This window comes from Cyprinodon tularosa, unplaced genomic scaffold (assembly GCF_016077235.1).
Source record: "Cyprinodon tularosa strain WSP-4 unplaced genomic scaffold, ASM1607723v1 ctg52, whole genome shotgun sequence".
In the NCBI taxonomy this organism is placed as follows: domain Eukaryota; kingdom Metazoa; phylum Chordata; class Actinopteri; order Cyprinodontiformes; family Cyprinodontidae; genus Cyprinodon; species Cyprinodon tularosa.
Window position 1 is genome coordinate 1431627 of NW_024039252.1, and position 138700 is coordinate 1570326.

The 138700-nt window shown below is 37.2% G+C and overlaps 5 protein-coding genes across 7 annotated transcripts; 1 reads left to right on the forward strand and 4 right to left on the reverse strand.

Annotated features, from left to right (window-relative positions):
* Positions 1-16395: 16395 nt before the first annotated feature.
* Positions 16396-28041, reverse strand: dsc2l (desmocollin 2 like). The gene is made up of 16 exons (XM_038303811.1): positions 27746-28041; positions 27503-27593; positions 27137-27345; positions 26938-27042; positions 24956-25111; positions 24572-24713; positions 24331-24485; positions 24091-24225; positions 23698-23886; positions 23336-23583; positions 23057-23199; positions 21965-22186; positions 20723-20944; positions 18795-18910; positions 18367-18687; positions 16396-18117 (listed from the first exon to the last, which is right to left on the reverse strand). The coding sequence occupies exons 1-16, from the start codon at positions 27782-27784 to the stop codon at positions 17920-17922; spliced, it is 2691 nt and encodes an 896-aa protein (XP_038159739.1). The 5' UTR covers positions 27785-28041; the 3' UTR covers positions 16396-17919.
* Positions 28042-32900: 4859 nt separating this feature from the next.
* On the forward strand, positions 32901-54760 carry dsg2l (desmoglein 2 like). Of its 2 annotated transcripts, none has more exons than XM_038303810.1 (14): positions 32901-32994; positions 47231-47353; positions 47820-47975; positions 48071-48212; positions 48306-48469; positions 48577-48711; positions 48802-48987; positions 49304-49584; positions 50015-50157; positions 50382-50603; positions 50835-51068; positions 51292-51413; positions 51504-51830; positions 53054-54760. In XM_038303810.1, the coding sequence occupies exons 1-14, from the start codon at positions 32947-32949 to the stop codon at positions 54050-54052; spliced, it is 3282 nt and encodes a 1093-aa protein (XP_038159738.1). In that variant the 5' UTR covers positions 32901-32946; the 3' UTR covers positions 54053-54760. The 2 variants fall into 2 exon arrangements, with proteins under 2 accessions (XP_038159738.1, XP_038159737.1); XM_038303809.1 differs by lacking the exon at positions 32901-32994 and adding an exon at positions 45564-45815.
* On the reverse strand, positions 35573-40833 carry LOC119795693 (cadherin-4-like). 2 transcript variants are annotated; one of them, XM_038303812.1, is made up of 10 exons: positions 40598-40833; positions 40348-40438; positions 40047-40255; positions 39851-39955; positions 37767-37922; positions 37392-37533; positions 37149-37303; positions 36909-37043; positions 36513-36701; positions 35573-36400 (listed from the first exon to the last, which is right to left on the reverse strand). In XM_038303812.1, exons 1-10 carry the CDS (start codon positions 40634-40636, stop codon positions 36149-36151), a joined length of 1473 nt encoding a protein of 490 aa, XP_038159740.1. In that variant the 5' UTR covers positions 40637-40833; the 3' UTR covers positions 35573-36148. The 2 variants fall into 2 exon arrangements, with proteins under 2 accessions (XP_038159740.1, XP_038159741.1); XM_038303813.1 differs by having other exon boundaries at positions 36156-36325; positions 36640-36701; positions 40598-40830.
* A 3598-nt stretch (positions 54761-58358) lies between the features above and the next one.
* On the reverse strand, positions 58359-69826 carry LOC119795724 (tubulin beta chain-like). The gene is made up of 4 exons (XM_038303885.1): positions 69606-69826; positions 69161-69269; positions 63467-63577; positions 58359-59757 (listed from the first exon to the last, which is right to left on the reverse strand). Exons 1-4 carry the CDS (start codon positions 69660-69662, stop codon positions 58673-58675), a joined length of 1362 nt encoding a protein of 453 aa, XP_038159813.1. The 5' UTR covers positions 69663-69826; the 3' UTR covers positions 58359-58672.
* An 805-nt stretch (positions 69827-70631) lies between these two features.
* Positions 70632-121225, reverse strand: LOC119795723 (solute carrier family 22 member 23-like). The gene is made up of 10 exons (XM_038303884.1): positions 120562-121225; positions 108207-108310; positions 107966-108120; positions 87259-87427; positions 84896-85023; positions 80672-80774; positions 79816-80051; positions 77363-77395; positions 76244-76370; positions 70632-75645 (listed from the first exon to the last, which is right to left on the reverse strand). Exons 1-10 carry the CDS (start codon positions 121000-121002, stop codon positions 74148-74150), a joined length of 2994 nt encoding a protein of 997 aa, XP_038159812.1. The 5' UTR covers positions 121003-121225; the 3' UTR covers positions 70632-74147.
* Between the last annotated feature and the right edge of the window lie 17475 nt (positions 121226-138700).

Here is a 138700-nt window from a genome sequence, read left to right on the forward strand (position 1 = left end):
GTGGAAACATCCCAGAAAGCAAATGACAAAATTCCAAAATCTGGAGTTAAGCAAGTATTCAAAAAATGTGTTCACATATTACACACTTAATTCAAAGTCAGTTAAGTAAACAAAACATCCCAGAAGCTATATAGACAAACCTAATTACAAAACCACTCTTCCCTTCATGCAAACATCTGCAACGTTTTCAACCTTGGCCGTAGTGTGTTCCAAAAGCTGAGGTTCTCTTTTGCTGCTAGACATGATGCAGCATCCAACAGACTCTATCCCCTCTTATATATAAGAGTGAATTAGGTCATCAGCATAGAACTGGTCCCCATTGCTGTAGATGTAGGCTAGTTTCCAACAAAAGAGGGAGACGTGTGTTATTACTGTGTGTGAACAAAGCCTGATGATAAAAATGGACACACAGTGCAAAGTGATTAAACAAGGAAGCTCAGGATATGACTGGCAGTCTGAAATTACACCCAACAAGTCACAAGTGAGCTACAGAAACAATACTTCTGATAGAGCAATATTAAAGTTTACAGAGGAGGCTATCGTGGTGTATAGAACTAGATTATATTACTAATGGGAGTCTCTCTTGCTCCTGCTCTTAATACAAAAGTTATTAAACTCCACACAGTAACAGTTCTCTGTTCTGCATATGTATTATAAATTTTAAGCAAATTTAAATTCCCAAACTAAATCAATGCCTTGTATTTTTTTCAACAATCTTACCACTGTCAGATAAAGGCTAAAATATTATTTTGCCATGTTTTGGATACTGTTGGCAACAGTCTCAAATTTTCCAGACATGTATGCTTCTCCATTAATTATAGCTTTTTGCTATCCAGACTATAATGCTATAAGGTAATAATATAGTGTGGGTAGTTCTGCTTTATTAAATCTCCCTAAAAAGTCAATTTAGTTGAAGTAGAGATCCCTTTTGTCAAGATAAAATTAATCATCTTCTCTGATGTAATTCACAAGGTTTAATGACCTAAGGCTGGTGGAACGGGCAGCCTACAAGTAGAATAACAGCTACTCTTCCCAGGGAATGGATTTGATGAAAATGAGCAAAATATCTGTAGTCAGGAGGAATTAGAAGCCACAGCAACTCTTAAAATAAGGCAATGATTATATTCTAACCTATCAAATAATATCCAGTAGGGTAACACATTGCTTTATTGATGACATGAATGAGGAAGTGGATACCCCTAGGAGTGTCCCCAAGGCTAATGTAATAGCGATTTAATGTTTTTTATTCATTCTGTGAGTGTATTGTTGTCTCTCTGCTCAGACTAGAATAAAAGTTGCTAAAGTTCAGTTCAGCGTGAGAGTCGGGCTCTTTAAGAGAATGTTATTATAGTGGATTGCTTTAGGAATAGAAGCAAAGTCAAGTCTATAAGGAACAGTAAGAAGAAAGTTTGTTCTTCGGAAAAAAATGCATTTACATGCTGTTTAACGTGTATGTATGATATGCAAGTAATTCTATTTTAATTTTAACATGTAGGCCAAGAGCAACATGCTCCCATACAGCTATTTTTTTCCCCTGGCTAACTATCAACATTTATTGTGTTTTTCATTTAAAACTGAAAAATTACTTATTCTATTCAATGAAGGTTTGAACTAAATTATTTCCATTTTAGTGATAAAATGACACTTGATGAGTTGAAACCTTCACGGATGATGGTTGTTGGCCGGGTGTTTATTGTTCTGCTATTCTTCAGGTTATCCACCAGAAGGCATCCTAAATCTGCTGCTGAGAAGATTGCTCATCCTGCGCCTGTGTCTCTTATACAGTTGGCTAATCAACTGATCTACACAGCAGCCAAAGAGGATCAGCTAGACCCTCAAAACTAAAACCTTATGTCTCTTTCAGCTTAGCAGATCATTGTTTTCACGTCCCTTTCTGTACAGTAAACTTTATTTAACTGATTCATGTTTTTCTCAAGGTCCTTCCAGTATGTGGGTTAAAAGACTTGAAAAAGACCATGACAGAAACCTGCTATAAACATCTTCTATTCAGAGTCTACTAAGATACCCAAGATGATTACAAAACACTATATGGTTCTATGTCCCAAATGAGTTATTTTTTCCCAACTGTATCAGTAACACGTTAATTTAGGTCATATTGTAGAAACAGAGATATTTATCACCAAATATTTTCCATTAAAACAAGATGGTATGTTCAGACAAGTCCAAGGCGTGGCTTTAGTTCTTAACATTACTTGGCAGATATGAACCTGTACTTTGTGGTAGTACAACAGGCTGCCCGCAAAAACACGTAATCCATTGACATCTGGAAAACCACGGTCGAAAAGTTATTCACATTCATGTGTCACTTTTTAGAAGACTTTATTGAAGGGTATTAAAACTTGTCCGGAGGCACAAAGACAGGGTTAATCAAAGTTTTTTTTTTTTTTTCATTATGGAATAAATGTACCGTATTATCACTTTGTCCAGGACCAATTCTGGAAAAGTCAACCTAAAGTTGTTATCTTGCTTAAACAATGACAGAGGTTATTATGGCTTCTTATTCATTTGTTACCTACTGTATCTCTTCTTATGTGTTTGGGTCTCCTTATTCTGCTCTGTTTCAGCCTGTGATGGTACACAGTTAAATAATAAGTCACATCTAAGAAGGAACACCCTGAACAAAGTAATCTAAGGAATCACCTTAGTGTGTTTCTGAATCTAGGGCAGGAAAAAAAAAATGGATATTGGCTAAAACCATACTTGCATTTTGGTATATTTATTTTTTCTTTCCCGCAGGGGGAATCATTGCTCAAGTTTTGTGTAGCCTAAATTCCTCCCTGCAATTTTACTGCACACAAACAGCTCAGGGCTGGTTTTAGGCATGCAAATATGAGAAGGGGGAGAAATATTAAGGTGGAGATGCATGCACTGACATTTTCGAGTCACATTCTCAAGTAAACAAAAGAGAAACCACGATCAAATGTACTCATTAACTAATATACTGTATATACATACATACAATAATGTTGACAACCTAGCTAAAACTACTCTTTATTATCAAGCTCCATTAAACCAAGCTTGTTCAATGTAGACCAATTGATCTTTTTTGTACAACAATTAGTTACAACACATAATCACTGTGTCAGTAATCCAGGTCAATGCAACCACTAAACGGCTTAAACTGGAGGGCAAACAGACATTCACTTGTTTTTCTTGAAGACGTTTTGACACCTATCTAGATGTCTTTGTCTGTTCTGTTGGTTCACACCAGTGCAACCTGTATTTGGAATGCTGATGCATTCAAGCAGCATGGAGGTCCATCTTCCTTGCCACATTTGTTAAGCAGCTGTCATCAAAAAAACTGAGCCACACTTCGGTTGCCTTCCCATTTATGCCTGGTTGACATTTTAAAAAAAATTTAGCCATAAAGCAATTTTACACTCAAAACAAATTCACCGATGGAACTTGGATATGATGGCATATATCATGTCCTTAAATTTAGCAGTGTCCTGTGTTGGAACTCTGACTGTCAACTGTTTCATGAAGTTGGAGCTGTAAAGCTAAAGGCTTTCTTCTTCCTTTCTGTTTGAACCTGTTAATAAGAAACTTTAAAAAGTCCTTTGATCTGTGATTGTGGGCCCTATTATCTTAGATAAATAAAAAAAAGATGATAAATAAGGTGATATCATTTAAAGATAATCCTTTTATGTAAATCAACACACCCTTTCGCCATGTTAAGATATTGATCAAAGTGCATGTCAAATTTTTACTCATTCGATTTCTTTTTAGAAAATCCAATTTTAACCTTTTTGACTTTAAGTTTACTCTTCCTACCAGATACACTTACAGGTGCTGGTCATAAAATTAGAATATCATGAAAAAGTAGATTGATTTCAGTAATTCCATTTAAAAAGTGAAACTTGTATATTATATTCATACATTACATACAAACTCATATATTTCAGATGTTTATTTTGTTTAATTTTGATGATTACAAATGACAACAAATGAAAATCTCAAATTCATCATATCAGAAAATTAGAATATTGTGAAAAGGTTCAAAATTGATGGCCCCTGGTGCCACACTCTAATCAGCTAATTAACTCAAACCACCTGCAAAAGCCTTTAAATGGTCTTTCAGTCTAGTTCTATAGGCTACACAATCATGGGGAAGACTGCTGACTTGACAGTTGTCCAAAAGACGACCATCGACACCTTGCACAAGGAGGGCAAGACACAGAAGGTCATCGCTAAAGAGGCTGGCTGTTCACAGAGCTCAGTGTCCAAGCACATTAATAGAGAGGCGAAGGGAAGGAAAAGATGTGGTCGAAAAAAGTGTACAAGCAAGAGAGATAACCGCACCCTGGAGAGGATTGTGAAACAAAACCCATTCAAAAATGTGGGGGAGATTCACAAAGAGTGGACTGCAGCTGGAGTGAGTGCTTCAAGAACCACCACACACAGACGTATGAAAGACATGGGTTTCTGCTGTCGCATTCCTTGTGTCAAGCCACTCTTGAACCACAGACAGCGTCAGAAGCGTCTTGCCTGGGCTAAAGAGAAACAGGACTGGACTGCTGGTGAGTGGTCCAAAGTCATGTTCTCTGATGAAAGTAAATTTTGCATTTCCTTTGGAAATCAAGGTCCCAGAGTCTGGAGGAAAAGAAGAGAGGCACTTCATCCACATTGCTTGAAGTCCAGTGTAAAGTTTCCACAGTCAGTGATGGTTTGGGGTGCCATGTCATCTGCTGGTGTTGGTCCATTGTGTTTTCTGAGGTCCAGGGTCAACGCAGCCACATACCAGGAAGTTTTAGAGCACTTCATGCTTCCTGCAGCTGACCAACTTTTTGGAGATGCAGATTTCATTTTCCAACAGGACTTGGCACCTGCACACAGTGCCAAAGCTACCAGTACCTGGTTGAAGGACCATGGTATCCCTGTTCTTAATTGGCCAGCAAACTCTCCTGACCTTAACCCCATAGAAAATCTATGGGGTATTGTGAAGAAGAAGATGCAATACACCAGACCCAACAATTCAGAAGAGCTAAAAGCCACTATTAGAGCAACCTGGGCTATCATAACACCTGAGCAGTGCCACAGACTGATCGACTCCATGCCACGCCGCATTGCTGCAGTAATACAGGCCAAAGGAGGCCCAACTAAATACTGAGTGCTGTACATGCTCATACTTTTCATGTTCATACTTTTCAGTTGGCCAACATTTCTATAAATCCTTTGTTTTTATTGGTCTTCAGTAATATTCTAATTTTCTGATATGATGAATTTGAGATTTTCATTTGTTGTCATTTGTAATCATCAAAATTAAACAAAATAAACATCTGAAATATATGAGTTTGTATGTAATGTATGAATATAATATACAAGTTTCACTTTTTAAATGGAATTACTGAAATCAATCTACTTTTTCATGATATTCTAATTTTATGACCAGCACCTGTATTGCTAGGAGGCTGTAATAAAAAAAAATTACATGTTTGTTTGAATTAAAAACACATTATTCAGAAAGTAACTCAACGTCTCCATCAAAATGTGGTCATGTTTTTTTTTTCTTTTTTCTTTGGGCTTTCATGTAAAATAATCAAGAATTATAATGAAGTAAAACAGTTTTCCAGTTATATCTGTTCCTCTCTCTCTGTCTTTCCATTACACCTGACAAAGTTGGTCAGGTCTTTGTGATTATGCATTTTATTTATGTAGTTCTGTGTGGATGCTCTTAGGAGGAGAAGCTTTTTAGCAGGTACTTCAACTCGGAAAGTCTCCCTTCCCGCATCTAAGTTTTAAGGCATATTAGTTCAGAAACCATGCAATGCTTGTAACCGCACCATAATTTAAGTATTGTTGTTTTTAAATTGTATTCAGTTGTTTTAGAATGTTTTTTGAACTGACTGAATATAAAAACAACAGTAATAAGTTAGAAAATATAAGTTAAACATCCTCAAATGTCGGTTATTGCTGAAATAATACTTTGTACAAAAGATTACCAGATGTAATATTAAATATAGCAGATTAAATTAAAATGTTAAAAATAAAAAATTATTTCACGTTACATTTTTTTTTCAAATGTTGAACATAATAAAAATAAAGCAAAATCAGTATGTTCCATGTTAAAATAAATCTGTTTGTAATTCAAGGGTAAATTCTGAACCAAGACAAGTTTCCTAATATAGCACAATTCAGTACAAGGCAGTTCAAAGTGCTCTATGTGAATTATGTAAGGAAATTGAATGAAAATAAAAGCAGGGTAAGAAAAGCAGGTTAAAATTTAAACATGACAGAAACAGGTTATTAAAGCAGGTAGTAAAGCAAATAAAACTATAGGACTACAAAACTAATACCTAAGTTAAGAGTTTAACTTAGTCAAAGGCAGCTTTAAACAACTGGGTTTTTAACTTTGACTTAAAAGATTTCAGGCTTTTGCAGTGTTTGAGGAGTTTGTTCCAGATAAAGCGAGCATAAGAATTGAATGCTGAATGCCCAAAGAATGGAGCCTTGAGGAACCCTGCAAACCCAATCCCAAACTATCTCTAAACACTTCCCCTAAGCGCTTAATGCTCGGTTTTGGCGTTCCCGCAGAGGGTCCCACACATTAAGCAATGTTCTGAATCACATAGTAGTGGTTAGGGCGAGTGGAACGTTCAGGTTTTAAATAGCGATTCTGTATCAGTGCAGAATTTCTGGAATTTGGCAGTGGGTGTAACGTCAAAGTAATGTTGAAAGAAACACGTGCATTCAAATGTAAGTTCCACTGGTTTGCCGCATCTTCGCCACATTGACAGAAAATCACAAGTTAAGAAAAAAAAGCAAAGATGTAAGTTATTCATGAAGGGCAAGTCCTCTCTGATATAGGTTTTTTTTTTTATGTCATGTCAACCTGTAACACAGAGTTACATTCATGTACATGGTGCATCACTGTTTGCCACAGCAGTAACTGTTTTCCTTTTCTGTTGGAGGGAAAAGGCTGTCCAATTCTCATTTATGCCCCCCACCTTCACTTAAGACGCTCTCCACAGCTGTGAGTGTGACTTAATTGGGAGTGACTGATAGTTAAGGGGTAGTGCTTAGGGGGTGGTTTGGGATTGGGCCATAAAGTTCCTAATTCATCTGCTACAGAGAGAAGAAGATGCATAAAATGCATCGACTGACTGCTAGCAAACATCTGATAGAAATTAAACAATAATGGTGATTTTGAAAACAACACAAGATGAAATTGCAATTTTTTTTTTTCTTTGAATGTACATATGTCACAGCATTGTGTAGGCTACAAACACAATGGAAGGGAACGTTTAAAGTCCGGTTATTTTCAGAATTAAATTTCTGAAAGTACTTTAAATATGAAATTAGTACATACTGTTCAATAAATGATAAGTGTTTTTAATTAAGAGTAAGTCTAGGCCCTAGACATTTGTATTTATGAACTTCTAATTCAAAGCTATGAAAAAACATTCATTTAAAAATGCATAACACTTAGGGAGAACATGTATTTATAAAAGCAAAACTTTATTTTTGCTAAATAAAAGCCAAGTAAGTCCTACATCATCCCTTTAACTTTTAAAAATGTTAGTAAATCTTTAATAAATAATTTTGGATAAATTATTGACTTAAGGTGCCTTTAAAGAGAGCTGTGTAGAGAGTATGTTTAAAAATAAATAAATAAAAAAATAAAAAAAAGCTAAAGACCTTGCCGTAAGGGTTGCTATTATTGCATGCTATTATTTTACCATGAACAATTAGGTAGATCATTAAATAGGATAAGATAACATTTTACAATGTTTTATTTACCTCTTGACTTTGCATTGTGAATTGCATTAAACACATTCTACACACATTCTAATGCTCTGAATTAGTTTCTAATGTTCCTAAACTCTTCTAGATAAACTTGTCTTTTTAAGTTATGTGTACATTTTAAAGCTACAGTGTGTAATTTTCAGCGACATCTAGCGGTCAGACTGCAGACTGCAGCAACATGAACGTCTCCCCCCCACCGCTTCTCCCCCCCAACAGTACGGCGAGCGTTACGGGACAAAATGTCTTCCACGACGTCCGCATCACCTACCTTCTCAAGTGATGAGGTTTGTTTACATAGATAATTTTACAGATAGTATTTCATTAGTCTGTGTAGGGTATAGATTTCATGTAGACTTAAGATAATAAATATACCCGTTATTTTTTCTACGTCGTTGTGACGTTTTGGTGAGCTGCTTTGCATGGTGATATAAACAGACGAAGTAATTGTAGTCATTAGTTTAACAGCGAGATTGTGTTCGCTGGAAGAATATATATTCCCCGTTTACAGAGTCTAAGTCATTTTGGTGGCACGGGGGTTACAAGGCAAGGAAGAGGGAAAGGAAGAGGGCAGAGAGGCCGGGGTGAGCGTGCAGCTGGGGCCAGGCGAGAGAGGGGAGCCAGCGGGGTGAGAGCAGAGGAGGAAAGGCTTGAAGATCTCCAAAGGAGCCGGAGAGAAGTAACCGAGGTATATATCCAGAAAATTATTTTACAGAAAATTACTGAATCATTACCTGTGAAACGTCAGGGACGTTGCTGAATAAGTATACTGGAGAGTAACAGCATCATCATGCAGCATGTTATTGTTTTAGACAGGTCTGAGCATCCTGTACTCCAAAAACTGCAGTGATATTAGACAATTGTGTGTATAGGATTAATTACCTGTCCAAGAGAAAACTGGCAACTTGAGCGTCACTTTGAAAACCTTTTTCCTCCATCAGTGACTTCCATCGTGTAAATGCCGTGCCAATGTTGATCCGTGTTTTTTGTCGTTTCTTGTCACTCTTGCGTTTATTCTCGTCGTGTTTCCGCTTCTTAGATGACGGGGGTTCGGTGTCCGCCGCTTTTCGTTGTGATACAGAGTAGGCATGATCCTCCATTCGTCTGATGTTTGGCCACACAGTGCCAAACAGTTTGCAAAGTCACTCACGCCTGCCGCCTTGTTTATCTTTCTTGTTACCGAGGCGCAGTATACCTGCTTCTTCTTCTTCTTTGGTTTCAGGCAGACTAAACGCTTCTCAGGCATAATACTGCCATCTACTGTTCAGTACCGTCTCAGTTCATCTCTCTCAACTTGCCGTAGTTATTTTCGAGCGTCATGGGAGATCTCGCAATCGCTAGTTTGTTGCCTCTGCGCTGCCGTAGTGCAAAGATGTCAGCCTCCATGGCTGCGAGACCCGCTCCTATGTAATTATAAATAACGAATTCTAAGGCAACGCAAATGTTATGGTTAAAAGGCTGAGCTCATAGGTGATGATAAATAACATAGTTATGTATAATATATTAAATTTCTGAATTTATATGCCTGTAATTATTACACACTGTAGCTTTAAACTTTCCCTAACTGAGCTAAGAGAATTTCACTTAAATATGTCAAAACTAAAGTTGAATTATTTCTGTCCAAATGCAAAATGTATAGCCCACCTGTCAAAAAGTACAGCACCCAATTGCAGAAAGAGGATGAAATGTGCAATTGTTCCAAATTTTTTTATAAGCTGATCTACAGTAGGTTGTGTTAGATGCTGAACTTAACACCAGACAAGGCATTCAGACACTAGCTGAGTGAGGGCATCAGACATGGTGTACAATGCAGAACTATTTGACCTGTTTCCTGCAGAACCAGACACTCAAAGCACTGCTTGATGACGGAATACAGTTTATGGGCTAGTAATCATAGGTGGATGGGTGGGGCTTTTTTTTGAACAAATATTATCCTTGCTGCTTAGAAACATGCTGGGGCAAATGACAGACGCTTGACTCAGTAAAATGTTGAGATACGTTAGAGATACGGCAGACTAGTCCAGATTCATTGTTTTGTTTGTTTTTTTTACCTCACCCAAACTGGTTTCTCTTTTATTACCACCAAGGTTGTTTTTTATAACCATAGAAAACGGAAATGATAAAAAGCTTTAGACAACATTTTTTATATCACCCTTTATTATGAATCGGAGTGTTTATTTCCAGACTGTTCTCATCTCCCATTTGGAGGGTAAGCTTATGTTGTATTTATGAAGTTGAAGGTATTTATGAAGTTGAATCAATTGAAGGTGTGTCATCTATTCAGCTCTCAGATTTTTTGCTCAATTAGCTCTCAGATTTCTTTTAACCCATTGTAAGTTTCCTTTTTCCAAAAGGAAAGTTGAAGCAATCTCACTACAAAATTAGGATACAGGACCCTCTATTCATCAAACTTATGCATCTTCAGTTAAGATGGCGCCTTTTCTTTTGGAATTTTTCTTCACCGTAAGTCCTCTTATAAAGCAATGGGAAGCAATTTTTTTGGGTGTAGTTCTTCTCACTTTGAAGCCATGTCTCTCTGCTTTAACACATTTGATGTCAACATCAGCTCATTGGTAGAAGTTTACTGCACGCTAGAGAGGTAAATTAGCTACTTGATCCAGGCGCCTAGGGCTAGGAGCAAATTAAAAGTTCCGGTGGTTCCGTGCCAAGTTAGTTATCTGCCAAAGAATTTGTATCTTCTTTGTCAGCAGCTTGGACTCAAAAACTTCTTGTGACTGTAGACTGGTTTTAATTCTAATTGTAACTAGACGTGAAAGTTATTTTTTACTAGTGTTAAATATAAGAGCTGATAGTTTATCGCTGAAATAGTGGCTTACAACTGAAAATGGCATATGGGGCAGTGGAAAATACCCATTTCACGAAGCAGGGTTAGTGACTTGATTAAGTTTAGAGGTAAATTCCTGCATACCCTGTTTTTTTTTTTTTTTTTTTTTTTCATTTCATAAAGCTAGGAAGCTTTCTGAGTCCAATTATGACAACAACAAAAATGACAGGGTTCTTTTGGAATTTCTCTGAGTACTTTAGCTGAGATGTGCACATGAAGGCATTGGAAAAAGCAGGTCCTTTTCTGGAAGCACCTGTTGAGGTTAAGGGGCAAATACACTTGATTAGATGTTTCATCTTTATTAACTGTTGCCTGGTATGGTGCATCTAGATAGATATTCAATGCACACGGAAAAAATGATGGTGTTTAGTATGAGATTTTCTTTGTCACATTTCTATTATTAATAAGACTTTCTTCAAATGTTGGGCTTTTACTCTCCCGTTTAGGGCAAACACTAAATGTAAATCTTAATCTGACTACTACAGCTGTATTTATTTGTTAAGTCTTATTTAATTTTTTTAATCTATGTAGCAACGTTTTATTGTCTTCTAAATCTTGAAACTATATATCACTGACAGTAAGTGAAATATTGTGTCTTTAAATGTTAGTTTGTCACTTTTATTAGTTTTTATTTACTCAGTAAACTTATATATTTATGTGTTGTTATAATTAATAAGTTTGTATAAGTTTTAGAATGTTTGAGGAAAAAGAACATATTTTGTTTAGTTAGTATTTAATACAGCAATAATAAATTGGTAATATATAATAATGTGTTTCTTTAATTTATATTTGGTTTAGTTGAAAAATGTAGCCCCTAGTGTTATGGAAAGAAAGTTTTTTAGCTATATTAAGGATTTTCTGTAATAGGGTATAAGACAAAATTATAATTTTTGAAGTTATTTACTTTGTAAAGTAAAATACATTAAAAATGTTAAATCAGTTAGGGTCTAGTTAACAGCTATTGATATATGTTTTACAAGGACTTTCACTTGTTCATTTCAATGAATTAAAATGAAACATTTTCGTGCCCTAAAAAATGTAAACAGTTAATTGCATTTTTTTGTATACATACTAAAGTCCTACGCAGGAACATTTGTTCTTGCTTGTTTCCTGTACATGTATGGTGTGATTGTTGTACCACCGACCAGAGTGCACAGTTACCAGTCTGAGCCAGCAGTGGAACAGATGTGCAGCACTTAAACTCACACACTTGCTCAAAGCCTGTCTGCCGTGCCCTGACAAACTCTGCTTTATCACCTCTGCTCTTGATTCACTCCTTGGCCCCATCCCAAACTCACTGCAATTTTGCAGCAGGTGTAACGGCAAACTAATGGCTGAATAAACACGGGCATTTAACAGCCAAACAGGAACAAAGCGGAGTGTGTATGACGTCATCCGCGCACCGGACTGGAGTTGTGAAAGGCAGCCTGGGCCACAGGCGGCTACGCTCTACCCCTTATATATTTGGCTAGCCTAATCTAAATCATTCAATTCCATTTCGAGAGCGAGATCATCTGTGGTAGTAGCACTAGACATCGTCCAGGCATGTGAGTAAAACTAGCAGCAGTTCAGCGGACAGGATGAATGAATGGTCGCCGGCGCGCGCGGATGACATCATACACACTCCGCTTTGTTTTTAAAAGATATAAATATAAAATATAAAACCGCGGATGTCTGGGGCACAGTGATTCGCCTACATGTTATGAATGCTGGCGGACCGTAAAGAATGAATTATGAACAGTTTAGTTTGTGCCTTCAACTCATTGTCCATAGGAAGACGTTACTTGGATTACAAATCCGAATATATTTGGAACAGCTACAAATGACACAAAACTAATAGTGAGTAGAACATGATGTTATAACGTGAAATCAATAGGCCAATATAAAAAAAAAAACGCTGTTCCCCTTTCAGCGGTCTAAAAGCAAAAGACTAGGTACACCCTGGACAGGTCACCAGTCCATTGTCCTAGCAGTGTTTTTGGACTGTAAGAGAAAGCTGTTATACCCAGAGAGAACCCATGTTTGCACAGAGAGAACATGCAAACTCTATGCAGTGAGACTGTTGGCTAGGAACCAAATCTGGGACCTTCCTGCTGCAATGCAACTTTGCTAAAAAAAAAAAAAACATGCAGCTTAAATATATATTTAATCAAAAATATTTTCGATAAACATATGAGCATGCACACAGTTTACCAATTCTAAGCATTCATTTAGGATGAGAAAAGTCTCTTGGATTAAAATATAAAAAGAATCTTTGGCGTTATAAAGCATATTTAGTTTCATGTTAAGTCTCTGCAGGCTTTGCACACATTTATTCTAACCCGTCCAGTTTTTTTCTGGCAGGTTCTATCAAGTTTCATCAGATTATAGCTGAAGCATCTATGTAATTTCTTCCTCAGGCCACTTTTCAGATGCTACACGTGATTTTAAGTGTGACCTTTCTGCTTCGGCCATGATAATGTTCTTCCAGTACCCGAACTGTGTGTATGCTTTGGTTTATGAATACTATTCAACAGTGGTAACCCCAGAACATTTTTCACAAGGGGCCTCTATGGTTCAATTGGAGGCTATATGTAACGCTGAAAAAAGAGCATTTCTGAGTACTGCACAAAATATGATTTTTTACTTTCAACGGTATTAATGGATCCAAAATATTCAAAATATATATGAAAATAAAAAGATACCACATTCATTAAACCTAATTTGGTAGTTTTGGCAGTTTAAAGAGATACAAAGTACTGCTGAACATATAATGATTTTTTTCCATAAATTTTATAAGCAGAATAAGGCATGAAGGGCTGAGGTTTCACAATTTGGGATTTTAAAACAATACCTGTCTGCAGCTTCAGTTGACATCTTGCAAATCTTTTCAAAATGTTAAATGGGCTGTGCTTGACACTCTCAGGTTGCAGTTATGCCTGTTTCCTCTAAATCTTCTTTCTATCACACGTTTTCTTTTCCATACAATGACTCTTTTTTAATATGGCCACATAGAGCACTCAATGGAGGGTCAAAATTTGTATTAGCTTACCAACTTTTCATTGATTATTCTCTTTCTATCTAGTATTTCCCATGTAGAGTGATGATGATGTAGACTTATTATTTTTCCATAAGATAGATATACCTATAATAAAATACTTTTATTTCATTATTGTTATGTAACACAAGTTCAAATTGAAATGTATAAAGGAATACAATAATCTTTATATGTATAACCTTTTGAATGTTTTACAGAAAAAAATTTATCTAAATTAATTCAAAGAATCACACTTCCAATTCTTTTTTTTTTTTTTTTTTACCCGAGCTGCATTCCCATCTGACTTTAAGCTTCACTGACAGTTTGACAGTAGATTTAAACACTTTACAATCCAATTTTTATTTTTTTTTTGGTGGGGGGGATTCAAAGCAACTAATCAGTTTTTCAGTTTTTTGTTGTTTCTATTTTTCCAAAGATGAGCTGATTGTGAAGTATTTAACGATCCACAGGTTGAAGACCTCTAATTTAAGGGCCTTTTCTGCCCCCGTATTTTTAAGCTGAAATGTACATTTAAACACTCCTGCTGCACCTTGATACATCCCCTCCCTTTAGATGCCCTACTGTGGTTTTCACCAATTAACTAAAGCTGTTTTAATTGCACACCGGAGAGACACACAGAGTTGTTTTCACTCTAGTTTCTAGCTTCCGTTTTTTTTAACACTTAGGTTATGAGGAAACAGTGAATTCTAGTGTCTATTACAGTATTTGCAACAAGATTTCTTTTTTTGCTTTTTATAGTTAAATATCCTGTCACAACACCCACACTGACCCTGTTGTGCATGATATATCTTAATTGGTAACTTAGTTACACTCAAGCTTTACAGTAGCCCACAATTCATCATCTAAACAGTGAAGGAAGTATTTAGCAAGATATTATTAAACTTTTACTTTCCTTTGTTCCTTTTTACTGTAAGCATGCAAATCATTATTTAATGTCTGCTCTTAATCTTCCATAAAATAGAGATTTCTATACCATATACAGAATGCTGCATGTATAATTGACTGCATGTAGTAGCCTACTATTGAGCTATTGCTAGTATTGAACAACAGGAAGAAAAAAGTTTGAAGCCTTTTATTTAAATCTGTGAAGGTGAGTTAAATCCTAGAGGTTTGGCGACAAAAGCTGCACATGGCCCAAGGGGTCGATTCTGATTCTGCTTTTCGTCATACAGCCCAACATTTCTGGTAGCTTTCTGCATCTTTGTTGTCAGCAAAAAGCTGAGCTTCATACGAACTCTGATGGAGTTGAGTATCTCCAGACTCTGGTGGAAACTAAACACACCGTATGTTGTTTTCACAGTATGAATTTAAATAATTACAAGCAATGCACCAATGTCATGCTCTTGCCTTAGAACTGATTGCTTCTTTACAGAAGTAAAGGAGCATTATGGTTCAAGTGCCTCCAAACATGATCATTATACAAAGTGATGTATGGAATAACGGGACTTGAGTTTGTGCTTTACTGTTGCTAAAAAAAACATCTCTGACAACCCTAAAAGAAATTTGTTTTTTTCCTTATTACATAAAACTTTTTAAAAGATTTTCTTTTACTGTATTTTCTAATTATTATTTGCCTTAAAGAATGAATGAGACGGAACAAGTGTTGTATCTCATGTTGAAATCTTTTTAGGCTGCATCCACGACTTTTTCCATCCTCTTTGTTCAAATGAAAGTGAAAGATTTCACACTCCTCTGTAGAAACAACCTAAATAATCTGTGTCAAATGAAAGATACTTGGTAAAGCAAGTCTTATATACATTATTTGACACAGATACCTGTATTATCATACAGGTATCTGTGTCAAAATGGCCTTTTCATATATTAGGGCTGTTTATAAAAAATATTCTCTCAGGTTAGTTTCCTAAATTCTCCTAATTAGCCCCCTGTGGAATGTCTAACAACAAATTATTTTATGTTCATATCTTTTTTACAGCCTTACATAATTCCAAAGTTGTATTATAATATGTGCGTACATTATTGCAATTATTAATTTTGTATTTGAACGTCTCAAAATATTATTTTATAAATGCCTTTTCTTTTATAGATGTATTTTTTTTTATCTTACTTGTAGTTACTGACTTGAATTACATTTATTTACACCATATAATATACAAATGTTGTGCTCAACTGATGTAACCAGAAGATGTAATGTTTATTTGGATTTAACTGCCTTTACTCAAAAACAAATAATGAAGATATCTGCTTTTGTCGAAAAAAAAATGTCTAAGGAACTGTAAAAACACAATTTTACAATGAAGGTATAATGTTTAAAATATTACTTTTTGGTTACCTCATTCTTTCTATGTTGAATCCAATAATCCAGCTATCATAAGTATTGACAAACCCTCCCAATAACAAACGCAATTTAATTTAATAACAAACGCAATTTAACGCAAATTAAAAGAAACAGAGATATCCGCTTGTATGTATAGTGTATATATATATATATATATATATATATATATATATATATATATATATATATATATATATATATATATATATATATATATATATAAAGCATCAGCCAGTAACCTATAGTTTTCCTCAATGTAGTAGGATTGAAAACAGTCTGTGTCTCTTGCATCATTGGTGCTCTATGGGATGTACGTGTTTGTTGTTTCTGCAGTACTTGGAAGAGCCCATCTAACATTAAAAATTGTCACATTGTCACATTAGAAACACTTAGAGAATATAGTCTCCCTTTCCAAAGTCTCTGTTTGATCTGTAATCACTTGTCTCGACTGTGTCTAGATGGCCCGATTGGCAAATGTTTTTATTAACAGGTAAGCAGTGTTGACCAGTAAAGTCAGTGGGCATTAACAATAATGACCTTTGTTAATTTACAAATAACAGCTTTATGAAATATTAGAAAAAATCAATACAAAGAAGGTATTTCTATTGCAATTTGTACTTCATGTTACTATGCATACATGTTCATTTGGACATTCCTTACTATTCTAGTAGATGGTTTTATTCATCTAAAAAGGGAATATTTTATGGTAAAAAGATTTTTTTTTTAAACTTGCAAGCAACAAAAACTATAAATTATTTTTTTAGGAAGTGTGTTGCTATTATTGCTGCCAATTATCATGCTGTGCTTTTTATATTGAGGAACTGAGTAGCATAAAAAAAAAACTAAGGAAGTTCTAACTCTGGCATGTAACCTACTTGACAACAAAGTAACTGTAAGCTTGTCTTTACAGGACCGAGCTATTGCAACACTGTACTGTTCAGAAGGCCACACCCAGTAATTTATTTACCGGAGCAGCAAAACATAAGCTGACAAAGCACCTGCTTCAACCTGGTAACAGACTTTGGTAAAGTCAGATGAATTACAAGTTGGAACATTGATTATTTTGTTTTTTGTTATGTTTTTTTATGGTTTTCCCCACTAAACTATATCCATTAACCTAGCTTCAGATTTTACTAGAATTTATCACACTTTTCAGCTCATTAAAAAAAAATGACAGCAAAACTTACATCATGTGACATACAGTAGTACAAAAATGCACTTACAAATCACTTTACCTAACGATAAATATTTGATCCCCTTCAATAACGAGCGAATTGTCTGACCTTGCATTGTGTAAGGGCACGCATTCCGTTGAAGGCGTTGTCACACCCCACCCCTTCTTTTTTACACCAATCTGTTAACTTTCACATGCTCATTGTCTCAGAATGTTGCAATAATCCCTCTGAAACTCAGCAGGAGCTACACCCAGTCACACACATTTATATGCTCCTGGAATGTGCCTCCACACAATTACTACAAAAATTGGACAGGCAGTGGAAAAAACCTAAAGTAAAACGAAAGGAACCAAAAATCTAAATGAGTTATGCATGTGGAAACTTGTTGTATGTATTAAATACTGTGAAATGTAAGTAAAGGAAACAAGAAGTCTGAAATAGTAAAAAGTGCACTATACAACTGCAAATATACAACTTCTTTTATGATAAGATTTATAAAAACCTAAAAACCAAAAGTAATTACAAAAAGATTTTACACTTTCCGCTGTCTTCATATACAACCTAATCTGGACATAACCAAGGCTATAGAAGCAAATTAGCACACAGGAACACATAAAAAAAATACATCTGCTTTGTTTTCAGTGCAAAAGACTTCAACTAAAAAACAAAATAAAAAATATTAGCATGAAACAATAAAAACAAAACACAAACAGGATCGTCATTCAGGTCCATTCCAAGCATTCACATCCCAAGCATCTAAATATTGTACAATGAAAAGTAAACACCACTGTTTCGTCTTTGTTCATCTCTTTGTGCAAACAGATGCAAGAGTTTTAAACTTTGGCCCGAGAGTGTTCATAAATTCTAAGTTCTCTCTGCCATCGAAATCACTGCAACATCCAATGGAGCCGGCAACAGAGCCCGCCCCCTCATATCCGTAGGCGTGGATGAGGTCATCCGCGTAGCGTTCATCCCCTGCGCCTTTCATGTATGCCAGTTTCTGAGGGAAACGGAGAGGGGTTATGTGTTATTACTGTGTGTGAGGGCTAAGCCTGCATGATAAGACGCAACTTGCAGTGCAAAGTGATTAAACAAGGCAGCTTAGGATGTTAATGGCAGTCTGATAGTAGAACTACCAGTGAGCTAAAGAAAAAATAATTTATAAAGGGAAAAAGGCTATCACCGCATGTTGAACATTTAGATAAAATGACAAAAATCAAAACCACATTTATTTGTGTGTTAATCTTACCTGTTTCAAATAAAGGCTGTTTGTCTGCCAAGCCTGACGTTGAGATTTGTCCATGCCGTAGAGACCATAATCCATGCCACTATTGAAAACTTGACTCCCAACGTGCTGACCATACTGGTCAATCTGGCTGGAGGAAATCGTATGCATATTCAATGTGTTAAGACCAGTGCTCTTTTGAAATCCATTCTCGTGCAGGCTGTGTCCTCCGATTGTGCTTGCGCTCCTGTTTCCCACCCACCCGACATTCAGCAAAGAACCCTTGAGTGAACCTTTCACTGCCTGCTCAATCCCAGAGTTAGGAAGAAGTATGAGATTAGAATCCTGAAAAAAACAAAAAAAGTCCCCAATTAATGAATTACTCTGTGCTAAATATTGGAAAAATTAAGACAGCAGAGGAGTTTCTAATTCTCCATGGACAATATGTTTACCACTTCATCGCCGGGTGACTCTGTGTTCGATGGAAGTAGGATCCCACTACTATATGCGTTGTCCTCAATTCGGTGCTTCTCAGTCTTTGTAGTGCAGATAAAGAACAGCAGTAAACCTGTAATATTAACACAGACGGAAAGAAAGGTGTAAACAAGTGGCATATTTATTTTTGTGGCTAACAGTACTTATTTAAAAGAAGTTGGATAGTAGGATGCATTGAATTGATAGTTTGTTTAGTGGCAGATTTTCTAGTGTGGCTCTGTGACGATGCTGCAACAATAACAATTTTTTTCAAAATAAATCCCCTCAGAATGCTGTAAGGCTGAGCACCAGATATAGAAAATCTGATCTGGAGCACTATTGAGAAGCAACTAGAGTTAAGCTCTAGAAACAACAAAACAAAGAATGTTGCTCTGCTTCTGGGCTTAAAAATTCCTTGAAACGGTAGCAACATGTTAGAAGACCAATTCCCAGATGGATGGTTTAAAATCAGAAAAATAAAAAGCTCCTTTCATAGTTAGTGAGACTAAATGTGCTAACAGTGCAGCTAATAAAAGTTTAAATGTCACAATCTTTTGTATTGCTGGAAGAGCAAACTTTAATGTCACTGAGCTGCCTGTATGAAACGTATAGCTTTCTCTGCTACGCTCATAAACTATAAACCAGATCATGAAAATCTCTTGTTCAGTTACACAGCTACTGTGTCATTTTAATGCAAACTGGAGCTGCTTTTCTGGCAACTGTACAACATTAAAGCAAAGCTAAAATGTCACCTGAAGCTTTATAAAGAGCTGTTACATTCCAAAGTCCAGCGTGGCACTCCTTGTTCAACAGGTATAATATACCCACTACATAGCTAACAATAATGTTGACATTAGGATGAAAGGTTTATTCTAAAGATTCTTACATGTTAATTCATTTTATAAATTAAAAGGTGTCAAAAGTAGCCACATTAACTAATTAAGTAGATTTACGTATACATGTGTTAAAAAGACAGTTTTATAAGTGCCTACAATACTTTACTTAAGTTAAAGTAATAAAGAAGTACAGGGTCTATATTTTACTTAACTATGAAGTCAAATTAAACTTTTACCTTAAAACTCTATTCTAGAATGTTCTACAAACAAAATAAATTGTGTGATTTCCAATTTGTTATACTGTACTGTTAGTGAGAACATAAAAAAAATACTATCTTGGTCTCGATTTGTTCTAAATTAAAATTTCTGACAGGATAATATAATCTGTACTCAACTTCTGTATGATCAGCTGAACATTTTTAGAGCCTTAGTATTTACAGCATTAAAGCTGCAAATAGCATTAAAACTGGAACAGAACTTGAGACTAAATCGACATGTAAATTAAAAATCTAAAAAGGGTAGATCAGCTACAACATTTGCCAGCCCCTGTCGTCATCCACGTCACTGTTCGTGTTTTTATATAAACTGCTTTAACCAGAATGATTCCCTTGAAGAAAGTCTCAGGGTAGCAGAACCAAATGATATGTCAAAGCTAAAAGTTATGAAAGCAGAGATTAGAGGAATTAAGGAAATGTGCATGTATAAAAATTTATATTGCAATGTTTATTTACAATTTGCAATAGAAAGGTTTTCTACTATTGTGCAGCCCTAGATAGCCACTGGCCTCTGAAATCTAAATATCATGTAGTACCCCTCAAAGCAGCTTGGCATAGTAGCTGTTCACTATTTGTGCATGTTGACCACGCTCTCCTCAGCTTTCTTTTTCTAAATAATGCTTCTTTGCATCATCTCCATGCCTCAGAGAAAGTTTCTAAATCTCAAGACACCCTATAACTACAACATCCATTTGATTTGCTTGTCTTTAATTTCTTATACATCACATTTTATTTATCAGCACACAGGGAGTCTTCCCTGATGTGCTGTCGAGATGATTAAGGAAAAAGACTTACCGAGCAACAGGAGGAGGAGCAGGGGTAAGAGCAAGGCCAGAATACCTAGCGGTCCCAGGGCTATAGAGCGATCTTTGGTTATGCATTTGTTGTTTACGCACTGGCAGATCATCACTTCTGTCATCTGTGTTTCACCATGTCCTTGTTGATCGTTCACAGTTATAGGTACATTGTAAAGCCCTCTGGGAAGTTTTTCCTTTGCCAGCAACATTCCGGCGGTAGCTTAGGAAGAAAGACATGTAGAACTCTTTAAAAAATTGTAATGCCATGTAATTAGAAAAAAAAAAAAATAAGCATCCATTTCTTCACTTTTAAAAGTACAGATTTTGGCAACTTTGAGTAACTTAACATACTGCAACTAGCAATGGGACTCTATACATTTTTTTAAATTGTGTTAATTACAGGGTCTGTGGTTAATTAATTGCGATTAATCACTTTTTAATCAAAAGCCATATATTGATAAAATAAACAACCTGTCATTAGCCTTGAAAATGTCTGAGCTTGTCTTAACATGAGTCCTGCTTGAATCATTCCTGGATATAATTCCAGGTCAAGTGTAAACAAAGTCGATAAATAACACCTGCTAGGACCCTCTCACTGGAAAGTTCCAAGTGATCGGTGTGACTGGCCATCCTTCAGGAATTCATAGAACCATAGTTACAGTGTAACTTTCGTTGCACTGAGATGTTTTTAAGTTTTAATACTCCCATTGGACCCCCACGCCCCTAATGCTGCTTTTTGTCAGATTTAAGGGTATACAAAAAAACACTGAGTACAAAGGCTTTTGAACAGGAATTTAGAAAGTGTAAAAAAAATAGCTATTGATTGGATTAATCTTTTAACCCATTAAAATCAATAGAACTATTTATGGAAATTACTAATTGCAACATAAAATAAGGGATGTAAACAACTGAATGAGTTGCCTATCACTAGGGGTAGTAGTGGTTGTTTTTGGACTTCTTGCACAAAATAACACATTTTCCAAAGTTTCTAATTTGTTTCTGATATATTTCAATAACTGGATTCCAAACATTTTGGGTTATTTGCAGAAATAAAGACATTTTAATAAAAGATTGGCATGCTTTTATGGTAACCTTTAACCATGGTTATATATAATGTTCATATCAGAAAAATACTATTTTCAACATGTTCTTAAAACATAGAGGGCTAACCATCATTCTATTCTACTCTAACTGTATGCATAACATCAAAAAATAACTTATGAAGGTAGATAATACCAACCACTATGTGATCTCACAAGCCATTTGCTACTGTGCTCAGCAGGGATTTCATAACTGAAGGGGCCAGAATATGGAATGAGGTCACGGTCTTCAACCAAAAACACCACGGAGGTCATCATGTCATCCTTTCCGTCACACATCTGCAGTTTCTTTGGAAACGATGGAGTGTTGTCATTTTTATCCTTTATTAAAAGAATAACTTGTCCTAATCCTGTCTTGGAACCTAAAATTCAAAGGAATAAAACTAGTTAACAAGAACTTGAACAAGTCTGCACAGAAAACCTAAGATCATATAATTTGTTTGCTTATTTTCCATCAAAGTTTTTTTTTTTCCCAAGGAAACAATTACAACTTTCCTTGGTACCGAAAATCAAACAAGATCGTATGAGTCACTGTCCAGGAATAGAGATTGTTTTATGCCAACACGTTTTTTTTTTTCTGGTAAAGCAAAGACAGTATGTTCAGACAGGTACCAGGTGTGGCTTTAATTCTAAACAGACACAAGGTTGATACAAAATGCTGTCATCAAAAAGGAATCAGGAAGAATAAGAAAGAACAACCCGTACCAATCTGGTGGTTTAACAAGTTGTCTGCAAACCACAGAATCTATGTGCATTTATCAAACATCAATCATTAACCATTTTATACATGAGTCATGACAAATTCATCTAATTGCATGAGTTTTGTTGTTTTTTTCAAAAATGAATTTTTAAACTAAACACTTGTAATCAGTGACAACACATTTTGCATTTCCCAATACTATGAAAAAATTGAAAAATGCTCCATTAGCTCTGCACATTCTTGTCCCTGTCATCTCCTATTCAGCTGTTCATCTTGACCATAACCCTGGATGCCATTGCCAGTTTTGAGGATTGTTTTTCCATGACTCTATAACCCAAATAAGTTAAATTAAATGGCATACAAAAAACTTCTTTAGAATAGCCTGTGCATAGAAAAAAATGTGCGGACTAAAAAGCACAGGAGGCTTTGATAATTGTTTTGGCTAACGGAGATATATCTGTGTAGTTAAAAAAAAAAAAAGTGTGCCTATCCTGATGTTGCTATCTATGCAGTGCATTCTGTGACAACTTACTGGCATCAACGGCCCGCACAGTTAAGTTATACATTCCATCCTTGACGAGAGGGGATTCTCGGTCGATTGTGTTTGTAACGGTCAACTCTCCTGATAGTCTGTCCACTCTAACCCATGAGCCTGGGTCATTCATCTTGTAATATCTGAGTGAAGACAAAGTACCACAGGTCAGAACATTCTAGACCAAGTCCTTTCTACAGTTTTGTCAACCCACGAAAAGAAAATCCCTTTTAAAAATTAAAGCAATAAAAAAAAAAAAAAAAAAAAAAAGAGGATTACGTGATTCCGTCGCTGCTCTTGGTCTCTGGATCTATAGCTTTGTATGTTCCTATTATTGTGCCATTTGGTAAGTTTTCATCAACTGTGAAGGTAACAGTCGGAGCAAGGAATTCAGGGCCTTCGTCGATGTCAGTGACAGCAACGTTCACTGGGACAGAGAGCCACTGGGCAGTGGTGCCTTTCAGCTCTGCTTTATTCTGGGCCGAAATCATGAGCTCCATATTCTTGGTCTTCTCGTAATCTAAGGGCTAGAGAACAGAGTGGGACGTAAAAAAAATGTAAATGAAGAGATAAAAGTTGATGTCCTGTGAATAAGTATCAATCATATTATGCTTAAACAATTCTTGAGTCTAACAACAAACCTTTGTAACATAGAGAAGTCCTTCATTTGTCTTGGGATCAGTATCAATCCTGAAATATCCATTTTCATTTCCTTTTGTGATGACAAATTTGGAAACCCAGTTATCTGTGCCTTCCAAATCTTTATCGTCCACAGGAATTCTAAGGATAAGATGTTCCCCCTCCTTACTTTCTGGAGTGGTGGCTTTAAACTAAACAAGACAAACAAAAAATAAATAAATCACAGGGTGTTTTTGAATTAGGGATTAGGCCTGTTCCTGGTACCCATGTACACCAACATTATCACACAAATAAAGCCAGCAATTTGTGTCACACAGACTGTCTAATATTTGGCAGCAAACATCCTCTTACACTTTGAAATTTAATATTCATTTAGTCAGCTTTTAAGCACTTACAGATGTTTCTCTGAAAGTTGGTGGGTTGTCATTGATGTCGTTCAAGGTGATCGTTGCCGTAGCTGTGTTAGAAAGACCGTTTGGTGCCCCCTTCAAGTCTCTGATCTCTACAGTCACCATATGCTTGTCTTTTGTCTTAAAATACATTTCAGAAATGGAATGAAAATAAAGATCAATTCAAACTAGGGAATAACAGCTTTAGGGACACAATCATTTGTCTTTAGAGATGGCGGTGCTTACCTCTCGGTCCAGTGTGTTGGACACCGTGGTGATGACACCCGTATCTGGGTTGATGGCAAAATGTTCCAGCCCATCTTTGAGTGTGAATTTGATCCTAACGTGATCAGTTTTGGGATCATCTTTGTCTGTAGCATTCACTTTCCCCACTACCATATCTATGGGTGAAATTCTTTATTTAGAGGATGTTTACAGGAAATATTTCCATGAATATGACATGACTTTTAAGTTTGCTGCTACTTACTTGTGGTTTGCTCATCCACATTGAAATTAAGGCTGCCTTCAAACTCTGGCTTATTATCATTAACATCATCCACTATTATTTCAAGGAACAAAGGTTCGTCTCTTTTGTCTTGAGTTTTTTTATCCAAAGCATTGATCTTTAGCTATGAACACATAAATGAGAAACCCTTATCAAATATTCCTGACATTAATGTGAAAAGGAGATATTATACAAATAAATGAAATACAAAAACAATTACTGCAAAAAAAAACAAAAAAAAAAACTAACACAAATGTAAAATTTTCTATCAGGGAAAATGTACTGTGAACAAGGAATTTTAATTAGGTAATTACAACAGAGCAGGAAAAAAAAAAGGGTGAATGGTTTATTTTTTAGAAAACCTACTATAAACTTTGGATTTATCTCTCGATCTATTGTCTTGTGCACTCTCAGTAATCCAGTATCTTTATCAAGACTGAAGACACCGAAGGGGAATTCGTTCACTCCTTTTCCTTCAGCGGTGTAGAACACATCAAAATCGACATCTGAATCTGACACAATCTATGAAAGAAAAATAAGTCGCAACATGTTAGAGTAACATCAAAAACGTCCTAAGAGTTTGCAAGCTTGCAATGCAATGGTTTGAACCTTAAGACAAAAAACTGGGGAGTGGATGCCTAGTGGGGGGAGTGGCGGCCTTAGTGGTTAGGGAAAAGAGCTTGGAACCCTGAGGTTCTGAAATCGAGCCCCTCTCCCACAGACTGCCACTCTGGGTCTCTGAGCCAGACCCTTAACCCCACACTGCTCCCCGGGCGCCCCACAATGGCAGTCCATTGCTCCCCAAGGGGATGGGTTAAATGCAGAGAGGAAAATTCTCTAATTTGAGATCAATATATGTTCACTTATTATTTATTCCCAATGACAAGTAGATAAACACAATTTTAGAAGTGCATGAAACTATTGAGTATAATAATGACTTTGTAGATCATCTATTTTTTCAATTGATCTTGCCTCAATCCATTGTGATTAGTAGTGATAATTCATTGAAAACTGAAAAAAAATATGTATATATATATATATATATATATATATATATATATATATATATATATATATATATATATATATATATATATATATATACATATATATATATATACATATGATATTATATATATATAATATTTTTTGGTCAAACTCATGATAATATAATTGGATTTTATGTTTTACTTTGAACAGTTGCGTAGTTTAGCGAGGATTAATAAATCCTACATAAAAATTTAGAAAATCTAATTGAATGCAATATTTTCGTACTGTTTAGAAACTACTGTTTTGTTTTTATTTTTACTGTTCAGCTACACCACATAAGCCTTGAAGTGCAGAAACTTGACACTAGCCACATTTTAATATTCAATCAATGGTTTTGGGCACTTACAGCCACAAAAATTAGTGCAATTATTTTTCTAAATACACGTGTCCTTCCTTTTACATGCATTACTATGAGTACCAAATAATTTAAGTCATTATAAAGGAAACATGAAAACCGACTTAATTGGTTTCTTGCATGCATATATCTCCAAACTGTGGCCCAGGAAAACAATTGGTGGAACTAATTGGGATTTTGTGTGATCTTTGACCAGTTTATGAATGAAATAAATTCATTAAAGGCACAGGTGGTTAATGAATATTAAAATCTTAAAATGGAAAATGTGTCCTACAAGACAAATATTTTGTTATCATCAACTGAACGTAAACATTCTTTTGATTTTTAATTAAAGTTCATGAAATTAATTTAAGGAACTAGGCTAAAAATAGTATCTATAAAGAGCGATTTTAATTCCATTTTTGTTGCTGAGAAAAAAAACAATAAACAAAAATGATCACCAGCAAATTTGGAAATAGTCTTTCTATAAATAAGGCAAACGGAGAGACCTCCTTATTTAGACCTAACATAGTTTACAGATAACACTAGCTTGTTTATTCCATGGGAAGTTCAGTTTAATTAGAAAATATGTCTTTATGTTATTGCTGGACAGAGGAAATAAAAACTTTCAACCTGTCAGATGGGGCTTGTGTATCAAAGAGTTTTGACATGTTTGCTGTGAGACTTTCAAACTATACAAGCAAGTTCATCGGCTGGTCCAAAAGATAAAAATATCAATAACGAGTTCTATGCAATAAATATTCAGTTTTACCACAACCTAAATGATAAGGAATTCAAAAAAATAAAGAAAAAGTATTTTCCCCAGTACTTTTCTGCAGTATTTGGCCATAGATAAGTTAAAGTCTTTATTTGAAACAATATAAAAAAAATAAAAGAGGGATGTTAAAATTTCAATCTGAGTAAACATAAATAAATATAACAAAAATGTATTTATAACACATACTCTTTCCATGTCCTTAGGAAAAGGCCCCACACCATTCTCCAGGATGTTGAGGGGGGGTGGACCCCAGCGTCTTTTTGTGCGCTTTAAGACATCCTGCCCATTTTCCTGCAGGAAATAATAGTTATTACCATCAGTTCTATGACTATTTAGTGGATGGAAATAAAAAAAATTTAAAAAATGCAATATTCAGTGAAATTACATTTGTCTGCCTCTTTGCACTGCAAACAAGGTGAACTTCCATCTCACTTCCCGTCCCGCTTTTGTCCTGCGCCCTGACAGAAAATGTCCGCCCTCTGGTTGCTACAGATACAGGACTCACTGCTACTATGATCCCGTTGCTCTGCACTGCAAAACTGGGATCCTCCACAGTTAGATGAAGTGTGTCAGGGTCACAGTCCACAGTTTCAACTAAAGAAATAGAATACAGAGAGGAGAAAGTCATTTTTAACCCCAAACCAAGCAAGATGCGTCAATAAAACAAACAAACAAACAAATTATATATATATATATATATATATATATATATATATATATATATATATATATATATATATGATGGAGGTACCTTTCATGAGTTGGTATCCAGCTGGAATGCTTTTTGGTGAATAGACATAATAGGAGTGGGGAATAAAACATGACTCCACACAGAAAAGGATCTGAGGGGAAAAAAACGCACAAAAGTAGTTCAGTTTCAACGGGCTTATCGCTCCACAGAGTCAACTTTTACACAGGAGTCTCTTTTCGGGAAATTGAACTGACAAGCATTGACAGTTAGAAACGGATTAAATACATAAAAAAAAACACTTACCAGTAGCGAAAAGAGCGGATAAACTAAAACCTTTGTCATTTTGGAGTAAAGGTAGTCGGACTTTGTAACCGGAGTCCACCTGAAGTTGCTGCGCAGCTCAAACAGTGAAGTGGATCTCGCTTCTTATCGATATGTCACTAGTTCCTTTCTCCGTTTTTTTTCTTTTTTTATTATAGGAGGGCGGACTTTATTCCTGCTGTGTTCAGCTTCTGATGGCACAGGGTCAAACAAACAGTCACACCTACAGGACACACCCTGAACAGAATGATCTTTCAGAGAGCACCTTAGGCTGGTGCAGCAAGGGCAGGGCAGCAATGCCTTCTGGAAGCTTATCTGGTTTTTTGGTTGTGTTTTTTTTGCGTTTCAAAATGTGTTTCTCGCCAGCAGGGGGGACTCTAGCACCGGTTTTGCTTGTCTGAAGCCCCTCTCTAAAATAAATAAATAAATAAATAAAAACATGACAAAACTGATACTACATAGAGGTAGTTAATTTAATCCCATTAAGTTAATTCAGTATTTGATTAAATAGGGCTATATTAACTCTAGATGTTTTGTTGTTTTTGTTTTCCTTTCTCAAATAAAGAAAAAAAAAACATTAGTGGTTAGTGGTCTTTGTGGGCTTCACGTATCTTAACTTCTGCTTGCTCCTCCTCTGCAGCTTCAGTCAAACTTTCTGGCAAGGTTTAGAATCAATGTGCCTGGATCCTCATTTAACGCCGCAGGAATGTGATCCTAAATGGAGCCTGCTGTGGGGGAGGGTGTTTTCCCACCACAAAATGTTCACTATCTCTGTAAACAACTGATAAAAGTAAAGGGGCCATTGACATTGTTTAAAAGAAAACAGCTCCAGCGAGTTGACAGGGTTGCACAGGGTTGATCAGGACTGCAGGGGTGTGTGTGTGTGTGTGTCTGCGTGGCTGCAGGAGGAAGGGTGAAAAATCTCAGGAAGACAGTGCTGCTGTGAGTCATGGGTGTGGACATAATGAGAGGATCTGGAGCTGGGAGTCTGTACAACACACCGAGCAAATATCCTTTCTGGAGCCTGCCCCAGGGTGAACAGAAAGTTTGTTTTCACTGCGCTCAGTTTTCACTTTGTTTAACAAGCAAACAATCTCCTGTTTCTCTGTCTTTTACGCGTCTCTTCCTATTTCATTTACAATCATATAGACTGCTTTTATTTTTTATTTCAAGGAATCCTGGAATTGGTTTCGGAAAAAAGCCATCTGTAGTGAGGACTCACAATTACACACCACAATTTCAATCAGGACACCTGTTAAGGTGTTACTGTTAATGTTTTGGTGGGCGTGTCAACTCTCCATAACGTCATGCTGGTTTAGAACACACGTTGGCATGACACTAGACACGGTGTGACATGAAAGGCTTCAAGACAGGGTGTACTTAGTCACCTCGCTTACGAGCAATGAGTAATATTGTGACATCTCTAGTGACATCTGACAATATTCATGCTCTGGGGGAAAAAAACAGACCAGCCCTTTACTGTTCTGTACCTGTTGCTTCAAGGCATGTGATGTGTTATATTTGGGAAAGCATCACACCCTTCGAATTTTCTACATTGGAACTCATTTATGACACAAACTTCAAGGAATCTTATGAGTAGGCTGACACAAAGTAGTTAATACTTGTAAACAACAAAACAATTTAAAAATGAGAAGCAGCACAAATATTGTTTGAGCTCTCTACAAATGTGGCCTATTAGCAAGAGTTAATTCACATATTAATGCACCATATGGTTTCAGATATGATGAAAGATTTTTTTTCAGGATACACATGTGGCAAGATACACAACAGAGGGCCCAGGCAGGATTCAATCACAGGCCTCTGGGTGAAAGTTCTACATGCTGACCAGTCAGCCAAAGGGAGAGCACTTGGCCTAGTAACCAGGGTGAATCATCAGTCTGAGGAATACTCACAGGACCCCACACTGTCACACATGCTAGATGCTAACTATGGAGGTACTGTACAGCTTACAGTGCCCATACCCCTTAATATAACCAACAACAGTGAGACAAGTTGGTGGCAGCATCATGCTGTGGAGATGTTTATCAGATATTTGGAAGCTGTTCATAGCTGATAAAAAAAGAGGGTAAAACTAAAATTGGGCAACACTACAGGAAAACATTTTTTGTGTTCTCAAAAGTCAAATCAGTAAACTAAACCTGTTTGACTGAACTCAACTGAATCTCTGAGCTTTTTTGCTTATGTAAAGTGAAGCAATATAGAATTTAAATGCAAGTCTCCATTATAACAAACATATTTCCAAAGAGTAGCAAAAAAAATTTCACACCATATATGTACAGAGGGAAAAAAAACTAATTTGTACAAAAGTTTTAAGCAAAATGTTCCTTTATAATAAGTTGCTGCTATATTTAAAGAGTTAATTTAGAGTTTATTTAATTTCTAAAGCCAGTTAAAGGCTAAAAATTATTTATAAACATCAATAACAATGGGAAAGATTATGGTAAATTTGAAAACATACAGAAAACAGTAAACATATTTAGGAGTGATACTGAATTAAAATCAACTGGTGGTGTGAGGATTTAACGACTGAATTCTGCAGCAGTCATTGAAATGAAAGGAGTTCTGCAAAAACACAACACCCTTTTCAGATTGTTTTCATAAAAGCGTAGAAATAAAGAGCACCTTTTCTTTTTACTTTATGGTTTAATAGGCTTCAGGATTTCTTTAAAGCACAAACTTCCACAAAAATACTTTAAAAGATTATTTTGTGTTTCTAATGTCACAATGAAAAACTGTTCATGAGCTTCGAATGCTCTCGAAACAAACTGCAGTATTTGGATCTTCAGCTGTTTCAGCATCACTTGAGGAATGTTGGTGTTTTGTTTTGCAACAGTCATAGTGTAATTCATCTGCTTTTGCAATCAGTCCTCCTTAAGGCCCTAAAGCTGTTACTTGTAAATACATTAGCTTGGTCTGCATTTTGCAAAGTTATTATGCTTTTCAATCTTCAAGCATTTAAGGTGCATGAAGCAATTTAAGGTTCATCTTAATTGCAATCCAAATGTTATTTCTAAAGGAAAGTATTTATACTGTGCCTTTTGAACATAGATAGTTTTGTTCAATGGATGGTCTCTCTTACTAGAAAAACTTACGCAACACCAATTCTCTATAATAGTGATGTTAAAGCTACAGTGTGTAATAATTACAGGGATATACAGTCAGAAATGTAATATATTATACATAACTATTTTATTTATCATCATCTACGAGCTCAGCCTCTTAACCTTAATATTTGCGTTCCCTTAGAATTCGTTATTTATAATTACATAGGAGCGGGTCTCGCAGCCATGGAGGCAGACATCTTTGCGCTACGGCAGCCCAGAGCCAACAAACTAGCGATTGCGAGATCGCCAAAATGTCACAACGATGTAGAAAAAATAACAGGTATATTTATTATCTTAAGTCTACATGAAATCTATACCCTACTCAGACTAATGAAATACTATCTGTAAAATTATCTATGTAAACAAACCTCATCACTTGAGAAGGTAGCTGATGCGGACGTCGTGGAAGACATTTTGTCCCGTAACGCTCGCCGTACTGTTGAGGGGGAGAAGCGGTGGGGGGGAGATGTTCATTTTGCTGCAGTCTGCAGTCTGACCGCTAGATGTCGCTAAAAGTTACACACTGTAGCTTTAAGCTCCTAATTAACCCCATTCATAGAGATACGCCTCATTACTGTATAATAAATCCGTTTCTTACCATTACGCAAGTTTGTCACATATGGCTGCACCTAAACCAGACATTCAACTAGAGATCAACTTGATTAAGAAACACAATAAAAAAACAACTCTCTGTTGAAGTGATTAAAAATGATTAATTCTTTTGGATTATATCATATTTGTCAAAGCCACATGCTAAATAAAACTGATTCTGCATTTCCTTTTAGCACTTAGCATTATGACCATGCTTGCTGAATTCCCTCATTGTCGCATCTTGCTCTCCTTTTTTTATTTAGCCAAGAACACAACTATGACTGCTCAAGCTGAAACAATGCGTGGCCCAGTGGTGCCAAAGGTGAAAAACAATCTATGATACTCAGTTATAGAATTTCATGGCGCCACGTGAAGTTTAACAGAGAGGTGAAAACATTTTAGACCAGAGGATGAACTCTGTTTTGATTTTATTTAAGCTTCTACCTCATATTATATGGTCAAAAAGTAAAAGTGGGTAATGATACTATGATTCAAAAGCTGCACCGCATGAGACTAGTTTTACATTTGCACTTTTCCAAGAAGTTCCTTTAGTCTTCAATTACAAAGAAAGCTCTTATGATTTTGCAACAAATCCTTTTTGGTTTCAGAAGAAAGTATTAAAGCAATTATTTACTGTGAAAGGAGGGCTGGTTAAATATTCCACACCACAAACAAGCTGGGAAATACACTTTATATATTTTGGATTTTAGGACTGGCCTGATGTATAAGCAGACTTTGCTGTTGCTTATGGCCCCCTGCTGGTCAGCTTTAAAAATGCACCACAGATCTAAAGTCTAATAACTAGAACGGCAGTCCGAGAGCGCAGAAACATAAATTTAACAGAAACAAAATCTAAAATAGAAATGTACATTTTTAAGATGTGCCACAGAAACAGACATTAATAGAGGTCCTGAGGGTTATCAATGGAGTTTGATTATTAGCGTGACAACCCAAGGTTACAATAAAACCTTATGATTTATTACAACATTCAATTTCCCTTGGGGATCAGTAGAGTTATTTTGAATTAAAGTAAACCAGACATAATCGGGCCAGCCTTCACAAAACTTTTTTCATCAATTCTGGAAGAGTCACATGTATGAAGGGCCCTGTATCAGACATTAACTCTTTGGAGCCATAGAGACATGGCAAACTAGTCCACACTCAGGTTTTTATTATTACCAAACCTAAATCAGTATCGTCTTTCAATTTTTTTCTTTTTTTTCCTTCAGTAGAAAGCAGACAGGATATAGGCCTAAAGCTTTACACAACATTCTCACTGTAGTCCTTATATCGAGAAGAGCTATATAGAAAGAATAGACACACCCCGCACTAAAATACAGCTTATTCCTCCTCAACTGGGTCAAAGTCTGAAGAAACCAACAAAAAGCCTACAGCGGATCTAAAACTCAGGCGATCTTACATCAAAATTTGGATAAATCCTTGTGTTTTTATTTCATTCTCAAACTGATGGATCTACTTAGAGGCAGGTTTTTCCTTCTACTGACCATCCTCACTGTAAGTAACGACGTCTATCTCATTTAAAAAGTTATTTACAGGAAAAAACAAGGGGAAGCCGATCGTCCTACAGCTGTGGTCTGTAGTCTGACTTTGAGGGGATCTGGATGGAAAGACAGCACAGTTATCTCAGGAAAAAAAAAGAAAAACAACTTTATGCGTGTTTAAGATCCTCTTTCCCTTAGCAAAAAGTATTTTATTCTTAAACTATTTGTGTATACTACACTTATTCTATACTTAAAATCAGGCAGTGCCCTTAGAGTTTACTTATTCTAAACTATATTTCACATACAGTGGGGGAAATAAGTATTTGACCCCTTGCTGATTTTGCAGGTTTGCCCACTTACAAAGTGGGCAAACCTACAATGCAATCTACAATTTTAATCATATGTACATTCTAACAGTGAGAGAAATAATCCCAAAGAAAATCCCAGAAATTCACAACATATGATTTTATAAAAATTGATAACCATCTGATCAGGAAAAACAAGTATTTGACCCCCTACAAAACAGAAAGTATTCTGGCTCCTACAAGCCAGTTAGTCTTTCTTTAAGACACAGCCCCAATCCCAACCAATTATCTACATCAAATACACCTGCCTTACCTCGTTACCTGTATAAAAGACACCTGTCAACACCCAAACAACCAGCATCCAACATCACCAACATGGGCAAGACCAAAGAGCTTTCTATGGACATCAGGGACAAGATTGTTGATCTGGACAAGGCGGGGATGGGTTACAAGAGAATCGGAAAGCAACTTGGAGAGAAAATATCAAGTGTCGGTGCAGTTATCAGGAAATGGAAGAAGCACCACACCTCCGCCATCCTCCCTCCGTCTGGGCCTCCACACAAGATCTCGCCTTGTGGGGTGTCCCTTACCATGCGAACGGTGAGGAATCATCCCAAAACCACAAGGGGGGAACTGATGAATAAACTGAAGGCAGCTGGGACCAGTTACAAAAGAAACGGTTGGCAACACACTACGCTGTCATGGATTGAAATCCTGCAGCGCACGCAAGGTCCCCCTGCTCAAAAAGAAACATGTACAAGTTCGCCATTCACCACCTGGATTGCTCCGAAGAGGCCTGGAAGAAGGTGATGTGGTCAGATGAGACCAAAATAGAACTTTTTGGCCCCAACTTGTTGTGTTTCGAGGGCAAAGAACACCGAGTACAACCCAAAGAACACCATCCCCACCGTCAAGCATGGTGGTGGCAACATCATGCTTTGGGGGGTGCTTTTCAGCCGAGGGGACGGGACAACTCCATCGTATTGAGGGGAGGATGGAAGGGGCCATGTATCGTGGAATTCTGGACAAACATCTCCTTCCCTCATTGAGAGAGCTGAAGATGGGTCGAGGATGGGTGTTTCAGCACGAAAACGACCCTAAACACACCGCCAAAGCAACAAAAGAGTGGCTGAAGAAGAAGCACATCAAGGTTCTGGAGTGGCCTTGCCAGTCTCCAGACCTGAATCCAATTGAAAATCTTTGGAGGAAGCTTAAAATTCGAGTTGCCAGGCGACAACCTCGGAACCTGAATGATTTGGAGACTGTCTGCAGGGAGGAGTAGGCCAACATCCCTGCCGAAATGTGCACAAACCTTGTCACCAACTATAAAAACCGACATCTGTGCTGGCCAATAATGGCTTTTCTACAAAATATTAGCATGCTGTTTGTCCAGGGGGTCAAATACTTATTTTTCCTCATCAGATGTGTTAGGTTCAAAAATGTAGGTTTGTAATAGAGAAACTAAGTCCACACAGAAGAGATTCAAACAACTCCTGCAGGAGTGGAAAAAGCCCAACCCAACTTCCAGCTCTTTCTTCGACTCCCCTCCTGCAGCTGTCTTTTATTAACAGAACATAACACATGGTTACAAAACAGTACTGTTCTGACAGAACAATTGATCAGTTCATAAGACAGAAGGCTCCACCAACTGAATCACAAGGCAGGGTGGTCTCCTGACTGAATCACAAGACAGAGTGGAGCATCTCCTTGCTTAGATGCTTATATGTACATACATTAATTTTATAATCACAACCTTACAAGATGGTTATCAATTTTAATAAATTCATATGATGTGAATTTCTGAAATTTTCTTTAGGATTTTGTCTTTCACTGTTAGAATGTACACATGATTAAAATTGTAGATTGTTGCATTCTTTGTAAGTGGGCAAACCTGCAAAATGAGCAAGGGGTCAAATACTTATTTCCTCCACTGTACTTAACAATAGTATAATCAAGAGTACTTCACTATACTACTGTTTACTTTATTGTTTACTAAAGTATACTTTAAGTATAAAATTTAAAAGTAAATTTAAAAATGTCCCAATTTAGTTTGAAGAAGTATTACTGTACTTTAGTAATACTTCAAGTACACTAAAAGTACATTGTTTGGTATACTTTCTAAAGTTATACTTATACGTAGGTATTCCTAATAGAATTTACTTCAAGTATACTACTTTTTGCTAAGGGAGAGCCAGTTTCGTTTGTTTGGGGTTTTTTTCTCTTTCTTTCTAACCCACACAACTCATTAAAATTGGATTTAAAAAAAAAAGCTGCTCAAAAGTTTAAATAGATCTTGTTGTAATATTAAAAAAAAACTTTATCAACCAGCCATTGTTTTATTGCAGTCAAATACATTTAAAAGTATATTTTAACACCGTTGGAAGACATTCCCAATCTTAAAATGCAGGATGACAACAAATATCCACAGGCCATAATGAAATAGAATAAGCCTCTTTGTTAATTTATTTATTTATTCCTCCTTTTTTATCCTTTCCGTCTTCCTATTTAGCTCTTTGAGAAAGAACTCAAAGCGAGACTTTCTGTAAATTAGAAGCTTCAGTCTAATTGCACATTTAGAAAGTTTTATATTACGTTAGATAAAGGAAAACAAACTATCAACTGTTGGAAATAGTGAATATTGTCCAAAATTCTCCTGTTATTAGTTCTGGAGAAAAGAAATCGACAAACTCACTGCAAATCTTATAAATTGTGAAACAAATGTTTCAGGGATTTATTTGCAAAGCATCAACAAAGGGTTAAGATAATCCAAAAGCTGTGTTTTTGGAGAGTGCTATAGTTCTGTCGATCCACAAAAAGGAAATCCCTTTTAAAAATTAAGGCAATAAAAAAAAAAAAAGAGGATTACATGTTTCCGTCGCTGCTCTTGGTCTCTGGATCTATAGCTTTGTATGTTCCTATTATTGTGCCATTTCGTAAGTTTTCATCAACTGTGAAGGTAACAGTCGGAGCAAGGAATTCAGGGCCTTCGTCGATGTCAGTGACAGCAACGTTCACTGGGACAGACAGCCACTGGGCAGTGGTGCCTTTCAGCTCTGCTTCATTCTGGGCCGAAATCATGAGCTCTATATTCTTGGTCTTCTCGTAATCTAAGGGCTAGAAACAGAGTGGGGCGAAAAAAAATGTAAATGAAGAGATAAAAGTTGATGTCCTGTGAATAAGTATCAATCATATTATGCTTAAACAATTCTTGAGTCTAACAACAAACCTTTGTAACATAGAGAAGTCCTTCATTTATCTCGGGATCAGTATCAATCCTGAAATATCCATTTTCATTTCCTTTTGTGATGACAAATTTGGAAACCCAGTTATCTGTGGTATTTAAATCTTTATCGTCCACAGGAATTCTAAGGATAAGATGTTCCTCCTCCTTATTTTCTGGAGTGGTGGCTTTAAACTAAAAAAGACACACAAAAAACAATCACAAGGTTGAATTAGGGATTAGGCCGGTTCCGGGTATCCATGTACACCAACATTATTTTTTTTTATGCGCACACAAATAAAGCCAGCAATTTGTGTCACACAGACTGTCTGATATTTGGCAGCAAACATCCTCTTACACTTTGACATTTAATATTCATTTATTCCGCTTTTAAGCACTTACAGATGTTTCTCTGAAAGTTGGTGGGTTGTCATTGATGTCGTTCAAGGTGATTGTTGCCGTAGCTGTGTTAGAAAGACCATTTGGTGCCCCCTTCAAGTCTCTGATCTCTACAGTCACCATATGCTTGTCTTTTGTCTTAAAATACATTTCAGAAATGGAATGAAATTAGAGTTCAATTCAAACTAGGGAGTAACAGCCTTAGGAACAAAATCATTTGTCTTTAGAGATGGCGGTGCTTACCTCTCGGTCCAGTGTGTTGGACACAGTGGTGATGACACCCGTATCTGGGTTGATGGCAAAATGTTCCAGCCCATCTTTGAGTATGTATTTGATTTTCACGTGATCAGTTTTGGAATCATCTTTGTCTGTAGCATTCACTTTCCCCACTACCATATCTATGGGTGAAATTCTTTATTTAGAGGATGTTTACAGGAAATATTTCCATGAATATGACATGACTTTTAAGAGTTTGCTGCTACTTACTTGCAGTTTGCTCATCCACAGAGAAATTAAGGCTGCCTTCCAACTCTGGATTATTATCATTAACATCATCCACTATTATTTCAAGGAACAAAGGTTCGTCTCCTTTCTCTTGAGTTATTTTATCCAAAGCATTGATCTTTAGCTATGAACACATAAATGAGAAACCCTTATCAAATATTCCTGACATTAATGTGAAAAGGAGATATAATACTAATAAATGAAATACTAAAAAATTTATTGCAAAAATAAAACAAACACAAATTTTAAATTTACTATCAGGGAAAATGTACTGTGAACATGCAGTTTAAATTAGGTAATTAAAACAGGGCAGGACTAAATAAAAAGTGTGAATAGTTTATTTTTTAGAAAACCTACTATAAACTTTGGATTTATCTCTCGATCTATTGTCTTGTGCACTCTCAGTAATCCGGTATCTTTATCAAGACTGAAGACACCGAAGGGGAATTCATTCACTCCTTTTCCTTCAGCAGTGTAGAACACATCAAAATCGACATCTGAATCTGACACAATCTATAAAAGAAAAATAAGTTGCAACATGTTAGAGTAACATCAAAAACGTCCTAAGAGTTTGCAAGCTTGCAATGCAATGATTTGAACCCTAAGACTAAAAACTGGGGAGTGGATGCCTAGTGGGGGGAGTGGCAGCCTTAGTGGTTAGGGAAAAGAGCTTGGAACCCTGAGGTTCAGAAATCAAGCCCCTCTCCCACAGACTGCCACTCTGGGTCTGTGAGCCAGACCCTTAACCCCACACTGCTCCCCGGGCGCCCCACAATGGCAGTCCATTGCTCCCCAAGGGGATGTGTTAAATGCAGAGAGGAAATTTCTCCAATGTGAGATCAATATAGGTTCACTTATTATTAACTGGGATTCCCTATGACACCTAAATAAACCCAATATTAGAAAGGCATGGAATTATTGAGTATAATAATGACGTTGTAGATCATCATTTCAATTGATCTTGCAACAATCCGTGATTAGAACTGATAATTCATTGAAAACTGAAACTGAACTACTTTTGTGCATTTTTTCCCCTCAGATCCTTTTCTGTGTTGAGTCATGCTTTATTCCCCATTCACATTATATCTTTACACCACAAAGCATTCCAGCTGGATACCAGCTCATGAAAGGTACCTCCATCTTACAGTATATATATATATATATATATATATATATATATATATATATATATATATATATATATATATATATATATATATATATTTTTTTTTTTTTTTTTTTTTTTTTTTTTTTTTTTCAAACTCATGATAATATAATTGGATTTTATGTTTTACTTTGTTGCGTAGTTTAGCGAGTATTAATAAATCCTACATCAAAATCTAATTGAATGTAATATTTTTGTACTGTTTAAAAAAAACTACTGTTTTGTTTTTGTTTTTACTTTTCAGCTACACCACATAAGCCTTGAAGTGCAGAAACTTGACACTAGCCACATTTTACTATCCAATCAATGGTTTTGGGCTCTTACAGCCACAAAAATTAGTGCAATAATTTTTCTAAATACACGTGTCCTTCCTTTTACATTTATTACTATGAGTACCAAATAATTTAAGTCATTATGAAGAAAACATGAAAACCAACTTAATTGGTTTCTTTCATGCATATATCTCCAAACTGTGGCTCAGGAAAACAATTGGTGGAACTAATTGGGATTTTGTGTGATCTTTGACCAGTTTATGAATAAAATAAATTCATTAAAGGCACAGGTGGTTAATGCATTTTAAAATCTTAAAAAGGAAAATGTGTCCTACAAGACAAATATTTTGTTATCATCAACTGAACATAAACATTCTTTTGATTTTTAATCTAAGTTAATGAAATTATATTTAAGAAACTAGGCTAAAAATAGTATCTATGAAGAGCAATCTTGATTTTGTTTTTGTTGCTGAGAAGAAAAAAAACAGAATTGATCACCAGAAAATTTGGAAATACTCTTTCTATAAATAAGGCAAACGGGGAGACCTCCTTATTCAGACCTAACGCAGTTTACAGATAACACTAGATTGTTTATTCCATGGGAAGTTCAGTTTAATTTGAAATTATGCCTTTATGTTATTGCTGGACAGAGGAAATAAAAACTTTTAACCTGTCAGATGGGGCTTGTGTATCATAGAGTTTTGACATGTTTGCTGTTAGACTTTCAAACTATACAAGCAAGTTCATCGGCTGGTCCAAAAGATAAAAAGATCAATAACGAGTTCTATGCCATAAATATTCAGTTTTACCACAACCACAAATGATAAGCAATTCTAAAAAATAAAGAAAAAGTATTTTCCCCAGTACTTTTCTGCAGTGTGTGGCCATAGATAAGTTAAAGTCTGTATTTGAGACAATAATGTTAATAAAAAAAAGGGGGATGTTAAAATGTCAATCTATGTAAAAAGAAATAAATATAACAAAAATGTATTTATAACACATACTCTTTCCATGTCCTTAGGAAAAGGCCCCACATCATTCTCCAGGATGTTGAGGGGGGGTGGACCCCAGTGTCTTTTTGTGCGCTTTAAGACATCCTGCCCATTTTTCTGCAGGAAATAAGTTATTACCATCAGTTCTATGCAATTTGGTGGGTGGAAAAAAAAAAAATTTTAAAAATGCAATATTCAGTGAAATTACATTTGTCTGCCTCTTTGCACTGCAAACAAGGTGAACTTCCATCTCACTTCCCGTCCCGCTTTTGTCCTGCGCCCTGACAGAAAATGTCCGCCCTCTGGTTGCTACAGATACAGGACTCACTGCTACTATGATCCCGTTGCTCTGCACTGCAAAACTAGGATCCTCCACAGTTAGATGAAGTGTGTCAGGGTCACAGTCCACAGTTTCAACTAAAGAAATAGAATACAGAGAGGAGAAAGTCATTTTTAACCCCAAACCAAGCAAGATGCGTCAATTTATATATACTGTAAGATGGAGGTACCTTTCATGAGCTGGTATCCAGCTGGAATGCTTTGTGGTGTAAAGATATAATGTGAATGGGGAATAAAACATGACTCCACACAGAAAAGGATCTGAGGTGAAAAAAATGCACAAAAGTAGTTCAGTTTCAACGGGCTTATCGCTCCACAGAGTCAACTTTTATACAGGAGTCTCTTTTCAGGAAATTGAACTGACAAGCATTGACAGTTAGAAACGTTTTGTATAAAGATTAAATATAAAAAAAAACTTACCAATAGCGAAAAGAGCGGATAAACTAAAACCTTTGTCATTTTGGAGTATAGGTAGTCGGACTTTGTAACCAGAGTCCACCTGAAGTTGCTCTGCAGCTCAAACAGTGAAGTGGATCTCGCTTCTTATCGATATGTCACTAGTTCCTTTCTCCATTTTTTCTTTTTTTTTTATTATGGGAGGGCGGACTTTATTTCTGCTGTGTTCTGCTTCTGATGGCACAGGGTCAAACAAACAGTCACACCTACAGTGTGGTTAGTGGTCTTTGTGGGCTTTAAATATCTTAACTTCTGCTTGCTCCTCCTCTGCATTTTCACTCAAACTTTCTGGCAAGGTTTAGAATCAATGTGCCTGGATCCTCATTTAACGCCACAGGAATGTGAGCCTAAATGGAGCCTGCTGTGGGGGAGGGTGTTTTCCCACCACAAAATGTTCACTATCTCTGTAAACAACTGATAAAAGTAAAGGGGACATTGACATTGTTTAAAAGAAAACAGCTCCAGCGAGTTGACAGGGTTGCACAGGGTTGATCAGGACTGCAGGGGTGTGTGTGTGTGTCGGTGTGGCTGCAGGAGGAAGGGTGAAAAATCTCAGGAAGACAGTGCTGCTGTGAGTCATGGGTGTGGACATAATGAGAGGAGCTGGAAGTATGTACAACACACCGAGCAAATATCCTTTCTGGAGCCTAAAAGAAAGTTTGTTTTCACTGCGCTCAGTTTTCACTTTGTTTAACAAGTAAACAATCTCCTGTTTGTGTGTCTTATAAGTGTCCCTTCCTATTTCACTTGCAATCATATAGATTGCTTTTATTTTTTATTTCAAGGAATCCCGGAATTGGTTTTGGAAAAAAGCCATCTGTAGTGAGAACTCACAATTACACACCACAATTTCAATCAGCACACCTGTTCAGGTGTTACTGTTAATGTTTCGGTGGGCGTGTCACACGTTGGCATGGCACTAGTCACAGTGGGACATAAAAGGCTTCAAGACAGGGTGTACTTAATCACCTCGCTTGATAAGTAATATTGCGACATCTCTAGTGACATCTGACAATATTCATGCTCTGGGGAAAAAAAAGAGACCAGCCCTGTACTGTTCTTTACCTGCTGCTTAGAGGCATGTGGTGTGTTGTATTTGGGAAAGCATCACACCCTAACTTTCCACATTTGAACTTATTTATGACACAAACTTCAAGGAATCTTATGAAATTTAACTGAGTAAGCTGACACAAAGTAGTTAATACTTGTAAACAACAAAACAATTAAAAAATGAGAAGCAGCACAGATATTGGTTGAGCTCTCTGCAAATGTGGCCTATTAGCAAGAGTTAATTCACATATTAATGCACCATATGGTTTCAGATATGATGAAAGATTTTTTTTCAGGATACACATGTGGCAAGATACACAACAGAGGGCCCAGGCAGAGCCCTAGGCAGTTCTACATGCTGACCAGTCAGCCAAAGGGAGAGCACTTGGCCTAGTAACCAGGGTGAATCATCAGTCTGAGGAATACTCACAAGACCCCACACTGTCACACATGCTAGATGCTAACTATGGAGGTACAGCTTACAGTGCACATACCCCTAAATATAACCAACAACAGTGAGACAAGTTGGTGGCAGCATCATGCTGTGGAGATGTTTATCAGATATTTGGAAGCTGTTCATAGCTGATGAGAAAAGAGGGTAAAACTAAAATCGGGCAACACTACAGGAAAACATTTTTTGTGTTCTCAAAATTCAAATCAATAAACTAAACTTGTTTGACTGAACTCAACTGAATCTCTAAGTTTTTTGCTTATGTAAAGTGAAGCAATATAGAATTTAAATGCAAGTCTCCATTATAACAAACGTATTTCCAAAGAGTAGCAAAAACATTTTCACAACATATATGTACAGAGGGAAAAAAAACTAATTTATACAAAAGTTTTAACCAATATGTTCTTTTATAATAAGTTGCTGCTATATGAATAGAGTTAATTTAGTTTCTCTGAATTTTTACCACCTACAATTAAAGCCAGTTAAAGGCTAAAAATTAATTATACACATCAATAACAATGGGAAAGATTATGGTAAAATGAAAAACATACAAAAAACAGTAAACATATTTAGGAGTGATACTGAATTAAAATCAACTGGTGGTGTGAGGATTTAACAACTGAATTCTGCAGCTGTCATTGAAATGAAAGGAGTTCTGCAAAAACACAACACCCTTTTCAGATTGTTTTCATAAAAGCGTTGAAATAAAAAGCACCTTTTCTTTTTACTTTATGGGCTAATAGGCTTCAGGAGTTCTCTAGAGCACAAACTTCCACAAAAATTCATTAAAAGATTATTTTGTGTTTTTAATGTCACAATGAAAAACTGTTCATGAGCTTCGAATGCTCTCGAAACAAACTGCAGTATTTGGATCTTCAGCTGTTTCAGCATCACTTGAGGAATGTTGGTGTTTTGTTTTGCAACAGTCATCGTGTTATTCATCTGCTTTTGCAATTAGTCCTCCTTAAGGCCCCAAAGCTGTTACTTGTAAATACATTAGCTTGGTCTGCATTTTGCAAAGTTATTATGCTTTTCAATCTTCAAGCATTTAAGGTGCATGAGGCAATTTAAGGTTCATCTTAATTGCAATCCAAATGTTATTTCTAAAGGAAAGTATTTATACTGTGCCTTTTGAACATATATAGTTTTGTTCAATGGATGGTTTCTCTTACTAGAAAGACTTACGCAACACCTATTCTCTATAATAGTGATGTTAAGCTCCTAATTAACCCCATTCATAGAGATACGCCTCATTACTGTATAATAAATCCGTTTCTCACCATTACGCAAGTTTGTCACATATGGCTGCACCTAAACCAGACATTCAACTAGAGATCAACTTGATTAAGAAACACAATAAAAAAACAACTCTCCATTGAAGTGATTAAAAATGATTAATTCTAATGGATTATATCATATTTGTCAAAGCCACATGCTAAATAAAACTGATACTGCATTTCCTTTTAGCACTTAGCATTATGACCATGCTTGCTGAATTCCCTCTCAGTCGCATCTTGCTCTCCTTTTTTTATTTAGCCAAGAACACAACTATGGCTGCTTAAGCTCAAACAAAGTGTGGCCCAGTGGTGCCAAAGGTGAAAAACAATCTATGATACTCAGTTATAGAATTTCATGGCGCCACGTGAAGTTTAACAGAGAGGTGAAAACATTTTAGACCAAGAGGATGAACTCAGTTTTGATTTTATTCAAGCCTGTATCTCATACTATATGGTCAAAAAGTAAAAGTGGGTAATGATACTATGATTCAAAGGCTGCACCGCATGAGACCAGTTTTACATTTGCACTTTTCCAAGAAGTTCCTTTAGTCTTCAATTACAAAGAAAGCTCTTTTGATTTTACAACAAATCCTTTTTGGTTTCAGATGAAAGTATTAAAGCAATTATTTATTGTCAAGGAAGTGCTGGTTAAATATTCCACACCACAAACAAGCTGGGAAATACACTTTATATATTTTGGAGTCCAGGACTGGCCTGATGTATAAGCAGACTTTGCTGTTGCTTATGGCCCCCTGCTGGTCAGCTTTAAAAATGCACCACAGATCTAAAGTCTAATAAGATAAGTAAAGGCAAGAATGAAGACAGATGTGTCAATTCAGACTAAGAGAATAAAAATGACTTTCAAACAAACAGACAAACACACAAAAAACTGTTTTATATTGAGTTCCTACAGAAGAATAATGTGTTAGATTCAGCGGGCCCAATTCTGTTTAAGCTCACTGCTCATCATAGGACCGATTACCTTTTTTCTTATCCATTCTTTATACTTTCCATTATTTCTGCATTTACATTAACTGATGCTGCATTCAAAGGAAAGCATGAGAGAAAAGGTTATTACTTCCAAAATTAAGTAAAAACATTTAATTGACTAAATTCTAGCCTCCACCAAAAATGTACACAATAAATGTTACAGTGTTAAAGTAACACTCAAGAGTGCATTTGGCCCCACTCTGAATTAGTGTGGGACCACACATACTCTGAAAGTGTCACTTTAACACTCAAAGTGTTACTTTAACACTCAAAGTGTTACTTTAACACTGCAACATTTACTGTGTATACTCCTATTCAACGTATTGAATTGAAATGTAAAAAAAAAAATCATTAAACACTCTTAGTGTTAAACATAATTTATTACAAATCATATAGAAGATAGATAGATAGATAGATAGATAGATAGATAGATAGATAGATAGATAGATAGATAGATAGATAGATAGATAGATAGATAGATAGATAGATAGATAGATAGATAGATAGATAGATAGATAGATAGATAGATAGATAGATAGATAGATAGATAGATAGATAGATAGATAGATAGATAGATAGATAGATAGATAGATAGATAGATAGATAGATAGATAGATAGATAGATAGATAGATAGATAGATAGAAATACCCTAAATCATTTTTGTAGTGTCTAAAGCACAGGCGCACAGTTGGCTTTTACCCTCAGCAGGTCGTGTCTAATCCACATGATAACTGATTCTTTTTCTTTATGAAATTGTTTGATAGTTTTATTTTGTAACACGAGGCTAGTTAGCACTAGTTAAATACTTTAATTGGTTTTAATTGTTGTAATAATTGTTTTGTTTATGTGGCTTTTCCCTGACTAATTCTATTATCCAGTAAAGCTACAGGCTCTGCGAGATTGCTGGATAATTGCAAAGCAACTTTCAAGCATGAGTTTTCTGAGGAAATGCAAATAGGCTAACAATAAGAGAAATGAGGACAGTGTTGCCCTGAAGCGTCGCATGTATGAACGGCCCTGTATCAGACATTAACTCTTTGGAGCCATAGAGACATGGCAGACTAGTCCACACTCAGGTTTTTATTACTACGCAACCTGAATCAGTTTCGACTTTCTATTTTTTCCCCGTCAGTAGAAAGCAGACAGGATATAAAGCTTTACACAACATTCTCACTGTAGTCCTTTTATCGTGAAGAGCTCTATAGAAAGAATAGACACGCCCCGCACTAAAATACAGCTCATTCCTCCTCAACCGGGTCAAAGTCTGAAGCAACCAACAAAAAGCCTACAGCGGATCTAAAACTCAGGCGATCTTACATCAAAACTTGGATAAATCCTTTTTTTTATTATTTCATTCTCGAACTGATGGATCTGCTTAGAGGCAGGCTTTTCCTTCTACTGACGGTCCTCACTGTAAGTAACGACGTCTATCTCATTAAAAAAGCTATTTACAGGAAAAAACAAGGGGAAGCCGATCGTCCTACAGGTGTGGTCTGTAGTCTGACTTTGAGGGGATCTGGATGGAAAGACAGCGCAGTTATCTCAGGAAAAAAAGAAAAACAACTTTATGCGTGTTTAAGATCCTATTTCCCTTAGCAAAAAGTAGTTTATTCAAGTATACTAAAAGTGCACTAATTTCATACTTAAAATCAGGCAGTGCACTTAGAGTATACTTATTCTAAACTATATTTCACATACTTAACAATAGTATAGTCAAGAGTACTTGACTATACTATTGTTTACTTTATTGTTTACTAATGTATACTTTAAGTATAAAATTGAATGTCCCAATTTAGTTCGAAGAGGTATTACTTTAGTAATACTTCAAGTACACTAAAAGTACATTGTTTGGTATACTTTCTAAACTTATACTTAAGTATTCTTAATAGAATTTACTTCAAGTATACTACTTTGTGCTAAGGGTTGTTTTGGAAGGGGAGCCAGTTTCGTTTGTTTGAGTTTTTTTTCCTCTTTCTTTCTAACCCACACAACTCATGAAAATTGGATAAAAATAAAAATAAAAGCTGCTCAAAAGTTTAAATAGATATTGGTGTAGTATTAAAAAAACCTTTATCAACCAGCCTTTGTTTTATCGCAGTCAAATACATTTAAAAGTATATTTTAACACCGTTGGAAGACATTCCCAACCATGAAATACAGGATGACACCAAATATCCACAGGCCATGATGAAATAGAATAAGCCGCTTTGTTAATTTATTTATTTATTCCTCCTTCTTCATCCTTTCTGACTTCCTATTTAGCTTTTTGAGAAGGAACTCAAAGCGAGACTTTCTGTAAATTAGAAGCTTCTGTCTAATTGCACATTTAGAAAGTGTTATATTATGTTAGATAAAGGAAAACAAACTATCAACTGTTGGAAATAGTGAATATTGTCCACAAATTTCCTGTTATTAGTTCTTGAGTAATCGACAAACTCACTGCAAATCTTATAAATTATGACACAAATGTTTCGGGGACGTATTTGTAAAACATCAACAAATGGTTAAGATACTCCAAAAGCTGTGTTTTCAGAGGTTAAGTAATGTTAAAGGAATTTTTTACCTTTAAATACTTTTTTGTTGGAATAATCATGATTCTTAATCCCAATTCTTATGTACTGTGGCATACACCCCGCTGGTGGGTTAAAGCAAATCATTACCTCTGAAAGTTGGAATATGTATGCTTGTTTTGAAATTTGATAAGAAGCTGGAAGGAAATGGTTCTAGAAATAAGACAACACAGGAGCAGCAGCTGGTTGTTTCTGGCTTTGGCATTACTACATGTCTATTTCTTTTGTTTATTCTGTATTTTTCTTTTTCTCCTTAAGCTGGTTCCTGTGACAGTACAAGAACATGGTGGAGTGCTGAGGAGGCAGAAAAGAACTTGGATCCTTGCTCCCAGAAACCTTGATGAGGGACAGGACTACACCACCTACGATTTCGTAGCTAGAGTGTGTATTTCATTGTTTTGTTTCTCTGCAAATTATTACCAAAATGCAAACCTATAAGCCTCACTTAAGAATAGATTTCTATATGTATCAGTTTTTTAAGACTAGTCTGTCCAACTAACATTTAGCCTTTCATCACAAACTCAATACAGTATGGAATCTATTAAATAAAGCTAAATGTTCCCATAATAAAACAAGAAAAAAAATGTCTTTTTAAGTTTCATTGTATTACAGAATTGTAAATATAATTTTGGTCTTTATCTAGATTTACTCAAAAAATATTCTGGATGACAAAATGCATTTACATTAAGTTATGTGAGACTATTTTGTAATTCAGCCGGAAATTGAAGTTAGACCACTTTCAAGCAGACAAGAATTTTTGAAATAATGTAGGCTATCCTTGATTGTGTAGTTAAAGTAGCTAGGTTTCCATGTGGTTCTTGTCTAACTTTATGCATCTGTATTCCAGATTCGCTCAGATAAGGAGACTGACAAAAAGATATTTTACTATTTATCTGGTCCTGGTGCTGACCAAGATCCTGTAGGCAGATTTACTGTTAACCGAGACACTGGCTACATAAAGGTCCATTCTATCCTGGACCGAGAGGAAATTGCACAGTATAATGTAAGAGAAGACTTTTAATTGTTTTTTGTTTTGTTTTTCGTTTTTTGCAAAATTAAGGGGAAGGATTGAAAAGTTTGTTTTGCTTATCTTTTTAGCTTACGGGTTTGGCAAGATATAGTGATGGGACTCTTGCAGAGAAGGATATTGCTCTCCTTATTAAGGTCTTGGACATTAATGACTGCCCTCCAGTCATAAAAGCACAGCAAATTGCACAAGTCAGCGAGCACAGCAAACTAGGTATCAAAGATCCTTAAAGCATTTCTGATCTGAATTCGAAAAAAATATGTATTTGCTACAATGGACTAACGATAGTAAATGTATTTTTGGTAGGTACTGTTGTCATGAAAGTGATAGCTACAGATGATGATGACTCGAACACTGAAAACGCCCAGATCTTCTACAGCATAGATGAGCGCAGTAACAGAGATGGGATGTTCAGTATCAACTCGCAAACAGGAGAGGTCATGATTGCAAAGACCTCTCTAGATAGAGAGGTGAGTCACTGTGTGGTTTCTATGACATGATGTGTTGTTCCCTAGAAGGCACCAATTCCTATTGGATTTAAAACTCAAATTCATTATTGAAAACCTTTTTCTTTCAGACTCAAGACACATACAAGTTGACCATCATTGCTTCTGACTTGAATGGCAAGGCAGGAGGGAACACAGGAACTGGTGAAATTGAGATTAAACTCACAGACATAAATGACAATATTCCAACTCTGGAAAAAGAAACGGTATATGTCAAAAACAATCATAAAATCATTCTACAAAGTAATGTATGGATAATATATGTTCATTATTTTCTTTTGGCCTATTTTCACCAGTATGAGGGAAAAATTGAGGAGAACACGGTTGGGGTTGAAGTTCTAAGGATACAAGCAGTCGACCTGGATCTGATCAATACAACCAACTGGTTTGCGATGTATGAAATCGTTTCAGGAAACGAAGCTGGTTATTTTCAAATCACAACTGATAAAAAGACCAACGAGGGAGTCATAACAGTTACTAAGGTCTGTTTGAATAAAAAAAGTTTAAAAAAAAACCCTAAAGTAGGTGTGTTATACCCAGCTCACAATACAAGAGAACACATAATACCAGGATTATTAGAATTAGAAATTTTCTCAACATTTACTTAAAAAATTGTCCCTTTTTTGTCTTTTATTCTTGCATCAGATAAAAATAGACTGTGTTTTGAATAATCTAATTGGTGTGGAATATTCTATGTTTATGTGATAAGTCAATTAATAGGTTTTTCCAATCAGAGATGGTATAGTATTAGTGTTGAAAGCCTTTTTCTCCTGCTGATCACTTGCTTATAACCTATAGGCTCTGGACTATGAGGAAATAAAGACGGTAAATCTTGGAGTGAAGGTTAAAAATGAAGCAGAGTACAACTATGGCAGCAGCATGATAATAACTGGAGCTTCCACATCAAAGCCATATCCCATCAAAATAGATGTCATCAATCAGAAAGAGGGGCCAAAGTTCCAGCCCAATGTGAAAGTTGTAACCATCTCTGAGGAAAAGAATTCCATCTCCCTCAGCAAGGTCATAGCAACATATACTGCTACAGATAGTGACACTCAGAAGACTGCAACTAATGTGAGGTAATGTCTCTTACTTAGAAGAAAATCTTGTTCTGATGTCATTCTAAAATAAACCTTGGTGTTCATGCAAAAGCAATATTTAAATCGGATTTGTTTTCAAACTAGTTTCACAAAATTCTGATTTTAAAGTTCTGAAGTTTAGTGCTTATCCTACTACAGCTCAATTAGATTTTATTAGACTAGAATAAATTAATGGAGCATAGATATAGTTTTTATTCTGTTTTTAAATTATTATATAAAAAAACATCTATTTGTTGTCATTCTGAATCTAAAAGCATGTGGTTTGATCATAATGAATTTAATGAATATGAATGTGTTTATACCCAATTCGACTAGAAATGACTAGAATTCTGTGGGTCTTGTAAAGTGAGGAATTTCTACTTTATAGATATATGAAATTAAACTGAATTTGTTTCTCTTTCACTTTCAGGTATGCAAAGCTGTTTGACAAAGACAACTGGATAAGTATTGATGAAAAAACAGCCGAAATCAAGTTAAATAAATTTCCTGATCGAGAGTCGACGTTTTTGGTCAATGGAACATACTACGCCAAAATTCTTTGCATCACCAATGGTAAGTTACCTAAGAATTGATTAAATTCATAACTTTAATAACCATGTTGACAGTTTATTATGCTGAAATGTTATGGTATGTTTTATTATAAAAGGGCCTATTTTGAATCTTCCTGATTCCATCCTATATAGAAGTATTATAAGTAGTAATTCTATTAGTATTACATAAATAAAACTAAACAAACTAGGTCAAACCAACATATCTCTGTTTTACCTGGTTTTCAGAGGTCCCTTCAAAAACTGCCACAGGAACCATTGCCATTCAGGTGGATGACTTTAACGACCACTGTCCAACGCTGACCTCCACGACCCAAACAATGTGCTTCGGTGATAATGTCATTTACGTCACAGCAGAGGACAAAGATATGTTCCCCAACTCAGCACCATTTGAGTTTATTGTAAAGCAAGAAGACAGCAATGAGAATTGGTTCGTGGAACCTTATAATGGTAGGTGTTTTTCTTTGCAGATTTCTGGTGAAAGGTCTCTTGAATTTTTGGCTTCAGGTTGAATTTATTCAGAAATAATTCAGATAACATAAAACTAAAGCTTGTTTTTCTTACAGTTATTTTCACAAATCCTACATCTGCATATTGTTCTAGCTTAACTGAGTCAGAATCAAAAGTAGCTTACTTTCATATTGGGTTGTAAATCTTACATTGAGATGTCATCTTTCTTAGCAACCACCGTCCTCCTTCGAGACAAAGGAAGCCTGTGGCCAGGGATCTACAAAGTATCCCTGGAGATCAAGGACCAGCAGGGGAAGTCCTGCGATGAAGTCCAAATTGTTGACCTAACTGTGTGCGCATGTAACGAAAACACCAAGACCTGCTTGTCACGCTCCAAAGGCAGTTCAAGCAGTTTTGGAGCTGGGGGTATCTTGCTCATGCTGCTCGGACTGTTGCTCCTTCTGTGTAAGTAAAGAAAGTGTTTTCAGGTTGGAAATACTGATAAGAATCATTACATTTCCAAGTAGTTTAACAGAACAAGTTGTTGCATATATAAAAAAAGACATCTGTCTCAGTTGCACAACTATGACTTAATCATCTAGATGTGTTAATAATGATGCGTTGAAGATAGGAACTGTTAACTTGCCCTGGCTGCTGTTTAAAACAAAGTTGTGGATTTATTTTCCAGTGATTCCCCTTCTTCTGCTCGCCTGTCTCTGTGGAGGTGCTGCAAGAGATTTTAAGGCTATTCCTTTTGAGGCAAAAGAAAATCTCATCTCATATCACACTGAGGGACAAGGAGAAGACAAGGTGCAATGAGATTTCACACAGTAGAATTTTATTTTCTTGCAATAAATTCTTTGTCCCTTACAGAACTTATAATTGCCTTCTAACCCACAGGAAGTTTCTCATCTCCAAGTCCCTGTGTCTGTTGATAATGATACAATAAATAAGAAGGACATCGACTTCTATGCCAGAAAGGGATACCTTGATCATTTGGTCAACTCAGAGGCTGCATTTGGTGGAAGAGGAGGCGGAACTATGACAGCAGAGGACATGCACATGTACAACAAATACAACTACAATTATTCCACAGGCCAGAATCTGAAGGATTTTATGGGCACAACGTCAATGGCAGGACAAGACATGAGCATGTCTCAGTACAGATCTACAGTCTTTGATGGGATGGCTTTGCCAAGCTATTATCTGCAGGCATACTATTTCGATGTAAGTTTCATTACAGTATACCTAGTCGGATCGCCTGATTTTGAAAGATTCCGTAGGGTGCTAAATTGCACGTGCAATATGTTTTTGGTTTTTTTACACATGCTATTAGTGGGTTTGTTGTGGTTGATTTATGAGGATTTCTGCACAAATGTTGAGACTTGCAAACCGTTTTTTTTTCACCACAGTAAAATTAATAGATTTGTGTGCCACGGGCAGTTTGAGAATCGCTGTAAAAGAAAGATGATCATAATACTTAATATGATTTATAGTGCGCCTTACGTAGGAAGCCTATGTAGTATGAATAAAATAATAAAAAAATGAAATAAACTAAATGATAAAAAAACTTAAGGTTAAATCTATTCAAGAAAAAGATGTGAAACATGGGAGGGTCTGTGTCTGCTACCAGATTGAAGACATATTATATTATAAAAAGCAAGAATTATCTCCACCGGCTTCTTTCAGTAGCAAATTGACTTGATATACTCACAAACAAGGTAGGCCCAGAATAATTTTAAAACACATTACTGTGCTCTGTGTGGAGTCTGTTAAATAACATAGAGGGAGAAAAAAACAACTTATGCCATGAGTAACGGATAACAATTTAAGGTAAGGTCCCTTTGTGATGGCTTTTAATAGTGCATTTTTTGACATGGTCTTTTATAAACATGACAAAATATTTAGCTTTTTTGGGTGGAAGCAAATTTTTTATAACAGAAATCAACTGAATTTTCTTTATAACATACTTTTTTTTTATCCATATTGTTATATATATCGCTATTAAGGTAGCACCTTTAAAAACCCACTTGAAGTTAAATGAATTGCATACTTTATGCCCTAATCTTTTTTGGAGCATTTATTACTTTCCTTAGAACAGCTTTAATGTCTAGACTTGACAAGAATGTTTAAAGATACATAATTAGAAAATGGTATTCAAATTATCTTGCTATATCTCCAACTTAAAGGAGAAGAAAACTCTATATAATATGTAACATTGGACAGTTGAGCATAGGAAAAAGAGGTGATCAAGACATATATTAGAAAAAAACTCATTGGTTTTGTGACTCCTATACTTTAGGCTTTATTGGGCCTGTTTTAAAGACTAAAGATGGGATAAATATGTAAATAATTTCATTTTCACCCCTAGTTTTCCTCGTTGCATACCGGGAAACTGCATTTTTCTCTTCTGTGTACATGATCTAATTTACTTTTTTTATGATTTGCAGAAATTAAATCAATCTTCACAGCAACAACAGGAGAAAGATTCTGAGATGATCTACAACTATGAGGGCCAAGAATCACTGGCAGGTTCTGTAGGTTGCTGCAGCCTTCTTGAAAATGAGAATGACCTTGCTTTCCTTGATGACCTCGGGCCTAAATTTAAAACTCTGGCTGAAATCTGCCAGGGAACAACGCTGGAGAGCAGTTATGTGGATATTGGAGTTTCTAATCTTTCGAAGCAAACAGTATCTACAGCCAGGCCCTCCACTTCAACCCACACACATGTCCATACTCATACCGATACATTTAGAGATAGAGACCACATGAATGTCAGCAACCTCAACGTGTCTAATGAAGCTTCTGGATCCTCCGTTATCATCGAAGAGGAGAAAGTTACTAAGAGCTCCCAGCGTTCTGCAACTCTTTCCAATGTCCAGGAGAAAGTTGTCATCCCTAACCAAACACTACTCATACAGCAGCCTCCCATGTACTATGCAGCTACACCCATGTATGTGGTTGAGTCCAAACCCCAAATGGTGCTTGTGTCAGGAGGAACACAACAGCTGGTTGGTCAGGTGGGTCAAGCTGGGCTCAGTCAAGGGTTAATACAAGTTGGAGGCATCCAAGGTTCTCAGGGTATGATGGTTGTTGAAGGGCAGGTGGGAATGAACGGGGCATCTGGACAGGTAGCACAGGGGCTCTCACAGGGAATCACTGAATCCAGTCAAGTGTTGTTTGTTGAGAATGGGTCTGCAGGTCAGAAGCACAGTACACATTACATGCAGAGTTCTGGTCAAGTACCGCAGAGGTTTTCAGAAGTGGGCTTTGATGTGGGAGGTAAAGAAGTTCATTTGAAGTCGTTTTCAGCAGGCTCCCGAGGCTCTGCAGGCTCAAAGGAGGACTTCGCAACAACAACCACACCCAGGTTTCAAGGTGGGCAGAGGGTTGTTGTGCAGCGTAAAAAAGTCTCAGTAACTGAGAGGAATGTCGAGTCAAGCACATAAAGAATCCCTTGTTTTGCCTATGCACTGAGATCACACATGTAATGACATGTACGTGTGTGCATATATTCTTTTTCTGTGAGATGCACTACAACAGAATTAGATTTCCTGTATAATAAAAGACTTTCAACTTTACTTTGAGGTAACTGATCACACTTCTTTATCAGTGTTTATCAGATTTATGACCATATCACTTCCATGGAACTTCCATGGAAGCATCAGCCAAATTCCTTGATGTATGATTTTTTTTACTGCTATGTAAAAGAAAAAAGCTCACATTTAAAGGGAGAATTACATTGGTTTTTGTTTATCCTGAAAATATTCTCCATTTTAACTGCAATATAAAGGTGATTTAAATAGTGCTTACAAAAAGCATCTGTATCCTATCCATATTCACTATTTTAACAGTATTTCTCTATCACCATTTTGTATTTTGCAAGCATTTGTACACTCTAAGTAAATGCCAAATTGTTTTTCCCCCAAGGAGTTGTGATTTTATGGATTTTTAATCAATTTAGGTAGTGTATATGGTGTTTTTTTCTCAGTTTTTTTTGTAACCACTTAATTTGCATTTCTTAGAATAATCAAGGGATATACTCCAAATAATTAAAGGGTTTGTCAGGGGGGGATTTTTTTATTGCTGTTTTTGCTTGTTTTTTTATCTGTTGTGTTTGTGGAATGTAGCATTGCAACTAAATTGGGTTAAAAAAAGGAAAATGTGTTTATTTTTATTTGCAAGTAGTATCACCTTAAAATCAAACAGTAAAACCTAAATATTTGTTTTAAATTATTATAAACATTTTACCATGCTACGAAAGTAGTTGTACATATGGCATATTTGATTTAAGATTGTACATTTTAATCCTAAACCTAAAATTTACTTTCAGATTTTATACTACGTATGTATTTAGATCCTATCATAGAGAATTTTTAAAATTAAAGAAGTTTGGTTTCAATAAAAATGTTTTTGTCAAACAAGGTTTTTCTCTCTTTTGTGAATATGATTCTGACATATTGATTAGGTAAGCAACAGTTAGAGAGATTATGCATTACATACAAATCATCTCGTCCAACTTATTACACTTTAAACTTTCTTCATTCTTTTGCTTTAAAAAGCTTTTGCATATTCAATTAGTATAAAGTTTTAAACCATGTGCATGTCATTTATGTGTTGGACAAAGATCATATATCAGTACAACACTTTTTTTGTTTTTAATGAGAAAAATACACCCAGACTACAGACAGTAACTGGTTAAATCCTAGTCCACTGAGCAAGGTTCACATTTCACATTCATCCAAATCTACAGTAGCATTCCTTTGTAGAACAATTGGTTGCCTTGTGAGAGCTCACACAAAAAGGTTTCAGTTTAGGTTACAGGAGGATGCCTAAAACCAGCTCAGGATTTGTTTTGAATCTTAAAAAAAACACTTTTATCCTTTTTCTCACCAGATATGCTTTATTTTGTCTGTTTTTTGTCTATAGAGAAGAAAAGTGTTTTTGTTATTTTTCATTCCCTGAAAAGTTCTCTTTAACAATAGATGTATTGGAATTTGATGGAAGATTTCATTAAAGTTGCCCAAACTTATTGAGTGAAAGTGATACATTATCAATATTTTAAATTTTAAAAAAGAGTGATATGTAAAACTTGAATTAAAAATCCTGTCTGATTGTTTTCAGTATTCAAGCAATTCATAATTTATTAAGGCTGCCCGTTTGTAATTTAATCTGACTTTTTGTGTGAATGCTTGGTAGAGAATATTAGTGGACAAACAGTAATATGAAGCCCAAGGAACACAACAGACAGCTAAAAGGGTATATTGAGGAGAAGATGAAAGCTGGGTGATGCTTCTTCAGAAACAGCTTCTTCCCCACTGCCATCAGACAACTGATATCCAAATTATGTTATCCAAATTAATTTATATATATATACATACATACTGTATATATAGGTCTTCCTGGATGCGCAAGTGGCAACAGCATTTACTTTTATTGTTTGTCATGTAACTAGAAGAAGCTCAAATCTAACCTAAATCTTCTAACAACTACTCTTTATGCTGAGCCACAATTTACCCTTATGCATATGAGGTAGTCTCTATCTTTCTGTCAGAGCATGATTTTACACCATGGCAACAGAAAACTGGGATTCGGTTTCACTGTTAAAATGTACATTGTGTGATCTGTTCTGGCTTGGTGTTTTAAACATTAACAGGATTGGTTTCTGCCAGTACTTCCTCAATAGGAAACTAAAAACAAAGTAGTTTGTCACCTTGGCTTATGGGAACACAACATTGTGTTCTATCTTTGTTGTTGTCATCCACTAATTAATCCCTCTGGCCATCATTCATCTTAAAGCATGTGTTCTGACAGTCAAATTGTACATTCATAGTTTCTCAAGTACATTTATGGGCGGGGCCCTAATGTACAAAAAACCTCTGGAACCTGTTTGTCTTTATCTCTCTCTGCATGTTTGTGTTAATTTGTTTCCATCTCTCGAGGTGTATTGATCCATATCTGTTTTATTAAATTGCTTTAAGGGTGTGCATCATATTTCAAGGTTTCATCCATCAACACCTTTACCTTTTTATAGCTTCAACAAAACAGGCTTTAACTGGAAGACAACTAGACTTTAAGCAGCATGGAGGTCAATACATGCTGCTTAAATACAGCCTGTATTGTGGTTGGCAAGATCTAGATGACTGAGAATTTACACAAGTATCTTTCCATGGTTTGTTTGCTTTCTGTGTAAAATAGATAAACAGTGCAAGTGATTTATTGCTCATCCTTCTTTGCTCAGATATGATAGATAGATATTCTTGCTAAAAAAAATGCAACACACCAGGGTGTGACAATAGTAGTCATTGTTTGAACTACATACTCATAGTGAACTCACACATGTTTCTCAAGGACGTTGCTGTTAGATATGATGTGACAAACTTTCATATAATGTTAAAAGTGGGAAAAGTTGTGACAGGAAAAAAATTTTCATTACTACTCATGAAGTGAAGAGTGGGCCTGTTTATGTTTTTTTTTTTTTTTTTTTTTTTTTTAAATAGTGCCTGCTTTGGTTTTAAAAAGCCATCACATAGATAAAGGAAGTTGACACCATGTCAACTTGTTATTTTCTGTACTCTACCCTTTACCCATTGTTGCAAAAGGTATGAGCTCTGTGCATAAAGATGCAAAGATAAACGGCATAAATGATACAACGAAATCAAGCATAATAAAAACATAACAACCCGACAAATTTTGGTTGGCCCCCCTTTGCTGGCAGAATCGCCTTGATAACTCAAGGCATGGACACCACCCTAGTCCTGGAGGGTTAAGCCCTGTATTTTGCCATAGGACCTTCAATGACCAAGCTTCAACATCCTAAAAATACTTAATTAAATTTCAGTCTAGGAAATTGAGGGCCAAGACTACCCCCCCCCCCCACAATCCATTACTTATATCAGCTTTGTTTTGTAAATGGGTTCATAATTCAGGTGAAAGAGGCTAAAGCTTTAGAAAATGGAGTTCTTGTCAAACAGTGGACTAATATGTGACAATGATTTATGTTGCATGTTTCAAAGTGACGTTAACATGGATGGCAGGTTTGTCAGCATTACTCAACAGTATCAAACTGCCTGGGCTGACTTAGTTCCACCATTTACCCCGATGACATGTGTCATCATTTTTGAGCACTGCACATTCAACCTACCGTGAAAAACAGAAAAGGATTTGTCAGAAAGCTCTGCATTCCACGTCTGTTGCTTATCTGCCCATTGCTTCATTGTTCGTGTGACAGTAGCTGATGTGTTGAACATCAGTCATGCTTTTACTTAGACCATGATCATCAATAACTGTCAGGAATAATCCCGAAAAGGCTGCAGTTTTGGAGATGCTCCGGTCTATTGTTAGGATATCCTTTGCAATTTGAACCTTTACAAACTAGGTGTTATTAGCTCCTTAGCCTTGCGCATTTGTTGAAAAATTGTGTAAGAAAATGTGTCACCACTACCGTGACCAGATGTATGGAATAAAGCTGTTGGAAGAAATATACAAAAAAACAAAAAAAACAACAACCAAAAGCTAAGGTTCTGCTTGTTTTATTACTTCTTTAAAAAACAATAAAGGCTCAGTGTAGAAATCGTAACGTCAGCAGTAGACACCTAGATCAGCTCTACATGTGAAACTTTAATAACTTTCAATCTGTCAATTGACAAAAACAGAAAAAAAATACTTAAATTATTATGTTTTATCTCCAAACTTCTACACATTGTCACATGGTTCTAATGTTTCATTAATGACAGAATAGACATAGACATATAGTTTAGTTTGGATTTTTTATTTGGCACTGTAGACCATAGATGCAAGACAATTTTTTACAAAACTGTGTTTAGCGCATCTCTTTATTTCTTCTGACATTTGCAAAGCAAAGCACTGCTATGGAAAAAACGCATATCATCCCTTAAGTTTTTTCAAGTCTTAACACTACTAATCAGCTTTGGCAGCAGCAATGTTTTTCAGCAGCAATGTCTTGACTATAAACAACAAACTTCATTTTACTTTGCATTGTTAAATTACATATCTTTATAACAAGCATACTACATATATTCTAAAGCTAGTTCAATGTTGGTGTTTAATCAGTGGCGAACATCATGCCGTACATCTTCCTCATCTTCAATTTCGTCTTCCTCATATTCGCCAATTTCATCGGCAGTGGCATCCTGGTACTGCTGGTACTCTGACACAAGGTCATTCATATTGCTCTCCGCCTCAGTGAATTCCATCTCATCCATTCCCTCTCCGGTGTACCAGTGAAGGAAGGCCTTACGACGGAACATGGCAGTGAACTGTTCCGAGATTCTCCTGAAGAGCTCCTGGATTGCTGTGCTATTCCCAATGAAGGTGGCGGACATCTTGAGGCCACGAGGGGGAATGTCGCAAACAGCAGTCTTCACATTGTTGGGAATCCATTCCACAAAGTAGCTGCTGTTCTTATTCTGGACACTCAGCATCTGCTCATCAACTTCCTTCATGGACATGCGCCCACGAAAGATGGCCGCCACTGTGAGATAGCGCCCATGGCGGGGGTCACAAGCTGCCATCATGTTCTTGGCATCAAACATTTGCTGAGTGAGCTCTGGCACAGAGAGGGCACGGTACTGCTGGCTACCTCGACTGGTAAGAGGTGCGAAGCCTGGCATGAAGAAATGCAAACGAGGGAAGGGAACCATGTTGACGGCCAGCTTGCGAAGATCAGCATTGAGTTGGCCAGGGAAGCGAAGGCAGGTGGTCACTCCGCTCATGGTGGCTGACACCAGGTGGTTAAGGTCTCCATAGGTTGGTGTTGTAAGCTTCAAGGTGCGGAAGCAAATATCATACAGGGCCTCATTGTCGATGCAGAAGGTCTCATCTGTGTTTTCCACAAGCTGGTGAACAGAAAGGGTGGCGTTGTAAGGCTCTACCACAGTGTCAGATACTTTTGGGGAAGGCATGACACTGAAGGTGTTCATGATCCTGTCAGGGTACTCCTCACGGATCTTGCTAATGAGCAGTGTGCCCATCCCAGACCCTGTTCCTCCGCCCAGTGAGTGGGTAAGCTGGAAGCCCTGGAGGCAGTCACAGTTTTCAGACTCCTTTCTCACCACATCCAGCACCGAGTCCACAAGCTCAGCTCCCTCTGTATAGTGACCTTTGGCCCAGTTATTTCCAGCTCCACTTTGACCTATACAGTTAAAAGGTTAAAAATAATTCTTGTTGAAACAACTTTAAAGAACATGTAAAATTTGAAAAAATAAGCATGATCCACAAATTGCTCTTTTAACATTGTTGTACTTGGAGAACTGAGTTTACTCTATTGTTTTTCAATTGGTCAGTGTTCGTAAACCCAAACCTAAAACTTTATTATCCAAGCACTAAATAAAATGTTGATCATCAAGTTTGTTATTGTTGAATCTAATTTGTATTAATGTTAAATGTTAATGTTAAAAACTATGCAGATACAAATGTTCAAATGCATAAAAAAAACAACTTTTTTTTTAAGCTTTAAGCTATTAAGTTTTAAGCTATTTTCTTACGTTTGTTCATAGCCCTTAGATAGGAAACCTAAGTGTTCAACAAATATTATCTCGTATTATTATTATTATATACTTTTTACCATTATTACCTTCAACTACCTGCCTAGAACCTCATCTTTCTTTTATAAACACTCTCAACTGGGCGAAATCTTTATAAATCACCAGCAACAAGGCCACATTAAAAAAAATGGCCCTTCCCAATTAAAAGCCAGCCGAATGACAGCCAACTTCCAGCCACTGAAGTGACCCCCTCCTCCTGGGCGTGAATATTTTTTAACTCTGACTCCACCCTTTCACTGAATTACAGGGTCTGACCAGAAGAAGGAGCTTCTCTTTATATCTTAAAGGAATAGTACACCCAAAACATGATTAGCCTTCATTTTCTACTCACCCCCATGCTGAACAACACTCTGGAGTACTTTTTTGATATCTCAAATGCATCTGGAGATCTGGGAGGCTTCTTGCTGTCTGCTGACATTCAAATAATGGAGGTCTATGGTGCCCGAGGCAGAAAGGTCCATAAAAGTCCACAAAAAACGTGTCAATATTGCTCCATACTGCTCGTCCAATGTATTCCAAGTGTCCTGAGTGGTTAGCATCCAGAATTTACTCGAAACTAAGTCATTTAGAATGTTTTTAGAGCATAAACAGTAGTGTATAGGATTTCCTAAAAGCGCGTTCACGAGTCTACGGAAACCACGGCAGACCAAACCAGATGAAAGTGCGCATTCAGCTCGGCAAAGAACTCATGCTCTTTCTCAACACTGAAGTCCTCAGACATTTTTCTTTCGTTGTTTCTTTCTTTGCACAGGTAAACAGCACATTTCTTTTTCTACGCTTGCATTATTGGCAGAGCAGACGCTGAATGCGCACTTTCATCCGGTTTGGTCTGCCGGCTTCCGTAGCGTCGTGAACGCGCAGGCGCGCGCTTTCAGGAAATCCTATACACTACTGTTTATGCTCTTAAAACATTCTAAATGACTTCGTTTCGAGTAAATTCTGGATGCTACCCACTCAGGACACTTGGAATACATTGGACGAGCAGTATGGAGGAATATTGACACGTTTTTTGTGGACTTTTATGGACCTTTCTGTCTCGGGCACCATAGACCTCCATTATTTGAATGTCAGCAGACAGCAAGAAGCCTCCCAGATCTCCAGATGCATTTGAGATATCAAAAAAGTACTCCAGAGTGTTGTTCAGCATGGGGGTGAGTAGAAAATGAAGGCTAATCATGTTTTGGGTGTACTATTCCTTTAATGTCCAAAATTCATGGCAGAAAGAATATTTTAGTACAAAGATTGATGTTTAAAAAAATTGTAGCGACCAGCAAAGGGCCCATAAAGGAAAGTGGGGAAATTTTGAATGGCTTCTACAGTATTTTAGTGCTCCTAATTCTGAATCCTTGAATATCAGGTCCTTAGAGCTAAGATGCAGATGGATGAGGCTAAAAACAGGCAGTCGCAAATGAAAGTACTTAATATTAAAATATAACATATTTTCACTAAATGACAAAAAATGTTGTGGTTGGAACATGACAATCAAAGTCAATACTCTTCAAATGATGCTGTCTTAAGGTGTAAAGATTCAAATTAGCAACTCATTGAGAGTATGGTACTACAGCGTAGTCTTTTTACAGAGATTATGATAAAACTAAGAATTAAATGCTGCCTTAAACACCATTCTAAGTAACACTGTGACATGGTCTGTAACAAAATGGATTCACATTTTTGTTTTCATAAAAAGTGCAATACCTGTTAAAGTTGTATATCACCAATTAGTTTTTCAGAATTTTGTTCCTGTAATGTTACGGGACACAGCTGAAATCTAACTGCCTTTCATACTTCAGCGCAATGGTTACCATAGTTTTACCTCGCAGTACAACATTTGTTTTTTTTAAAACAACTTTCACATCAGATAAAGATCATTAACATTCCTCCACATTCACAATGACCCATTTAAAGAACACCTGCTAACAGATTGTCTGGTCTTTACAACCAAAGTTACAGACAACCCTTAGCCTCAGTAAACTGAGTTTTGCAACTGAAAAGTTGGTTACATCTCACTAAACGAGATTTGTTTTAAAAGGATCCGTAGATAAAAGTATTAAGAACTTATATGATTTTTACTGCTAAAGCTACTTTAAAACAGTAGCTTTAGAAGTTCTTTTTGGATATTTTTTTTGATTGATTTTTCAATTAATTGATTAATAATCAGATAGCTTCCTTAAAGAAGATTTTTTTTTTTACAGATTTGAACCAGGTAAAAACTAAAACGTCTCCACGTGCGGAGTTATGGATAGAGCATATTGACAGACAAATAAAGTTTTTTTTTGTCTTAAATTCAAAATATTTATATATTTTTTTACTATTTTTATATAATTAATGCTTTAAGTGGCTCACTCTGTCAGCTAAAGGCATGTTTTAGAGACTCTATACACTAGTTTATGATTAATCGATTTGTAAATTAGTTGATTATTTCAATAATCAATTAATCACAATCAATCCGATGAATTGTTTCAGCTACACTCAAAAAATAATACAACTGGTCCCAAAGCTAAGTTGATCTCAAATTGGTTTTATGACACAGCTTTCAAACATTTTGAACGAGTATTTAGATACAATACATATGGAGTATTTAATACTCCAATGGCCTTTTCAGTAAGTCAGTAGATCAAAATTCATGGGACACCTTTTGAGGATGTGGTGGAATAGGAAGTTGAAATTGTCAATGTTGAGCTGTTAAATCTGCAACTACAACAATCTTTGTCAGCAACTTTTGACCACATCTTGTTCAATCTACACCCAAAGACAAAACCTAGTGCTTGTAATATGTGGTTAAGGGGCAAGTAAGGGTCAAATGGTCTGAGTCATTAAATCTAATCATGTTGGGTAACTCAATTCACTTTAAGACAAAAGCCTGTTTAAGTCACCCCTTTTCAAATGAAGAACACATCAATAACTATGACGTAATTTTATTGTGACTAATAAAGTATATTGCAACAGGAGTTCTGCGTCTATCTTTTGTTATAGGTAATTACTGACTAGTTCAGAGGAAGCTAAAAATAAAAAGCCCAACAGTGATGCGTATTTTTTTCATCATAGCCTTGATTGTAATAAAGACATCATCGGAAGAGACTTATGACTGACAATTCTGCAGTTAACCGTTGTTTTTCACACCACAGAGGTGATTGCCTAATAATGCTTGTGCTGCAATTTCCCTAACTAAAAGGTACAGAGCTCTCTGGTGAATCTCGGCATAGATTTTACAGTATGTGACAGAAGCTGCTGACACAATGCTGTTATGTCCAGTTCACACAAATTAAGTGCTGACATTTGGATTTAATGTTCACTCACCAAAAACAAAGTTGTCAGGTCTGAAGAGCTGTCCAAATGGGCCAGAGCGAACAGAATCCATAGTTCCAGGCTCCAAGTCCACCAAGATGGCACGTGGCACAAATTTGCTGCCTGTGAATACAGTGGACGGTTGGGATAGTAAGTAGTAATAGGGGGAAAAAAGCAGTAAGTAAGAGTATGAAAAACATTGATACTCTTGCATGTTCAGGATTAACCAATTCTAACATCAGAAAAATTAAGCAAAAAATAAAAATAAAAAAAGTCTCTTCCCGGTGTAAAAACATGAATTAAAAGTGAGCAGCATTTCAGTTTCTAAACAAAAATGTAATTTAGACAATATATTATTACAGTTCAGTCTAGGAGTGTGATTTTTATCAGGAAGAATCTTATTTTAGTGATCTACAAATGGAACAACAGTGCTTTTAATAAATGTAAAAACGGCATGCCACAGTCTGCTTCATATAAACTTACAAATTAACTCAAGCAAAAATATTAGACTTCACCATCTTCCTCTTCTTTGCAGCTGTAGCGCTGCTTCTGTCTCTGTTTTTTTTTTTTTTTTTTTTCTTCATTTCTGGATTAAAATCTCTAGTTTCAGTGGGTTGAAACAGGCACTTCCTGTTGTCATGGTGACTTGTTGAATCGGTGTTCCACTGATAAAGGCTGTTCATACCTGTTACGCATATGCTAAATCGAACTAATTCATAGCAGCCATTGTGAAACAGAAAACTCAAGAGTTCCCAACATTAGTCTGTAATTTCCCTCTGGGATTATTAAAGTATGTTGATTAGACTAGATCAATTTAGAGGTTCAGATTTGAATCTGAATTTGTTAAACATGCTTCGTTAAAAGGACCCCTGATCTGAATCATATCAAGAGATGTGAAAGTCAATGATAAGATTTAGAGAGTCATTTATAAGTTTAGGACTGCAGCGAACGACGGTGTGAGTCATTACCCACAAAATAGAAAACATTGTTATTACAGCTGTGCACCTCCCCAGGAGTGGCTGGCCAACAAAATAACTGAAAGATATAATGATTCATACACAAGTTCAAAAGTGCCCGGATCAGCATCTAATCTTAAGATCTGCGTCATAGTTCTTCAATAAGAAAAAAAGTGGCCAAAACTGGATCTATGGGAACATTCCAAAACAAACATTTCTACTGATCAAAAAGAAAAGAAAGGCTTGGTCAAGATTTGTTTTTTTTGGGATGGATGAGACCGAAGTGAAACTTCTCGAAAGCTGTGGTTCCAGTAACATCTGGACTGAAATCAATAGAGGTGGCACTATAGTCTGATGGTCTGGGGCTGCTTAACCTTAGATATCTGGATAATTTACCATAACTAAACAAGTTATCAGTTCTGTTCCTTCCAGAAAATATTAGAGGATGTTGACTCGTAGTCTGTGAATTTAGGCATATATATATATATATATATATATATATATATATATATATATATATATATATATATATATTATTTTATTTTATTTTTTTTTATAACAAAACAAAACAGTTATCAGCATACTTCTTATACATCTTTGAAAAGTCTAGAGTCAAAGTTTGGAGGATGGTCATCTTTGGAATTATTCTGGTTTGTCATTGAGTTTGTTTATCTGAAATATTTGAGAACGATAAAGCAAACATACTAGTACGCTTCAAGGTTTCATATGCCTTTTTTATGATACAGAATGTACTTAAAGGAATGGTTGACTTAAAAGTAAAAACATGTTTAAACATAATTTACTAAAGCTGCACCTCCTTTTTTTGTCCAGGCCTCTCTTTGCCTGGGATGCTTCAAACATTAAACATCTATCAGGCAAAATGCTGCAGCATGCTCCACTGCTTTGGGCTGAGGGTTTTCATTACGCTGAGTTCTGCAGATTCCAGTCAGAGTAAGATTCTGCAGTCATTAAACTGTTTTCTCATTTTATTTTTCTCAATGGTAAGGTTGTGTTGTTTAACTGTTTAATAAACTACTGAGGAGTCTGTTGTGAACATATTTTGTCTAAAGACAGTTGTCAGCGATGGTGATGACAGCATGCTACACTGAAACAAAAGGATCGTTGTTGAGACAGACTAGCCTTAAGCAGACCAGCTCATGTTTTATTTATTTTTTTAGCTTTAGCAGATGAGATTTTATCTAAATACACCTGGAGAAGTCATGCTGATGTGTTTGTCTCTTACTAAAATCCCAAACCGAAATTGTACTTCAAAACTGAAAGAGCTCGGCAGAGAGCAAGCATGTAGGGTGATTGTGATAAGGTACAACATATAGCCTAAAGGAAAACCGAAGGGAAGTGCTCAGGGTCAGATATACTGCATGTTTCCCCTGTAGAGAAGGAAAAAGGATGGGAAGGAAGTGGGAGGGACACAGAGACATTTTAGCAGGTTCACTGTCCTATTTCTTTTTCCCTTGCATCCATAGTGCAACCTATTTCCCCCCGCAGAAACATCCCACTGGACCCTTAACGCCATCTCTAAGCGCATATCCTTCGTTTGCGCATTCCTGTATTAACTACCGTCCCAAAGCCCGTACTGGGCATAGATATCCATAATAAAGGCTAGATGTCTTACGGCGGAGTCTCAGACGTCCTCACCGGCGGCCATCTTACCTCAGGCAGGCTTTCTGTTGTGCTCTGTGGTACCTAACGTAAGGTGAGTGATCAGCACGAACACAAATACTCTTACCTCACTGAATTCTTGACGGATTTACAAACAGTTTGGTTTCTTACAAACATTATGAACGTGGCTATTATTATTTATGCTTGAACATGTCGAAATTGCAGATTTTCTTGTCGAAAAATGACTTAATCGCGCAGCATAGTTGTGCATCACGGCTACTTGCGCAAGTTATCAAGGCTGAGACTATCAGTCAATTATATAGGTTTTACTGACACCAATAACGATTGTATGACAATTAATCTTTGGTGTAAATTACAATCTTTGTGGATGTGGTTGTAGTTATTAGTTGGCTAATAACAATAATCTGAGTGTTGTTGTATTTTCATTATTAGCCTAACGTTAGCTGGCTAATAACAAGAAGCTGCAAAGTGAGACCTAACGTTAGTAAGTTAGCAGCTAACGTTACAGTTTAGCTAGCTGCTAACGTTAACCAGCAACTTTACATCAGTGGAAGAGGCAGAATTTAACATGATTTCCAATCGATTTGGTTTGTCAACACATCTTACATTATGTTACAGGAATTTGCTGGGTTTATTAAAAGGAAGATGCCAGACTTTTGCTATGACATAATAGTATTACAAGATTGTTGTTGACTCAAAGCTTTTATAAGTTTGTATTACTTTCATTTGGACAACTTAAAGATGGTGTTTTGCCAAACATTTTCAACTTTCCAGCTCATCTTCAAAGGGCATGTGTATCATTGAAATTTAATCACATATTGATATACCAATCTTATACACCGTGAATTGTTGTTGGTCACTTTTGTTTTTGTTTCTGCAGGTTATATAACGTGTAAGCAGGAGGAGAAGATCTTCCATCCCCGTTTGCTGACATTCCTGCTCTAGTACATGACCACAGCTACCTTCCTGTCCGCTTTGATGGCCTTGTGGACAACGGTCTCTTGTACATTATACAGAAGCTCAATAAAACCTTCCTTTTCAAAGGGCATTAGCCAAGCTATGTTTTTTGGGTCATTTTTTAAATCTCTGTCTTCCATGTGTATACCATCACAGTAGTGTAGGTGGGGATTTCAACATGCTTCATCTATATATACTTGTGAAGGGGACTATTGCACCAATTTTAATAGCAAATAAATGTCACTTTTATAATGGTTTAAAAATAGGAACTTTTGTGTAATTACCCCTGATATATAATCCGAATAGTCTACATGAAACTTCAAAGTGTTACCTTTAATTTGAAACCTGGATTATGCTTCTACACCAAGAGGTTGCCACACAATAAGCCTTTTTTGTCAGTATTTCATATTTTATTATAACAATAATATTCATATTATAAAAGTATGTATGTAAATATAAATAAATTAGGACTGTGAAATAATTAATCACACCCAAATAAAAGTGTTTATTTATATATATATATATATATATATATATGTGTGTATATATATATATATATATATATATATATATATATATATACATATTTATATATATATATATACATATTTATATATATATATATATATATATATATATATACATATTTATATATATATATATATACATATGTATATATATATATATATACATATGTATATATATATATACATATGTATATATATATATATACATATGTATATATATATATACATATGTATATATATATATACATATGTATATATATATATACATATGTATATATATATATACATATGTATATATATATATATATATATATATATATATAGGTATCTATATCTATATAGATAGATATCTATATAGATATCTATAGATATATCTATATATCATGTTGCCATTCAGTACACTGAGTTTTATAAGCATATATTGATTTAACATAAATACCTTGTGCATGTGTATATTTATTGCACCTGTATGTTCTATTCAATGTTCTTTTCATATGAAATTCCATGGTTATAATTATTCATAAGTGTGCAGTGTCATAACTACATGTCTGACTTTTGTTTAACAAACCAAACAGTTAGACAATTGAGGAAGTTATGGTTATTTAAGTACATGCGCCTTTAAAACACAATGTTACGAATGAGCGAGCTGCCTGTGGCAAGATGGCCGCCACGTGCGGACGTCGACCCCCATTGGCCAGCAGCGCGGCCGAGACATCTAGCCTTTATTATGGATATCTATGGTACTGGGTAGGGCGAGTGTCAGCTGAAAGTGGGTGTAACGGCGAAACACTGGCGGAGGAAACACGTGCATCAAAATGTAAGTTCCGCTGGTTTGCTGCATCTTCGTCACACTGACAGAAAATCACAAGTTAGGTTTAAAATCACGCAGTTAATTCCAAATAGAAGATCCTGTTTGAAATATATATATATTTTTTGAGCGTATACATTTGCTTTCAGAAAAAGGGCAAATGTTTTATTTGAGAAAAGAAATAAAACATTTGCCATATTTTTGTAGAAAAACGAAAATAAAAAACCTGAAAAGATGCTGAATGTTGAAAAAACTCTAAATCATGTCACAGTCCCTGCATCAAACTGAACATATCAATGCGTCTTTTGCACTATTTTTTTTTTTCTCTCCCAATGTTTACATTCGTACAAATAAATCACTGCTGCACTTTAAGAAACTGAATTGTAATTTCGTTTTGTATACATTCTTTCTATACAAAATGACAATTAAGTTTGTCTAAGTCTAAATAGTCTTATTTCATGTCAACCTGCGGCATAGAGCTACGCCCTGCAGATCCATTTTCACTGTGTTGCCTAGCAACACGGTGAAAATGGAAGAAATCATCCAATTCTCGTTCACTCCCCACCACCACTTTCAATGTAGGCGCCCTCCACAGCTGTTTGACTACATTTGGAGTGACATTCGATAGTTAAGGGGCAGTGCTTAGGGGGCCAGTGTATGGTAGCATTCAGATGAGATCTGTGTGCAGAAGGTCATACAAGGATGATGAGAAACACACACACACACACACTTAAAAAAAAAAAAAACTTCTTGCGTGTGGTTAAATATTCAGATGTATTTTTATTTACACAATTAAAAATATTTATTGTTTTATTACCTGAGGCCTCATTGTAGTAGACATTTATCCTCTCCAGCTGCAGGTCACTGTCACCTTGGTAACTACCGGTGGGGTCGATGCCATGCTCATCACTAATCACCTCCCAGAACTGATGAACAGCAACAAATATACTTTTCAATTAGCCTGTTTTTTTTTTCTTTTGCAGAGTAAATATATAGATCGTGCAAAGAGTGATTTTAAAGCGTTTTCGAGAGACCTCATTTCAGTGTTGCGCATCCCATGGCATAGTATCGGGCTACTGCACTGCAGGGGCCGAACCCCACCCCACATCTTACATGCTGTATTAAACTTTATTTTTATTTTCATAACCAGACCCGGTCAGAACGACAGTTTAGTTGACTAAATAACAGTAAAATTAATATCTTGACACTTTAATTAAGTCCTTAAAGAGGTAAAAAAAAAAAAAAAAAAAAAGTATTTATACCTTTGCCCCGATCTGATTTCCACACTGTCCAGCCTGCATGTGAACGATTTCCCTCATGGTGAGCTGCGGATGTGGCCGGAGAGCTTATATTCTCGACTCAAGCTTCGTCCGATGGTCTGTCTGGCACCTTTCTTAAAATCAGCTGTATTTATGTCCTGTGCGTCGATCTGGCCAAATAAAAAGGACGCATTGCTGTCTGGATGACGTTCAGCACGGCGCAGCATCTCTTCCAGCCAATAGGAGAGCCAGGGTTTGATGCAGCGCTCTGGGTGATGCTGCTGCATCATCCTTTCCTGACATCACCTTGCCACGTGCATGGAAACGTTTGGCTTTTTTTGCTGGATTTCGACTTTTCTCCGCAGATCCCTTGGTTGATTGGTTTCTGTTTGTGCGTTTGCAGATTTATCTGGCAGGTGTATATTCATGTAAATGCAAAAGTTGTGTATTAGCAAGAGAAAGGATGTAGTTTAATGAACATGATGCTCCTATTTGAGGAATGCTAAATTAACATATAGAGCAAAACAAGTCCACTGCTACAGAATATGCGTCTAACATGACCCTTTGCTCATCCACTTCAAAATAAAAGCCCTGCAAATTCTGCTGCGTCACAGTTTTTAAAGAAAAATGCTCCATATCTAGAGGATCTGGGTTACCACAGATAATTTATTATGCCTTGATTTTTCAGCTGAATTGTATGGAATAAATATTGAGATAATTTGTTCGCATTTTTATTTTTACCTTCCAAACTTCAGACATATTTTGATCTGTTTGGGTTTTTTTTACCATATAAAGTCTAAGCAACAAGCAATTTCCGTACATTGCTGTAAGTCATTGCTGCTGTAGTTGGATGTTCTCATCTTTCCTATTTTGATGATGGTTAGGAAAATATTGATCTTTTCAAATTTATAAACACAAAGGCACAGATTATGCCTTTTTGTATTTGTTAAATACAAAAAAATGAATGAAAATAAAAAAAAAGGAAAGAAAGAGAAGAAAAAATAAATATATAAGATACTGGTGATCAGATTTCATCAATAAATAGTGGTTTATTTCAACAACATGTATGGCTTATGTACAAGTGCATTATCTCTGTTAAGATAACATCAAAATGAAATCAGACATAAATGTACAATCTATGGTTTTTGTTTTTTAGTCTTTTTACATTCATTTAAATCTCCCAACAAAGAGATGTTGAGTTGCTCAACTGAGAGACACAAAACCTGAAATGTGTGCTCTGGGTACTTCATGATTTCAGCTGGGTTTATCAGCTGGGTTCAACACTAACCCATCACTCTTTTTTTTTTTTTTTCTTTATCCACTGCTCCTTCATATTCTCTTTCCAACAATAAATGTCAGCCCTATAGAATAGTCGCTGGTGCAGTCACTGCTCTGCATTGCTTTCCTTTAACTTTGCATGTAAACAAAACAAAATAACATAGAAATAAATCAAATGTTGGAATAGGTGCATACAGTAACTCAGAACAAGCAATGTGATCTCTCCCCTCAGAGCTAAAATAGCTGCATGGTAGCATGTGAAGTAACAGATGCTGAAGGAGACAGTACCAGTGTTGTGCTGTGTTGCTGATTGTTATCTTTTTTTTTTTTTTTTTACTTACTCTGGATTTGCATTTTTCTTTCAAGTATATTAGATTTAATGTCAATGCACACCAAGAGACTTAATCAGAGAAAAACTCAGAACCAACTGAGGAATCCACCCACTCACAAACATGACATCTACTGTAAAAGTTAATGTGTGACTAGAAGTTCCTATTCTCTTCCAAATTTAAATCTGTTTTCCCTTTTAATATAAGTGTAAATATGCGAGTCTAATTTTAAACAAATTGCAGGTCTTTGTGCTTTGACGTCTAGCAGCATTGAACATGACATACACTATTTGTATATGGTATGAAACAACCACTTCTACATCTCATTTAAATCATTAATGATACAATCTGATAAATTACCATCATTAATCAATCAGCAAGCAGGCTTTTTTTTGCCTAATTTTTCCAAATACATACATTTGAGAAACACTTGAGGTTTGCTCAATCATTCCAACACTTAAAGATATGTAGCATTTTCAACAGTGAGCAAAGTGTAAGGTTTTTCACAGATCTCTCACATGATAACAGAGTATTTTATAGGTCTGGCGATGATTTAAATCCTGAATAACACCTCAACACATCCCTGGATACATGATCTACTAAATTTTATCACATTTCAGATCACAAGACATTGTCTGTCTTTAAAGTTATACAGTACGGCACAATTATTGTTATTATTATTACTAACGATTATTGTGAGGCTTGTTGTAAACAGTAGTACATCCACAGTCATACATCCCCCTGTACACAAGTATTACTACCTCAAAAGCAGGAAGTAATACAACTGTCATGTTACACACATATTTAACTCAAGTAGGCTGCAGTCCAAAGGTGGACGAAGGCTTTGGAAGGAAAAGGTGATTCCATGAGAAAGAGCCTTTTGTTTTGTTAAAATCAACAGGTTATTTTGGAAAGTGTCAATTTGTGTAGTGCAATGTATTTTTAAAGAATTGTTTTGCACGTGCATGTGCAAATATGTACCGTATGCAAGAAAACAATGCCATAATATGTTAATGCCAGAACATGATTTTGAAAACACACACATACTATACGTTATCAATGCAGCAATGATTGGCAATCGCATCAATCATTTTGGACAATTCTTTTTTTCTTTTTTTTTTCCTTTTTTTAAGGTTTAACAGTTTTGTTGACACTTTCACAATAACATTTCATGCTTTGTCCCCACTGCACAAGAATAAAGTGCCACCATATGAAGGTGCCACGAATACTGTAATAAGGATGTATAGCTCTGTACATTAAGGGCACACCAGGGAGAGTTCTGAAGAAAAAAATACTTTGGAGTTTAAAAACAAAACTGAGTTAAGCTAAAGAACTAGGTGAACCTACATGATCATGTGTATAAAAAAGAAAGAAAGCATTTGTATATCATTATTTTCATTGGGTGAAACAACTCTAAAAAAAAAAAAAGGTTGTTCCTTATCCACAAAAAATCACGTGCTAAAAAGGCAGTCTAGTTTTTCATCTAACAAATCAAATGGCAAAACATATTTTCTGGACTCATTATGCAAGTTGAGAAGAATTTGGAAACAAAAATGTGAAGTTATGCCACATTTAGATTTACATGCTGAGATGGGAAGGCCATCTTTTGTTAACTGTGACTTGCTCTGATTGCTTCAGTTGAAAGGTTGGTAAAACCTGTTAAATTTTGCAGAAAAGGAGAGAGAAATTTATTTATTTTAGTTATAATAATGATTAAAAAAAGAAAGAAAATATATATATACCTTTGGCAATAGCAATACAGTTAAAACCCTATAAACCCTAATCTGTACTCTGGAAATCTCAAATGGATTCATTAACAAAGAAGCCAGTGTTTAACTGTTACCTGACTCCCATGAAAACTCTATCTCTTTGCTTAGTATGTTTGAAAAAAAAAAAAAAAGAAAGTAAATCAACTGGAGCCATTGTCTGATGATTTCAGGGAGTTGTAAAAACAAGGTATTATTTAAACAGCATTGGATTGGCATATTCGTCCTTTTCTATGCTGATATGAAATGTTCTGGGACACAATTTTAGGGTAAAAACTCTCATTAGAACCATCAAATTATGAAGCTGAAAAGGGATTTAAAGTGTTTCTGCTTAGAACGCAGACTTAGAGCTGAGAATTCTTAAGAAATTGGCACATAAACAAACCTACTGACCCAGGATTTAACATGGCATTTCTACTCCACATTTCTTTCCAGAGTTATTCCTTGGAGCTAGGAAAAACACTGGACTGCTATGTATTTTTTTTGGCACAACATCTAGGTTCATTTTGGTTAGGGCAGCTTTTGGTATTTGTATTTGGTGAAAAAAACAAACAAACAAAAAAAAAAAACAAAGTCTCCAAATATTAATTATGTACATTGACAGCAACAATACTGCTTTGTAACATTGCAATTTCTTTGTCCATATCCAAGGCAGATTCTATTTCATTATTTTTGTTTTTTGCCTAACATACCAGTGGTATCTCTATTTGTTGTTGCCTTTTCTTTTCTTCACCAGAGTTGATGACATCTCTGAAATCATGGGTATTTTAAAGTACAGGGGTTTATTCATTTTTCTCTCTCCAATCTGTGCTTTTTCTCAAATACCGAGTACTTTATACGCTGGTGATTTCCAGTCATGTTCCTGAAGAGGATATATTGCCATTTTTGCAAGTTGCCAACCAGCCAGTGGGGCACTCTCACTTGTGTGTTCTCAGTTATTGGCCAAATTCATGATGATGCAAGGAAGGTTGAAGAAGCACTGAGAAACAAAGCAGCTCATGTAAGACAAACCTACTCCAATCCAAGTTGGAACAGTCTTCATGAAGTACCTGAAGTCTGAGTTTAGCAGTACATGCCCACCCTCCCCCAGCTCCACGCTGTTTTATGGATGTGGGTGGCTGCCTCCTGGTGCAACACATAAAGCTTCATGTTTTTTTGGCTACGACACTAAATCATGTCGACGCCATGCTATTGACAGTGTTTTCTGTGCTGGAAGTCTCCCTGTCCATGCTTGACTGGACACCAGAGTCTATAGGGGAAGACACAGTGCTGTCCATTAGAGAGACAGGAGCTGCCTCTGCTGGGTCTAAATCCAACTTGGAATTTGACTGTGCAGAATCTAAGTCTTGAGAAACGGCAGAATCTTGTACAATGTTTGTAGTTGATTCTGGAGTTGAGGTATTGACAATGTCTGTGACAGGGAGAAGAGCTGGATTTCTTGTAGTAGTGTGGACAGAGGAAAGGTCAGCTAAGGGTATGTGATCTGAGTCAGTAGGTGGAGGATGTATGTGTTTTGTTGACACAGTGTCTGAACAGGGAGGAGCAGAGGAATTTGAAGGTACATTTAGAACATTGGAGGAGGGCAGATCTAAAGGAGAGGGCCTTGAGTTTCTAATAGGAGTAAATGCAGATTCATCTATTTGTTCTAAATGTAGGGAAATATCAGAGAGTGTGGTAATGGCGGTTAAAGGTTGTGCAGGTGTGTCCAGGTCTGTCTGTGGGACAGGAGAGGGAACAGGGGGTGGAGGAAGGCTGTCATGTATAGATGGTGAAGGAAGGTCTTCCAAAATACCAGGAGATTCCTCAAATACTAATGGTTCAGGTGTTCTAATGATATCATCAATGTCATCATCTTGTGGGTTTGGAGACTCAAGTGTTGAGCTAGGACGGGGCTCGATGACAGGGGTAGTGCTAATCAATGAGGCAGTGGGCATTGTCGGAGAGATCATAGCAGTTGAAGAGTGACGGGAAACAGCAGTGGCAGGGGAATCGTCGCTTTTAGGAGAAGAAGACATCTCTATTAGTTCAAGTTGTATAATATCTAATGGTGGATCACTAGATTTCTGAACTGCCGGTAGTTCTTCTGCATCAGCCAAAAGTGGAACTGTGTTGCATGGGGTTCTGTCTGAAGGACTGGAAAATAAGAGACGATTTTTGTTAGCTTGTATGATGCTATCTTCACCCTGGGCAGATGTAGGGGCTGGCAGTGGGAATGGCGAAGAGTGGCCGCTAGGCTCTTGTATCTCAAGCTTTTCAGGTTGTTCCTTAACATTAGGAAAATCTCCAGGTGCTATAGTCAAATCGATTGCAGAAGAAGCAGTTGAGCCCATGGTTGACAGAGCAGCATTGGCTGCCTCGTGAAGTGGCGTGTCTTGTACTTTGGCGTAGTCCTTGTTGCTCCCTTGCCGAAGGAGCAGGGCATCCTGTTCTTTTTGTTTCTGTGAGTTTGACAAAGGCTGATGAGCGTTGTCCTCACCATCAAGAAGGGTCTCAGGGAGTGGTCCGTCACGCGTGTTGGGCAAAAGAGGAATACAAATGATGCAAATGAGAGTACAACAGGCAAAAATGATGTGATGAAGGAAGTAGCCTTTTTGATTGTGTAGCTCCATGATAGGTGCAGTGAGCATACCGAACCCAGCACTGGCCAGTACAAGGCCAACACCACCACCCCTAAAAAAAAAAAAGAAAAATTATCTAAAACATCAACAAATACATATTTTAAAATCTAAAGGTAAGTTATACCCTGGTTATCTTCTAAAACTCTTGCTTTTAAATGAAATCTGATATTTTTGCTATGCATCCTTCTGATCAGTTACTTTTTCAACAAGCAACAAAAAGCTGCAGGACCACTAGGCAGCCTACATTGAGCAATTGTTGCCTCTTGTGGTATTACTCAAAGCTAGCACCAGAGGGTGCTAAGGCATTTTCATTTGAGCTTCTCCTAATGACCCACATAATAGAGATCAGAACTAACACTATATAGTTATTCTAGGAGGCAAAGGATGTTGTTTAGGATATGCATAGGACATTTTAAAGTTCTTTTAAAAATGTAAAATTGTCAGGAACTCAGTCTTGTAATACAAAGATTCACCAGAAGGTTGTGCCTGTAATATATATTTGTGACTTTAGAAATAAAGATAAATCATTAAGACAGTATTATGATAAAAATAAAAAAAGGCATAAAAAAAAGAATATGAGTAAAAAGATAAAAACAGCCTTTGTTCTTGTGCAGATGTGATTTTGTATGTGAGGATCAGAGTGGATTTACCTGATCACAGTGGGAGTGATCTCGGCACAGAAGAAGATGCTCAGGTTGCTGACAGCGTGGGAGGAGAACATACCAATGATGGAGAAGGCAATTGAAAAGTTCTTATTCAGCGTACCTGACTGGTCGTCTAAAGAAGCAGGAGACACAAATGCAGCAATTAAAATCAGTACCTTATGTTATTAGTTAATAACTGATTGTGCTTTGTGTAAGAGTTTTAATGATTTTTCAAGGAGTAAAATTATCTTAATTTGTAATACAGTTGATTTCCCATGGAGCAAATTTTAGATGTTCACTATCATAAAGTTACAAATAAAAGGGGCTGACAACTACAATTGTAAGAACGAGATATTTTAGAAAGCTTTATTTCTGTACAGTTTTGTACATATTGCAATGAAATAGAGAAATAGAGAAGGAATTAAGAAAACTGAAGAATATTTTTTGTAGAAACTCTTTGATCTTCCATAAATACAACACACACAATATAAAAGTAGGGCTTTAACCTGACGGTTAGGGTTGTTCAGCATAGCATGTGGACGGCTTAAGTCCAATAAATGTCTTATTACTCAAGTACAAATAAAACCTGAAGTTTTACAGGTTGGAATTAGATGCCTTATGTTTCTTTTATGACATTTTTTCGATTGTATAAGGGGATTATAAACATCAAATGCAATTTAAAGTTAGAGAATTAAAACTTAAAAGGTTAATAATTGATCAGGCTACATGTAGGGTGTTATAAATAGGTAATGCAGATGGCATAGGTGGCATGGAGATAAGACTGCTGTGCGATCTCTTTTAGTCTCCACTGAGGTACAAAGTTGATAAAAACCAGAGTAAACAAGCACGAATAACCTTGACACGAAAAGAGTAAATCAGTAATAGGATCACCATAATGGCATCAAAATCTTTATTATGGGCTTCATTCTGCAGCACTAAGGTCAAGGAAAACACACACAGATGTTTTCTATAAACCTTGTTTATATACTTTATGATATGCTTCATGCTGTTTCACATTTGCACAATGGGAGAATTTTATTAAAAGTGTGAAAAAACAAAACTTCGACCACAGGTAGATATTTAGTGATATTTTTTTAAAGACAAGAAATAAAAAGATCCACCTACCTATATTTAGATGTTTGTCGTATTTTACAAGCACTGGGAAGACAAGATATCAATAGATAATGATCAGTGAGAAAGCAGGCAAAATCAACACAAAGACTCAAACAAGAAATTAAAACAGGCTCAGACATAAAAACTGAAATATGAACACATGTTGAGTAAAGTTTGTGAATAGTTTAACAACCCAAATGGCGCCAAATAGAACATGAGCATAACCTTGATATGTTGACACAAGTTAAACATTAGATAGCGTGTTTGTTACTGAATAAATAATGCTGTGCAGTTTGGATCTCCTGGAGGACATTACACACAAAGTGACTAAAATGTATGTAATTATTTCAGGTTATTCTACAGACCAGAGCCAATTCCTTTGTGTTTTCAAATCAAGAACAATGGCTTCATAAATCCTAATGCATAATTAATTTCTGGTCAGTGTTTGGATAATTAGTGTTGGTTTTAGGTTTTATAATTAGGTTTGAGTGTTCAGCGTCTTTGCAAATTTGAACTAAGGGGACTGAATTGGGGTTCAGATTCTTTAGGAAGCCATTTGTTTGTTTTTTTTTCTACTGTGGCTATACAGCACAAAACACAGGGAATGCTGGCAGTCTTAACTTGTTGCACAGAAAACAACCGGTAGAACTCTGGTGAAAAAGCTAACCTGATCAAAAAAAATTTAACTGGCCAGCCAGACAATGCCTTTCTGGATGAGAAGCCATGCTGCCAAGACCCACATCTGTTTCTAAGGCTGTGTCCGAACATCCATCCTAAACCCTATATAGAGCACAATATAGTGGTTACGTCATTTTAAATGTGTGTCCGAATGTCTGGTAGATGGAAAAAGTAGTGGACTTAAAATTACCCGCAATGCACCAATGCAAGTAGTGTGTATCAACGGTCACTAGACGAGCTGATATATCCCAGAATGCTTTGCAAGAACTCTCCTCGCAAAACATCGTGAGGTTTGTTTTAGGGGGCGAGACAGAACAAAGATGGAGCAGGCACCGAGCAGTCAGTTAACCGAAAGCACTACAAGATCCAATATATAGTCCCTGCTCTATATTAACGATTGAGAGGTTAGGGCGGACGTTTGGACACAGCCTATGTCTAAGAAAACAATTGTCTAATCAGATAGGACTTGGGGTAGAAAACTTCAAAAATGTGGGATGTTTTAAATATAACTGCAGCCTGGAAATCAGTTTGTGACACACAGTCTCAGTAGAGCAAGTTTTGAAAATTTCTACAGCATGTGTTTCTAATGACTCAAGCAGCGTTGTCTATGACTAACATATGTGTATCAAATTCAAACAAAGGTGAAATCTATTCATTCATTCTCTTTTAACAGAGCCAGACTTGTTTTCCTCCGCTTTAGTGCTCATTTCAAGGTTAGCTAATCCTCTATTTGTTCATGCATTTTTTTCCTTTTAGATATCTAAAAATGTTACATTATAAATAGCAAGCAAAAAGTCTTATTCATTTAAAAAAAAAATCTGAAGGCCAGAATGATGGAGTGCATGACCATTCCTGTACCTGAGATGGGTTTTCTGCCATTCTTTCAGAGTTATCTTAAGCCTCCATCCTGCTGCTTAATGCTTTCTTTACCTATTCAGTAAGTTTAGGTTTGAGGTTGTGGTGTTCTCTTTTAATTTTCAAAGAATGATTTACACATCGCTACATGAAATGCTACATTTTTATCATATTATCATATTGCTTTTCCCTTCCTGATGCTTTTCACTAAATAATCTTCTCTATGAGTCCCCTCGACACCTTTACAGAACAGTGATATAAACAGCGACACAGTTATGGAAACAAATTAATTCCTACAGCAAATGTGTGCAATATGATAGATTTAGGTGTTTCAGAGTAGAGAGTCCTGAAAACCAATGCATGTCTCATTTTCGATAGTGCATTTTTATTAAGAAATATTATATTTTCCTTTCACTTTACGTTTATACTTTCTGTTCTGAAATGCCATCGAATCCCAACAGAATGGCATGCGTTAATGGTTTCCCGTGTAGAAATAAATGTATCTTAAAAAGTATAGAGTATGAAGACTTTTGTTGAAAACTACCTATATTTAGTAAAGTAAACAGTTAAAAGTTTAAAAATAATTAGATCATTAAAAGGCGTAGCTTTACTCTTTCCTACTGTCACGTACAGAAAAAAAGAACTTTAAACAAATGATCACATATCATTGTTGAGCTGCATCAGAAAACTTTTTAGTGTAAGTAAAGTATGAGATCATGTAAATGGTGTAATACATGAATCTATTTGAGGGCATTCAACCCATCTTTAGCCAGGGTGCAAATAACTGTGGAGGAACTGCATTTTTTTTTTAAAAATATCTTAAGGTTACTCAACATTTAAAAGGATTTTATCTATAGTTAAAGCGGAACAGTGAATAATTGCAACAGATTGATGGGTTTTCTTTCTTTTTTGTGTGTGTCTGAGCTACTTACATTTTAGCAAGCCCAGCTGCAGTAGTGATGCCAGAGCGGTAATGATCATGAACATTAGAAGTCCACCACGTCGACCCATTATGCCCACTGCGGGGCACAGTGCAATGCATGATGCCACAGCTATACCCGCCATGGTGTAATAGTCTGCATAGAAGTTGTGGAACATAGTACTTTCTCCAGCCTCTGGATCGACCATGCTCCTGGCAAAGCAGTGGTGGATCCCATAGCCTGTTAGCCTGAGTAAAGAGTAAACAGAAGAGCATGCTGTTAAGAGGATGCAGTAGGAAATAACACATTTAATATCATACCCCGGACACTCTTTGTAGTTTATATATATAACGAAAAGAACAACAAAAGTAACACAAATGTAAACATTGGCTTATTGAAACGAAAGAGCAAAGCTCATACGCACTCACATTCATCCCCTTCCTCCCTCCTGGCTGTCTAATGTTTCCTACAGATAGATCTCATGTAAAATTCATGCTGACTGAGGGAGTCAGGGGCACGGCGAACTGAAATAGGGATAAAGCTACAGATGAGATCTCAGATGGAGAGATGAGCAGAGGGGAAATCCCAACAGGAAGAAAAAAAGGAAAATGCAGCCATACAGAAGACAGAGCTTAAGATCAATGCTGCATCCAACTTGCAGGTTTGTAATGGTACCCTTAAGTGCACCAAATGGAGCCCATCTGGAGCACCAGAAAACGCCCCCCCCCCCCCCCCCCCCTTCATATTTATTTACATGAGCGCCACCTTCTCCTGTCCCCCCGTCATTGTTTTCTCATCTTACATGTAGATACTTCCTGAAACATCAACATCACTTTTTGGCATGTGCATGGATATCCATCACACTTACGAATTAACGCATAAGACGACGATGTTCTTCCACAGTCTTTTTGTAACGGCCATTTTTACAATGCAAGTCCTTTTGGGTTTCTTCTGTAGAGAATTTCCTAATTCTGGGGAGAAACAAAACAGGAAATAAGTCAGAAAAAAGGAAAGGGTTCAATATTTTTAAAAGAGCTGATCTGTACATTTGAGAATACATTGAGTTGGTTAAAAACAAATTAGGAGGATGCTTGCAAAGCTGAATGCAAACCAGTTTTTTTCTCCTTTTAGTTATATTATTTTGGGCTGACTAAAATACTAATTTCATGTTAGATGATAGGATTGCTATAGGATATTTTGAAGTATTATTTTGTTGTCTTCTATAAGTAAATATTTTGAGAGCTTTAAACTGAGGTCTTGATTTTCCCATCTAACCACTTTTACCAGAATTATATGGGTTATTTCAAATAATCAACATGTTTGCTTTTTACACTTTTTTGATGTAATGGCCTCTAGCAATGCAGTGACCTGGAGAAGGACTAGAGCAAACTAAATGGGCTCAAATGTCATTGATACTCAGCTTCCGTTACCATTTAGCTCTTTTCATGTTGCAGTTAAGCAAATGTGCTAAATAAACAGTTTTTTCAAGGAGTTGGGCAATGAAAACCCCACTTGTATTTTGTATCCAACCATAGAATAACAAGTAATTGAAAAGATTACACAAATTGACTTCTGATGAACTGACAGTACAGACAAAGCTATGTCACAGTTTGGTTTTAAGCCGCTAAATGGTCTTTAAGAAGTTTGACGGTTCATCTGTCTGCTAAGATAAGTTTTTAAAACATGTTTACCTGTCTGAACATACAGTTTTAAAGTTAAAGTCTCTATTAATATATTCTAAATGAATGGTTTAATGGAATCATTTTTTTCCTTTGCACTTGTATTCATTAAAGAGCCAAGGTCTACTTTTATTTCCAGTTCAGTTTCATTATGTTTGACATTCCAAGTACTCAGGTTTCTCTTTATCTCTAAAGCATTAATTGATTAGAGCTTCATTTACATTTTGTTGTCAAGCTGGAGGTGGCAGTTATAACAATAATTAGACTTTATTAATCTCACAATGGAGAAGTTCAGCACTGCATTTAACCCATCCCTTTTGGGGAGCATGGGCTGCCATTGTGTGCCACCCAGGGAGCAGTGTGGGGTTAAGGTGGAGAGCAGGCTGTGGGGTTCAAACAACCTTCTTAGATGACAAGTGCACTGCTCTAACCACTAGTCCAACACTCCCCTGTTAATACATACCATATAATCCATCATCTTAAGCACACATTTGTTGTGCCTTTAATAAATGTCAAAGGTGTTGTAAGAAAAAACTGACAAAACAACATTTATTTCTTTGGATGAAAAAAATATGATGAATATATAACTTACAAAACAACTACATGAATAAATAATTAGACCATTTTGGCAGCCCCATGAGGAAACTATTAAGCTTAATATAAACAAGCAGACTTAGTAGAATTGTAATTTGTTTTAAATAAATTAAGTACTTTTTCCACTTCCACAGGAAGAAGACATTTTGGTGTAGATTTCTTTCCATACTTGCTGGACAAAACTAATTATAGTCGAGCTGCATAGAGATTCAGTAAGTTTGTTTGTTTTAGGAAATGTACTTTTTACGTTTAGTCATAAATAGTTTTCTGGGCTGCTCCCAGGTCCCGAAACCGCATGTATGCTTCTGGCTGGTAACGAAACTCAGATGATAAAATTGACAAAACAGATTTTTTTTTCTTTAAAAGGGACATAAATAAAATATGAACTAAAGCAAGATTTTTTTTTATGTGGACACACACACAAAGTTTCATACTAATATATCAGTTTCATACTAATATAAAACTGACATTCGTCTAATAACAAAGCCAGAAAATATTCAGCGTGTTGAAGTGTGGAATGAGTGATGAAGGTACTCTCAGTAAAACAGGTTTCTGGCAAAGCAACACACCCTGTACAGCAGGTAACGTATGACACAACACAGAGTTGATGTTTTGGTATCATGACTGAGGTTGCCATAGAAACACAACTCTGATATATAGCACCACACTTTCATGTTGACTCAGAAACAGGTCAGCATTTCCAACAAGGCTAGTCAGACTGACTTACATAGGGTGTAAGGCAGTCTGGTAAAGCTCGATACTCTTAATCACAGAGTGGGAGGCAAGCCCATAATGCAAAAGCCCCTTTTTTTTGCCAACATAACAGCTAAGATTGCAGCTGCAATGGAGAAATGTTTTATTAAAGCCCTGTGTTATGTCCAAAAAGGGCTGTTTAAGTTGTTGAAGTTCCTTTTATATGTTCTTTTTTTTTAACTCTGCAGTTTTCTAGCTGGTTCTAAAAGGTTTCTGCTGTCCAAGTTTAGTGGTCCAAATTTCAAAATCACGTTTCTTTCCAGATATGCAGTGTATATGGTGTAAATTATTCTGGCTGGTCAGGCTACCGCACTCCAAAAAGCCCTCTTGTAACCAGTCTCTGACCGCAGCCCCTTAAGCCAGTGTTTCCCTGGCCAGGGAAGGTTATTCCTGCTCACATCCCAGCCAATCATAGAGGGGCTTCTCCAAACTGGGTAAATAATGAAAATGCAATCGTTGGTCTTGACAATGAGCTGGAATTCTACCACTGTTGGGATACCCTCCTCAAACTGAGATATGAAAAATGAAAGCATTTGATAGCATCTTTTCTGCTGCATCAGCTCACATCCAATTAATTAACAAAAACTAAAGAAAAAAAGTGCCTTTTTCACAATTAATAGTTCCTGTTTTGGCTTTTTCGGTAATGAAGCTACTTCTGTTTTCAAAACCTTCTGATTTTTAAAGAAATCTATTACAAGGCAAAAACTACAAACACTTGACACAAATGCACTATGCCATGGCATTAGCACAGCTCAGTCGTCCCTGGATCACATTAGTCCCTTGAGAACAGGCAATGTACTCAGAGGTCAACATGTCTGAACTGCCCCCATCTGCCATCTGACCATTTGCCTCAACTCATGCTCACTTTTTCTAGCTATAATAAAATTAACAAACACTCGAGAGTGTCACACTGTAATGGTCAGCCCCACTGCCACCCCTCTCGTGGCATGTTACTATGGCAACAAGACAGAAAATCTATATCACCTTGTCAATTTGTCTAATTTAGCAAAGCAAAAAGAAAAAACGGGTGTTTTTAAGACAGACTGAACAGCCTGGCAGATGATGATGAATGAAATGAATCATCTAAATGTTAAGTCGATTCTTTTAGAAAAATAGAAATATATTCTCAACATATGAGGGGTTGCTTGCAAAGTGTATTCCTGCTTTTGTATGTTTTGTATTCTTTTTTTCTTATTCCATAAAATGAAACTCCTGTATCAATTAATCTCACAAAAAAGATATTCTTTTAATGCTGTTTTTTTAATGCCAAAACCAAGACATATATAATTAAACCACTATATCATGACAATGACTAAGGTTAGAGTGGCGGCTTAATGGGGCTGACAATTAATACAGTGATAACAATTATTATTTTAAATCATTCCTTAACAAATAAAACTTAAATAGCATCTTGCCTGGGTTAAGGAAAAGAAAGCAACACAATGGTGGCACCTTGCCTGATAAGCCAGTAAAGTTGCCTGAACTCTATGGAGTAAGTATAATGTATTAATAGAGGGAAGATAATACATATACTGTAGGAATTAATAATTTGGAGAAGGTAAAAGCTGCTTTGTGATCATCCTGACCAACATTAATACCTGAGAGGAGCCTCTGGCAGATTGCCATACCACATTGCATTAATGCATTACCTCATGCAAGAAAGCCCAAATCAAATATTGAGTGCATATACAGCACATTGACACACTTTTTCAGTTGACCAATATCTTAACTAATCTAAAATATTTTATCCTTCTATGTAATATGCATTAATACAACCTTCAATGCATCCATCGTTAGAAATGACCTGATGTAACATGCATTATTCTAATTGATTTGTTGCTGTTCATTAGCTTTAAGCCATTATAACCAAAATGAATATTATATGCTTTATATATATATATATATATATATATATATATATATATATATATATATATATTCAAACTGTGTAATTAATCTTAACATAAGTTACAATGTAAAAATTGAAATACCTAAATAAGCTACCTATATACAGACTGCACAAATAGACAAATCATATCCATATATTAATCTGTTTGGTTCATTACTTGTGAGGATGCTTTCGTGATCAATTTCAGTGATCGCTTTATTCTTCTTTGCTATGTGTGCCATGATCCATCTGGAACGGCTGTATTGCTGGGTTGCCATCAGCCAGCGCAGCGACTCAGGAAATATCCTTTAAAAAAGGTAAAAAACATCTTTTGTTATGAAAGAACATAAAAAGGTTGATGAAATAAAATAAAAAATCTGTTTGTTTGAAACACTGGTTGTAATGTCATTATGCAATCTACTTCAGTTTAACCACAACCAGCTGCCTTTCAGCGACACAGAATAATCTACCTACAGGCGGAGCTTTAAGTACGGTTGTCAGACAGATGTACTTAAGGTTGCAGCTTTTGTCATCTGATATGCTTCATAAAATCATATTTGTGTTATTATACAGGATGTTGCATACATTCATACAAGTAGTTTCATGTCTGGCAGCAGAACAATTGCATTTAAAAAAAAAATGCCAGTAAATTTAAGACACTGCCATAATTTGAATGGATCTACTTTCAGGACTTGAATATGCTCAGGAGGCGGAGCATACTGCAATAACTTCTATTGGCCATGTTCCATTTTTCACCGGAGTGCTTTTAAATAATTTGCTTTGCAAATTCTTGCAGTGTAGTACAGCAATCATTTAGATCAACACAGGTCTCACATGGCAGAGAAGCATATCTTTGGAATTGCTATTGCTGGATTTGTGTGAACAGTTGTCTAAACTTGTAAAGCCCAGCTTTAATCTTTCTGCCCTATTTTGATTAACTGTTTGCACAAACACAGCCCTGTTTAGCCAACAGATAAAGTATTAGTTAATTTGCAGAGATGTAAACCAACAAAGAAAGAAAACCCTACCTAACAACTTAAGACTGACCTGTTAAAAATGTATTTGCTTTCTTGTTTTTATTTATATCTGAGAAAAATATATGTTTATTAAATTGTACTAAAACTACAAGAAAGAAAAAAAACTTTATGTTCAAACATAAAAATATCAACAATAATCTGTCTTCTATCCAAGAAGGAAGACACCAAAGATCTCTTCCCACTGCCAATGTACCACTCTCTCTGTGCCACACAGCACATTTTCTACAAAAGTTTTATTTCCTGGCAGATACATATATCGTGCTTCAAATCCCCCAGATCTGGGTTTTGACTTACCTAATTCAGAACTTTTCGGTTCTATATATTTAGCCTGTTCTTTTGTGATCTTACTCCTATCTTATAGGATATTTAAAGCATAACCAAACCATCATACTTCCTGGAATGCTGTATTTCGCTTAATCAAGATGTGACCTTTGTTCTAGTTCCCAAATCATTTCTACTCATCTGTGTTGTTGTGGTCTTTTTTTCTCTCTGAAAAACTCTAATATGGCCTTTATTGCATTGAAAACATTTTTTTAATTGAGCAAGTGTTTTCTGCGTGCACACCTCCAATGCAAGTTAAAGTTAAGGCGTCCCTTTCTGAATGGATCTGTTTGAGGCCTTAAGATGTTGTTTTAAGGCCTCAAATAATTTTTTTTTTATTTCAGCATGATAAGCATTCTCACTTTAACAGTCAGTAGGAAGGCATAATAAATGTCAGTGATTTACACAAGACTAAATCCTTTCAAATATGAGAGGTAACATGTTAATAGGAAACCTATCAGCTTTTAAGTCCAGCTGATGGGTGGGAATAAATCAAGGCCACATACTTTCATATGGTGTCCAGGTTTTTTCCCCCATGACAGAGTCACGCAATTGCTGGCACTTTATGCAATTCCAGAGGAGTTTCAAAAACATTTTCAAACGAAACAAAGCTGTAAAACAGTGGCCATGGTCAGGTATGTCTAAGATCTCATTTCCCTAATGGGAATCCCCATAACTTAAACTGTTTTACAGCTATGCACGTTTCTTATATGAATATCACAGAAGTGATTAGGTTTGAATTTAGTGGGACCATCTACACGCAATGATATGTGACATTAATGGCACCATCAATGTAGAAATATGACAGCATTTTATCTTTGACATATTAATCGTCTCCCCACAACTTCCCTTGCCAGTGAAAAGGAAGCTACAGTGCCCATGTGACATTGCTCCCTAAATAAAGATAAGATTATGTGTTGTAGACTATAGTAAAAAGAGAGGGAAAAAAACAGTGATAAAATCAGCAAATATATTTTACTTCTATCAATGTATGCAGTGCAAAAAAATAGCAAACATTACATTTTGCCTTTTTATTGTTAAATTATTGCATTTGTTTGATCGGTATGACTGTATGGTAAATACTGTGGTAAAACACACATACACCCAGACACAAAAGCAAAAAAATAAACAGATATCTTTGTGCTATTCTGGAGCATATTGCTTTTTTCCCCTTTTTTCTTACCAAATGTAGGACAGCATAAGCAGCAGGGGACAGATGATGACAGCTTGAAGTACCTGCCAGTCGCGACAGAGGTACGCCACCCCAGGCATGAGGAGCTGACCGCCCAAAACCACAAAGCTGGCCACCATGGTCATGGAAAAGCGCCATCTTGGCATGCACAACTCAATTCCTGAGGGGAGAACAAAAAAAGTTAGGTAGGATCATTTTTATTTCAAATTGATGATGGGTTTTCTGATCATATGTAATGTGCATGCATGTAGCACATAAATATAGATAACTTGCATGATCAACTGAATAAGATTATGTACCGCTGCACTTCTACCCCATCACACTTCTATGCTGTAAATAAACTACATGACTAAAAGCATACATTTTTGTTACAATGGTTCCGCACAATATGATCTGCAATTTTATGAATTAAAGATTTCCTAAATAAATGATATGATAGTAGAAATATCAAAACCTATTCTGAGAAAAATAAAAGTGCCTGCAATTAATCTTGCCAACAAAATCTGACAAAGCCTGCAAACACTGTATAGTAAATACTGAAAAAGACCAAACATTTTTTTTTTGCAATAAAAAAATGAAAATATAGCTGAACATGTATTACAGCAACTCATTATACTGAGTTTATCCTATAGCAGTAATGTTAACTTTAATTCAAAGCTTTTACTCTCATGCAAACATGGTTATGATCGGACTTGCAATTCTCTCATGAATTTTAGAACATTTGACATTAAAAGGACCTTATTATTCATGGTGCAAACACAAAGACTATCAATTTGTTTAATTAGCCAACAAGACAGAACACACCTAACAAGGTGAGGCTGACAGGCCAGAGCAAGATACTACACAGTAATGCACAAAGAGATTTTTTGATTTTATAACATCTAAAGCGACCCATATCAGCAACGAATTCACAGCAAAATACTTGTACAAATAAAAAATTAAGGACTTATTTTGTGCTGAATGAAAACACGTTAAGGCTACAAAAGTTTAGTTTCCTGTTCAAATTGTTAAATATTTGGCTGTCATTACAAAACAATCACAAAAATTCATAGTATAATTGAAATGGACCAAGTGTATTTGTATAGGAGCTGCAGATAAACAAAAATAGAACACTTTTGTGAGGGTGCAGTAACAAGAAAGGGGTTCCTTATACTCCTTTCTCCACAATCAGAATGCAGCTGATTCACTCACCCAGTCATTAGCATGCAAACCACACTGGCAGCTAGCAACCCTAGACACTCCAGCCCTTTATTTACTGCAGTAGAGAAGACAGGTTCACATTAAACCATTCCAAATCCAAGCAAATCTATTGTTGCAATTCTCACTAAATATTTCCTTTCTTCATTTCTCTTATTTTTCCCTGACAGATGACTTTCTTTCCTAATGGGTTTCCTGTGCTGCCAAGAAACACTCCTAAAATGGGCCTTTCAAGGTGACAGGGCCAGGATAATACAGTTGGTGTTGTCAGGCCCAACTTCATTCCAGTGGGAAAGAGTGGAATTTCAATTAGGATTTGCCCCCTCTGAGGACACAAATAATGCTCTCTGTTCACAGACACGATCACAGCTGGAATGACAACGCCAATGAATAAAGAGCAGGGCAATGGGTACAAGACCCACTGGGTGTGAACCAAGTAACCTCAAGACTCCCACTCTGTGTGCCTTTGTGAGAAACATCCCAGTTCACTGGTTATGGGACTCTGAATTCCTTGTATCAGAAGTGAAGTGTGCTGTACAGTCCACTGATTTTTGAAAGGTTTACCTTGTTCCAAAGTGGGAAAACTTTCTGGTGCCCTAAATGGGTTCAACAACTTACTGTTAACAATTTCTTGTCATTTTCAGGTTTTATTTTGTCACCTATTTATATAACCGAGCTAGAATGAAACAGCAAATGATAACCATAGCTTGTAAAAAGGAGCCCAGAGCTTCTTACTCTCTGACCCTAATCTTCTAGCAAATAACTAGCTCAGCATTCCCCAACGCTCCGCTGCTTCTACTTACCCAATAACATAAATCTACCGATAACTAATCTGAAGCTACAGATAATAATGGTCCAAAGTTACAAAGCAAGAGAGCATATAGGCACACAGCAAGTTAAATATTTAACCTGACTATACATTTGTAGGGATGTAGAAAACTTTGAATGTAGAAATAACATCTTGAGCAATCAGGCCAAAAGCCAATTAGTAACACTAATAATCCCCAAAGGAGCTTTGGCTGGTTTGCTGACTCGGGCAATTCAAGAGTATGAGCTACACTCTGTGAAACTATCCGGTCTACATTCAAAAGAGGCATAATTAGAAAGGTCCAATGTTTTACATGTGGAAGAAGTTGTTTTACCACTAAAGGTACACCGAGCAGTCACTCTTTTCATCTTCCACTGATCACATAGTTTATATAACACCATGTTATGGGTTCTCTATCAAATCAAGCCACTGACTTGACTTTCGCTATGTCCTTCCATGCCTATGATAAAGAGATGGTCATGTGAAAGGCTCATCTAGGATTTATGAACCATAACAATCATATCAACCTTACAGTTCTGGTGATTTAGTTTAAATTACACATAAAATGTGCCACATCTATCTACTCATTAAATGACGCTTATGAAGTTAGATAAAAGGCAAATTGCCTCATTGGTATAAATAGTTGAGTGAGCATACATTTTGCTCCTAAAATCACAAATAAAAGGAAATACTCATACAGTATGCAAAATGTTGGAAAGACAATCAAACACTCTGTAAGTGGCTATTCCTTTATTTCAGGTGAACAATGCTGCACAACTTGGGCCTGCAATTAAAAAGACATTACGTTCTACCGTCTAAATATAATTTGAAATAAAAAAGCCGAAATACAGATAGAGCTTTTATTACTTCACCTATAATGACTTAATGGGTGTGATACCACATGTAGATTCATAGTAGGAAGCGGGGTGTCTGGGGTCAGTGTTTTACTACCATCATTTACACAACAGGAACCAAGGCCAATATCAGATGGAGAAAACACGCAGCACAAAACAGAGAGGTATTATTTTCTAAAGCAGACGCAGCACAACGTTCAAATCTGGCCATTTATTTTAAATTATGACACATTGTGAAAATCATGTTTTATAGTGGATATATTTAAATTAAAGAATAAATTCAGTTGAACTCTGAAATATTAAACTAATAAAATAAAGTTTTATTCTTTTTTTTAGTCTGAAGTTAAGGCTGGGGGAGTAGGATTCGATTCAGAGCTATTTTTAGAGACCTAAACAAGTTATGTTACAATGTTTTACAGCATATATGTTCTAAGACACAAGCCAAAACAGTTACTTTCATCTTGATTTTATAATTTAAATCTACAACCAAATAGATATGCGAACATATGTAGTTTTTCTATAAAAAACATCTCTAACTTACATGTAGTTTTATTTCAGCCTCAGAGTGTAATCACTCGTTATAGCTCTAAAACACTGGACTATAAACCTGACTTGACCTTTGTCCCTTCTCACTTCAGCTGGATCACTTGCAAAAGATTAGTCACTACATAGTAAGACGACAAACAAACAAAACAAATAAAAATCTATTTAATTCATGCAGAACTTGGTCCAAATGAGCACCTGATGCAAGACTTTGAGTGAGGGCTCATGAAACTCAGGTTGGCACTACTTAAAATCTGCATTAACACATTTTTAACTGACTTGGATTAAAAATCTCCATTATAGAAGGATTCAATCTGACCATATTGGGTTCCTCTATGAGGAGGAAAGTCCCATTTACAAAGTGTGGGATGAATCTATTGCTATAGTGATCCCAATGAAAGTTGCAAAGTAACATTTCACTGTTGTATTTATGGCAGTTGTGGTCTTCTTTATGGTTATGAAAAAAGAAATGCTATAAAACAAGCTGATGATGAAAGTTGGATTTAACACCATTAAGTACTTACTGGATTACTGGTGCCATGCTCAGCTGTTGTATACACTCCTGGCTGTCTTGGTCCTTGTAGAGGTCAAATCACTTTGGTGATACTATTCAAATCAGGTTACTGTACTGTAACACTGCCTTTAGAGTGCCTAGGCGTTTAAACACAGGGTCTGTTTTTTGTTGTTTTTTTATTTTACGCACAAACCAGGATGACTTTATCTGGTGAATCAAACTGTACCATTTTGCTGTGCATTTTACCAAAAACTCTGCATCTTGTTAAATGGCAAAGTAGGGCTACAACTAGGAATTATAAGGTGGATTAATAAAATGTGAAGGTTTTTTTGTTTGTTTGTTTTTTTTGCTTGTTGAAATAATCAAATAGCAAAAGGCGCAAATATTACATTTCGTTTTTTATATACCTAAACCTAGCTTTTTTAAGAATTCTGAATACAAGATTTTTTATATAAGGATTTTCCATCTCAAATGCAAAAGGTCCATGTATTTATGTAGAGTTTTGTCTGAATTACTACTGCTCTGAACGGATATGTTTTTTTTAACAAACATGCCAATAAGTATGTACTCTAGTTAAGGAGAATCCGATTTCTAAATAGTTGAAAAGTATTTCAGTGATTGAAAAATCACAATTAAACTGATTCATTGTTTCAGACCTATTACAAAGCATCAAAACTACGTTTATCTGTGTATCAAAGTCCTTCCTCTGAATGTCAGATCTATAATGCACTGTTACTAAACAGTGCTTCTGTGAATAGGACCCAATAAACTTTGACCAGAGTATCTGAAGCAATGGGGAACGTTTAAGCAACACAAGGGATTCAAATCAAGCAACATGAAAGAGTGCACAGCACAATTCCAACATGGTCAGTCATGTGTACAGGACACACTGCTTTTAATCATACACTTCTTGTTTCAATGGAACATACCTGACAGATCTTGGCACAAAACAACTGGACTAGTGGAGCATGAAAGTCATTGTGCTTTATGACAGATCACCTGTGCAACATTCTTTAATATAGCTGAATTTTTCACCTTTGTCAGCTGTGATAACCACATATTTAGACATATATCCATGGGACGCTCTTGTACATTTTACACTGTTCAAGACATACTCTACTTTTATCTCAAAACATGTATAAATCAAAAGAAATAAACAAAATCAGTTAGGATTTTAACAACTGTGATTTGAAAATGCAATTAAAATAATATGGAAATGGTTCTGCAACGGGTTGCCTGGGAGTCATCTGTTACCAACAGAAGAGAAATTAATATGTATTCTGGTGAATATATGAAGCAACCTATGAAAATCTCGTACATTTCCTTCTTTTAATTTGTCAACAAAACCTGAATGGAGGAAGATCTTTACCCTGCCTTTTAGTTTATCAATGCCTAGATTCTAAATACAAATGTTAGGTTCTGAAAATGATTAACAGCATTTCTGAAAAAAACAGAAGCTATAATTCTAGATAATAAAAATTGTATTTTTCTGGTAGGTTATAATTCATCAGAACATGATATATTCCAGTCACCCTTTCTTGACTGCATTCTAAACCTGCTACTGAGAATCAGCCCCATAATTAAATCTACAAGTCTTTTGCTCACAATGTGTGAAGTCCACCAGACTTTTTTTTTTTTTGACTTCTGTATTTAAGATAAAGAAGTCAAAGAAAAAAAAAAGATTGCTATTAAATGCAACTGAATTTTCCAGCTTAGAAAATATTACATGTCGTCCTTGGTCAGCCACTTAGGAGAACTCTGTTTTTTTCTTTTCTTTTTTTCCGTTAATAACAACTAAACTTGTGTCCAAGGATATGCGCCTTTCATACTAAGCTGTACTTATAACATTAATAGGTTGAAAGCATCAGACATTCAGAGATATATTTATTTTACTTCCTGTCAGAGATAAATATAGTCAAAATGAGCCCATTCTAAATGATTATGCCCTTTTCTACAGTTTTCTTTGAATTTCAAGCTTTCAATCAATCACAGCTACTACAAGTTCTTTCTATCATTGTTAGGAAAAACTAATTATTGTGTATTTTATTAACAACTATTTAGATTGTGTTTGTATGGCACAAATAAGTTCCTTCTCCACAACAAGAATATCAGCATTGCCACACAGAGGCGGATCAGCACAAACCTATTGTAGCTGAAAACTTCAATAAACTGCTGACTTTCAGACAGAGCAAACACCACATGTTTCACATCCTGTCAACTGAGGAAATAAAGCAGAACTGATTTTACACTAATGCACTACTGACAAAAAAGTAGAAAAGTGACATTACTGATTTAACCAATTACAGGTCTTTAATAAGGCATTTGTGGGTAGTAATGCATAATTCATGGTTTGGCCATTATGCATTTCATGCGCCCCGAGACATTTAATTCATAATGAGTTCTCATTTTACTTTAATATGCAATTATAAAAGTATAGCAGACAAAACTGGAACCAAATTTCTTAGCAGGTGATATTTACAGAGGGATTGCTGTAGAGTCAACAACACAGTGCAAGTCAATATCTACCGTCAGCACATGCTTATTCACATGGCCTGCAAAGTCAGGGACTCATGGAAACGATGGATTTTCCCTATAAAACTTTTAACCAACCTGCTTGTAGGAGCTGATTGAATTGGTTCTGTAAAATGCTTAAAAATTTAGGTGAATAAATAAACAGAATTAAATTAACATAAACTACCAGCATCGCAAGAAGAACCTTAACCTCGCCAAGTGAAAAAAAGCCCTACGCTGCACCCTTACCCATTAATCAGCAGGCAGTTGGAGCAATGAGGAGAAGGAAGTCTGCTTCAACAATGTAAACTGCTTTAGTCTGGGTAAAGAGCTATGACACCTTTGTACATGGTTTGCACAGTATGCACCATGTCTATCTGGATTACAATAATCTTCAGTAGCAAACACATAAGTAGTCTTAGCAGTCTTTTGGACTGTTAAAGAGAGTAGTAGCATTCAGAAGTTAACCAGATGGAGGGTCACAGTGCATTTTAAGGCTTACCTGTGTGCAGATAGATTACTGCCTGAGGGTAAGCGAACAACACTCCTGAGATAAAAAAGACCCTAATTATGGTCAATAAAGACAAAGAAGATTAAGAAGTGGCATGGTTGAGCTGACAAGATAGCAGAAGACAGCACTGCAGCAATATATAAATGACCATCCTAGCCTCATTGGATAACCAAATAAATGAACTGTTGCTCTATAAAAAAGAGAGAGGGATATATGTCTGAAAAAAGAAGCCTTGTTCCACACAAAAAAGTATCCGTGTTCTCATGAAATCAATCTTACAACTGATAAATTGGCCATAATATGGCTTGCAAAAAGCTTCCTGATTTATGTTGGACTATTTGTTTACCAAAAATACTGAAGGGCAGGTTCCCTAAGTCATAGCTCCTTTATGTTGTAGAAAAAATATATAACACCCAGTGACAACCTTTCTTATTTCCTGATCCCAGTTGGGAGGGACACCTTAGATGGATAACAGTCGGCTAAAGACAAACCTGATAAACAAATAGCAGTGTTTTGGATTTGGGGGATTAAGGGGATTGTAACAAAAATAACTGTAGTTCGTTGATTGGACCAAAAATGAACTTTAAATAGTTGGTTCTAACCACTGACGGACATGAATGATGCAAAGCAGCACATTGATTAAATAATAGTAAAAAATAAAAATGAAAAAAAGAAATTTGTTGCTGTGAGAAAAGAAATTGTGAAGGCATAAAATGCTAAAGAGGCAACATGGTGAGCATTCTGATGGACTTCACACAAATAGCATTGAGAATTGGTGCAGAAATAAACTGATTGCACAATTACGAGAGATGGAAGCTTTGTGGTTAGATTAGAATGCATTGCACCAGTCTGTGTAGCCCCATGTTTTTATATGATAAATATAAATCTCATAACTTATTTTTTCATAGCCAAGAGTAGCATGCCACATTATAGATCTCTTGTTATTTCTATGTCAAATAATTTACAACCCATTTTTTCCCCCCACAGTCGGCTTTTGGAATTTCCCTTTCACCCCTACTCATTCTACCATATCATATACTACTTTTGTTGAAAATATTTAGATTCCATAAATCTATGCTAAATGCTTTCAAACACAACTTTCAAAACAATATGAGTAATTAATAAATAGAATCTATTTGAAATTTTGCATCTGGAGAGTACTATGTTACTACGTATCTATATTTATTCCCTTTCTTAAATTGTCATGAAACACTCTTAGTATTTGCAGCTTTGTGAATAGGTGCATCAGAAATAATTCACACAGAAAAATACCTTTCCCTGCCCTTCATTATTAAAGTCATTGCTCAACACACAGTTTCAATAAGGGATTAGAAAGGTCTTAGGTTTAGGATAGTTTTATAGAACTCAATAACAGGAATATGAGGAATAAAATAACCACAAAATGAAAGCATGAATTCTTTAATTTAGCTCCGATATAACACCAAACCATTTTAAACATTAAGGTCTTATCAGCACCTAAAAGCTTTCTTCAAAGTGACTAAACTTATTTCATTATTATCATTGACCGGGTCAGTTTACACCCAACCTACTGGATCTACATCTAGAAAAGTTGAAAACCATGAAAAAGTTGAAAAGTCATATAAAAAAAGTGAACACCAGTCATAATATACATTTGTTACACAATGAAATATTTAAGTCTGGATAATGAAATCCTAAATTCAGAATTCTAATTAATTCAAAACTCCTGCAGAAGTTTCCTGAGCCACTTATCGTCTCACTCTGGATGATAAGGCTACATCATAATAAGGAAAGCAGCTGACTTGACAAAAGGTCAACAGCTGTATGGTGTAATGGAAACAGCCCAACCAAGCATACCCGGAAATAAAAACATACTTTTCAAAGACTTGACATTTCAGTTTAAAATATCAGTTTTTTTGTTAATTTTATGCAATTTAAATTTTCTGAGACTCAAACTTTTGGGTTTTTATTATTAATTAAACATTCATGGAATTTAGAAGAAAGACACCCTTCAGATATACTTCTACCTATGTGTAAACAATATACACAAAGTATGAGCTTAATTTTCTTAAAATGAATGAAAAAAAAGTATTTGACATTTTTCTTGAGATTCATTTTTATGTACCTGTATATACTACTTTCACAGACACACTAAGGCCCCCGTCATGCAGTGGATTAACTGACATTTGTAATAAGAAAAGAACAGCTTTATAGTGTATGTACCCTTAGTGGGAAACAGGATGGAGTTAGACCAAGCATAAACTCTCAAATATTTACTCTTCTTCTTAGGTTACATTTATTATTGTGTTCATAGATGTTGCCTTAGGTTATCTAACCATATGGCCATCTGTAGCTCATATGTAAACATCAAGTATCAAAATACATAATCTAGCATCATACAACCCAGCAAAACAGTTGAAACAGGCTGACTAATGGAACATGTAGGGCAATAAAACTGCTTTCTTTTTTTCACCAGTGTTTTAAGCTCACTGGAACTGATCCTATGCAATCTTCAACATTTCCTTTAGTAAATCCAGCTGCCAAATTAATTCACTATAGTCTCTATCATGCAACACTTTATCTGATTAAACAGGCAACAAAGCCTACCAATTTCAAATGCCTTATTGTTACTTGCAATAACAGGTTCAGTCTAATGCAGAATAATAATAGAGCTACGCACTGAGGTAATATTAGATTTCCCATCCTCATTTATTTTGCTCTCATTTTCAAAGGTTCTAATCCTTTATTTAAAGATCTTGATCCCTGCTCCACATTATTACCTAATTCCACATTAACAAAAAGCTAGGATTTAACAGCAATCATGGTTAGACCTCTCAAAATTCAGCACAACCACCATCATCCCACAATCAAAAACACATTGGAGGTATTCCAAGTAATCTTCACAAGACAATTCTCAAATTCAGAATGTTTATTATCTCATCTGTTTATAGGTCTTCTCTGGAGACTGACTTGATACCAGTAAATCTCCTGGCTTGAAAGCATCTAACGCCACAACAAAGCTAACCGCAGTGAGGTATTCAACCGCCCCAAGCAATTGTACAAATAGCTTTCTCATCAAGACTAGAAAGTCAAAACAGAACAGAATTGATTAAGGTAAAATGTTCTGGCTAAAACCTCTCAACAACAAACCCAGTTCATGTCTCAGGCATAAAACAGAGTTATATCTCCTTGCTCTTATTTTTTTTTTTTTTTTATGCTTGTTGGATCTTATTTTTGACCTGGCTTCTGTAAAACACACACGCCTATGACATGCACAGACATGACATCTCACATTCAAAATAGAGCAACTGGTGAGCACACCTTCACGAGAAGAATTCAGAGAAATTGTTTTAACCCAGATAAGCTATAGCAAACTCCCCACCTAATAAACAGTTAAAACTAGAACATGGAACATAATAACATATGAAAATTTCTGTCTAAAAAGTGGATCTCAAAGCCCACCATGAAGCCCTATCATTGTCTTTACATATACACGAATTTCCTCCCAATCTGATATCAAATATTTGTCATAAGATTATATCGGCCTGAACCTAAAATCTCTGACATTAGCATGGTGATGAAAACAATGCTTTTGTCTAAACTTTATGTCACCTGCTGACTAAAATGAATGGGTGGGTTGTTTTCATGCCTACTGTTGTTGACTGTCTTTCTCTGTTTGAGTAATAACAACTGATCAAACCTTTTCTAACAATTCACCGACAAACTAAGTATTAAAAGAATGCATGATTCAGTCAATTCTCAAAGACACAATATTGGTATCATATCGGGAATAAAACCAGCCTTGTATCACTTTCCTGATATCCTCAAACAAACACTGTTTGCAAACGGAAGCATGAATCAACTGACTAAAGAGTAAGTAGTGTGTTTACACATGGAGTGGGTCACTAAAATAAAGTTGATTGTACCATGATACTGACTTACAGACACTCAGCTTCATGCTCTAATGATAAAAAAGTATGACTCAAGCTGATGGGATCTGTTGTATAATTTGTGCAAAAGGCCTCATTTCATTCGACTTCCTATGGCTATTTGTTTAACTATTCTGTTGTACAGTCAGATGTATATTTTAGGGGACTGGCTTATTTTATATATGAATGGGCAGTTTGTTTTGTTCCCCTAATCTAATAATTTTAGATGCAACTGAACATCTTGAAGGCCTTAGTAAGAAGTAGCATGTCCATAAGGGAGTTTGAATTATGTTGAATAATGGTAATCCCCTATCATATAAGATAGACTATTGATCTCACAGTGGAGAAATTCACTTGCAGCATCGGCTCAATAGTCAAAAAGAAGGTGCCAAAAGGAGGAAAAGGTGCATGGGATATATATAGATATATAGATATATATATCTATATCTATATATATATAAAAAAAAGTCGCCACCTGGATTCAACTAAGCAAATATATAAGAGCCTCCTATTGGATAATTACTGCATGGGCGATTATCTTTCAGCTGTCAACAAATTGTTTAACCCAACTGGTGCAATGACTTGCTTCTCATTTCCTAAACAACCGTGTCGAAAGACACATCCCGTGGTCGTGGAAAGGATGTTAGTCTGTTTGAGAAGGGTCAAATCATTGGCATGCATCAAGCAGAGAAAACATCTAAAGAGATTGCAGTAACTACTAAAATTGGGTTAAGAACTGTCCAACGCATTATTAAAAACTGGAAGGATAGTGGGGACCCATCATCTTCAAGGAAGAAATGTGGCCGGAAAAAATTCCTGAACGATCATGATCGGCAATCACTTAAACGTGTGGTGAGATCAAATTGAAAAAAAAACAACAGTAGAACTCAGGGCTATGTTAAATACTGAAAGTAAGAGCATTTCCACAGGCACAATGCGAAGGGAACTCAAGGGATTTGGACTGAACAGCTGTGTAGCCGTAAGAAAACCACTAATCAGTGAGGCAAACCGGAAAAAAAGGCTTCAATTTGCTAGGGAACATAAAGATTTGACTGTGTAGCAATGGAGGAAAGTCATGTGGTCTGATGAGTCCAGATTTACCCTGTTCCAGAGTGATGGTCGAATCAGGATAAGAAGAGAGGCAGGTGAAATTATGCACCAACAATGCCTAGTGCCTACTGTACAAGCCGGTGGGGGTGGTGTTATGATCTGGAGTTCCTGCAGTTGGTCAGGTCTAGGTTCAACAACAGTAAGTCGCAGTAAGCCACCACAGAGTCCAGACCTCAACCCCATTGAGAATCTTTGGGATGTACAATGCAAGATCTTGGTAAAAAATTGATGCAACACTGGATGGAAATAAATCTTTTGACATTGCAGAAGCTTATCGAAACAATGCCACAGCGAATGCGTGCCGTAATCAAAGCTAAAGACCATCCAACAATGTATTAGAGTGAGTGACCTTTTTTTTTGGCCAGGCAGTGTGTGTATATATATATATATATATATATATATATATATATATATATATATATATATATATATATATATATATATATATATATATATATATATATACACTCACCGGCCACTTTATTAGGTACCCCATGCTAGTAACGGGTTGGACCCCCTTTTGCCTTCAGAACTGCCTCAATTCTTCATGGCATAGATTCAACAAGGTGCTGGAAGCATTCTTCAGGGAGTTTGGTCCATATTGACATGATGGCATCACACAGTTGCCGCTGATTTGTCGGCTGCACATCCATGATGCGAATCTCCCGTTCCACCACATCCCAAAGATGCTCTATTGGATTGAGATCTGGTGACTGTGGAGGCCATTTGAGTACAGTGAACTCATTGTCATGTTCAAAAAAACAGTCTGAGATGATTCCAGCTTTATGACATGGCGCATTATCCTGCTGAAAGTAGCCATCAGAAGTTGGGTACATTGTGGTCATAAAGGGATGGACATGGTCAGCAACAATACTCAGGTAGGCTGTGGCGTTGCAACGATGCTCAATTGGTACCAAGGGGCCCAAAGAGTGCCAAGAAAATATCCCTACAACATAACACCACCACCACCAGCCTGAACCGTTGATACAGGGCAGGATCGATCCATGCTTTCATGTTGTAGACGTCAAATTCTGACCCTACCATCCGAATGTCGCAGCAGAAATCGAGACTCATCAGACCAGGCAACGTTTTTCCAATCTTCTATTGTCCAATTTCGATGAGCTTGTGCAAATTGTAGCCTCAGTTTCCTGTTCTTAGCTGAAAGGAGTGGCACCCGGTGTGGTCTTCCGCTGCTGTAGCCCATCTGCCTCAAAATTCGACGTACTGTGCGTTCAGAGATGCTCTTCTGCCCACCTTGGTTGTAACGGGTGGTTATTTGAGTCACTGTTACCCTTCTATCAGCTCGAACCAGTCTGGCCATTCTCCTCTGACCTCTGGCATCAACAAGGCATTTCTGCCCTCAGAACTGCCGCTCAATGGATGTTTTTTCTTTTTCAGACCATTCTCTGTAAACCCTAGAGATGGTTGTGCGTGAAAATCCCAGTAGATCAGCAGTTTCTGAAATACTCAGACCAGCCCTTCTGGCACCAACAATCATGCCACGTTCAAAGTCACTCAAAACACCTTTCTTCCCCATACTGATGCTCGGTTTGAACTGCAGGAGATTGTCTTGACCATGTCTACATGCCTAAATGCACTGAGTTGCCGCCATGTGATTGGCTGCTTAGAAATTAAGTGTTAACGAGCAGTTGGACAGGTGTACCTAATAAAATGGCCAGTGAGTGTGTATATATATATATATATATATATATATATATATATATATATATATATATATATATATATATATATAGTTGTTGGACAGGGTATTAAATATAAACAGGTTATTGCACAGGGTATTAAATAGTGACTATACATTAGTTATGGCACAAGTTATTGCAGTTATAGTGCCAAATTATAAAGTCTGATGGCAGCAGGGATGATTGACCTGCGGTAGTGCTCGTTTTTACAGCCATTTTGACCCCCAAAAGCCCTTTATATTAAAAGACATATTCACCCATACATCCATGGACATAATATTCCTATTCTGCTTTGTCCTCACTGCATGTGGCAGTGTGGCAAAGGAGGCTAAGTGGAGTTAACCCTCAAGTATACTCTAATGTTACTGATGTCTCCGGAAACTCTGACATAAAGAACGTTCCTTTCCCCGAGATACGCTGCTTTGACTGCAGTTTCTATTCTAATAGTGGATGATGCTGTAGGACAACCTGCCTGAAGGTATCAACTGGTATGGAGTGAAACTACCTACAGAGGAAGTACATTCCTAACACAACTAGGAAAGGAAAACTGGATCTTATAAACAGTAATCTCTTCCATTTTTACAAACTAGCAATAGAGTCGGCATGCTGCTATTCCGGTTTGGCAAGTATCAGCTGCTACACAGATAAGGAAGCACAAGACCTTCAGAGACATTTTTATCATCATTCCTTTTTAGAGAACAGGTAGTAAAATTCATAAGGTGTTCCAGTTCTTCCTTAAAGTTCATAAACACTCATCAACAGCATGGAAATATACATATTTTATATATTCAAAAACAGTAACGTAATTATGATATCAGGAATCTGTTGTAGATTTTTTCTAATCCACAAATTCAAAATTATGTATACAAGATAAGATATTTACATTTCTATTTATAAACTACTATTTGATTAAATGTCTGTCCATTTAACCGAAAGATCTGAAGTTTCTGCAGAGAAAATACACACTTTTTGTCTGCTGTCAACACAAGGTTTGCTCTGTTCCTCTGTGGGTCACTTGCCATCAGGGGCTCCAGAGACGTCAAACCAGATCAGTTATTTGAGCCTGGCTGTTGGCTTTGTCTGTGACAGGCCTTCCTGGTGGAATGGATGGTGATAGAGCACAAATCGCTTTGGAGATTTAACAAAGGCTCACCTATAACTGTAGTTTCCTTAATGAACAGTTGATTCAATATACTATACAAATGTTGAAACAATTCAAAACAAATTTGGACATAATGTTACTCGTTGGGTAAATGTGAACCCAGTCTTCAAGGTTTGTGACAAGACTTCATTGAACATGGATTAGAAAGAAAGCAAGAGAGGGATTAGAGTCATTTCTCCCATGCAAACACAGTTGAAGCAAGAATTTTGCTCTGACTTTTCTTGGTAAGATCAAGCAAAATATATTATATTTTTGACATTGAAAACCAAACTGCTAACACACATTTTTTTATTTTTAAACCTCTCCTGTGGCCAATTTCCTTGCAAATGTAATGAGTGATTGCTTCTGGTGACCGCTTCACTGAAAAAAAATAAAAATAAATGCACCCGCTTTTGGCATTTACTTCATCATATTTAGTTACTTTAGCACAATTGTTTTATGTCCTACCCTGCTAACATGAAACAATCGTGTTAAAGTAACTAAATATGATTAACCAAATGCCAAAAATGCATTATTTTTTTCCAGTGTAGACAACTCTGTTCCTCTGTTCTTGGAGCAGTTATAGTGTAGTTTTGTCAATACACAGAGCCTACAGGGAAAATATCATGTGACGAAGGCAGAGGTCACGCATGGCTGAAAATAAGGGTGACAGTATACCAGCACCAAATTTCTTACAAGCAGTAAGCAGAAAAATATAAGTTCTGAGAATACTTGGATACAAAAATGGGGTGAGATACACCACAAAATGACACAAAGGTTACTAATATTTATGTCACGAGGAGACACCACTTTAAACAACTTACAAAAGAGACTAGTTTATGTAAAATATTTGATTATCTAACATAAAAAAAAAAAAAAAATTCAGGGATTCTCTTATAAACTGGCTATAAGCATCTCTTACGAGCATTTAGAGAGATTAGCTTGGCTTTGAGACAATGTATGTGCTAGAGAAAGACAGTGCAGATACTTAGATAAGATTTATAAAAATACTAATTTTAACAACCTTAAAGAAAGGCAGAAAGTTTAGAAATATAAAATATTAAAACTGAGCTGGACTTCATTAAGTCTTCTTGTTATCTTCCTTCTATAACACTCTCACAGCCAGAAAACATCAGAGAAAACTCAAATAGCTTCTTATGCCTCTGTGCTTCCTTTGACCACATATCAAACACCTTCATTTGAAACTTCTTTCAAGTAGTTTGCAGTAATATAACTTGGTCATCAGCGGACTTTCCAGTGCATCCCCACTGGAGAAATGTACTGTTCCATTTCAACCAGTTCAAAAGTAAAGATTTTGCTAAATATTTTAGACATCTTCTAATAATTAGGTGTGTTTAAGCCTTGCAGTTAAATAACTAGCAAAGCAGTTATCTATTAATGTGCTACATATAACGAAGCGATGAACAAAAACACTTCAGTTAAGAAAATAAATCTAGATGAACTAAAAAAACAAATGTGGTTGTGAGCAAAGTCAAAAAATCTATAACAACTGTCATTAAATATGTTGTGTCTTTTAGGAGTAATTTAAGCTAAAGTGTGTTTATTTAAAAGTACTGAAAGCTGATTTGTCTATGTAATCATGTCAGCTGGTCACCTACTGGGTTGCTAACGGTTTACTTATTCAACCATAAGCTGTAGTCTTATGTGATGCCGTAATCACTTGAACTTTCTCTTCAACTCCATCTTTTTCCCTCTTTGTCAGTACTGTGGCCTCTTTATCCTGAGAGCAGGCTTAACAGTTGGTCTATTTTGGGTGAAAGCTTTTCAAGGTATACAGTGAGGAGTAAATTAGAATGACAGGGACTCTCGGGGCCCCATACCTCTTCATATCGCCTTGATGAACACCTAAACCCACCCCCACCCCCACCACTCTGCCCTTTGTGTAATGAGCATTTACTGCAGGCAAAGAGGCTATTAAGGATCCGTTGCCCGAGACTAGAATGTTCATCAAACGCAACAACAATTATATGTTTGCTATCAAAAAGTCCCTTCTCCCCCCTTTCTGTGCTGTTGAATAAATCATTGAAACCTCTTCCGTCATAAGAGAAGGTCATATAAACAGAGTGAGTTAATCTGACTCAACAACTCAGCTAGTTTCTGTATTTAGGAGTGGAACTTTTGTTACTACTTCATCCCTAAAACATGCCCATTCTATCATTATTTGATTGTGGTTTAGCAATAACAAGCAATATTATGACACTTTTAAACACACTGATCAACTCAAATGAAAAGAGTTTCAATCAAGGCATGATATGCATTCTGTTTAGTAAATGTTAGCAGTTCACAAAAACAAAATGACTTGTCGATGAGCTAAATGCTAAAGTCAGGAGTCCAGGTTGACTGCAGAATCGTTTTTGATTATGCATGGCATGTTGCTAAAAATATGACAACAGTGTAGGGATATTGGGTAAGAACAGGACGTAAAAATAATTATTGCATGACTTGAACGTAAAACCCTTACTCTAATATCTTTAACTAATATGAATAGGGCCAAAATTGATTCCTACATAGGCAGCCAAGTCACAAACCAAACCAATTCTTTAAAACTACAAGAACAAAGAAAATCTTTATTCTGATGTGTTTTTATTCTGTATTTAGGCTTAATATCTGCAGACAATTTTTAACTGCAATTCTTTTTTATGGTTACAAGATTATCATACCTTACAAATTAGGCTTTTTTAATCCAAAAACAATAACAAATACAAGTAAGAAACAAGTATATGTCCATATCTTTATATTGAGCGTATGTGTCGATTGAGCAAATCAGGTATATGCGTAAATAATTTTCCATGATGTATTGATAACTATATCTGTTCCAACAGCAGTAACTAAAAAACAACATGAAATATTGCTACTGTGCATTACACAAAGATAGCTGAGACTCAGAAGAACTCAGTTCATACTTTCAAGCGCCCAAATAACCCATTTAAAACCCAAATAATTTTTTCTCCTTCAATTTCATTTTCTTGTTCTCAAAGTATTGTCACTCCTGCAAGTATTATAGCCTAATATATAAACAAACTATTTCCATATTTTCCCCCTTATAGCCTATTGTTACTACTTTATTGGAATGCAAATAAAAGGCAGCATTAGCAAAATGATTCAGTCTGCTTGCTGTAGAGTGAGATACATACAACTTTCTTCAGGCATCAGTTTGCACTCTAGTTCATTTTTAATGTAATTCTGGTTCATATTTATTAAATTTGATCTTGGACTGATATGTTTCAGTTTTAGTTGGTTGGTTTTTCTCAACCTCACCAATGTTAAATGTAAAGGGATTTTTTTTAAATAATGGGGGATCAGTTGTAGTTTGAGAATTCTAGTGATCTGGGCAACTTAGACAACTTGCACAGTATACCATACTGCACCCTACTCAATAGGACCCCAATGTTGAAAACCCATCTATATCAGTGGAACTGAATAGGGGTGAATAGCCACAAGTTCCTAGGTCTTCTCTTATCATTATATATCAGCTGGTCAGTCACATTGAGAATGGCCAAAAGGAGAATATACTTCATCAGACTGCTCAGTGAAGGCTGGGCTGAGCACTCAACCCCTAAAGGTGATAGAAAGCATCCAGGCATCTCTGTGTAGTTGAGCAACACTACACAAGCAGACAGAAAGGTTCTCCTGAGAATTCTTAAAACAACAGGAAAAAAAATCCATCAGACTGACCTTCCATCCACACACTCAATATAGACAAGCGCTACAGAAAGAGAGCCATACACATCATCAAGGACATATTGCATCGAGCCAACTTTCCTTAAATACAAATATGCAAAAGTAACAGCAGACAACATTACCACACACAACAGAAGATTTTATAACAACTTCTTCTCTGGCACACCACACCAATGGCAAACAGTGACACAGCAAGTGTTATGTAAATTCTGACAACACTGCCGCAAAATCAAACTTCTTCTGTGTTCTGTAGGGGTGTCCCAATCTGATACCGATGTCAGATATCAGTCCGTTATCTATAGTTTCCGATATTGTTTAAATTTTCTGTAACCTATTAATTTATATTACATGGGTCAGTTGTTCTTATACCTATTTTTATTCACTTTTGTTCTCAGTTTAAGTAATATCCCTTTGTCAAACATTTTCTAAAATTCGACACTGCAAAATAAGCAATAAAGTATGCATGATTCACGCTAATATGATATCGGTGGAGATGCACATTTCCATTTTTTTTTCAGATCCAAACCGTTACAGATACCTGGGGGGAGCTTATCGGCTGATATCCGATACTGATCCCATTCAATAACATACATCTAGCCATATATCGTGCCATGTGAGGGTCGGCTTTAGCCTTGACATAAATTGTGTTTAAAAAGGGTGACAAATTAGCAGTATACAACTTATTTATTATTATCACCTATTAACAAATAAGCAGCAAAAAGAAAGAAATAACAGTTTCATGTAAAGTGCACCGCATTGGATCTCTATATCCACTCCAGCTAAGTAGTCAATATCTAGATATTCGGTAGAGGTCAATGCTTACTTCTCTCTGTAATATCGGTTGTATCAGGACACCCTTGATGTTTTGAACTGACAGCAGACCAGTTTGGATCAGCAGACTGAGAACTCATGAAATGACAAGGCCACATATACCGCTCTAGATTAGATCCTACATCAGAGAAACAATGTCTGATCAGGTGGGTTTTGTTTTGTCAGCTAACAACTTTTAGCTTTGTTAGCTCAGACTGACGTAAAGGTGTGCTTTGGATCACATGAGTCTTTTGGTGATGTTTTCAACCCGCTCAGGTTACATAGACAGTTTTTTCAGAAGGGAACCTGCATGGAGCATTGATATGCACCAGGTGCTGTTCAGTGACCTGAAAAATTATTTACTATACCTTCAAACAATCTAATACCTGGGTCAAAAGTTACACAAGTTTTCTTTATGTGTGATTATTACATTTTGAGTGCAATATCCGCTTTTTTTTTTAACCTATCCATCAATTGATACATACTCCCTTAAAGCCCATTAGAAGCATACAATATGCTTGCACAGCTTTTCTTAAAATATATAGTTGCATTGATTTTTTTATATAACCTTATTGCGGAAAAAAGTTAAATTTTACTATTTGCTATATAGTTTAAAGTCATTCCACAACTCATGTTAAATGTGTATTGGCCACCAATGCTAAAACCAATGCAATCCTAAATTATATCGCTGACTTAGGAACATGCAAATAAAGATAATAACTGATGCAGTTTTATAACTCATGACAAAGAGTATACATTCTGAAAGGCTAGAACTCTCTTTAATTCTTAATCGCAAGGGGAAAACATAAATGTGAGCAGCTGCTTTTACATCTGCTGCTATGCCAGCAACCCTATCTAATCTCTATAATAAGCAAGAGTGGCACTCAAAATGTAAAGCTGTGCTAATTTAGAGAATTACCAGTGATGTGAAATACTTTATATCGTCCAAAAAAGCATTTTTGTGGGCTTACCATCAAGATAAGATACTCTTGAATGTTTTAAACAGAACCCTATTGCATTATTTTCCTTCGGTTAGAATTATCTACAGCACCAACCACATTTGTCAGCATCCCTACCAAAGATATGTTAAAAGCCTTTAAAATATGGATTTTATTGCAGCAACATAATTGTACACTGTTTAAAAGGAAAATAAATAAATTGCTGCAGTTCCTGTCTTGACTGTAGTTACAGGATAGGAATGTTTTTAGCATGTGGAAGACAACCACAACAAAATCATGCATGCACAAGAAGAAAAAAAACAAACTCCACACAACAGACCTTGGCCAAGATATAACCATATAGTTTTCTTGCTCTGAGGACAACAATGATCTCTCTACCCCCAACAAGAAATACACTGGGGTATTACAATAAGAACTTTGAATCACTTACTCAGGACATAGAGTGAAAGACTAATTCCTGCAAGACAGAACCCCTCAAAGAACCGCAAGGTGCTGAACATGGGGACATTGACAGAGAAGGCCACTGTCAGACCAAACACCAGCATAAACAGCACCGATATGATCAGCACCAGGTGTCTTCCAAACCTAAATAAAAGACAAATATTACTATTTTCACGTAATCAACTCTTACATTGAAAATAAAATGTTCACTCGGAGTGTACAAATCTTACCAGTCAGAAAGAATCCCAAATACAAGATATCCAAAGATTGACCCCACCAACAGAGAGAATTTTGCAATATGGACTTTCCATGCCGAGTCACACACCAGACTCCACTGTAAAAGAAAAAGCAGAAACTAAAATCAATAAAAATAAACATACATCTAATGAGTTAAAATTGTTACTTTTATTTCATATGCAAAGCTACAAAGATTGTCGTGTCATAACAAAGTAAAACAAAAAAGCAATAAACTGGGATTAAAATATGCTTTTCCTTCTTAATCCATTTAAATGAAACTATTATAATTGCTCATTGAAGTATGTTAAATTGGTACATAGAAAGAAAAGGATTTCCAATTTTTCTTGTTCAGTCAAAAATTTATTTATTAAGATTCCCAAACAGGCAATTGTTGTCATGCTCATAATAAATAAACCCCCTAACTCTCAACTTTAATAAAATAGTTATTTTCACTTCGATTTTCAATATATACATTTACTAAATGACCTGTAATAAAAAAAAAAAAGATGCAATCTTATTTTCTTTCCAATCCCTGCGTGCCATTACATATCTTTTACATTTTCTGCTAAGTTTAACATCTTTGACTCCCCACGACTGGTCCATCAGTGTTTGCAGCAAGATTATACACATCTTCTCTAAATTTTCAATTTTCAATAGCAAAAGACTTACAGAAGCTCAACAAGCTGATAATGAAGTTCAGCTTTAGCTCCTCTAGAACCTCTAGAATTATTCATTAAATGTTAAACATTATGGGCAAGTCTGGACAACCCTTAGAATCCTCATCTGAAGTGAGTGTCTTCAGTCAGAGGCTTCTCCAGATCTGGTGCAAAAGAAGATCCTTCCTGCCTAAAACTATCAACTCCTTTGAAAAAAAAATTCCATGAGATAAAACCATATTTATTTCCCCATTGAAATCAAAGTATTTTTTGAGTGAATTGAAATTAATTAAACAAGGGAGCTATATTTTTTTAACAATAAAGCATGAACCTCTGTCAGTGAATGTTGTTGTGAATAGATTTGTTTTTTTTCAAAATATCCCTTTTATATTGCACACAATTACATCAGAATACATTTGTGATATTTGGGAATACATTTGTGCAGTCCTATGGACAATTTTATTTATACAACGACAAACAAAGGTTAAAAATGGTTTATAGGTCCAACCACATTGTACCACATTGTTTTTGTATCAAGAACAAAAGCTGCAAATTGATGAACTTAAACATAACTGAACGGTTCATTTAGTATTTAGTTATTTATTTTAACACAAAAATTAGTTAAAATAACAACGGACAGTTGCAAAGTCAAAGGCACTATCTACTCACATAAGCCTGTGCGGGAGGTGGAGTGATACTGGCTAGAAATAGTCTGGCTCACCCCCATGGATAGCCTGGGCCCGAGAACCCAGCCTTGACAGAGGCTTCTAAAGCCCGCATGGAGAAGCAAAGGGCTTGGGTGGGTTCTCCCTCCTGCTCCGTATACTGTGTTGATTCATTTTTCTGGATAAGAGGGTTGCATCGCAGCATCTTCGGGGTGGAAGTGGGGGTGGGAGGTCACTGAATGTTGTCTCGCCTATGGGTTGAGAGGCAGTACAGAGGACTAGGCTTTATTGGTGCCCCATGCACCCCTCTCAGGGATTCCCTCATTCTGACAGGGGACTTGTCCATAATGAAAATCATGTTCAAAAGGATGTCCATTATATTTACCACCAGGACACCCTAAGCTGGAGGTAAATGATCAACTTGTAGTTGTATTTTCTGAGCTGCTGACATTGACTGAGAACGATAAGATAGTGGGACGAATACTTTAACAATCTCCTTAAGCCAGTTAACACGCTTTCCTTAGTGGGAGCAGAGATTAGGTGGTCAGAGCCTGATATGTTCATCACCCAGGCTGAAGTTACCAAATTGGTTAAAAAACTCAGTTGTGGCAAGGCTTCGGTGGTGGATGTGAGCCTGAGTTCCTGTGCTCTCTGGATGTTTTTGGGCTATCGGGCCTGACATGGTTCTTCAACACTGCATGGCAGTGGGGGACTAGCTTACTTGGGTGGTGGTCTCTCTTAATAAGAAGGTGTTTAAAATATATAGTGATCACATTTCATACTCTCTCCAGAAAGGCCTATGCCAGGAAGGGGAAGACTCTGGCTGATTGTTGAACCTAAGCTTAAGGAGGAGCTCTGTGGTTTTCATCTTGGCTATGGGATGCTGAACCAGCTCTACACCCCTCTGCAAAATCATGGTAGTTTGCCTTAATGGTCAGCATGTGCTTTGTAGATCTGCAGAAGCCATTCTACAGTATCTCACATTGTGCCCTATGGGAGGGTGCTCCAAGAGTAAGGGATTAGTGACCATCCGGTTGCTGCACAAGTGAAGCTGGAGTTTGGTCTGTATTTCTAGCATGGAGGTAGACCTATTCTCAGAGCATGTTGGACTCAGGCAGGGCTTTCCCCTGCCACCAGTTCCTGTTCATTATATTTATGCACAGGATTTCCAGGTGCAGCCAAATGCTGGAGGCAGTCTGGTTTGGGGAATAGCAGATTTCATTGCTCATTTTTGGGGATGACATGGGTTTGCTCGCTCTTTTGGGCCAAAACTGTTGAATGAATTAACCATATATATATATATCCATCCATCCATCCATCCATCTTCCTCCGCTTATCCGAGGTCGGGTCGCGGGGGCAGCAGCTTAAGAAGGGAGGCCCAGACTTCCCTCTCCCCAGCCACTTCTTCCAGCTCTATATATATATATATATATATATATATATATATATATATATATATATATATATATATATATATATATTGCCATATGAGGAGTGAGGGCTTTGGCCTTGACAAAGTGTTAAAAAAAAAGATAACAAAATAACACAAATGGAAATATACTTTATATTACTATACTTTATAAATAAGGTGCAATGTCTCACATATCATCTGGTAGGGTGGGACAATAATTCAATATCAGCATATAAGGATGTACCTTTATTCAAAAACGGTGATATAACAGCGTTTTTCACCGACTGACATTCTTGGAGCAGGCGATTCAAACCGAACAGAAAGAGCCAAATCACATTGGCTATGTGTGCAATGACATCACACCATACATTTAATGGGGATAGATTCTGTTTGTTTCAACCCTTCCTCTAGACTCTGGTACCTTGATTTCCAAATAAAATGCAAAATCTACTTTGATCTGAAAAGGAGTTTCAACCACAGGACAAAAGTCCCATTGTTGAATTGATTAAAAAGATAAACTTTTAAATAATAATTTAATTTAAATAGATGTACTAGGATATTATATCGTATCCAATACAGTTACAATAAATCTTCAAAGAATGCAAACGATAGTATAGCTCTTATGTAGCATATGCTTTATGAATGTATGGGATGAAAACAGCATTAAACAAGGCATGGTCGACATAACAGGTGTACTATATGTCTTACTAAGAAACACTGAGTCAGGCTTGCATCACAACTACAGCCTCTAACAATAAAGAAACAATTTGTATGCCATGAACATTTATAGATGCTTTATAGAACCACACTACCACAAGCTTACATACAAAGTGCAGGCTGTTGCCTTGTTTCTTTCAGAAACAACTTTCCAACAGCTCCAAACACACAGTGACACATACAGAATGGAACGCTCCAGGATTACCCAGAGCTAAAGCAGCCCTCACATGACCTAGACATGCTGCTCATTCATGGTTTCAGTATCGATGTCAGCAGAGAAATAGAAAACTGCTTGGAAAACAAGTTCCTGTTACGCAATTGCTGGACAGTCAATCATGTCTACGAAAAAAGAGAAGCTTCCAACCTCAAAGACCGTAAAAGATCTTAGATATGCCACACTGAGTGGGACGGCATAATGACTCTATGCCTCAAATTTTGGTGACTGTGCAAATCAGACATGTGCTGCAGACCACAGGAATATGATCAAAGGAAGCATAACATTGACATCCGCACTTTAAAGTCACATGCTACATTCTGAGCAAGTGTTCATGCCCCGGTTCTTGAAATGTATTGAAGGGTTAGCAGAGTATGTAAGGTTTTTACTGCAGAGATTCATTAACCTACTATGTTTATAAGCAGCAACCAATTAGTTTGCACTATCAAAAATGTTTTTCTACGAGCTCAGTCCATCAGGCACAACACCTTTATGAGTTTCTGAACTAGAAAAAATGATAAACCTTTAGGAAAACAAAGAACGGCATTAAAAAGCAAAAATAAATCTATACTCCTGAGTTTTTAGAGACACTGGGTATGGCTGACCATTGATGAGATAACTCTATGCCAGCAGAACTCAGAAGACGAAGCTCTTAAGCCACAGCTGCACATTTCTGCACATGGTGAACTACACAGTGGTGGGTGGAGGTTTCAAAGTAGGGAGAGGGAGAGAGAGGGAACAGGCCAACAGTAAGAGAAGCAAAGAGAAGGGGGAAATGCACAGAAAGGAGAACAAAAAGGGTTAAACATACTTGTGAAAGGATGAGAAGGAAATTGTAAAGAACGATAAAGACTTCTGATATTTGCAAAAAGAAGAATGAGGGTATGAGAGATGCTTAAAATTAGTCGTGAGGAAAAAGCAGGAAACACAAGGAGAAGACTGCTGCATAGTTACTGCCTAGCAACAGAGGTTATCTGACTCCATCTGCTTCCAAGTGTAAGTTTTAGCACAGCTACCATGGAGGGGCTGGAATCCCTTAATTTAGCGGCAGCATGTTGGTAGTTCAGTTACAAATAATTAATCCAAATATTAAAAATGAATGCAAAACATATTAAGACCCTTGATCTTCTTTTTAGATTCCTTCTATTAGGAATGTACGATAGACCAACACAAATAAGCAACTGATGGTGAAATGAAGGGGAAATATTAATTGTTTTGGGGGGGTATGGGATCTATCACTACAAACTTGACTCATGGACAAATTGATATTTGTCTTAATGAGTTACTACCATCAGATTCTATGTAAGCTCTCAAAACCACCACTTGTTATTTTTAAACGATTGAATGACTTTAACTTTAAACTTCCAACATTTAAACCAATTCATTTTAACTTTAGCTGTATGTTTAATTCTGCTTTAGAGTCCTGCTTTAAGAAAAACCTCTACTTTACAGTCTGTAAAGTTTGTAAAAGTCTTTCCACATTTTCCCATTTGTGAAGTTTCAAAAAAAGTTCTCCTTTTATCAGAGAACCTTCTACCATGGGAGCTGTACCCCAGCATGGCTTGTGACACATGTTAATAAAAAGAACATCCTATGATTTTTGGTTTATTTTAAGATGGCTAATTTAATGCATCAAATGTGCGAATTGTTAATTGAATGTCTAAACTGGGATTACATCTCACTATAAACCATTGTGCCTTCCTTAAAAGACATTTAGTTGAACTGGACTAATTAAGGAGTGAGTGAGATTGAGTATCATATCAGATTTTAATTTTTTATAATTTTATTTGTTTGAAAATAAACCCATTAATTCCTTTCCTTTCAGTGTACTACTATGTATTATTGTGAATGTTAAAGTAGTGAACAATTCACACCAAATCTGCATTAATGCACAAGGGGTAATACATATTTTGCATGACACACTTTGCAAGACGCTGTAAGTTTAAGTGGGAAAAAGTAATAAATCATACCAATGTTAGAGTACTACCTACTGAGGCATCCAGATGTAAAATTGTCACAAAACACAAGCATCTGAAGATGCATGCATTAACATTAACTTTTAACGATGGTTGCAAAACAAGAATATTATTTGTAATTCCAATGCTTATACCCTTTTGTTGACGACTGGTACACTTGGGAGATCAGTTACCCAAAAGACTTTCTGTGCAAGCGCAACTTACAATCATGATCTAAATTCCATTGCACAATCCTCAAGAACAACCTTAAAACATGGCCAAGGGTCAGACCCTGCAATGTGCATGCCTCCTTGTTACAAAACAGTACTTATCAGAAACACACTCTTGTCACACGCACTCACAGAGCCTCAACAGGAGTTTTATCTTCTGGTCACACAAACCTCTTTCCCCCTTGCAGCAGACGCAGTGAGAGGCTGTCATTGTGCGTTGCCTGGGTAACTGCAGTAGGGTCATCGCCTCTGCGCAGCTGAGGCCTTTTCAAAAAGAGTCCCTTACTGATCCAGGGTCAGTTGGAAGAGTCAACCAGCTGGGTAAACAGCACGAGGGACACACAGCAGAGAGGCCTGCATGGGTGTAAACCTAAAGTATCATCTTTCAGATCCGTGGGTGTGCAATCTACTGTACAGTGATACCAGGGGTCGGGTGTACCCAGCAGTGAGCTCTCGCAACTTATCTGTCTTGTGCAGTACATGCGACACTTTCAGAGAAACAAGCACATAAATTCATTGGCTGATGCTCTATGGCTACAGTCACACTGCAGGCCTTAATGCTCAATTCCGATTTTTTTTGTGAAATCCGATTCTTTTGCGTGGTTGTTCACATAGCCAAATAAATGCAACTTGCATGTGATCTCCTGTGTGAATCACATTCACACAACTTTTGAGTCCCCCATGCGCAATAGAAAACGCAATGATGCTCTGTGTTTACAGAAGTAAACACGTATATTAGTGCTGGATTGCATCTAGCAGTCCTTCATTTTGTTTCCCAATCTAAGCCAGTGCATTAACAATAAAATCTTCTCAAGAGGGTAAAAAAAAAAAAAAACTGCTCTCCGTGTTATCGTCCGCCATGGTTGTTTTTCTTCCCTTCTACTGCTTAGCAAGATGCAGAATAGTGACCTTTGTTGAGTATTAATGACGTTCAGGTTGGATGAATGCGACCTGATCAGATACCTTTCAGATTCAGGACCACATAGCCAAGTGGCCTGGGTCGCATTGGAAAAAATGGGATCTGGTAGGAAAAGATCAGATACAGGTTGACTATGGGCAAAAAAAATGGGTCACTTCTGGCTTAAGTCATATTTAGTGATTGAATGCTTTAATTCAAAACATATTTCAGAGAGGAATTTGTTGAGATTCTGCATGCTGGCAAAGCACACTTTCATTTTGGAGCTGGAGTAACTGAACGAAAATATTTGGAAATTATAGAGATGCACCAACCAGATCTTTGTGGCCAATGTTAGATCTCGAGCTTTTGTCAAGCATTTACATTCCAAATCCAACTTTAGCTAATGCACTTTTGTTTAAAAAAAATATTATGTACTTGTTCTCTGATCAAAGTTTCAAATGCAGAAGTAATATGCCATCTGTACTTGCACCCAGGTTGCTGTCGTCTCCTTGAGTTCTGACAGGGAGTTCTTGACATTTTCTTACACTACATATGTCCTCTTTGATAAAACAAATCAATTCTGCTTGAATCCCCAGTCAGCCTTGGGAGAAGAACGCTCACACCAAGCCTGGTTCTGCTGGAGGTCTCTGCTTTTCAAAGTATTATTTCAAATGGAGTATTTTCCGCTCCACTTTCCCTGCATAGCCCACGACACAATAAAAGCAAATGTCCACTGTCACTACTTGCTCATCAGGGGGGAGAAAATTCTACAAAGTCAATGACTAAATGCAATCAGCTGGGTTTCCTTAGATAGAAACCTTTCAACCAATCTCACTGTATGACGTCTCTGTAAAGTGCCTTGCAAGGACATGTGTTGTGAATTGGGGCTATATAGATACACTGAATTTAAATGAACTGGATTTAATAAATTGGTTTCAAACTCAGATGAAACAAAATAATTTAATTGTACTGTACTGTTCACCTTTCTATCAACTGCTCTAATCCTTGTGTCTATTTCACTCCCAGCCTGACTGAACCTCCAACATTAAACATGCTATAGGAAATATGATTTCCTTCTTTTTTTTTTTTAAAGCTTTCAACACCTCTACTTTTAAGGCCGTTTAAAAACACCCATGGAAAATAGTTATTACTATGCCCCCAATTCCATAACTACACATTAATTAATTCCTCTCTACTTACATTTAAGACCTTTAAACAAACCATTTTTAATAATGTACTTAACCATTAGAATAGCTAAAACGTTAAGTGTTTTACTAATTATGGTGCTAAATAGCTAAAAAATACTGAAATAATATTTCATTGTATATTACTTTATGAAATATTTCAAACTTCACTTCAATTTAGTTTGCCCCAGATCTCTTTTTTTTTAACTAAGTTGACACCTCTAAAATATGATTAATAGCAGTGTTATCATCCAAATGTGCTGCAAAATTTGAGGAAATTTTTAAAAAGTCAAGAAAAAGAAAATGGAAATTAGAAATGTTTTCATCCATTGGAGTAAATGAGGCCATGCAAATAACAATATTGTCATAAACTAACATTATAGTAGAGGGCTGTAGTAAACAAGAAATACAGTTTGCAAGCTAGCTCGGACCTAATATCAGTTATGGACCAAGTTTTTAATGAATGTGCTTCAACCTGGTAAGCTTGGCTTACTTTATCGTGTCATATTCAGGGCACCAGAAAAGACAGAAACAGCTGATCAATCATTTGATGTATATATTTGCTCCTTTAGAACTTATTTTAAAATATCAGTTTCCATTTGTTCTTTAACCGCCCATAAAAACATTTGATTTTGATGTTTCCATAAAGCTATGGATCTGCAACACTTCAAAATGCCCCCCAAAAAAGTCTAGTCACCTGTGGTTACAGTAAACAAATCACAGTTATTTCATTGGAGTCATATATCCACATGTTCCGACTTATTACTATGAGAATAGAAAAATTTGAAGAAAAAAAACCTGTTCATACCCCCAAAAAAAAGAGTGGCATGAAAAGTGAGAAACCATTAATCTTAGTTACACCATCCACACTAAACAGTGTTTTTGTTAACTTTGTAAGGCCTACACATGGTGCATTTATCTTTGCCTGTTTGGGAAATACAATGTTTTAAATTTAGATAAACATAATAACAACACAACATAACAGCCTGACATCTCATGACGTTCATCTGCTATTTACTCCTAATATTACTTCCTTTAATGGTTAAAACTGATTTTCTCAATTATTGCAGAAACTTTTCCAATTACAATTGATTCTGCTTGATACTATTATGATGCTTAAAAATAACTGTATTTTAGTGATTCAAGATTTTTTTTCTCCTGTATGTCATCTTGAGACACAGCTATTCATTAAAAAGATTAATAACTATAGAAGTAAAAGCACAAGTAGTTAAAGCAGAAAAGCACTTCAGCTGCCAAGTATATCAGACTGTCAGTCCAAAGCTAAATTCTTGGAAAGAGGTCAATTTGTGCTTCTAAGAGGTTCTTGGGTCACTATATTAGGAAAGCTACCACCCATCTGAATGGGCACTGAGCACCAAGGCTGTACAGATACTGCCTCTTGGTAATCATACATTCTAATTTCCAAGGTGCAGCTCAATTAAGGGGGAATCCTCGGAGAGCTCCGACTCAATTAGAATGGGTTTCCACATTAACCACATCAGATCCTTCCAAACCACTTCTATCTCTGCTGCCTGCATGCCAGCCTCATTTCTGTGTCACCCTTACACCAAAAAGAAAAGAAAACAGAGAGGTTTTTTTTCTTTTTCATGGGATTAACAGATCATTATGACCTTAGATGTGTTAGTACATTTCACAGAAACACTGACACATTCCATCAGTGATGGCATGGCACTGCTTTTCAGGGATTGAGTGACACAGAGAGCTGAGGCCACTCGTGTGCAGTTATGCCAGTGCAGCCCAAACAGAGAGGGGATGCCAGGTCATCACTTCCTGTGATAGTGTCACATCCTAGTTCCTGTTCTGTGATGGGAAAAAAGTGGGATCTTGGAAGACAGCAGCAGGAGGGCAAGTTGTCAAAACAGACAAAGCAGGAGACATGTGCCCAAGTCAGCTCTGCTTCAATGCTAGGTCTTGTTTTTGTTTTGGTTGCATGTCATTCGATTCCATTTATCACAAGCACCATTCCTGCCAGAAAGAGGAGGTTACGGGTCAAGGAATACCAGTAGTTCCAGACGATTTAATAAAACAATACAGCCCTGTTATCTATCTGCAGTGATGGTAGTGTCGACATGACATTATTAATATGAGTGCCAAAAGAACAGACCTACAAGCTACAGAGCCGGCATTACAGTTATGTTTCTATTCCTCAAGTCTCATAGGGGAATCTGGCTTTGTTTAGATCATGAAATAAAAAATGTCTGCTAGCGATACAGATCCACTTAATCAATTTACCTAATCAATAGCCTCATTATCGAGGGCAGAACAGGAGAACAAAACCCAATAAAAACTTGTATCACCCTTGCCAGCAATACATCCCTATACAGCAAAATTCCCCTGTGGATAGCTAATGAAATCAACCAATAAACCATGACAGAGCCTGCAGGTAAATTAAAACATCAAATAACTGCATTTGATATTCTTTATTTCAACAATACTATTATTAGGGAAAAGGAAAAAGGGGCTTGCACTTCATGCAGAGGGAAGGAGGAAGACCCCCTTTATACTTCTCAAGCTGCAAGGTCAGAGTTAAAATAAAACTCAATTAACTTATTGTTGTGAGTATGGGAAACACACCACACTCTTAGCAGGCTGCAAATTAATGTGAAGTTGCTGCCTTTGACATTTTATAAAATTGTATTCATTATTTATCTAAAACAAAGACATTTTAGTAGCACAATTTTCCTTCGATTGACAGGTAAGCCACCATCAGAAATTTTAAAACCAAAACATCCAAGAATTTTTGCTTGAAAAAATGCTTTACCTTTCTTTTTGTTAATTACAAATTAGATGATTTAACATTTATTCTAGCCATAATTCCCTAAAGCAAACCAAACAGGCTTTACCTGCCTTCAATATATCTTCTGATTTTGAAATCAGCTGATACGGGTATTAAGGGATTATCTCAATTTGTAGATTAAGGTATATACCCTTGCATTTTAGATTATATTTAATCCAGCCTGCCAATAACCAATTAGACCAAAATCAAAGCAAAATTAGGCAATTCTGATGTCTGGCCAGTTGACTAGTGACAGGGGCGGAGCTAGATGGGGGCCAGGGGTGGCCATGGCCACCCATAGCCAATTAATGGCCACCCCTACCATTTTTTCCCTCTAATACAGACGGTGGCAGCACTATTACTCTCAAGTGGAGTATTCAAAACATAATTTTTTTTTTTTTGTGGTTAATTATACACATCAATATACTAACATCAAAGATGATAAGTACATAATTCATGCCCTTTTCAGAACTAGATTTTGTGTTTTATGGGGTAAAGAGAAAAATATGTCTCAGCAAGCCATCTAGGAGTCTTCAGTGAAATCAAAGACAAATAACAATTTCAATAAAAACATATTAAATAATCAATTTATTAGATATTAGTGCTTGTAAATATAAATTTTATGCAGAATTTTTCATTGATACAAGTAGCTAATTAATGGCAATGATGATTGATTTACGCCCCAGAACTCAAAATTGTGTTTTATCCACTATACCTTTTATCTAGAAATTACGGCTGTTTAGATATATGCGTCTATTTGTTAGCAAAGGCTGTAGGAAAGTATCGTTTGTCTTTATTTAGAAAATATGGATGTTTTGCTCCTTAATTTTCCTGTTGGAACAGTGTAGATTGACCCAGAGGTTCTGGTGCCGATCCGCTTTCGCCCCCCCTCAGTGTACATTGGTTATTGCCTGGCAACCCTTGTAAAAAATTTCTGGCTACGCCTCTGACTACTGCATCTCTAACAGCCCTGATATTGGCCAAGAAAGTCTGATGGTTGCTGAAGAATTCATCCACAAACTGATTCGAAGAGGGCACAATTTTTATCTAAATGTAGAATTAATATTTTCAACTATATAGCGAGTTCCCTATACATAAAAAAAAAGTATAACTTCTAGTCCCACACATTCCTAAAAACCTAGGCCTATTCAGCCTAAATCATGTAGCATATATCCCATTGGTGTTGGGTTAGGGTAGCTTCAGGATAGGTGATGTTTGTCCTGTGATGGAGCACCATTATTCTAGAGACAAGACTCATGACCTTTGCTCCAAATCAATGCAGTTTTATCCAAATAGTGGTGGCGTATCTGTCCCTCAGGTCATCCTTTCTGTCAGCTGCTGTGATGACTCAATGTCAGCAAGATACATAATCTGAATCCTTGTACTCTGGACCTCGGTGAATACCATCACATGTGAAATTACCAATCCTATATTCTGCGTTATGTGCAATATGGAGACATAGACAAAAGCATCACATTAATTGTAAAAAAATATATATATATACATATCCTCCTCCAGCTTGTTAGTGTAAATCGATCCTAATAAAGAGGGCAGGATATCAGTGATGCATGGTCTAACAGCATCACTGAAAGGATCTCCATCCTCTAGAGGAATAGCTTACCTTAGTAACCACGTTCTGTTCAAGTCCTGTGTGCAGCTCGAATGTCCACTCGCTACAGTTGCAGCAGCTGCAATGCACGCTGTCGTTGTACCCGCTGTCATTCCCACCGGCAGAAAGAGGAGCAGGCGGGGAGCTCATGTTTATCGGGCTGTCCAGCAGCGAGGAATGATCCGCAGTGTGCCCAGTCGCGTTTGGCAAATGCTGGATACATGTGCTGTTTGGCTGCGCCAGGAGAACGTTGTCGGAGAACTGGCTGAATCCGATAAATAACGCAGGGATCCATGTCAGCACGATCAGCTGTTTCTGGTATTTCCCAAACCCCCCGAGAAACGGCAGGACGGACCGATCGAATCGGTTCAGCACATCCGGAAACGAGGTTTCGGTGGTCACAAAGCCGTTCTCCGGCTGGTGGTCCCCCGTTTCGAGCTGCATGGTGGCCATCGCGGTGGTTACGCCGATATATGCGTCCGATGTGTGGTGAAGCCGGGGGTTTGCAATGCTCGCCCCCTCCCTGATGTCGACTCCACAATGCGTCAATGCCCGCAGCTCCTGGCGGTGGAAGCCGTGCGCAGTCAATCACTGGAATGGAAATAAGACGCACCTCCTTATTGTCAGGAAGCGCTTCCCTCTGTTAGTCCGTCTGTCACCCAAAAAGAAAAGGAAAAAAAAAAAAAAAAAAAAAAAACGCCGTCTGCGGCCAGTCAGCAGATCTACAGGCTGGGACATACAAGCGGATTAGAAGGTATTAGGTAATTAAGAAGGAAACTTCATGGTCTTTTTCCATCGCCTCATTCATTGTGTCTGCTGCTCGGCTTTACCAGGCCAGGCTGAGTGATCGGAAGCTTGGTGAGGGAGTCACACCTGCCCACAAGGTAGAGCCCTACTGCCTCAACATGGCCACCTGTAACAGAAAGCACAAAGTCGCGATCATGTCAACAGAAACTGAAAATGTAAACCTCCCTTTTAATTTAATTTAACATTCATTTTCCATAACAAACACATTCAAATGTGAACATTCACATTGTTTGTGCGTTTTTAACATTTACCTCCACCTAATGTTTGATTACAAAATAAACTCTGGCAAGAAAAGGGTGTGAAATAACAATCATAACATTAAAAAAATGTAAACAGATCTGCGAACAGGAAAAGATCACCTGCCATCATGGCTCCGCCCACTCATCCAACTAACAAATATTGTCATCCGGGAATTTAGAGGATGACACAGCTACTTAAACAAGTATATTTGGAAAAGCAAGTGTCTAAATAAATAATCAACTATTTAGTTTATAATTCAACCTTGTGATCGCAGCTCACGCAAGTTGTGTTTATTTAAAGAGTATAACATTCCGGGCCATCTGTCTGTTTTCCATTTGGTCTTACTCTCCTCTTAGATCCAGGGGCGGAGCTAGATGGGGGGCCAGGGGTGGTCATGGCCGCCCTTAGCCAATCCTTGGCCACCCCTACAATTAATTTCTCTTTAATACAGATAGTGGCAACAGTAATACTCTGAGGTGGAATATTCAAAACATTTTATTTTTTCATATATTAACAATTACTTTACAACAAAAACACTGTGGTTAATTATGCACATCAACATACTAACATTAAAGATGATAAGTGCAGAATTCAAGCAGAAATAGATTTTGTGTTTTATGGGGTAAAGAGAAAATTATGTGTCTCTGCAAGTCATCTAGGAGTCTTCAGTGAAATCATACATAAATATCTATCTTGATAAAAACTTTTTAAATAATAATTTTGTGTAGATATTAGTACTTATAAATATATATTTTATGCAGAATGATTACTGATTAAACAAGGTAAGTAATGACAATCGAAAAGATGGTCGCCCAAAAAACTCAAACCTGAAAGAATTTTATCCACTATACCTTTTATCTACAAAGCACGGATGTTTGAATATATTCGGTTATTTGTTAGCAAAGGCTTTGGGAATGTATAGTTTGTCTTTATTTAGAAAATATGAATGTGTTACTTGTTAATTTTCCTGTTGGAAAAGTGTAGATCGACCGTGAGGTTTTGGTGCCTATCTACTTTTGGCCACCCCTTAGTGTACATTGGTTATTGCCTGGCCACCCTTATAAATATTGTATGGCTACGCCTCTGCTTAGATCCTCAAACAATGGCATAAATATCAGTAAGCAGAGACTGCAGTTGCTTAGGGCCCCCTGACATCTTAGGGGCCCCGTCACTGACACCTGGTAGGTCCCATACGCAATTGTGAACTAGGACGCCTCTTTGCAGATGTAATGGTGCAAAAGATTCCTCATAAACCCACCTGATATTATGTTGACTGACTGGACCTTATTTATACCCCAACACATGGCAGATTTCAAAATGATAGTGAGCCGTTTAAACACAACACCAATAGCAAAGCAGACAGTGGTACTTTTAATTACCATGTTAATAACTGTGTATAGTTCATTAGACGGGTGGTAAAAAAAACAATAGACTCATATAATATGTTTCAAAATGCAATAAAGATCTTAAAAGAAAAATGTATTTGATTATTTTATTTTTTACAATACGACTTGGAATTATGGATAATCCAGAGTGTAGATTAAAACCATAACCGTTATGTACAATGTGTTAGCAGCGATGGATACCAAAATGATGTACTTAAGAGGATTCCAGAAAAGAAAAAGGAAAGAAGAGCTGCTGGAAGAACGGAAAAAACTTCCCAAAATAAACATATTATTTCAAAGAAATACTTCACTTTTTTTTAGTTTTTACAGCACTAGTGGGTTTTTTCAGACAGTAGACTCAGGTCATGGCACTTCACCACGTAATCGCCGGCAGACATCACAGATGAAGCTCTGCAATTGGTGGAGAGCAACTGATTTTACAGTTAGTTCTCCCTGCACAGTCTGCAATGCTTACTATTATGTATGCTTATTAGCATACATAAATACAAAATTAGTATCAATCAAATTAGTGATCTGTCTAAAATAGTAAAATTTTTGTGATTTTTACGAAATTATAATAATCTAGTTCTAAATTATAAGTCTCATTTTAGTTTACATGACTCAAGTCTGGAAAATCCATTGAAAATGGCAATATTGCTTTTGTGACAACAGATGAGCTTCCCTTCTTCTTATACAGACAACTTTTTAAACTGAAAACTAATTTTAATACATCAGAATGTAGCAGAACTCAAATCAATTAGAATCGACTTATCACAAACATAATTACATATTTAAAGTGGTTATTCATGTCTTGTTTACAATAAATGCTCAAACATCAACCTGAAAACTCAGTTTTTCCGAGAACTATGCATAAGAACATCAATAGGATGTTTTAACCACTTCGCCTACCTAATCATGGAGAAGAGTGCTGTCTTGAGAAGGTTACAAAGTCAATGACGATCTACACAAGTAAGCAACAAAGGGTAATTGCTGAAGCACATAGCTGTTCATAGGCAATGATGCTATTTTCAATATCTAACTATCAGAAATGTTGAGTGAGTGTTTCAGAATAAGATACTGGCACATCAGAAATATTTATAATCAGTCATTAAAAGACCATTTTTTCCATCCAAATTGTAATGTAACCAAGCCTCTTCAATTCATAACTTTCTATCATCCAGGTCCTTACACTCAATTTTTAGATCAGTTATCAGATTTCCTGTTTGATTTAGTGTTTAATAACAACAAGGCAAATTTAGTAAGGGAATTGTAACATTCATGTAGACATTGGAGGTGATAGCTTAAAGGCAGCTTTTAATTCTGTCTTAGACTTGATTGGCTTTACTTAAAATGTGAATAGTCCCACACATTCACATCCTCATACTTTGGACATTGTGCTGACATATGGCACATGTCAGCTGACATATTTTTGAATGTGAAGAAAAAGCAGTATTTCCTCAAAACCCTTTCTTCTCAGACCACTTTTTAGTAACCTTTAAACATTCTTTAACAGAGATCTTGTTTCCCCTAAAGAAGGCTTTATTTTAGTCAATCAATGTCAGAAATTTTTAATAATCTGTTCCACTTTTTATCTCCTCTGTATCAGAGAATTATATCGCTGAAGCCCATCTAATTTTCCTTTGAAACAAAATTATGATTTTTTTTGATGAGGGTTACTTCTTTTCTGCACACTAGACAATGTAATCCCTTTGAAAAAAGACAAAATTAAATAATAGGAGGCTGGCTCCTTGGTCTAATACAAAGTTAAGCACCTTGAAGCATTAAGCTGGGAAACTTGAGAGAAAATGGTTATCTACATTTCTACAGCAATCCTACCTATTCTGGAAAAATAGTTTACTGCTGTATAAAATGACCCCTCATAAAATTAGATCAGCATATTTATTTTCATCAACAGAGGAGAATAAGATTAATTCTATTTTTTAGAATATGAGTAAAACAGCCATAGCTCTGTTGAATACACAACACCCCCCACCCCACCACCACCACCACCATCTCTTAGCAGTAATGCTTCTATGGGATGATTTAAACATCTGATTGATTCTATTAAAAATAAGATAATTGGCATCCCTCTAAATAAAACTGGTGCATCTCTGAAAGTTGAGACAGCATCTGAGGTAACAGTAGAATTTGAATTGGGTTTAGACTGTTTTGATCAAGTTAAAATTTCAGTTAGCAAAATATTATCGTCATCTAAGCCTTCAAATTATATTTTAGACCCGGTTTCAAACAAGTTTTTAAAGGAAAGATTCTTTCTAACTTCCACCTCGTTTTTATATATGATTCATCTATCCCTGTTACAGGGATATTTGTCATGATGGGTTCACTAAAGGAGACCCAGTTATGCAGAACACCACTGACGGACACAAGGATGAAAAGTTGAACAGTTTATTTAAGCACAAAACACACAGAATGTACTGATTCTGGTTCTGGTCTGGGTTCTGGTTCACCGGAGTCTGCGTGAGAGACAGCACAGTTAGTGGCTGCTGACAGGGTTTGATTTCCACAGGTTTACTGTTTGTACCTTGAGGGTTCTTGAGGTTTACTTTGGGAGAGTCACTGTTGGTTCTGGAGAGGGGTTTGTCAGCAGAGTCCGTTTGCTGCTTCAGCGTCTCGCGTCTTAGCTTGAACAGACCTTGGCTTGATTTCCCAGCTCTAGTCCAGAGCTGCTTGGGGGTTCTCTGAGAGTCTTCAGGGTTTGGCTCAGAGGGTCGGCTCGGCAGGTTAGCTCTTCCTGAGCTTTCACAGAGGAGGCACAGGTTTCCTGGAAAACAGAGACAGTAGTTAGAATCCAGACTGGATTCAAGGTCATGGAGATACACTGAGAATCTAGGCTTTAGCGCTGACCAACTGGAACAACACTGCGGCGTTGAGGCAAGGTCTGAAGACAGCTTATATAGTGGATCCTCTGATGGTCTTGATGAGCTGCAGCTGTGCAGGAGGCTCCCTCAGAGGATCCACAGCGGACTCTGCTGGAGAAAGATGGAATTTCTCCAGCTCCCAACAGTACCCCCCCCTCAACGACCGCCCCTTGGCGGTCCGGAAGAGGTTGATGGGCAGGAACGCTCGTACTCCTCGATGAGTGCTGGATCGAGGATGTACGAGCCTGGGACCCACTGGCGATCCTCCGGTCCGTAGCCCTCCCAATCGACGAGGTACTGCCATCCGCGACCTCGTCGACGGGAGTCCACGATGCGGCGCACCGTGAAGGCCGGATGGCCATCGACCTCCAGGGCGGGTGGTGGGGAGTCGGACGGTGGGCACAGAGGGCTCGAAGAGACAGGCTTGATCTGGGACACGTGGAAAGTGGGGTGGATCCGGAGGGACTGGGGTAACTGGAGACGAACAGCTGAGGGGTTGATTACTCGAGAGATCCTAAAGGGTCCGATGAATCTTGGGGAGAGTTTTCGAGACATCCCCTTGAGAGGGATGTCTCGAGTGGAGAGCCACACCTCCTGGCCCTCAGCGTACTCGGGGGCGGGATGTCTCTTGGCGTCGGCGAAACGTTTTGCAGATGCTGATGACTGATTGAGTGTGGCAATGGTTTCCCTCCAGATCCTCTTGCAACGGCGAATGTGATGATTGACGGACAGCACCGATATCTTTCTCTCATCTGCGGGGAAAAGAGGTGGTTGATATCCGAGACTGACCTGAAACGGGGACTGTCCCGTTGATGCAGAACGGAGTGAGTTGTGGGCATATTCAATCCACGGGAGGTACTGACTCCAATCCACGGGGTTGTTGGAGGTGAGACAGCGGAGGGTGGATTCCAGTTGTTGGTTCATGCGTTCAGTCTGGCCGTTAGATTGAGGGTGGTAACCTGACGTGAGAGATGGTTTGCAGCCGAGAGCAGAACAGAAAGCCTTCCATACCTGCTAGATGAATTGAGGTCCTCTGTCCGAGAGGATTTCCTGGGGTATGCCATGAAGCCGGAAGACATGCTTAATGAGTAGCTGGGCTGTCTGGAAGGCCGTGGGGAGTTTCCTGAGGGGAACTAGGTGGCAGGACTTCGAGAAACGATCTACAATGGTAAGTATGGTGGACATACCTCTGGAGACAGGGAGACCGGTGACAAAATCTATGGCTATATGGGACCATGGACGCGAGGGAACAGGTAGAGGTTGAAGCAGGCCTGAAGGAGGTTGGTGTGAGGCTTTGTTGCGTGCGCATGTGGGGCAGGCCAACACATACTCCTTAACGTCCTTATGAAGCGTGGGCCACCAGAAACGCCTGGAAATGAGAGCAACTGTCCTACTCACTCCAGGATGAGCGGTGAATTTGGCGGCATGCATCCACTGGATAAGACGGGACCTGACGGAAGATGGGACATATGTACGATTAGGCGGACCGGTACCTGGGTCTGGTTCAGTGGCTTGGGCAGAATTGATTAGATCCGTTATTTCCCAGTTGACCACTCCAATGGTGCAAGATGCTGGGAGGACAGGTTCAGGAGTCTCAGGATGATCGACGGAGTAGAGACGAGAGAGAGAATCGGGCTTCACGTTCTTGGATCCGGGCCTGTATGAAATGATGAGATTGAAGCGAGAGAAGAATATTGACCACCTGGACTGGCGAGGATTTGCCTGTTTGGTTGACTGGATGTAAGCAAGGTTCTTGTGGTCTGTCCACACGAGAACCGGATGCTCAGCTCCCTCCAGCCAATGCCTCCATTACTCCAATGCCAGCTTAATAGCCAGGAGTTCTCGGTCACCCACGTCATAGTTCTGTTCGGCTGGAGATAGCCTACGGGAGAAGAAAGCACACGGGTGAATCCTTTGATCTGAGTCGAGCCTTTGAGAGAGAACAGCTCCAACCCCGGAGTCTGAAGCATCCACTTCTAGGATGAACTGTTTAGTTGGATCTGGTTGAATGAGAACAGGTGCTCTGGAAAACAAGGATTTTAGTTTTTCAAAAGCTGTTTGAGCCTCGGGGGTCCACTGAAAAGATCGTTTGATGGAGGTTAGTGAGGTTAAAGGAAGGGTGGTCTGACTGTAATTCCTTATGAACCGGCGATAGAAGTTGGCGAAACCTAAAAACCTCTGTAGCTGCTTTCAGTTTTCTGGAACTGGCCAGTCCAAGACAGCCTTTATTTTGTCCTCTGAAGGTTTTACCTGGCCGCCCTCGAGCACAAACCCCAAAAAGGTGACTGAAGGTTGATGGAACTCGCACTTCTCGGCTTTCACGAACAGTTTGTTTTCCAGTAGTCTCTGTAAGACAAGATGAACATGTCTCTTGTGTTCCTGGAGGTCCTTGGAATAAATGAGAATGTCATCTATGTACACAAAAACAAATACATTGAGGAAATCTCTGAGAACATCGTTAACCAAAGCCTGAAAGCAGGCAGGAGCGTTTGTTAAACCGAAGGGCATCACCAGATATTCGAATTGACCCAAGGGTGTCTTAAAGGCAGTTTTCCATTCATCGCCCTCACGTATCCTAAGGAGATGGTAGGCGTTTCTTAAATCCAGCTTGGAAAACACTGTTGCACCCTGTACAGGTTCAAAAGCAGAGGCGAGAAGAGGCAGTGGGTATTTATTTTTAACTGTGATCTGATTCAAACCTCGATAATCAATACAAGGTCTCAGGGAACCATCCTTCTTGCCCACGAAGAAGAAACCAGCGCCCAATGGAGAGGATGAAGGGCGAATTATTCCAGCAGCTAATGATTCGTTGATGTATTTTCCCATTGTTTCTCTTTCGGGCTTGGAAATGTTATACAATCTGCTGCTAGGAAGGGGTGCACCAGGTAAAAGTTCTATGGCGCAATCGTATGGTCTGTGTGGAGGTAGGGACGTCGCACTGACCTTACTGAAGACAGGGGCTAAGTCATGGTACTCAGAGGGAACTGAAGAAAGGTCAGGAGAGTCCATCTCCCCCCCACCACTAGGAGGCCCCACCATAGGGGCAGCAGAACGAAGGCAGGTTTCGTGGCACGTAGTGGACCATGATTCCAGAAGACGTTTAGTCCAATTAATATGAGGGTTATGCTTCTCTAACCACTCGAACCCGAGGACCAGCGGGGAACATGCAGAGGGAAAAACAAAGAAAGTTATTGTCTCTCGGTGGTTACCTGACAGAAGTAGCTCGAGGGGCTGGGTTTGGTGGGTAACACGGTGGAGTCCTTTTCCGTCTATGGCGGACACACTGAGAGGCTGAGAGAGAGGAACGGTTTTGATCTGGAGTTGCTGGACGAGGTTAGAGTCGATTAGGTTACGCTCACAGCCTGAGTCGATGAAGGCGGAGAAAGAGAGACTTTGGTTATCACAGAAGAGGGTGGCAGGCAGCAACAGACGAGGAGATTTTATTGAATTTATTTGGCCCGCCAGACTCCTCAGATCCTCTGGCGGGCCCCGGCTTTTGATTTTGCCGGGCAGGAGGCGATGAAGTGTCCACTCTCGCCACAGTAGATACATAGCTTACTTAGGAAACGCCTCTGTCTCTCCTCTGGAGTGAGCCTAGTGTGTCCCACCTGCATTGGTTCATAATCCCTTTCCCCCGAATGAGAGGCTTGAACAGGCAATGGTAGAGACTGGGGCTTAGACCTCTGAGTGGGCATCTGCTCTGTAGAGGGAGAACACACAGTCACGTTAAGAGAGGCAGGAGAGAAATTACTCTGCTTCTTAGAACTGTTTCTGGCTCGAATCCTATTATCTAGTCTAATGGAGAGGCGAATTAAATCCTCGAGGGAAGCAGGCTCGTTGAGGGTTGCTAGTTCATCTTTAATCTGTTCATTTAAGGCCATGAAGAAGGCTCCCTTCAAGGCGCTTTGGTTCCATCCGGAAGCTGCCGCCTTAACCCGGAAGTTTATTGAAAAATCGGCCACCGATGAATTTCCTTGTTTAAGGCTGAAAAGAGCTCTGGAGTCAATAGTTTGGTCAGTTTCCTGGTTGAAAACCTGGGCAAATTCAGCAATGAAGTCAGAAAAACTGCAATTTAGACTGTCGTCAGTGGCAAATCTTGCCTGAGCCCATTCCAAGGCTCTTCCTGTTAACTGAGAAAGAATGAACGTTATCTTCTTGTGATCTGTGGAAAAGCTACCAGGAGAGTTCTGAAAAATTAGCCGACACTGGAATAAAAATCCTTTGCAATCTTTCATGTTACCGGAGAATTTCTCTGGAAGACTAGGGCGGAACTCTGATGACGTCACAGGTTGTGACCTCGGGGGAGGGACTGGACCCGGAAATGGTTGCTGAACAGATGCAGCATTAGCGCTATTCAGGAAGTTAGCACAACTCTGTAGCATTTGGTTATGAGTTCCAACTAGATGGTATAACTCACGGAGCGTTTGGGTTTGTCCTTGTAGTTGCGCATCCTGTTCCTCCAAACGGCGGGTGAGGTGATCTGCTGGGCCTTGAGTTTGGCCGCAGTGTTCTGTCATGATGGGTTCACTAAAGGAGACCCAGTTATGCAGAACACCACTGACGGACACAAGGATGAAAAGTTGAACAGTTTATTTAAGCACAAAACACACAGAATGTACTGATTCTGGTTCTGGTCTGGGTTCTGGTTCACCGGAGTCTGCGTGAGAGACAGCACAGTTAGTGGCTGCTGACAGGGTTTGATTTCCACAGGTTTACTGTTTGTACCTTGAGGGTTCTTGAGGTTTACTTTGGGAGAGTCACTGTTGGTTCTGGAGAGGGGTTTGTCAGCAGAGTCCGTTTGCTGCTTCAGCGTCTCGCGTCTTAGCTTGAACAGACCTTGGCTTGATTTCCCAGCTCTAGTCCAGAGCTGCTTGGGGGTTCTCTGAGAGTCTTCAGGGTTTGGCTCAGAGGGTCGGCTCGGCAGGTTAGCTCTTCCTGAGCTTTCACAGAGGAGGCACAGGTTTCCTGGAAAACAGAGACAGTAGTTAGAATCCAGACTGGATTCAAGGTCATGGAGATACACTGAGAATCTAGGCTTTAGCGCTGACCAACTGGAACAACACTGCGGCGTTGAGGCAAGGTCTGAAGACAGCTTATATAGTGGATCCTCTGATGGTCTTGATGAGCTGCAGCTGTGCAGGAGGCTCCCTCAGAGGATCCACAGCGGACTCTGCTGGAGAAAGATGGAATTTCTCCAGCTCCCAACAATATTTAGGGCAGGCTTATGTAGCTGTTATAAAACCATTAAGTAAGAAATCTTCTCATGACACAGATGACTTCCTTAATTATAGACCTATATCTTATCTTCCTTTCTTATCTATAATTCCTGAGAAAGTAGTTGCCAAACAAGTGTGTGAACACTTTCGCCATAATGATCTTGTCAGGTCTAAACACCTAAAACACTGCAAAACAAGGAAAGAAAGGCACAGAGTCAGAAATCTTTTTACTCGGGAGGAGAGTAGGAAGAGACCGTGCAGTTACAGTCTCCACCCCCGCTCTGCCGGTCAATTCATTAAAATCAGGGCGTTCCCTAGTTACGTACCTAGAGTGCTGCACTAAAGGAAAGGGTGACAAGATAGAACATGTGCATTTAAATGTGTTGCGGTAAAATGGTCAGAGAACGGCTGGTTTCGTTAAGCTTGAGCAATACTTCCTGAGAGTTGACCTATACTGCTTGTGCAACACCTTTCTGGAACAGTAATATGTCACACGTTATACATCATAATAGTTCATTAGTACACAACCCAGGAAACAAAACGGAGTATGAGTCTAAGTAAAATATTTCTAATAGATCTGTTCTTGTCCTTTTTGATCTCTGTGCAACCTTCTATAAAGTCGATCACAATATTCTTTTAGAAACGCTGCAACATTCCATAGGGATTAAGAGAACAGCATTAGGCTGGTTTATATCTTATTTGTATTCAACTGTGGAGTACCACAGGGATCAATGCTAGGGCAAATTCTCTTTATAGATACACGCACCCAATTGACAGAATTTTTAGACAGCATAGTATGGATTGCTGCCGCTATGCTGATGATACTCAGCTATATTTGCATATAAGTCCTGACCTAAAGATTACCTAGACTACAGGGATATCTTTAAGACATAAAAAACTGCATAACTCTAAATGTTCTGCTCTTAAATGCAGGTAAAACATAAGTTATTGACTTTGGACCAGAGTGTTTTTGAAAAGAAGCTGATTAGTAAGTCACTTCATCTGGATGGAATTAAATTTATCTCAGATAATAAAGTAAAAAAAAATAAGTATTGCAAATATTAGAAATATCTTGTCCAGGGGTGATGCTGAGAAACTAGTCAATGCATTTGTTACTTCAAGGCTGGACTATTCTATAATATCAGGAAGTCTTCAGAATGTAGTTAAAAACCTTCAGCTAATCCCAAATGCTGCAGCCATAGTTCTGATGAAATTTTAAATTTCTTAGTTTATCTACATTGTCCACCTGTTGGATTCAGAATATACATTTAAAATCCCCCTTGTCCTGTATAGAACCCTAAATAAACAAACTCAATGCTATATCAGAGATTTGATGCTTCTTTTTGTTCCTAACAGGACTTCACTCTCAATCTGTGGGTTTACTCGTGGATCCTGATATTTCTAAAAGTAAAATAGGAGGACATCATTTAGTTATCAGGCTCCTCTCCTACGGAACCAACTACCAGTTTTAGTCCGTGAGTAAGACACCCTATTTACTTTTAGACAAGGTGTAAAATTGTCCTTTTTGATAAGGCTTAAAGTTAAAACCACAATGATGTTTGCTTAGATGCTGGGTGAGTAGAGAAGTACAAGGAGGTAGCGTGAGCAGCCTGATCTGGCAGGGGAGAATTCAGTCCAGACCAACATTTAACTCTGGCTCTATCTTTATTAAATCTCACCCCAAAAAAAATCATCTACTGCATTATTTAAAAGTTTATCTTCCTAATTTATTCAACAACGGGACTTCTGTTAATTTGTTCAAACTCCTTCTCAGATCAAAGTAGATTTTGCATTTTATTTGGAAATCAGGGCACAAGAGTCTAGAAGAAGGATGGAAAACAGAATCTATACCCATTAAATGCATTCTGTGATGTCATCGCATATATAGCCAATGTGCTTTTGCTCTTTCTGTTTAGGTCCAATTGCCCGCACCTGTCAATAGCACCTCTAGAAATATACACTATATTGCCAAAAGTATTTGCTCACCCATCCAAATTATTGGAATCAGGTGTTCCAATCACTTCCATGGCCACAGGTGTATAAATTCAAGCACCTAGGCATGCAGACTGTTTTTACAAACATTTGTGAAAGAATGGGTCGCTCTCAGGAGCTCAGTGAATTCCAGCGTGGAACTGTGATAGGATGCCACCTGTGCAACAAATCCAGTCGTGAAATTTCCTCGCTCCTAAATATTCCACAGTCAACTGTCAGCTGTATTATAAGAAAATGGAAGTGTTTGGGAACGACAGCAACTCAGCCACGAAGTGGTAGGCCACGTAAACTGACGGAGCGGGGTCAGCGGATGCTGAAGCGCATAGTGCGAAGAGGTCGCCAACTTTCTGCAGAGTCAATCACTACAGACCTCCAAACTTCATGTGGCCTTCAGATTAGCTCAAGAACAGTGCGCAGAGAGCTTCATGGAATGGGTTTCCATGGTCGAGCAGCTGCATCCAAGCCATACATCACCAAGTGCAATGCAAAGCGTCGGATGCGGTGGTGTAAAGCACGCCGCCACTGGACTCTAGAGCAGTGGAGACGCGTTCTCTGGAGTGACGAATCGCGCTTCTCCATCTGGCAATCTGATGGACGGGTCTGGGTTTGGCGGTTGCCAGGAGAACGGTACTTGTCTGACTGCATTGTGCCAAGTGTAAAGTTTGGTGAAGGGGGGATTATGGTGTGGGGTTGTCTTTCAGGAGCTGGGCTTGGCCCCTTAGTTCCAAGGAAAGGAACTCTGAATGCTTCAGCATACCAAGACATTTTGGACAATTCCATGCTCCCAACTTTGTGGGAACAGTTTGGAGCTGGCCCCTTCCTCTTCCAACATGACTGTGCACCAGTGCACAAAGCAAGGTCCATAAAGACATGGATGACAGAGTCTGGTGTGGATGAACTTGACTGGCCTGCACAGAGTCCTGACCTCAACCCGATAGAACACCTTTGGGATGAATTAGAGCGGAGACTGAGAGCCAGGCCTTCTCGTCCAACATCAGTGTGCGACCTCACAAATGCGCTTCTGGAAGAATGGTCAAAAATTCCCATAAACACACTCCTAAACCTTGTGGACAGCCTTCCCAGAAGAGTTGAAGCTGTTCTAGCTGCAAAGGGTGGACCGACGTCATATTGAACCCTATGGATTAGGAACGGGATGTCACTTAAGCTCATATGTGAGTCAAGGCAGGTGAGCAAATACTTTTGGCAATATAGTGTATTTACTGAGAAAAATGGTGGCATGTTCAATACCTATTTCACCCGCTGTTTATTTATGCTGCTAAGTTTGGATTGCTAGAGGACATAAGGATCCCTTCTCCTCTCTCTGCAATATTCTATCTCTATTACTATTCTTCCATTCTGCAATATTTGTTAGTTCAGCCCCTAACTTTATATTCTCTCTAGTTTTTCCCGTCACAGTAGCTACAGTACATCCGGTATGTTCCTATTGGGCTGTGTCTCCATCCAGCATTGAAATATCAGCTATACTGCTGCCTTCAACACCTTTGTTTATAGATGTTGGAGTTGGGCCTGTTTTTTGTGTGTGTGTATTCCTGTTTCTTTTACTGTGGTCAACTATATGTGCTGCCTGTATCTCTACTTGTTATGAACCCCATTGAGCCTCTCACACTGAGCCTGGTTCTGCTGAAGGCTTCTTGCTGTTAAAAGGGACTTTTCCCTCTCCAATGTAACTGCATGCATTTCCGGTGTGAGGGATTGCTGAAGGGTCACTAACAATATGCAAGAAAATATCATCAAGGAGAAGCATGCTCTGCAAGTCAATGATTGGATGCAATCAACTGGTTTTCCTTGATAGAAACTTTAATCCAATCTGACTGTTTTAACTCTGTAAAGTGCCTTGAGATTACCTGTTGTAAATTGGCACTATATAAATGAATAGATAAACTTTCTTTAGTAAAGACAATACATAGAATGGAGTGCTGTAGCTGGTCTCAACAGGGCCATTGGCTGCACTGTAACAAATTCCTGTAGATTTTACAGTGAATAACAGGCAAAAAAGTTACCAGTAAAGTAAAGTAGTTGTTAATGCCTGTAAAAATAATTACCTTATATTACTAAATACTGTTTATAGGTTTTGGCCATATATAAATAGCAGTCATGTATTGTTATATTACGAAAAACCATTAATTATATTTTTAATTTACAACATTATCTTGTATTTCATTCAAATTGCATGTGTTACCTGCCAAATACATTTGCCAGTAAATAGTTGTGTTTTCATTACACAATATTTTGTTGTAGGATTTGTTTACAGTTGATGCTGCTAACACAAAATGTATCAACACAACATCCAATTATCTTCAGTCAGAGTTGCAAAACAAAAACAGTTTTATTAAGATTTGATGCAGTGAAATGTTTCAAGGTTTAGAACAACCTGAAACAGGCAGAGAAGGTGTAGACATGAGACAGACTGCACAAACTTTTGTAGACAATTATTGCACAGTAACTCATACTACTGTAATGTGTATTAACACCGTCAAGCATGTAAAAACTTAGCAAATTTATTAACTACTTTTTGTAATGAAATAAAGTGCCCCATTGCCCTTTCTCTTGCAACAGGCTCAAAGCCATTCGTTTTCCATTTATCTTCTGAGAAGTGCAGAAAAATGAGCGCTGACCTCCCTGTTCCTGTTCACGTTTACCTTCCTACCTATGAGAGAAGGTAGAACCCATCAAGTTGTGAAGACAACCCCATCTGTTTTCCAAATTTGTAAAAATGAGAAACCACTTTCATTGCAGATGAGCAAGACAAGGCAATTTATTAGTATAGCCCATTTTTAAAAACAGTTTCCTCCAAAGGCTTTCCACAGAATCATTTCAACATCCTATGTCCTTAGACTCTCACATTCCCTGAGCATTACCTCCCAGAAACCTTTATATACTAGGAGGGAAAGAGGGTATCCCTTGCCTATGACAGGCAGAAGTGTATAAAAAATAATGCATACAGACAAAAAAGTTTATAAGACCGAATATGGAAGCATATACAGGTGCTGGTCATAAAATTAGAATATCATGAAAAAGTAGATTGATTTCAGTAATTCCATTTAAAAAGTGAAACTTGTATATTATATTCATACATTACATACAAACTCATATATTTCAGATGTTTATTTTGTTTAATTTTGATGATTACAAATGACAACAAATGAAAATCTCAAATTCATCATATCAGAAAATTAGAATATTACTGAAGACCAATAAAAACAAAGGATTTATAGAAATGTTGGCCAACTGAAAAGTATGAACATGAAAAGTATGAGCATGTACAGCACTCAGTATTTAGTTGGGCCTCCTTTGGCCTGTATTACTGCAGCAATGCGGCGTGGCATGGAGTCGATCAGTCTGTGGCACTGCTCAGGTGTTATGATAGCCCAGGTTGCTCTAATAGTGGCTTTTAGCTCTTCTGAATTGTTGGGTCTGGTGTATTGCATCTTCTTCTTCACAATACCCCATAGATTTTCTATGGGGTTAAGGTCAGGAGAGTTTGCTGGCCAATTAAGAACAGGGATACCATAGTCCTTCAACCAGGTACTGGTAGCTTTGGCACTGTGTGCAGGTGCCAAGTCCTGTTGGAAAATGAAATCTGCATCTCCAAAAAGTTGGTCAGCTGCAGGAAGCATGAAGTGCTCTAAAACTTCCTGGTATGTGGCTGCGTTGACCCTGGACCTCAGAAAACACAATGGACCAACACCAGCAGATGACATGGCACCCCAAACCATCACTGACTGTGGAAACTTTACACTGGACTTCAAGCAACGTGGATGAAGTGCCTCTCTTCTTTTCCTCCAGACTCTGGGACCTTGATTTCCAAAGGAAATGCAAAATTTACTTTCATCAGAGAACATGACTTTGGACCACTCACCAGCAGTCCAGTCCTGTTTCTCTTTAGCCCAGGCAAGACGCTTCTGACGCTGTCTGTGGTTCAAGAGTGGCTTGACACAAGGAATGCGACAGCAGAAACCCATGTCTTTCATACGTCTGTGTGTGGTGGTTCTTGAAGCACTCACTCCAGCTGCAGTCCACTCTTTGTGAATCTCCCCCACATTTTTGAATGGGTTTTGTTTCACAATCCTCTCCAGGGTGCGGTTATCTCTCTTGCTTGTACACTTTTTTCGACCACATCTTTTCCTTCCCTTCGCCTCTCTATTAATGTGCTTGGACACTGAGCTCTGTGAACAGCCAGCCTCTTTAGCGATGACCTTTTGTGTCTTGCCCTCCTTGTGCAAGGTGTCGATGGTCGTCTTTTGGACAACTGTCAAGTCAGCAGTCTTCCCCATGATTGTGTAGCCTATAGAACTAGACTGAAAGACCATTTAAAGGCTTTTGCAGGTGGTTTGAGTTAATTAGCTGATTAGAGTGTGGCACCAGGGGCCATCAATTTTGAACCTTTTCACAATATTCTAATTTTCTGATATGATGAATTTGAGATTTTAATTTGTTGTCATTTGTAATCATCAAAATTAAACAAAATAAACATCTGAAATATATGAGTTTGTATGTAATGTATGAATATAATATACAAGTTTCACTTTTTAAATGGAATTACTGAAATCAATCTACTTTTTCATGATATTCTAATTTTATGACCAGCACCTGTAAATGTTAGTATGGTCTGATGAAACTGATGCAGAAAGTGGCTTTGCAATGCAATACAATAGAATTGCAAGGAGTTGACTACAAATAACACCTCTCATAATGGAAATTTAACACAATTATATTCACTAAAATCTTGGGATGTATTCCAGTGTACTTGCCCCCACTGTTTGGTACACCAGGTTGAAAATGTAGTAGCATGCCATCATGCTGCCAATCCAGCCACAACATTCTATCTACTTCACAATTTGGTCCTCAGCATCCATTTTTTTGCCCTGAGAACATCACCTCAAGATGAAAAGGAAGATAAAGACTTTATTTATCCAACCATTATCTGACACGCTTGTACTAATTAGGGTCGTGAGGGGTGCTGGTGCCTATCTCCAGCAGTCAATGGGCGAGAGGAGGGGTACACCCTGGACAGGTCGCCGGTCCATCGCAGGGCAACACAGAGACAAACAGGACAGACAACCATTGACACACACACTCACACCTAAGGAGAATTTAGACAAGTCAATTAACCTAACAGTCATGTTTTTGGACTGTGGGAGGAAGCCGGAGTACCCGGAGAGAACCCACGCATGCTCAGGGAGAACATGCAAACTCCATGCAGAAAGACCACAGCCTGGGAATCAAACCCAGAACTTTTTTGCTGCAAGGCTGCAGTGCTACCCACTGCACCAAGACCCTATTCATCCCAGAAAAAAGTTAATTCAAGAACCAAAAATTATATAAATGTCAAGCATTATGATATATTACACGAATGCCTTCAGCTTAAACTCCATCCTCCACCTAACCACCAATGGCACAGTGCAGCTAGAAGGACTGTTCCGTGGCAAGGGACAAGAATAGGAGATGCAACATAAAACAGGTAGCCAAAAAAAAAGAAAAAACCTTTTTAGAAGTGGACAAAGAAGCAGTTAGATGGAGAGTTCAATGTTGGACATTGAACTGATACTTAATACCCCCAGAGTGTATCAGGAGCTTTTATTTGCTTGTTTTGTTTTTCTTTACTAATTCA

Coding starts and splice junctions, on each gene's coding strand:
- dsc2l (XM_038303811.1), bottom strand. CDS start 27,784: ATGACAAAGGTTTTAGTTTATCCGCTCTTTTCGCTACTG. Junction 23,584..23,697: donor GACTTCTCTATGTTACAAAG/GTTTGTTGTTAG, acceptor TCTGTTCTCTAG/CCCTTAGATTACGAGAAGAC. Junction 18,911..20,722: donor GCTCCTCCTCCTGTTGCTCG/GTAAGTCTTTTT, acceptor TTAATATTACAG/GTTTACTGCTGTTCTTTATC.
- dsg2l (XM_038303810.1), top strand. CDS start 32,947: ATGGATCTACTTAGAGGCAGGTTTTTCCTTCTACTGACCATCCTCACT. Junction 50,158..50,381: donor AATTCTTTGCATCACCAATG/GTAAGTTACCTA, acceptor CCTGGTTTTCAG/AGGTCCCTTCAAAAACTGCC. Junction 50,604..50,834: donor GTTCGTGGAACCTTATAATG/GTAGGTGTTTTT, acceptor CATCTTTCTTAG/CAACCACCGTCCTCCTTCGA.
- LOC119795693 (XM_038303812.1), bottom strand. CDS start 40,636: ATGACAAAGGTTTTAGTTTATCCGCTCTTTTCGCTATTG. Junction 40,439..40,597: donor ATCCGCTCTTTTCGCTATTG/GTAAGTTTTTTT, acceptor TTTTCACCTCAG/ATCCTTTTCTGTGTGGAGTC. Junction 36,702..36,908: donor CAACTTTCAGAGAAACATCT/GTAAGTGCTTAA, acceptor TGTCTTTTTTAG/TTTAAAGCCACCACTCCAGA.
- LOC119795724 (XM_038303885.1), bottom strand. CDS start 69,662: ATGAGGGAAATCGTTCACATGCAGGCTGGACAGTGTGGAAATCAGATC. Junction 69,270..69,605: donor GAAATCAGATCGGGGCAAAG/GTATAAATACTT, acceptor GCTGTTCATCAG/TTCTGGGAGGTGATTAGTGA. Junction 59,758..63,466: donor ACCTGACAACTTTGTTTTTG/GTGAGTGAACAT, acceptor TTAACTGTATAG/GTCAAAGTGGAGCTGGAAAT.
- LOC119795723 (XM_038303884.1), bottom strand. CDS start 121,002: ATGGCCACCATGCAGCTCGAAACGGGGGACCACCAGCCGGAGAACGGC. Junction 87,428..107,965: donor TCTTTCACTCTATGTCCTGA/GTAAGTGATTCA, acceptor TTCTCCCCTCAG/GAATTGAGTTGTGCATGCCA. Junction 85,024..87,258: donor CTTATGCTGTCCTACATTTG/GTAAGAAAAAAG, acceptor CCTTTTTTAAAG/GATATTTCCTGAGTCGCTGC.